Source organism: Haliotis asinina, chromosome 5 (assembly GCF_037392515.1).
Source record: "Haliotis asinina isolate JCU_RB_2024 chromosome 5, JCU_Hal_asi_v2, whole genome shotgun sequence".
Classification (NCBI taxonomy): Eukaryota; Metazoa; Mollusca; class Gastropoda; order Lepetellida; family Haliotidae; genus Haliotis; species Haliotis asinina.
The window spans coordinates 9,482,565-9,591,038 of record NC_090284.1 but is presented as its reverse complement, the minus strand read 5'-3'; the positions used below and the strand labels follow the sequence as shown (position 1 = coordinate 9,591,038).

The 108,474-nt window shown below is 40.7% G+C and overlaps 3 protein-coding genes across 5 annotated transcripts; all 3 read right to left on the bottom strand.

Annotated features, from left to right (window-relative positions):
• Positions 1-2,480: 2,480 nt before the first annotated feature.
• Positions 2,481-91,814, bottom strand: LOC137283480 (Ig-like and fibronectin type-III domain-containing protein 2). Of its 3 annotated transcripts, none has more exons than XM_067815002.1 (37): positions 91,379-91,814; positions 76,340-76,416; positions 71,248-71,351; positions 70,157-70,253; positions 69,299-69,427; positions 68,940-68,987; positions 68,118-68,249; positions 67,064-67,216; positions 66,657-66,808; positions 51,559-51,700; positions 50,920-50,955; positions 43,630-43,764; positions 43,069-43,221; positions 42,459-42,613; positions 41,517-41,649; positions 40,988-41,035; positions 39,737-39,874; positions 39,083-39,241; positions 38,410-38,555; positions 37,478-37,613; positions 36,770-36,838; positions 35,446-35,562; positions 30,477-30,629; positions 23,814-23,986; positions 22,825-22,954; positions 16,485-16,733; positions 15,758-16,057; positions 14,243-14,296; positions 13,097-13,234; positions 12,196-12,363; positions 10,536-10,687; positions 9,933-10,059; positions 7,461-7,606; positions 6,112-6,241; positions 4,079-4,199; positions 3,649-3,727; positions 2,481-2,824 (listed from the first exon to the last, which is right to left on the bottom strand). In XM_067815002.1, the coding sequence occupies exons 2-37, from the start codon at positions 76,410-76,412 to the stop codon at positions 2,597-2,599; spliced, it is 4,803 nt and encodes a 1,600-aa protein (XP_067671103.1). In that variant the 5' UTR covers positions 76,413-76,416; positions 91,379-91,814; the 3' UTR covers positions 2,481-2,596. The 3 variants fall into 3 exon arrangements, with proteins under 3 accessions (XP_067671103.1, XP_067671101.1, XP_067671102.1); XM_067815000.1 differs by having other exon boundaries at positions 91,719-91,756; XM_067815001.1 differs by lacking the exon at positions 91,379-91,814 and adding an exon at positions 77,000-77,075.
• Positions 25,570-30,327, bottom strand: LOC137283204 (uncharacterized). Its single transcript, XM_067814645.1, has 3 exons — positions 30,221-30,327; positions 28,913-29,001; positions 25,570-26,714 (listed from the first exon to the last, which is right to left on the bottom strand). Exons 1-3 carry the CDS (start codon positions 30,325-30,327, stop codon positions 25,570-25,572), a joined length of 1,341 nt encoding a protein of 446 aa, XP_067670746.1.
• Positions 91,815-99,414: 7,600 nt separating the features above from the next.
• LOC137283362 (uncharacterized) lies at positions 99,415-103,935 on the bottom strand. Its single transcript, XM_067814824.1, has 5 exons — positions 103,746-103,935; positions 103,316-103,368; positions 102,049-102,141; positions 100,811-100,990; positions 99,415-99,739 (listed from the first exon to the last, which is right to left on the bottom strand). The coding sequence occupies exons 1-5, from the start codon at positions 103,933-103,935 to the stop codon at positions 99,488-99,490; spliced, it is 768 nt and encodes a 255-aa protein (XP_067670925.1). The 3' UTR covers positions 99,415-99,487.
• Between the last annotated feature and the right edge of the window lie 4,539 nt (positions 103,936-108,474).

The window sequence follows — 108,474 nt, the reverse complement described above, 5'->3', positions numbered from 1 at the left end:
AGCATTCTTTTCGATTCTATTTCATTTGGCACATTATTTGTTATATGAAATATCTGTAGAGATAACTTGAATTTAATGTATACATATGGAAATTAATTAAGCAACACCAAATTCAAAGACACATAAAAACTTAACAAAGTTTAACGAAGTAATTTTGATGATTGATTATTCAATTTTGATGTATTGACATACAGCATGAGCTTTTCATGGGTTGATATGACGCGCGTGAAGCTTGCACAGCGCACGTGCATTGCTTTAACCTCAACTTTCGAAAAATGCACTTTTTCCCTGGGGTGTTTACAAGCGCAGGTTGTCGATTGCATTCGGTTTTTCATTCATTTCAATGTCATGGCACGTAGGAAATTATCAGAGGCCACTCGTTGGCAAATAATCGGCATGAGGAATGCTGGTATGTCTCTAAGACAAATCGGGACTCAAATCGGACGACATCATTCCATAATTTCAAAACTTTTGAAAAAATACCGGGCCACTAATGAAGTTAAAGACCTGCCTAGACCAGGAAGACCCAGGAAGACCACAGTCCGGGAGGACAGAGCTTTACTGAGACTTGTACGGCGCAGGTCCTTCGACTCGAGCTCTCGGTTGAGACAGGAGTGGCTTCCAGGGAGACCCATCTCGAACAGGACTGTTCGGAATCGTCTGAAAGCTGCAGGATACCGGGCAAGGAGGCCAATCAAGCGACCCAGACTGTCTCCAGCCCATAAGGCAGCCCGACTGGCCTGGTGTAATGACCGTTTGCACTGGAACATTGCCTCTTGGAGGAAGGTCCATTTCTCAGATGAGAGCCGGTTCTTGCTGCACATGGTGGACGGTCGTACTCGGGTCTGGAGGCAGAGGAACACAGCAATGGCTCCACGGAACATCCAGGAGACTGTGGCCTTTGGGGGAGGTTCCGTTATGGTATGGGGGTGCATTTCCATGAACTGCAAGTTGGATATCATTACCATCCGTGGCAACCTTAACGGTGTTCGTTACCAACAGGAGGTTCTTGACAGGGCTGTGGTACCTCATTTTGAGAACCATCCTCTGGCAACGAGACCCATATTTATGGACGACAATGCTAGACCTCACAGGGCGCATGCTGTAAATGATTTTTTGCGGCAAAATGCAATTGACAGAATTCCATGGCCTGCCATGAGCCCTGACCTCAACCCCATTGAACATTTGTGGGACTTTATTGGCCGTCGTGTGAGGCAGAGAGACCCACCAGTCCATAATCTCAACGAATTGACGGCTGCCCTGCATGAGGAGTGGAACAGGATCCCCCAGAATCAGATCCGGAGACTCATCCAAGGAATGAGGAGGCGTCTGGAATCGGTGGTGCGTGCGCAGGGAGGACACACTAGATATTGATGAAAGTCGGTGTGCAGACTCTCAGATGACTGTTCTTTCTTTCCATGTGACATTTGTGTTAATACACCTGACAACAACGTCTGTGGATGAATAGTAAATTGTGTCCATTTTTTCATGAATTTAAGACAGTTTTAAGAATTTGGATTTCGTTGCAATAAAGCAAAGTCTTGATACTTTTTCCCTTTAAGTTGTTTGTCAGAGATCGTCTGTTGAATAAAAAAGTGTCAAACTATATCAACCCGGCATATTTTGATTGTCAGAACACTTCAAAGTTGCTCCAATAGAAAAAATTGGGGTGTTGCTTGATTAATTTCCAGGTGTATAGTAAGTAACCTATTTTGATCAAAGAGTTCAAAGTACGAGTAGGTATGGTTTTACCCAGCTTTGTGAGGTCACCCATTGATTAATCACTAGGCTACCCCCCTCCTCTCAATGTATGAAGATCAGACCATAATCATACACAAATCTAACATGCTTTGAAACACTGATGATGAAATATGAAATTTTAGTTTAAACAGTAGTTCCTTAACAATGTTGCCAAATAATATAACTGGTGGTGAGAAAAAGATGAAATAATGTTTGGAAGTCTTAAACTAAGAACTCACTATAATGGTAAATGGGCACGCAGGAAACAATTAAAACAGTATACACTGGTAATATTTTCACTTATTCCCAAACAATACATGAGCTGTGTGCCCAGTATGTTCCCTGTTAAATGTTTATATTTTAATTCATGCAGAGGGGCACAGACCTTTTTAAAAACTATCTCTACCACACAATAAACATCAAGTCAAGCAAGACATTGTCATTTGGTCTAGTTATAAACAAGGTGAAAATATAAAACTGATACTACAAAAATGTGGTTGTAGATGAGTATATGATTGTAAACAAACACATGTTTTCAATATAATACAAAATATACAGCAATAATGCTATCTGACTAATGACTACATTTAAATATATTAGCACTTTCTTCAATTTCGTATTCTACAATGAGAAGAATATTTCATTGAGGCAAATTTGAACATCCTACATACAAATTCTCAAGTTCATGAAGTTATAGATAGAAATAATTTTGTGCTAAAAATATCAATAGAATTTTACCATTTTTCTGTCATAAAATAACTTTTGCTGCCACCATCATAATCCTGTTGAGTGTTTGGAAGATGTCAGCTCTCACAACATTATCAATCAACATTCATGCAGAGCAAATCCATTGTCTTCATGATGCTGACTCTGTTTTGCTTGGTGTTTGTATCTGTATTTCGTCAGTTGTAACAGGGAGGGTGGCTGGATTGTTGCCATTCACCTCTGGGTGGACATTTTGGTTTAAACTGGAATATGGGTTCTCCAACTGAACGTTTTTTTCTGGCCTGGTGTAGTCTTCATCCAGACGACCGTAGGAAAACTGGTTTGATGGCTGCATCACCTCAGCAGGCAGACCAGATATCTACAAGAAAAATATTTGAGAAAATACAAGTTATGCCAGTCAGGTTTTTCTAGTCCAAAAAGAGACTCTTTATATACTTAAAGTGGTTTCTTTATACTTGAAGTTTCTAAATGAAAGTATCTGGGGTGATAATTTATACTACTGAAGTTTTACTCTTACAGGCCATGGACAGACAGGTGCTCTACCAGGAGACAACATCTCGCCACACAAACATGCATGGGCAGAGTAAGCGTGTGTGTGCACCCATCTACCTTCCGGACTGTGAAGTCAGTTCCACAGCTGCACCTGGTGCATATGGTCACCCATTTGCCTCCCTGGGTATACCTTTTATCTCAATAGTTTTCTAAATTGTTATTTAGAAGGGAGGTTCTTATGTATTTTTTATTGGTTTTCTTTTCTTTTTTTTATGTTTCAATCGTAACAAAAATTGACATTATACTTCAATACCTATTGTGTTATGTTTTGGGATGAGTTAACAGCATTTTGTGGGTAACTTCTGGGTATATTTCAATATCTGCTGGATCACTAATAAGTAGCTGCTTTGTCTTTTTGGTTGGTTTGGTTTGTTGTTTAACGCAACGCTCAGCAATATTCCAGCTATATGGTGAAGGTCTCTAAATAATTGAGTTTGGACCAGACAATCCAGTGATCAACAGCATGAACATCGATCTACACAGTTGGGATGTGATGTCATGTATCAACCAAGTCAGCAAGTGTGACCACCCAATCTCGTTAATTGCTTCCCACCACAAATGTGGGTTGATGAACACAAATTGAAACCCAGATTTTCATCCGGGGGACTAAACAGAGACTGGTATTCTCACCTGTATATGGCTGCGTCCATACGAAGGATTCTCAAACGTCACAGCCTCTCCTGCTTGATTGTTCTTGTTACGGCGCAACCTGAAATATGAATTAAAGAACATTTTGTCTGCTTCCAGTCCAAGATAAAGACATAACAGACACTTCAAGAATGAGCAGCCTACAAAACCAACGAAGATAAACAAAAATGTTCTACAAATCACATTCTATAGATTCTTTTAGTTGGTCAGAACAATAATTTTTATCTGCCTATACTTATAGGAACCTATACTATATTTCCAGTGGTTAAAACTATCTCATATTTCTTGGGGTCTGTCTGTAGTGGTCAGTGGTTCCAATATTCCTTGTTGCAAATATGTCTAGGTCAGTGACATTTGTCCCATTACAAAATATAATGGTGGTAAGGAACTTAAAAAGTAATTAATTACTTACTTCAAATAAATGATGAGTAGAACAACAATGATAATAGCGATGATGAGAATGGTGAGGCCAACACCCAATCCTATTTGTGTCCCAGAAGTACCAGAACTATGAGGTAGTGGAGTGGCCTTGCCTGCAAACAAAAAAAGGCCAGAATTATGCCATGACCTCCCTGTTTCTTGTCAGTGCTAGCAAAAGTACATACTGCATGTACAAATCAAACCTTCCTCCACTTCCTGCGATGGTCTAGTGAGTGAGTGAGTGAGTGAGTGACTATACAGCAGTCACCAGTTTTGAAAGTAATAGTTTTCACTGACTTAGACTCTCCCTAGAATGTTTAAACAAGGCTACCATTTCCTCAGTAGCCAAATATGACCTTTGTTAAACACCCCTACTGTTTTCAGAGAAATCTTTTAAGCATGATGGTAGACTGCTCTCTCTGTCTTGATATCCAAACCGACAACTATGCGACTGTACACAAACTCACAAAAGTGAGATTACCTGCCAGGATGCTGATATTCCAAACTATCTTCTGAATTGGTTTCGTAAGTGTAGTAAGTAAATGAATAATTGGCTGGTATTTCTAAAACAAAATATGATGTCCTCCCAAAGACGTGACAAATGATATTCCACTGTCCAAATGACCACCAACTAGTGGCATTTAATAAACAAATAAACAAAACAGACAACAAAAGTTTTACTTCTCCAACCAAGATCAATAAAAAGGGGAGCTAAAAGAATCATTTGGGAACCAAATTTCATAATTTTAGCATGCAACCTCAGACATTTGAACATGAAAGGAACAAGAAGTTGCATGCAGAAAATTTTGTACACTAGTGAGTGAGTGAGTTGGGTTTTACAGCCCTAGAAATAGGCCTCGTACATTCCACCATTGTTGTCAATCACACATGGCCTTCAGAGTGAGAAGGGAACACTTCAACCCCAGCTATGTTTAAGGTGCCAACACATGCATGGCATTCAGGTAATAAAACTGATAAATGTTGGGATCATCAACACATCCTGTCAGCTAAAGAAAGGCAACTCTGTTCATGGAGCTCTAGTCAATAGGATGTGAACAGTCCTAGTACAATCAAAGCATTTGGTACCAGAATATGGAATTTAAAACCTTTTTGAATAAAACAATTTCTGAATTTGCAATCAATTTGATAGATAACACACAAAACTAGGATGTGGCTTCTTAGAACAATCACCAATCTGATGACAAATTCTCAAAACTGACACCAAAGTAAAAATGTAAAAAAAATCAAAGTAAACGAAAAGAAACCAACTAAACACACAACTGGGTTTGACAAGAAAATTACCTATGTTATAGAATGGACCTGGACCTGAAAATAATATGTATTATGGGTGAATGTGATAACAATGCCAGGAAAACAGTTACCAATGTCAACAATGGCCGAACCCTTGAAAATTACTTTGCATTTTGCCAAAGGTCAAAGTTCAAGTCAAGGTCAATGTTTTTAAACATTCCTAAAACACTGATCTTACACACTCATAGCCTATAGCAAACATTTCCCTCCATTTAAAAAAGCCCAAAATGGCTGAATAATGGTCATGAACAGGTTTTTCTACAGGACAGCAAAGTGAAAAAAGTGAAAGAAGGGTCATAGTCAGAACAAATACCACTGATGACACACATATTAAACTACATTACATTTTTAACAAATACATTTGAGTGATGGCTAAAGGAATTGACAGCTTTCAGGTAGGATCAAGTTCAAAGGTCAATAATGAAGATACATATACATCGCAATCAAAAAAGCTATGCGTTGATTCAACTTCAATGTAAACAAAAAGTCCAGCTTTCACTCACACCTGTGGGTAAATGTAAGATCACGATCTCATTAGTAAATAGAAGATCTGATGCACATCTGAACACATAAATATGTTTGAAATGTTGCTTGCATTCAGCAATTGACGTCTTCTTGTTCTGTGCATACTGAATGTCAGACAAATGGCTTCAGATCTATCAGGTCAGTCTTGATATAAAATCTCATAGACAATTCAAGAGTCTTCTATCTCACCTCCAATGTTAAATTGGACAACATTTGATGGATCACTATAACCATCTTGATTCCGTGCTTGCACATATGCCTCGTAGTCTGTGTTGGGTTCTAGCTGATCGAGACGGAAACTCAGGTGGTTTGTATGGATCTGTTGGAAAGAAACTGAGTGAGTGAGCCAATCATCCAGGAACATCATTCTGCAGACACCAAAACAGGACTTCTCACACTGTGAGTAAGCAAGTGAAAAGAGTTTAGTTTTATGCCACACTCAGCAATATTCCAGCTAAATGGTGGAATTTTGTAAATACTTGAGTCTGGACCAGACAATCCAGTGATCGACAGCATGAGCATCAACCTGCACGACTGGCATACGATGACATGTTCCAACCAAGCCAGAAAGTCTGACCAACTGATCTCATTAGTAACCTGTTACGACCAGTATGGGTTACTGACGATCAGTTTTAACCCACATCTTTACAGGTTGTCAGACTATACCGTTATAAGTAAGTGCAAAGTGTAAATAGAAGAGTAGCAAGGTGACACTGAGTTAATTTTGAGGCATGCCAATTTGTAGGTCACTATAATTACTGACGAAGTGATCGGTGAATCTTTGAATGACACTGACATCCTCCAAGCAGTTTGTTCTGACAGCGAGGCTGATGATGATGATGACAAAGTTGAGCAGGTGTTTCACAAGGATGCCTGTGTTTGCCTTGATCAGCTGATTAGCTATTACAAGGGTGCAGGCAACAGAACCTCGAACTCTTACTTAAAGTAAAGTCCTCTTGCTTTTCGACACAACCAGTGCAAAAGGCTATGACTGATTTTTTCAAGCGAGCATGAACAGGTATGAGACATTGTAATTTGTATGCACTGATATTTTTTTATGTGTAATCAATAAAGATTATGTCTGATGCCTATTTTTTTGTATGTTTCTTTGCACATATGGCCCCTGATTCAGATATCTGAAAATTTGCTTATCCGGACGATTTCAACAGAAACACAACCATTCGGATAAATGGGCACGAGAGTATTTTCTGCACGACACCGACACATCTGCATGACTAGGGACACAGGAAGTCAGCATGCTGTCATTGATAAGAGTATTGAGTTGGGCAAGCACTGTTCTGTGTTATGTTGAAGGAGTCATTTACCTAGCTTAGAGGGAATCTCCAAAATTTGAAAAGCCAAAAAAAACCCCCAAAAAACCCACAAAGTTAAATTTTTTCAAATAACAGATTTCACATAGAATTTGGATGATGTGAGCTGGGTAAGAAGGGTGCAGTGTCAGCAAGAGACAGTCCTGAGACCAATCTCACCCACGGCTTTAAAAAATTATCAGGCCCTTATACACACGTTTCTATTACCTGAGTGTAACGTGTGTCTTGAGCTTTCTTGTAGAAAATAACAAATCCCGATGGTCTTGGGCCTTCAGTTGCACTCTTCCACATCAGACGTATCCCTGAAGAGACGCCAACAGCTTCAAGGTCATATGGTCGATTGGGCGAGAGTCCTGTAAAGAAATCATCATCATCATCATCATCATCATCATCATCATCATCATCATCATCATCATCATCATCATCATCAACCGAACTTACGAGGGTTGGCTGAAAAGTTCTAAGCCTCACTGTGAAAAAAAGTTACAAAGTCCACGTTTGTAATTTATTTTTCTACATAGTCCCCTTCCAAGTTCACACACTTTTGCCAGCGATGCTGCAAGGCCTGAATCCTGGTCAGGAAGAAATCTTCTTCAGCTACCCTAAAAAAATCAGTCACAGAGGAAATGACGTCATCATTACTTGCAAAATGGCAACCAGCGAGTTCTTTTTTCATTTTGGGGAACAGGTGGAAGTCAGAAGGAGCCAAATCAGGTGAATAAGGAGGATGGTCAATGAGTTCAAAGCCACAATCGCGGATTGTTGACATGGCCACCACTGACTTGTGAACAGGCGCATTGTCTTGGTGGAAGAGGACACCTTTAGCGATCATCCCTCGTCGTTTGGCTTTGATTGCTTCTCGCAACTGGTTCAGTAGATCAGCATAGTATCTGCTGTTGATAGTTTGACCTTTTTCAAGATAATCAATGAGCAGAATACCCCTGGAATCCCAAAAGACTGATGCCATCACCTTTCCAGCTGAAGGAACAGACTTGGCTTTCATCGGAGCTGGTGAATCAGGATGCTTCCACTGTTTTGACTGTAGTTTTGTTTCTGGTTGAAAGTGATGTATCCAGGTCTCATCCATGGTTACAAATCGTGCCACAAAATCATCAGGATCTGCTTCAAAACGACACAAATTGTCAAGGGATGTCTGGAACCTGACACGTTTCTGTTCTGCTGTCAAGAGCTTTGGCACCCATCTTGCAGACACTTTAGTCATTCCTAATTCGTTGGTGATAATATGCTCAACCCTCTCATGAGAGATGCCCACTACACTAGCAATATGTCGAGTAGTCAATCGTTGATCATCCATCAACATATCAAGCACTCGCGTGATGTTTTCTGGAGTGGTTGCTGTTGAAGGCCTTCCTGAGCGTGGGTCATCATCAAGGCTTTGTCTGCCACGCTTAAATTCTGCAGCCCACTTCTTTACTGTGGAAAATGAAGGAGCATCATCCCCTAGAGTGGAGACCATGTCAGCATGTATCTGTGTTGGGGACATCCCTTTCTTCTGCAAGTACTTGATGACTGCCATGTATTCAGTTTTGTCCATTTCTGATGATTTCAGAGGGTAGGTTTACCAAAAGAGCTGTAGTTGAGATAAAACTATTAGTACGTTCGTAGTTGTTGTGTCTATGATTCACTAAATGATTGTCCTCATTGGTGGCAAACACCTGTCTCTACCTGGTGGTGAAAAAACACTCAGGCTGAGAACTTTTCAGCCAACCCTTGTATCTAGGTGCTGTTTATCTGTTCACCAACCACTGAATCCATATACTATATAATTATAACTCTGATCTTCCTTTTGAACTATTTCTCAGAAAAATGTCCCCTATCTCATATCATCATTGACAAAGCAGAATCAGCTGATATTGGAAGGTTGGTCGGCTGTTTAAGGCCATAAAAAAAGCTCTCTGTAAGTAATCATGTCTCGACCAGAAAATCCAGTGGTGAACAGCATGCACTTTGATCTACATAATTGAGATACGATGACAAGTTTCAACCAAGTCAGTCAGAGCCTGACCACCTGATCCTATTAAGTCACCTTTTAAGACAAAAATGGAGCATGGAAGATCACTTTTTACCCAGATTTTCATGGGTTGATTTTTGAAGGTGACAAATTCTGGACATACAGGGAACTATGTCGATACATCAAACATTTCACTTCTTATGACAGAATACAAAAGACACATTCGAACCAGTAACTAACAATCCCTCATAGCAGAGGCACTAATTTTGTCAGATGGATACCAGATGAAAGAGGCTTCCATTTGTTTTGCATAAGGCAACATCAGCAGTTTTCTGGTCTCCATGAAGAACTCACTCTTTAATGTCACTGTAAAAATATGTTCTTGAATGCTTTCTGTATAATAGACCAAACCATTAAAAACTTAAAACATTGGTAAACTGAATTATTTTGTTTCATCACTGAAATGTTTAATAACATGCATTTTGACCCATAAAACGAGTAATTGAGTGTGTCAGTGAGTGAAAAGTGTTTTATTTCCTTTTGCAATATTTCACTTAAATCACAGTGATTTACACTAATAGGGGAAACACATGTTGTTCCAATATGGGAAATAAATATACTAGCAAGACAAGCAGCCACTTTAACCACTTGACTACATAACTACTTAAACCAAAAGGAGAATGGGCCTAGTGTACATGACAACATACCTCCCACATGTAAGGTCTTGATCTGAGATGGTTGGCTAGTGCCAAAGTTGTTGGAGGCTACTACCCACACTGCATAGTTGACGTTGGGCTTGATGTTTACCACAGTGTAAGAGTAGAAGTTCTTGGACTGTAAGAAAACACACATGGTTAAAGACATCCAGAAGTTTCTATGGCACCTGGCATCATCACTGATTTTCTGTGACCAAATCATACAGCTATATTACTGTTTAGCCCTTTACACCAAATGGAATTTGCTTCTGAGGCAGTTAGGCACTTATATTAAACAGATTTCTCCATCCGTACTATCTGTAATGTCTTTCTAAACCTGACAGAACCTTGGTTGTGTTTTCTAGTATGCTACTATGTATCTAGTAGACTGGACTTGTGTTTGCCACTTCACCCTCTCATGAGTCTTGTACAGGCTATCTAGTTGACTGAATCCTGTTTTCCTGAGTGTTTTCCTGTGTCACTTTCTCCTGAATCTTGAACAATCTATCCAGCAGACTGGACATTGAATGTACACTGGAATCTCAGAACTCATACACTTCTTGCAAATGTTGCTGGGTGAGTGCGAGTTTGGACAGGCGTTTAATGATTTCTCACCACAACATGGGGCTCCATTTTCACACTCCCTTCCTGCACATATACCAGGTACTGCTTCACTTTGGGGCCATTCTTGCTAGGTCTGTGCCAGGTGACAAGGATCTGATTGTCCTTGATCTTAGCAAACATCTCTGGTGCATCTGGGATGTCATCTGGAAACAATGGAAACTCTAGAACTACCTACTACATATTTAGTCAGTAATCAAAGGTAATTAGTCAGTCCCATTTCTAAAACAATGATTTCATGTTGAGCGTATGTATACCATTTTTCTGGTATCAATGGTATTACCACACTAGAATACTTTCATGAAGAGTAAATAAGGCAAATAGTGAGTGAATGAGTGAGATCAGTATTGCTTTTGCTTGCTTTCTGCAATATTAAAGGAATATCTAGACAGTGAATATGATCATAATAAAGTTATCTATGTTTAAACACACAACCAAAATTTTGACATACCAAACAGAGGTGTATTCAGAAAGGCAAGTGCCCGCCAAGGGTAGCGAACGCTCGATCCTGAACGTCTGAGCCCATTTCTCAAAGCTGCCTTGCCACGTGAACCAAAATGGCAACCATGGAGGCAATAGCGCAGGCACCTCTGGTTCTGAACCCGATCACTACCCAGAACCATCTCACCTGTCCAACTTGTCTGCCCCAGTCACTACACCTAAGTACTTAGGTATTTTGACGTTGCAGCAGTCAGGGAGACTAATAATAATATGGATGAACAATTTCTTTACTAACGTGAGAAATGTAGAATCTTTGAGGGGCATTTGGAAGTGAGAGTGATTGGTGTTAACAGTGTTAGAACCTACACTGAATTGTTGCTCTCTCTGTCATCAAGAAGTTGTTCATGCACATATTGCTATCCTAAAGCTCCCCTCTTTGTCTAACGTAGCTGCTCTAGTCACTAAAGAGAGCTGTATAAACAAAGTAACTATCCAGAGCCCTAAAACTGGACTGTCCCAGACACAACAGAGTTGTCTAACCTAGTTGTCCTAGTCAGTACAGAGTTGTCTAACCTAGTTGCCCTAGTCAGTACAGAGTTGTCTAACCTAGTTGCCCTAGTCAGTACAGAGTTGTCTAACCTAGTTGCCCTAGTCAGTACAGAGTTGTCTAACCTAGTTGCCCTAGTCAGTACAGAGTTGTCTAACCTAGTTGCCCTAGTCAGTACAGAGTTGTCTAACCTAGTTGCCCTAGTCAGTACAGAGTTGTCTAACCTAGTTGCCCTAGTCAGTACAGAGTTGTCTAACCTAGCTGCTTTATAGTTGCTATCGAGAAGAGTATAACCTAGCTATCCCAGTATCTATACAGAGCCCAGAAACCAGGCTGTCTCAGACACTACAGAGTTGTCTAATCTAGTTGTCCTGGTCGCTATACAGGTATCTAGCCTAGCTGCCCTGGTCACTACAGAGTTGTCTAACCTAGTTGTCCTAGTCACTACAGAGTTGTCTAACCTATCTGCCCCAGTCACTACACAGTTGCCTAACCTATCTGCCAGGCTCACTTCAGAGAATTGTTACCTTTCTGTCCCATATGCAGACACACATCAATCACAGAAAGCCATCTTACATTAAACTTGATGGACTGGGGGGCTTATTCGTTTCTAAATAAAAGCCAACGAACATGTTTTAGAATTCAATATCTATATTATCTACTTACTTTTGTTTTCTTCCATACAGCCAATGATTCTGTTTGCATGGTCAACACACTGCAGCATATTAGGATCAGTCAAAACATTCCCAGTCCCTGGTGTATTTCCAGAACAAAAAGGTAGACAGTATGGTGCCACGTCGTCATTCTTACAGCACTGAGTATGATCACTTCCATCTAAAAAATACAAGACAATATAAAGGAAGTGCCTTGAATTTTACAAGATAGTGCCTGAGATAGTGAGTGAGAAGCTGAACACAGCAATGATTTGTATTTGACTTGGATGAGAGTGGATCAGCTGAATGTGCGAGTCCACAGCAATGTTGGTGGTAGATATGTAATACTTAAAGGAAACAAACAAGCATGGGTAGGCTTTAAACATACATATTTCCAAAACAGAATTGGACTAGTATGTAAGCAGCAAACATACGAGCACTCTCGTATCTCTATCTGGGCAATACTATATTTCACTGCAAAGAACCAGATATGCTGTCATTACCTGAATATCTAGTTGAGAATTTATTAATTACAGACAACAATCAAATAGCTATAATATGTGCAGCATTAAACAACAAACAGCAAAAAACAAATATTATTTCTCCTTGTCACTGGAACCCATCAATACCCACTAGATTTGGAAGTATTTACAACCATAGCATTAAGTGAGTGAATTTAATCTTATGCCACCTTTAGCAGCATTCCAGTGATATCAGAATGGGAGGTGAGGGGGACATGAGAATGGGACTTCATTCATTGTACCGATGTGGGGAATCTTTAGTGTGACCAGAGAATGCTTTAACCACTAAGCCACCCAAATGCCCAACAAATATACAGCATCTGGGTCTTATCAGTCCCCATATCCACAACAGGAGCCCCTACCAGCCATAAGAAGAGACATTTGTTGACTTACCAGCTGCACACTGGGTAAAGGTCGGGAGAAAGTTCACACACTTAATCAGATCTGGTCTGTGGATGATGGCTGCTATGTCGATGTCGAAGGAACAGGCCACCATGCAGTCTGGGTCAATGTTATTTTGTATACAGCAAGCTGCCAAGAATAAATAACATTGTAACCATAGTAACCACAAATAAGAAGTTTGCCAAGGTAGTAACAGGTAGTTCCTTACAATCAACAACCCCGTAACAGTGGAAACCATTAAGATTATTCTTACAATGTTAATTTCTACTTCAAATATTGGCATGAGTGAGTGAGTGAGTGAGTGAGTGAGTGAGTGAGAGTGAGTGAGCTTACTTTTACTCTGCTTTTTGCAATATCCCAGCAGTTCAAAACTGGGGGACACCCAAAACGGTAGATGTAACTTTGCAAAAAGGACCACAACTTTGCCAGCTGACATGGGTAGGTAGTTGTGTAAAGGAAATATCTCGAGTTTGATTTGTTTGATTGTTAATCATGTTACATCTACGTCCCGTAGCACCAGGGTTTGTACAGCCAAAAAATGACATCAAGGTTACTGACAGAGCCATAACACTAAGTAAAGGGAAAGAGTTCCAACAAGGTTCACACATCAAGTTTTTTTTCTGGGCAAATACGATTCTCACTGTATCATGCCCCTTTAAAAATATACATGCATTTCAAGCCAATAGATTCCCATGTGAAATGAGAATACGTCACAACAATCAAAGCAGTGGTGTAGGAGATGGGGGTCTTTGGTAGGTTGAAGATTCATCATTTTTGTCATTAGTCAACATCTCTGCTCAGAACTTGCACTTCCTGCTTACCAATGTTTTCTTGTTTATTTCATGGTATCCATAAGCGACATGTACAAAAACATGCTGAACTGAGGGCACCCGTCAGTGCACTAATTACTATTCTTTGGGAGATACCAACACTAACACTACCTTAATGAATTTACATGCATGATTTCATAAGAAACTGGCCTGTGTTGTGCCTGATCACCTTTGACAACCTTGACCTAACCCACACTAACAAAAGTCTGCATATATTTTATTTACAAAAGAGAACACACTGTATACAAAGACATAATTGATTTTTTTTTATTCATTTTAGTTTGGATATTTGAGGTTCTGTACCGACCTGTGACATTGGTCACTCTGGCTGCTGGATGAATCTGGGTTAGAGCATATGGATCTGAAAACAAAGGGGTCTGGTTATAAAGTAGTAATCTTTGTTTTGTCAGAGCTAACTCTAAATCATTACCTCTGTGGCACAGAAGGCATTGGGGAATAGTCAAATCCTCATCTGTCCTATAATGCACAGGACACATAGTCAAGTCCTCATCTGTCCTCTGTAGCATATAATGCAGAGGGGATATAGTCAAGTCCTCATCTGACCTCTGTGGCATATACTGCAGAGGGAACATAGTCAAGTCCTCATCTGACCTTTGTGGCATATGATGCAAAGGACACATATTCAAGTCCTCATCTGTCCTCTGTAAGCATATAATGCGGAAGGGACATAGTCAAGTCCTCATCTGACCTCTGTAGCATATTATGCATACAGGACATATCAAGTCCTCATCTGTCCTCTGTAGCATATAATGCATAGGACACATAGTCAAGTCCTCATCTGACCTCTGTAGCATATTATGCATACAGGACATATCAAGTCCTCATCTGTCCTCTGTGTCATATAATGCATAGGACACATAGTCAAGTCCTCATCTGACCTCTGTAGCATATTATGCATACAGGACATATCAAGTCCTCATCTGTCCTCTGTAGCATATAATGCATAGGGGACATAGTCAAGTCCTCATCTGACCTCTGTAGCATATTATGCATACAGGACATATCAAGTCCTCATCTGTCCTCTGTGTCATATAATGCATAGGACACATAGTCAAGTCCTCATCTGACCTCTGTAGCATATTATGCATACAGGACATATCAAGTCCTCATCTGTCCTCTGTAGCATATAATGCATAGGGGACATAGTCAAGTCCTCATCTGTCCTCTGTAAGCATATAATGCGGAAGGGACATAGTTAAGTCCTCATCTGTCCTCTGTAGCATATAATGCATAGGGGACATAGTCAAGTCCTCATCTGACCTCTGTAGCATATTATGCATACAGGACATATCAAGTCCTCATCTGTCCTCTGTGTCATATAATGCATAGGACACATAGTCAAGTCCTCATCTGACCTCTGTGGCATATAATTTGCATAAGGGACATAGTCAAGTCCTCATCAGTCCATAATCATTTCTGGAGCAAACAACAACAACAAAAAAAAAATTGTTAATATTTTTTCATAATATTTTGTCATCTTCTGATGACTCTATGACTTTGGTTGACAAATGCCATCAACATTTCAATTATAGATGGCTTCCATCACATCTTTGTAAACTTTTCCCAGACTTACAAAAAAATGTTTAGCATCAAACAAAGACAAATATGTTCAAATGACATTTTCTGTAGTGGATTGAAGATAATATGCCTTAATTACGTCCCCTATAAGAACTTTCTGATATACAGTCATAACTTATTAGTTTTGTTTTAGTAATGGTCTATGATGAAGATGGTCAACCAATGGTCTTACAGTGATTGTGTAGCAGTACATATTTTGTTGAACATGTTGATGCTTACTTACCGATGAGTTTCACAGCACCAGTGGCAGTCCCATACTTATTGCTTGCTGAGCAGATGTAGTCAGCATAGTCACCGCCGACAACATTGTTGATCCGTAACTGTGCCACTGTTATTCCGGTGTGACCTCGGACCTCATTATAGGCCTTGACCTTGGGTAAGGAAGGTGTGAACGTTTTGTTGTCTTTCTTCCATTTTATACTGCCGACATCAGGGAAGCCAGAGAACCAACAAGCTATGACTCCTGTTAGACCCTCTTTTGGATTTTTTGTATCATCTCGATTTTCAACAACCTTGGGCTTAACTGGAAAGAAGCAACACAGACATTAAAAAGTATCTTTCAGCTTATATTACTTTTATTTGTACGCTGCTTTAGCAATATTCAAGCAACATCATGATTAGGCTACCCCACCAGCTCTTGAGTGAGTGAGTGAGTTTAGTTTTATGCTGCACTCAGCAATATTCCAGCTATACGGCGGCAGCCTGTAAATAATAGAGTTGGGACCAGACAATCCAGTCATCAACAACATGAGCATCAATCTTGGGAACTGATGACATGTGTCAACCAAGTCAGTGAACCTGACCACCCGATCCCGTTAGTCGCCTCTTACGACAAGCTGAGTCGCCTTTTATGGCAAGCATGGGTTGCTGAAGGCCTATTCTACCCCAAAACCTTCACGGGTCCCCACCAGCTCTTGCATAAATGAATGCTGTAACTGTTTTCAACTTACATCTGATGGGCAAGTGAACTGTGGCTGATTTTGAATCACCCCCATTAGATGCAGTACATATATACGAGCCACTGTCTGCTTCCTTGACTGACATTATAGCCAGCCTCCTTCCAGTTCCGACCACCTTCTTGTCTTTAGTCCAGGTGATGATGGGTGTAGGGTTGGCGATGACATCACAGAACATTTTCACAGGACTACCAAGGTCTATAACTCCTTCAGGACTGAAGCTGATGCTTAGGTCTTGTATTCCTGAAATGTTAAGGCAATAAGGAAAAACTTTCAGTTACGTGCATCATGAAAGGCTTGATCATAAATGAAATGAAAAACATTCATTATACTTTTCTTCAACCAACAGCCCCAGCTTTGATAGTTTTGAAATATAACAAAACAAATCATGGCTGTTAACCTTTCAGAGAACTGCACATCAGCTGCTTTGATACAATAGATACTCCCACAATTTACTGTTAAAATTGTTAAAATCTAAATATTTTAAATATTAAAATACATAACTTACCGTGGGACTTATGCATATTACCTCAAGCTTCACTTTGATGAGATTAGACAGTCGTTGATTTGCCATTCCCATGAATGGCTACCTCATGTATCGACAAATGTATAGGCATGGAAGTGGCAAGCGCGGACCTTTCAAAATTCCTTAATCTATCATAGCACAATATGAAGGAGAACCATGAGACCTAATGGTAAGTATAAATAATTACCTAATGATTGGCAGGCCAGGTGAGTTGTTGAGCAACCAATAGAGGACCAAAGGACTCCATGTCTTCCACTGCCAAGTCTCATAGGTAGTGGCTGGTGAAAACCGTAGACAATCTCTAAAAACAGCCCTCCATGATACTGTACAGTACAGTTCCTACGGAGAGCCATCGTGGAAGCCAGCGCCCTAATCTCATGAGGTTTGTGACCCGAAGGATGAGGTAAACCTTGAGTGTCGTAGGCAGCCAGATTCGTAGATCACAACCATAAGGCATGGTATTTCTGTTTACCTCACCCTTGCATGCAGAAGAGAAAGGGATACACAATCTCTTCCTACTCCGTCTCTTAGGAGCTGATTTGGCGATGAAAAGTTTTTAAGCAGGAACTGGGCAGAGCAATTCTTCCTCAACATCATCTGGTGCCATGATTGCTGAGAGAGGAGGAATGGAGAACATCCTATTGTGATGACCTGGTAATTGATTCTTCACTCAAAAGTCCCACAGTAAGCCTAAATGAGCACATCCATGGTGACACTGTTTAAATCTCATCTGAGTGAAATTCAAGGCGTGGATTTCGCTAACCCTGGCAGTTGTAGCCAAAGCTAACAGAAAAAACATTTTCCTGGAACTTCAAATGAAGCCGTCTCATAGGGACATAGGTTCATAGTAACAGTCTCAAAGATATTAGAAGACGATGTTGAGATCCCACGTTGGAGGGCGAAATCTGATCTTCTGATCCTCCAGCTTGAAAGCCTTCAGCATGGCCGTAAGTTCTGAAACTTTAGAGACTTGCCTATCACATTTGACAGCTAGAACCAAGTTCAGCGCCAACAAATAAGTACCGATGGTACTTCCCTTAAGATGTCTAGATGAACGGAGGAAAATAAGGAACTCAGCCGTAAACTGTCGTGATGCCGATAATGGATCTTGAGACTTCTGGGTGCAGAACTTCTCAAACAACGTCCACTTATCGTCATACAAAGATCTAGTAGAGATACTGTGAGCTTGAGCAATGACTTTAGCAACTCGAGTAGAATATCCCTTAGCTCTAAAAGCCCTGTGCAAATGATCCATCTGTGCAGATGAAACCTCATCGGGTCTGGATGTAACTGACGACTGTGAGGATGGCGCAGTAGACTGGGTGGAAACCACGATCTAGTTGGCCACCAGGGTGTGACCAAAAGCAGACGATTCTTCTCTGTCTCTCTGATTTTGCTGTTGATGACCAGGAGTAGGACTGGAGGTGGAAAAGCTGAAGCATCCAGTCCTTCTCATGACAGGGACATGGCTTCGACTGCCCAAGCTGCTGGATCCAGAATTGGAGACACATACACCAGAAGCTGAAGACTGAAGCTTGTAGCAAACAGATCTATCAAAGGACGCCCGTGATTCAGACACAGAAGTTGGAACACCTCTGGGTGGGGCATCCATTCTGTTGGAGACGGTCTTCCAGGTCTGGACAGAGCATCGGCCAACATGTTCCTAAGTCCATAATGTGCTATGACGTTGTTGCTATCCAGAAGATCTGTGAGAAGAAACATCTGGTTTGACAGTTTCTTCGACAAGGTTGGTTCCCTGATTCCGGATAACCCATACCACTGTGGAACTGTCCGACGCTATCAGGAGCTTCGAGTTCTTCAAAACAGGTATCCACTGGCATACTGCCAGAATGAACGGTTGCATCTCGAGGTTGTTGATGTGCAGTTGACCAGAGCCCTGAGGTGGTCTGCCTGTTGAGATGGGCACCCCATCCTTGGAGTGATGCATCTATGAACAGCTTGTGATCGTGGGTGTATTCTGTCAAAGAGACATAGGCGCAAATGTTCGACGGGACAGTCCACCAACGGAGGAACGGATGTAGATGCTGTGGTAACAGAAACCTCACTCGCAAGTCGTCCCTTTGAGCCGAAGTCAGGAGGCCCAGCAGAGACTGCCACTCTCAGAGGGTCAGGGGTTGAGAGAGACCTCAGTTTGCGACCTTGAGAATCTTCTCCCAACGGACTGGAGGGACCGTGACCAAGCTGGAATGTGTTATGAATTGACCTCCGATAAACGTCAGTTCTTGCGAAGGCACTAGATGCGACTTTTCGAAGTTGATTATCCACCCCACTTACTGAAGAAGGTGAGTGGTGAAGTCGAACTGTCTGAGAAGAAACTGGGGCTCGAAGTTGTTCAGGAGGCAGTCGTCTATGTAGGGGTCGAAATCTATCCCTCTCAGCTGCAGGGCTGTAGAAATTCCAAACAGGAGGACCTTTCACTGGTAATGCACCCCATTGAAGATGAACTGAAGGAATGCTGGTGGCAGCAGAACATAGAAACATGGACGTACGCTTCCTGCAGGTTGAGGCTGGCTAACCATGTCCCGTGCTGCAGCTTGGCACACAGTAGATCTAAGGTAACAATATGGAAGTGAGGCGGGTCCGAGAGGTATAGACGATTGAAATCTGCCAAGTTGTGATTTATCCTTCTTGGGATCTAACACTGTCTCTATCGCTTGCTTTTCTAAAAGCCCCTGAATATTGGCTTGAAGTAGGTCTTGCTGCTCCTGAGAGTAAACTTGTGCCTGAGGTGCAGATGTAAGTGGTTGAGGAACAATAATCGGAAGTTTGAAACCGGTCCTCAAGATGTTCGTGATGTAGGGGTCTTCCAGGGATGTCCAGTTGGGCCAGAAGATCCCTCGTTTCCTACCTATGGGTGTCGGGTGAACAGGCACGACTGAGGGTGGGACGACCCAGTCGTAAACATTCCCATCTTCAGCGGGAAGAATAAGGATGCTTTCCCTTCCCCCTGCTGGGAGTAGAGGGGGCATCCCACAGATGATCCTGAGGCCTTGCTTGGTATCCAGGTGTCCACGACCTCAGCCTCTGGCAAACACGGATCTAACAGACTCTCTGCAGGGAACGTAGCAGTGTTTCCCTCTTCCACGAGATGACTGCCTGCCATGAAAGGCAGAACTCAGAGCCTTAAAAGTAGATAAAGAGACCTCCGTGCTTGTGAGCTCTGCATGTTGACGGTAAACCTCTGGAATTTTGTCATCAAAACCTTGATAGTTGCCTTTTGAACTCCTCTTGCCATGCATACAGGTCCAAGTAGCCGGTACATCGCACCATGGTGGTCATCGCTAGATGAGTAAGTAAGTTGTGTAGTACCTTGCCTTGCCATTGAAACAACGTTGCGAAGTGATCGATCTGAGAGGAATTATCCTCTGTGAGGTCAAATACTGCTGCCAAAGTAGCTGAAGCCAACACTGAAATCAGCTTGAGCATCCGCCATAATTTCATATCAATGGCTGGTAACTTGGCCTCTTGCACCTTGTAAGACGATGACACGGAGCCAGATAAGCACTTCAGGGATTCTTGCCGCTCCTGAATCTGCAAAGTCCAGACTATGTACTTTGTAGTCCAATTTGCGAGATTTAGGTGCTCTAATCAAAAGTGACAGCTTGGTGAAGTCATCTAACGACGTAATGGCATCAGCTACCATAGGGTGCAGCTGCAGAAGTAACTCCAGTGAAAGTCGAATAGCCTTCGGGTCCGATGACTCTGACGGTGGTGATGGGCAATCCAGCAGTCTGTCAGCTATCCACTCATATATGGCAGAGGAAGGAAAATAAGTACCACCATCATCAATATCTTCCGATGGCTCTTCGTTATAATCTGGGGAGAAAAAACATTCTTCAGAGAGATCCCATGACACAGACAGTGCTTCAAGATGGTGAGAAGACGATGACGGCACCGTACGTTGAGGCAAAGGCGCTGACTGTAAAGGCTTCCCAGTTGGGGATCTAGAATGCCGAGGATGGGAAAAGCGTCGGGGAGACCGAGGCCAGGACCTATTGTAATGCTGATCCCTATCTGCTGGAGACCTGGACCTAGATCTTGACCAGTGACGATGGGAACGACGAGGCGATTGAGACCTTCGACAACAGGGACAGCTAGAACGCGACTTCCTGGCACACCTGGAATGTTCCACTTCAATGCACCCCGCTCGTTCTTTCATAAGTTGTCTCTGCAAATCCATCTCCCGTGATGCGGTATCCAGGAGACACAAGAGAAGACCTAGTAGCCGAATCCATCGAGGCAGCACCGGCATCGGGGCAGAAAAAATCAGCTGCAGTGGCGTTGGCGTCGATTCGGGAGGACATGCCCCCACAGCAGGCTGTAATAAAGACCAGAGCAACTTCTGCACCTCCGGTTGTTGAGGTGAGATAAGTCCATGAAGGAGTCAGGATGCTGCCGCTCCAGAGAATGCTGATCACAAGTAGAGTCTTGTGTAGATTCATGCGTCGGCGCTGGCGGCTGCCGCTCCGGAGTCTCCTGGACAGACGATTGGGACCCCAAAGATGACGACATCTTTCTGCACCTCTGAGAGAAACGCTTTCTTCTCGCAGTAAGGTAAGCCTTGAACTCTGCCGTTGACAGGGGCTTGCAATGTAGACAGCGAGCAGCAAACGGAGACGCAGTCTGGACACCAGGGGTGGGGGTCCTTTGCTGACTTTAGGACTTTACATGCTGTTGAGTCGTAAACAACTACTGCAACAAACAAACAAGCGAGAAAAACTATAAATCTCGCTTAGCAAAACCCCCATAACCAAGGGCATGCTACGAGAGAAAAAACAGGAAATACGTATATCCACCATAAGGCTAAAACATGGTGAAAAAACAAGTATAAGATATTGTCAGAACTAAAAACAGCTATGTACACCATGCAGAGACCACACAAACACAGCTGAGATGTGAGAAAAACACCCACATCGAAAAACAAGTGACAAGTGCACACGAGGTTGCCACGTAAGTGAAGTTAATTCTTTTCTTCACGCACGTAACATCAAACAAATAAAAATACCTACCATGTAGTAATAACCCAAACACAAGGTGGTATGTAGAAACTCTAACTATAGCAAACCAAACGAACGTCTGACAGCAAGGACGCTTGAAGTAAAACTGAATTCTGAAAGGTCTGCGTACATTCGTCAATACATGAGGTAGCCATTCATGTGAATGGCGAATCAATGACTGATCTCATTTAAGCGAAGCTTGAAGTAATGTGCATACGTCCTATGGTAAGTTAACAATTAGGATGACTGAGTAAGTAATATTCCTGTAATCAAACATGGGCTTAACACAGTGAACTCATGAGTGGAACTGACCATGGGTGTTCAGCATGACAAACACTTTAACAACAAACACAGGAAATAGAAAACCTCCACTGAGAGCTCCACAGGTATTTATTGACTGACCTTGTGTGATTATTTACTGATTTCACAATTTAATTTGGTATGTTGGATGTTTTGTTGATTACCACAGCATTCAGCAATATTCAAGCTATAAGCGGCATTCTGTCAATAATTGACAATTCAGTGATCAACAGCATGACCATCAATCTATGCAACTGGGATACGAAGACATGTGTCGACCCAACCAGCAAGTCTGACCACCCGATCATATTAGTCACTGAAGACCAATTCCCTCCTTTACGTTTACGGGTCAATTCTGTTCTGATTTCTTAACCTTCACGTTTCATCATATGAATCAACAGGTAAGATAGAGAAAGGTAGTACACACAGCTACGTACACAATGTATATGCCATGTGCTCAATGTATTAGTGTAAGAAATGCAACAATTACCAAAGTCATTGACATAGAGGGTCAGAGCAGGTGACATCCGACTGCCGCCATACTGGTTCCGTGCTGATACAGACACTCTGTAGTATCTTTCACTCTTTACGCCCTCCAGGTTGTAAGGGCTCTGGACATTCTGGGTGGGAATAGAGAACAGCATTTTGGACAGATGTGTCACTAAGAGTCCTGCATTGCTTTTATTTAGCACCATTTCAAATTCATACTTTACAACAAACTTCTATAAAGATTTCGCCGACCTTGAAAAGATTTGATTAGAAAAGGGTTGAATCTTTTCAGTTACATGAATCATCTGTGGATAATCCATTAGCTGAAGGAAAAGTTATCAGATAGTATATCTAAACTGTTCTTATTAGCTGCAATAAGACATGTCAATTTCATACATGCACCACCAATGAACTGACAGCTTCACATGATGATAAAACTAAATCTTCCCACAATGTTACAAGGACAACATTTACATCGTTCAAATAGTGAATACATATATATATTGAGGTGAGGTGAGGTGAGGTGAGGTGAGGTGAGGTGAGGTGAGGTGAGGTGAGGTGAGGTGTGAAGAAAGGATTATTGCACACAAACAGTTCATTCACGCATTTATGAATTTGGAGGCTGGCAAGTGAGTGGGTGAGTGAGGTGAATTTGAAGGTGGACAAGCTAGTGAGGCGAAGTGAGTGAGGTGAAGGTGGAGAGGGACAGGTGACTGAGTCAGATGAATTAGGGGTGGACGAGCAAGTAAAGTAAATTTGGGCATAGACAAGTGGGTGAGGTGAACATGGGGGTAGACAAGTGAATGAGGTGAATTTGGGGGTAGACAAGTGAGTGAAGTGAATTTGGAGGTGGACAAGTGAGTGAGTGGCAGGGCAGGTTAAATCAATGCACCTGATGACAGGTGGGAGAATATGTTTGTAAAATATGTGGTTGATAGAACTGTGTTGGAGGTAGAGGAATGAGATGTGGTGTCATATGAACACACCAACCTCTTTGCTTTCGGATCCTGGGTCATCCAGGATGTAGGGTCTCGTTTCCCAGTAGTGAACGCTGTAGGTGCAGTTTTTGCCACAGTTCTGTGCTGAAGGTTTCCATGTTATCTTTATCACTCCACTAGAAACAAGTTCAGCTGTCACGTTCTGGGGTTCTGATGGTACCACATCTGTTAATTTATGTTCCAATAATTAATACGATATAAAACTGTATTTGTTAGAGCAAAGTTTAATGTTAAATGGCAACTGCTCCATCACATCCATTAGGGAAGGATGTTTCTAGAAGTCTGAGTGTGAAGCCCATTTCTGGTGTTCCCTGCCGTAATATTGCTGGAATATTGTCAAAAGCTGCATAAAGCTAAACCCACTCACTCACTAACTCCAGAAGTCTGATACTGTCTTTGCCAACCATCTTCTGAGAGATGATCGTTTTCCTTACAAATGATGATGCTGGCATTCATCGATGGGATGCTTTTGTTGTAACACAACAACTGGAAAGACTGATTAGTCCAAGGCTAGTCATGTGGGAAGCTACTACATGCGTAGTCGAGGAATACATTTTGAGGGTTCAAACGCCACTTTCCAAGGGGCAAATGACCTTATGAAAGGAACTTGTCCTGGTTAATTTTCCACTTGCCCCGATTTGTATGACATAATCATGATAGTGTATTATGAAAGAACATATGAATATGTTATTTGATGTTAATGTTTACTGGAATATTTATTGAGAAGTGATAAATAGCAAAGAAAGCTAACTCTACTTTATTATCATGGCAAAATTTAATTGTTTCATTTCGAGCAGATATGAAATGAAATCCAAGTTTATCTGCACTTTGAAACCGCAAGCTCAAGTTATCTAGCAGCCCTTGGACCAGTAAAAATGTAATTTTCTGAATACAATTGATACTTTATACTTATCCTGACTCATGCTTAATTGCTTATCTCCTCTTCCTGGTGAAGGTAGTGGAACACCTGAAATCCCTTGAGGTTCCCTTCTAAAAGAAGTGGACGTAAAATTCACACTCACCCATGTATTACCTCCCCTCCCATGCACATGGTCAGCTGACCGCCATGATACTTCACTCTGTCCTATAATCGCCTGACACGAGAATACGAGAATTTAGCGTGTCTGTGAGGGGCGGCTGAGAGGGCTTTCGCCATGAGTCAGGATAAGTATAAAATATCAATTTTATTCAGAAACTTACATATTTTTCCTTATCCTGACTCATGCTTAATTGGTTACAGAATCTGACGGAAACAGTGGTGGGTCAGACCATGCTGGTTTCTGCTGTTCAAAAATTATGTCCAATTATTTCCCCACTAACACGAACTTGTAACGGCAATAATTCAGTCCTATTCTTCTCATATTCATTTTTTATTTTGGGGGGAATCGCATCCAGTTCAACTTGTCTTCCATAGAAGGCTTCGTTGACTGACACATGATGACACCAAAAGTAGCTAGCGTCCTGCTAGTTTCTGATGCAACTAAATGTCAAGATATAGCAATCGACATTAGATGCAACCTTTCTTCATGTTCAGATATCTTCATAATGAATACAAGGTCCTAATCACTCATGCTAATCTGTTCAAGACGTGCGCATAGACTTTCCACCAAAAATACTCTGCAGAGCATCTGGCTTCCACAAGTCACGTCATAAACCGTGTGAGTTACGTCAGTGTCGTCGGGGAACTGTTAGTTGCTGAGCAATGACAAGTGGCCCAAACTGATGAATGCCAGTGACGTCCTCTGTGGCTATGTCTCGCAGGTAAAAAAGCAGCCTTCCATAATAGTTGATAGTGAGTAATTTCCATGTAGCGTTATTGTAGAGGCTAGGGCTCTGACTTCATGCGGGTTAGAAGCTCGCAGCGGGTCTAATCCTGCTGCTTTATAAGCTCTAAGTATAACAGTTATAATCCATAATGAGACAGTGTTGTGGGATACTTCCGTGGGTGTCTCACTAGATTTATGGATAAATAGGTGCTTGAACCGTTGTCTTCTAGACTTGGTACATGCAATGCATATTTTCAATGCTCTGACTGGACATAATGATAAATCTTGTGTATCGTGAGGTCCTAAGATTGAAGACATGGACGGTATATGGAACTGTCTATCCGGTTGACCTGGTAGTTGATTCTTTGCTATGAAATCCCATCTTAGACCCAAATGACCTGTTACTTGGTGACTTCTATCAAACTTTGTTCGATTGAAGTCTAGAGCATGAATTTCTGACATTCTTGCAGCTGTAGCCAAGGCAAGTAAAAATAGTGTCTTTTGAGTCAACATTTCAACTGAAGTCTGATCAAGTGGTTCATTTGCATCACTTGTACGATGTTGGAGTACAACATTTAGGTCCAGTGCTGGAGCTCTAAATCTGTGTTGTTGATCTTCCAAATTGAACGAATGTAGTAAGGCAAGACGCTCTGGTACTTCAGTCAGTTTGGTCCCTGTTCCCATGGTGATGACTGAGCTGAGAGCTGCTAAGTATGTAGATAAAGTAGAACCTTTCAGACCCTTAGACTGACGTAAATAGCATAAATAATCTGCTATTTGAGGATTAGTCGCCTTGTTCACCAAAAATCCCTTTTTCCTGGCATATGCCTCAAAACATTTCCACTTGTCGGGAGTGGATTTCCGTAAGGCTAAGGTGATTGCTTTCGCTGCTCTCACCGAATATGCTCTGCATTTCAAACAAGTCTTAATATGGTCCATACATGAAGACGAAATACCGATGGTTGTCCATGCATTTGCTTTGTATGGGGGTGGATGAGAAGATTCTTCCAATCTGGTAATTGTAGTGTTGGTTGTCCTAGCTCGTCTGTAAGTGTTGGAAACCAATCTCTCGTTGGCCAGTAGGGCGCGACCAAACTCAGTTGTAACTTTTTCGTTTGTCTGATTTTCTCACTGACTTTTGATAACAGTACTGGAGGGGGAAATGCGTACGCATTTAGTCCTTCCTGTGGAATGCTGAGATGTGTCTGTTGCCCAAACTAAGGGATCTGGTACTTGTGACACAAAGGTTGTCTGTTTGTTGAATCTTGTTGCAAATAGGTCTATTTGCGGTGATCCGAAAGCATTGACTGATTAGTTGAAACGTTCCCGATGCAGCATCCATTCTGTTGGAGATGGACGAAAATGACGAGATAGGGCGTCTGCCATGATGTTGCAGGCTCCTGATATGTGACATGCTTTTACTTGAAGATTCTGACTGTCGACTTTAGTTGAACAGTTGAAATGTTAGATGTAGTAGAGATAGTGATCTCGTTGACCTTTGTTTGTTTATGTAAAAAGCTACTGTTGAGTTGTCCATGTGGATCATTAATAACTTGTCTCTCAATGCTGTCGACCAGTGGTGGATTGCATGAATGACCGCTTTCATTTCCAACTGGTTGATGTGAAGAGCCTGTTCCTCTTCGTTCCAGATCCTCATGTCCTAGATGAGCTCCCCATCCTTGTAGAGATGCGCCTACATAGAGGTGGTTGTTGACTACCGGCTCTAACATATAGGTTCCTGCACAGACATTCGATCGGCGAGTCCTCCACAGCAGAAAGGGCTTCAGACTGTCTGGGAGTGGAATCTGTCCTCTGTTGTTGAGATGAAGATTCAAGAATCGTTGTAAGGGACGCAACTGCAGTCTTCCTCTTCTGGTCATATCTTGCTGACGTGATAAGACCTAGTAGACACTGCCATTGTCGAAGTGTTAATGGAGAGAGTAGAGCTTGCATTATCATTTCTTGAATCTTGACCCACTGGTCCTCCGGAACTACAATCTGATTCAATGTAGCGATGAAACGAATCCCGAGGAATTTGATATCTTGTTGAGGTTCCAGTTCCGACTTTAGGTGATTTACTAACCAATACCAGTTGTGTTAATAGCCTAATTGTGAAGTCTAATTGAAGTCTGAGTTGACTTTTCCATTGATGCGCTTGTATGCCGTCGTCCAGATAAAAATCACTGCATAGCTCCCTGAGGTGTAGATAATTGACGATGAGTTTGGTTATCCGTGTAAATAGCCATGGGGCCGAAGATATTCCAAATGGTACGACTGTAATGCTGGCTGTTGAAAAGGAAGTGCAGATATTTCCTGGATTCTCTATGTATCGGGATATACAGGTACACATCTTGTATATCTATGCTGGCTAGATAGTCTGCTGGTCAGATGAGGAGTCTTGGTTGAGGAAGATGTAACATCTTGAAATGTTCTGGCTTCCATAGAAACCTTTTGTTGAATTCCTTCATGTTGTAAATGAATCGGAATTTCTCTCTGGAATTCTTCTTCGGTACTTAAAAGATTGGGGAGTAAAAGCTGGACGTTAGATTCTGTGGCTGTATTACTTCTACTGCTCCCTGTTTTGTGAGCGGTGGTGTATCTTCCAGCGGAATCTTGTAGCCGTCTCGTAGAATATTCATGACATAGTTGTCGTTGAGGATTCCCCAATTTTGCCAGTATAGTTGAAGACGTCCACCCACTTGAGACGTTTGTACGGGAATGGCTGGGGGTGGAAGACTCCAGTCGTTTCAAACCTGATCTTCAGCGTTTATTCCCTCCACTGCCCCTCAACAATCTTCCTGACGTCTGAGAGCATTTATTTCCTGCATAGGGGCGACGAAAGGAAGAAGACGATTTCTCCCCTCGATCATTGAATTTCTTGTCCCTCGCTCTTTGAACCCTGGAGAACTTGGACATGCTAGTGTAACACTGATTTGTCTGTTTAAGGACAGAAGTCAAAGTGTTGATGGATTTTATCATCATAACTTCCCTTGAATCTTGAGTAACCGATCTTGCTACCTCTTCAATCCTTCCGTCAAACACAGTAGGTGCACACCATGGGGCTTGATACAAAGACTTTGTGAAGTTCTCACTCCATGATGCTGTGGACAGGAGCCCCTGTCTCCAAAGTAGATTAATACCCGCAGTAGTAGAGGCTAGATGTTCGGACATAAACTGTTGATACTTCCTCTGTGTAATAAGCGAAGACAGGATCATCCTCCCTTCCTCATTGGCAGGATTGCTAAATTCAGAGTCTCGTTGATGGCTCTAGATCGAGCTAATCTGAAGAAAGTTCACATGTTGCTGTTGAAACTTGGTTTCTGACCTAAATCCATGATCCATGATGTGACTTCTGAGTCTGAAAATAGGGCTATCTCCGGTGACAAATCACGATGGTGCCAAACTTCATTCTTCCTAGAGTAAGACGAATTCATAGATCACTGATGATCCTGAATGTGTGAGTCTAAGTTCGAAGGGGAGGATGACTGTATACAGCATCTTCTGTGAATAGGGGAGACAGAAGGAGACCTTCTCTGTTGACAAGTCCATCCACGAGTGCACTCACGCGAGCATGTTATGTCACTCACCTGAGTATAACTACTCATGCAAGTGCCCTCACTTGGTGTGGGTGTATTCTTCCCTGTACTGCGACCTGATCACCGGGACCTGGATCTTCTGGAGTGCGTGCATGCATGCACCTCTTCTTCATCATCAGATGTGAGTGCAAGTCTAGATGAATGCTCTCGCTGATTTGCAGTCGACATCGCTGACGAGTGCAGTCGACTTTCCTCTTCCAACCGTTGCTCGATAAGATTCATCATCTGCATTGTGAAATGTTGCATGAAGACGCCTGTGTTGCGTGCATTGACGACTGTGTTTAAGAGTTGTCTATAATGCCCGAGGTTGCAGTTGACATCTGCGATGTAGATGTTGTAGATGAAAAGGGTTCTGAGGTGTTGATGATGCCGTCGGTGTCGATCTAGTTGCCGACACCCGTTGATTACATGCTGAATTCTCGTATTCTCGTGTCGGGCGATTATAGAAGAGAGTAAAGTATCATGGCCGATCAGCTGACCATGTGCATGGGAGGGGAGGTAATACATGGGTGAGTGTGAATTTTACGTCCACTTCTTTTATAAGGTAACTTCAAGGGATTTCAGGTGTTCCACTACCTTCACCAGGAAGAGGAGGTAAGCAATTAAGCATGAGTCAGGATAAGGAAAAATTACCATTATTTGACTGCCCAGAAAGAAAACAGAATTGTCTTGGACATCATGTGACGGGTTTATCAAACCCCTGCATTGGGGAATATAAGACTAAGCGTTTCTATCATATCTCATGTCAAAGGAGAGAGAAACAAATAATATGAGTAAGATAAGGAAAATGAATAAACAACTGACAGGTTTAAATTTTTATGAAACTTGTTAAAGTTGAATGCAATCCAGGGAGATAAATTTACATCTAACTTAAGGAGTTCCTATTCAAGATCGCTTTGAATGGGTGAGTTTGGTTTGACTGTGTAGAATATTGCAGGTACATCATCAACCTAATGCAGCAGGAGAGGTGATCTCAGACTGTAACTAACTTGGTGAAACTCAATATACTGATGCTAAAGTTCCTACAACCAACTTACAGTTTTCTGTCATGCCTGTGGACTCCAAGGTCACGTGGAACATCTTTAATCATCAGTATGGTGAGTATAATAGTCCACTTAATGAGTATGACCACAAACTCATCCATGGAATTAGTGACAGAGCACTATAGGACCTTAGAACCTTATAAACCATAGACCACTGGGCCACCTACAACTCCTGATGACATGTAATGAAGAATTTCAACTCTACATTTTGCACCATCCAAACTTTCCAAACCATCCAAATATTTCTTACTTGCTCCATCCAAGGTACAGGCTGTAATGTGATTGGTCCAAGCTATACATGCAGCCGTCCGAAAGTTCTTCCCCGTTACGTGACCTTGACAGAGGGACAGACACCCAGCTGGTACCCCCATCTGTTGACAACATGGCCGATGATCCCTGCCATCTGGAGCACACATACTGGTCATGAAAATGGGATTAAATCCCAGCTGCATGCATTGATGTTCATGATACTGATCACCAGACTGACTAGACTGATCACTCCAGATTCAACCATTTACAGACCACCATTTCTAGCTGGAATACTTCTGAGTGTAGTATTAAACATCGCACATGAATGTTAATGAAAACATTACTCTCCAGCAAGTGAGCCATTAAAGAGGCTCATGCCTAGTATGACTAATCAGTGTTTCATAGTCTGAACACCGACCAAAACAAACAAATGAGCATGACTTTAGGGCATTGGGGAGGAAAGTCGGCTACTCCGAGTTTGGATGGGTCCCACATGGAACATGACTACCAACCTGTGACAGGATACAAGTGTCTGAATTTTACAGAAAAAGTATCACCAGCACATGCAGTCTCTACATATCTGAGCTACAAGCAATCTCTACATACCTGTGGCGCATGCAATCTCTACATACCTGTGGCGCATGCAGTCTCTACATACCTGACTCACATGCAATCCCTTCATACCTGTTGCACTTGCAGTCTCTACATACCTAAGACAAATGCAATCTCTACATACATATTCTACATACCTGAGGCACATGCAACCTCTACATATCTGAGGCACATGCAGTCTCTACATACCTGACTCACATGCAATCCCTTCATTACTGTTGCACTTGCTGTCTCTACATACATGAGACACATCACGCAGCAATCCCTTCATACCTGAGGCACATGCAATCTTTACATACCTGAGACACATGCAGTCTCTTCATACCTGAGCCACATGCAATCTCTACATACCTGAGGCACATGCAGTCTCTACATACATGTTTATACAAACCTGTAGAGGTTATGAATTCTTTGAAGAAAGTCCTCCTTGGGGTACATATAAGCATTTTTATGTCCATTAAAAATTCCCCACGACAGTTGTAACTATTTTTGATATTAAAATATTTACAAAAGAAAAAACTTGTTTTTGTCTTGTGAGACCACCCTTACAGGGTCTCCTAGGGCCCCCTACAGCCAAGAGCAGGACGTCTACCTCGCACCTCACTTTTCATGCTGAACATATCAGACAGAATGGGGGGAGGAGGGTGGCCGTACCCCAAGGAGGACTTTCTTCAAAGAATTCATAACCTCTACAGGTTTGTATAATTCTTTTTCTGAAGAAGTCCTCTTTGGGGTACATATAAGCATTAAACAGACTCCCAAAGATAACCAATAGGGAGTGGTATTCTGTCTGACAGCACAGTCCATTCGATCGAAGTGCAAATCTACAACCACACGGAAATGGAAAAGTCACCGACCTCTTCACCTGACCGCTGATGTCAATCAAGACGGGAGTGTGACAAAGCTGAGGACCCGCTTGTCAAAGCTTACATGCCCATTGGCTAGAATTTGGGAAATCCCAAATGACACAAACCCCGCCCACCCAAATCAAAGTTTGGACACCTGGACGTACGGGACACTTGCCAAACTGAACCCTATCCATACCGCACTAGCAAGCTAAGCGGGAAAATGGTAAGGAAAGTAAGGCACCCAACAAAAAAAACATCACTAAATACCACCGCCGATAAAATGGGAATGGATAGTCACCCACCACTGAGTGCAAACAGATATAGTCACCTGACAAAGTTTAATCAGCTTGAGCGGAGCTATTCTGTCTACTGCAGAGAACTGACTGACTGCACCGAGCACGCTCTCGTAAGTGTCTGTTCAGTTGGTAAAGACGGATGATCATGCTCGGACGATTCCAAATAGCCGCTGAGTAGATCCCCTCAATGGGCAGAGCAGCGGCCCACGATTTTGACATGGCCACTGCTCTCACTGAGTGAGCTTTCAACCCCTCTTGGGAAGATAAGCCTTTATGTAAATAGACCTTGTAGTCTGTCGATACAATCCATCGAGATATAGTCTGCGTGTTAGCCGGATAGCCAGCTTTGCCACCACCATAACAGCAAAATAGCTGTTTCTCATTACGGAGTAAGGCTATTCTCTTAATATAACTTTAAGAGGTTTCATAATGTCTAATACATAAGCTTTACGGTATGTATTATCAGACGATGCAGGCAGCATAAACACAGGTAGATCGATAGGCGCAGTAATACGAAGTGATCTTTGGGCGGTATGAATCCGGTAAGCGTATGCTAACCCAATCCTTATGGAACATAGTTCCATTTATCCTCTATCCTCATACTGTACATTCGTGGAATCCCTCCACGAAAGCCAGAATTGTGTCTGCAACTGATGCAGGAATTCCGCTCTTTTGGAGACGATTCCGGACAGTGGCCAGGCCACCCACTGAATCGGTCGCTGCAGTAATAGTACAGGCGGCTGCACTAGTGACCTGAGTATTACCGGAAACCAGCGTTGAGACGGCCACAGAGGTGCAAGAAGCACTAGTAGCCGCGCTGGTTAGGTGGCAAGCTGAGAGAGAACTTTGGAAATCAGGGGAACTGGCGGAAACGCCCACAACACCCTGTCCGTCCAGTCTAGCTGGAAGGCATCGGCGGCAATCGCCCCCGGATCCGGAATCCGAGAAAAAAAAAACGGAATCTGGTTCGTCACTCCAGAGGCAAACAGATCCACCTGGAACGACCTGAATATCTCCCAATCGAGCAACCACTTGTGGGGAGCTAGAACATGTAGTGAGAGCGCATCTGCACGCACATTGTCGACCCCTGGGAGATAGACAGGCATAACCCGTATGCTGAACTGATCGAGCCATAGTAGAAACTGCCACGCCTCCTGAAGGAGCGACGGAGACACAGTGCCTTGCTTCAGAATGTCCATCTCTAGATGAACAACTCGGCTTTGAAATTGATCCACAAAGTGTTCGAACACCAACCTCACAGCTCTCAACTCTAGCACATTGATGTGCAAGGTCGCCTCGTGGTCGGACCATAGTCCAAACACTGTGAGGGAGGCATCCGTCTGAACTGTGAGTTCAGTCCACTTCGGTACATCCTTAGACTGAGTCACAGGATGAAGGGTTGTTCAAGCAAGGGCTGAGAGTCCTTGAATTGACTAACAGCCTCCGCTGCCTCCTTAACTACCGGCAAAGCCCCTGGGAACAGGGTCGAGCCCAGCCGGAAAGGCAGAGACAGCAGTGCCTGCTGTGTAGCCGGTGAATACCTGGCGACAGACGGCCATAACCTACGAAGGCCCATCGCAGCACACATCATCTGACTCGCGCAAGAACGCATTGAGTTGCGCGCCAAATGTGAATGCACCTCCGTAAGTTGCCGCTCTAACGTGGATGAGGAAATATCCTCGTCCCCGTCCTCCTGTGACACCAGCTGCCTCTGCAGGACAGAGAGGTAGAAGAAGAAACTTCGCGGGATCGGGGGCGTCCGAAGGGACGATCACCTGCGGCATTTCTTTATAACAACTGCGCTAATGAGCGAAGGTAATCTGAGCAGCTGGATCTCGGCTACCCTGCACGGAGTAAACGCTTCCGAGGAAGATGAAACTCCGTGGAATCGGGTGCGTCCGATGGGATGACCACCGGCGAAGAAAGAGTGCATCGGTGCAAAAGCCAGTGCTCAGTGCAAAACCCTTAGGGCCAGCGGGGAAAACGACACCAGAGCCGTAGCTTGGATCTGACATTCCCACAGGGAGAGCACCCATGCCTGAGCCTAGACCCAAGGCTTAGGTGAACCCTACTCTCTCTCAAACGATCCCAGACTGCCAAGATCAGAGGAATGGATGCCGAGCTCCTGCTTATGGAGATCGGACATTGCGTCTGTGATCAGGAACCAGACCGATGACATTTGCTGCTGCAAATGCTGGTGTGGGGTGGGGGGTATTGAGAAAAAGAGGGTAGAGGGAAAGAAGAGGGTATATCCCCCTACTTAGCCCGCTTGTCCCATGGAGTAAGTAACGCAGAGGCGAAACTGTAACAATCAGAACCAAACTAATGGTAACTGATGTACAGAAAACATATGCGATTGAACACACAATATGCAAAATATAAATGCACGAGCGATAATAAATTGCCAAAATACATTTAACCCAGCTAAAGAACAAAGTATAAGCCTATAAATGCAAGTCACAAGTGTGCACACATAATTGCGTAATGCTATGAAAAAGACTAAAAGTCTTAAAACCAACCTACCCATTTTGACTGAAACAAGAAAAAATGGGTTAAGACATCTTAGCATGTAAAACACACTAACAAGAAATCTGCAGGAAGAAACACTTCCCGCACTAAAAAGAAGCCATAAAGGTCGCCATCTTGCCTGCCTTCATGGCACGAAGATAGGACCCGACTGAAAAAGTTACAACAATTTATGAATGAAAATTTCAGCCAAGAAATTCCCACTAACGCCTGTGCGAAAGAAAAGGAACCATACATACAGTAGCTGACTCTTTCTCACTCATAATTCCGTAGGTAGATAGCACAAAAAACTATCTAAATGGACCATGCACATCTTTCTATTCGAACGACAGCATGAAAAGAGAGGTGCGAGGTAGACAGCCAGAGTTACCTGTTCTTGGCTGTAGGGGGCCCTTAGAGGCCCTGTAAGGGTGGTCTCACAAGACAAAAACGAGTTTTTTGTTTTGTAAATATTTTAATATCAAAAACAGTTACAACTGTCTTAGGGAATTTTAATGGACATAAAAATGCTTATATGTACCCCAAGGAGGACTTGTTCTGAAAAAGAATCTACATACCTGTGGCACATTCAACCTCTACCTGAGACACATGCAATCTTTACATTCCTATGGCATGTGCAATCTCTACACACCTGTGGCATGTGCAATCTCTACATACAGTACATGTGGCACATGCAATCTCTACATACCTGAGGCACATGCAAGTATGATAGCGACATCGTCTAAACACATGTCATATGTGCCAGGGGCCGTGCCCGTACAGAGACCTAGGCATGATGATGATACGTTGTTCCCCAAACAACATTCTGCAAAGGCAAAAGAGGATCATTACTTTAAGTAACACATACACGTACCTACATCATTCCTAGGTGTTAACACACATACATGTACCTACATCATTCCTAGGTGTTTGAACACACATACACGTGCCTACATCATTCCTAGGTGTTAACACACATACATGTACCTACATCATTCCTAGGTGTTAACACACATACACGTACCTACATCATTCCTAGGTGTTAACACACATACATGTACCTACATCATTCCTAGGTGTTAACACCTAGGCCACTTTATGTTTCCTTAACTGAAACACACATAGTGAGACCATGGATATCCGGACCCCAAATGTCTGGAAACCTCGCCTTCCAGTCAATTCTCATCAGAAATAATCTCTTACATTATCAAAGTGATTGTTGAGGACGAATATTCAGTTTCTGGTTCTGGGTGGTAAATTTTACAAGCAAACAGAATAAATCAACACAAAATTAACTCACTTATCCACATGAAGGTTTGATCTCCCGCTGAAGGTGTGAAGTGAAGCGCAACGTGAATGTTCATGTGTTTTGACATGAGACAAAGCCTGCTAACCCAGATTAATTACCATCAGTGGGCCTATCTGACACTGAGTGAATTGCAATTGGCGAATCAAAATGACCATGCTGTTTTGGAAGTGATTTTAACCCTGAACTGTTACGTATATGCTCACTAAAGTTTCAAGGACAAAGCCTGGAAGACAGATATCCAGATATCTGGATATTCAGTTATCCAGACGATTTATGCAGAAACGAATGTGTCTGTATATCCCGGGTCTCACTGTACATGCCACAACATTATTCCCAGATTGAACACTGACAACACATAAATTTGACCATGAACATGACACTAAATCTGACTCAGTTTATTAGCATGGGTGGAATCTGGAATCTGTGTTGATGATACCTTGAATCTTATTTTCTTTTCACACTTGTTATTTTCCAAATAAAACTGAATCAAGCTTGTTAAGTATTGAATGGAAACAAGCTGATGATGTTGCAATTCATTTTTGATCACATGATTGCTTGCTCCTACTTGTCTTATGACAACATTAATAAACAGAAAGTTGAGTCAAAGTCAATTCCAGTCGGCCTTGTCAGTAACTCTTACCAGACTGGAGTAAAAATTGTTCCTGTGTCAAGCTGGATATTAACACAGGAGGTTGCAAAACAAGTTTCATGAACTGTATGTTACCCTTTTTATTTCTCCAGATGACTCTTCCATCAACAGCCGTTCCATTGATGACCAGGGGAGGGAGGACTGCTACAAAACAGATAGGCTGTATAAGTTTACATCAATGATCAGACACATACACAGTAACACCATCATATCAAGTCTGCTTACTGACATACAAACCGTCAGCCTCAACACAAAGGTAACATTGACTCACTAAGCTCCCTGAGTCTTAAACTGCTTTTTAGTGTGTTTGATACTAAAAACTCCCTTAAGCAATATTCTCGTTGTATCATTGACATTCTGAGTGACGACTGTATAATTAAGACACTGACACACAATCAAAATTCTGAGGAATGTCATTTCAGATATTACAGATTAGTTCATATTAGCTTGGTGTACTTGTAAATTTAAACTGAAAGGATCAGTTAAAAATTGTTGTCAGATTATCTGCAATGTAACAACGGAACAGTGACTATATTTCACACAACTAATAAACTTGCAAAAAATGATCACCAGCCGTGACCTGAATTCATTCACTGATCAAATTGTTTCAATTATGACTCAGATCAATGACATTTTAGGTTTTTAAGAAATCTGAGTGTCCAATACTGAGGACTTAGGGTGCTGGTTAAAATGCGCCCCTGAAGGAATGATTGTACCAAGAATGTTCCAATAATGAACAGTGTCACCACTGGAACTTACAATGATCAACTAATAATATTTTACCTCCTGTGTCTGTGTAAACACTGACCCTGTTGCTGGGGGGGCTGGTGCCATTGCTGTTGACGGAGATGATTTCTATTGTGTACATAGTGCCAGGGTCAAGGTTTTGCAGGATATATGACGTCGATGTAACATTTTCCTGAAAGTGAATGCTTTTATCTTATGCGGAAAGAATGACACACACTTGACAGACATGTATATTCTCAAAGTTGAACCTGAACCCTGCATACCTAATTTGGATTAGGAGCATATGAGCTTTGGTCTACGACTCAAATTGTTTTTTGTACAACAATGCAGTCTTTAACACTCCAGCCATATCACGGCCATCTGCAGATAAGGGGAGAATAACAGATAAAACATAAAGAATAACATGGCAGTTACAAGTACAAAACAGCCAAATTTCAAGAATGCTGATGTACTTAAAACATGCTCTTTTGTGAATCTGTCAAAAAATTTATGTCACACACTTTGAATATTTGAGCAATAACAACTGTGAATTCTGCAACCTGTAATCATATATATATGGATTTCCAAATACTGACTGACATGGACAGTAATTGAGATGTGGTGAGTCATGACGACATAAGATAAGAGTAAATGTGTATTGCTTTCAAGCCACTTTCAGCAATACTCCAGCAATATCATGGCAGGGACACCAGAAATGGGCTTCACACATTAACCTCATGTGGAAAATGGATCCCTGGTCTTTAGTGTCATGCGAGAAGGTTTAACCCCTCGGATACCTAACCTCATCAATTCAATAAGATATTCAAATAAGAGGTGGTTATTAGGATGGTATGGCGTTGATTAACAAAACAGGATCTGGTACTTTGACATGACCAGAAGGACCTACTGACACAAGAACGTTAACATGGAAAGTGCTCTCTGAATGGAGGACACCCAAATCACTAACTTGAAGACAATGACTCACTTACCCTGGTCCACGTGAGGAGGTCAGGTGTGTAGGCGACAGTGTAGTAGTCAACGTTTGGCCCAGTCGGAGCCCTCTCCCATGCCACAATCACTGTGTGCTGGGTTTTGTTGACAACTTCCACATTCACGGGATGCTTGGGCAGGTTTACTGTAACATCAGATGACACAAAGTCAGATGGACTGATGGACTTATGCCATATGGCGGCGGTTTGTAAATAAGAGTCTGGACCAGACAATCCAACAGTATCAACAGTATGAGCATCAATCTGTGCAATTGGGAACCAATGACATCAAGTCAAAAAGCCTGATCACTCAATCCCAATTGTTGCCCCTAACAACAAGCATAGTCGCCTTTTGTGGCAAGCATGGGTTGCTGAAGACCTAACCTACCCCAGATCTTCACAGGACCTCAGGGTTAGTAAATCAATTCCTTGTCTTGATGTTGTTCTGATGTGAACAATGTTAATTGGGTTGATCAGTGCAACAATATTGAGTTATATCATTTAGTTTCTGGTTTATTTCAGTGTTTTTCACTGCATTTTATGAAAACCCCAGTTTTGCCTGGAATAGTCCTTCAGGACATAAAGCTTAACTTGTATCAGGGCTGGTGCCAAACAGGATGGTTACCAGGAAACTGTCATTCCAGTATTCCCTTCAGATTAAACAATGACTCACACACTCCCTCAGAGTAACACTGGATGATGTCATCCATGTCAGCCAGACATATGGCATGGGTGATGTTTGGAGATGGTGAATAGTCGGTGAAGTTACAGAACATCTGACACCCCTCCGTCACATAACGCTGTCTACAACAGCTCCGGTGGTCTCGTCCATCTGGATCAAACCAACACAGTCTTTATGAACAATCTTTATACAAAATGCAAGCCTTTGTGAAGAGAAAGCTGAAAAATACTGTAGTTTATTCAACTTTGAAATGAGAAAGAACATACACTTTCATGTCACTTTTGCTTGAGTCAGGAATGAAAATTTATAGGTTCACAAACTAATGTGTAATTAGATGGGCAGCAGAAACGGCATGTGAGTGAATTTTATTCTAGAGGTTTCACAGCTGGGTCACAAAGAATTGACAGCAGAAGTGCTGAGAATAGAAGTCTTTAACATACTGAGCTCACTCTTTAACTGCAAGATTACACAATTGTTTAAGAAACATAGACAGGATACAACAATACTTACACAAACATATATAACACGAAAACCCCACTGAGACAGTGTATTCACTATGAGGTGACAGGAAAATAGATTCAAATCAAGAGTTCAGTATTGTAACTTGTCTTGCTGTTTCTCACAAGATTGTAGCATTTAACCTACCTGAGGCACAGGTGAGAATTGTCCTCAGAGATCCAATGCAAGTCAGACCAGTCTGTCCATAAAAATCAAGGACTGAGCTGGCATCGTAGGTGCAAGCTGGCAGGCAGGCCGACTCGATATTGCTGTCAATGCAGCACTCTGACATGGTAAAAATTCAGATTATTTAAAAATATTAATTGGGAGTGTATTTCTGAAACGTTTTCATGTCCTGCATTAATCATTTACAGTGAAACAGATTTTATCTGTTAGGAGTGACAATATGTTTAGACCAAAACATGTAATTTTCTGATTAAAATTGATATTTTATACTTATCCTGACTCATGCTAATTGCTTATCTCCTCTTCCCTGGCGAAGGTAGTGGAATACCTGAAATCCTTTGAAGTTCCCCTCTAAAAAGAAGCGGACGTAAAATACACTCACCCATTTGTAGCCTCCCCTTTCCTGCGCATTGGTCTGTCCTTATCGCCCGATGAGGGCGGCTGGAGTTACCTGGAGTCTCCACTACTCCGATACGTTTTTCAATTATTTCGTTCCTTGAACTATATTCATGTGGTATGCGGTATTTGGTTTATGTATATGAATTACAATTTGTTTATTCGTGATTATTGTGTGTTGATATAGCTTATGTCATAAGACTATGACTTAGTCTCAGTTGATGATATCATGTTTACAGAGTAAATTACGGCTGTCAGTGGTTGACCCACTTTCAGTTTCGCCGGCGTGTAAGCCCTTAGGTTCTTCCACTATCTGCTTTGAATTTTACAGAAACGTATCTGTTTCAGAATTTATTGTACAAATTTGTTCTTTTCACAGGCATGCGAGGGACAGGCAACGTCGACTTTCATTAGTCATGTCTAATCGGATGATTTAGCTTCGGTAACCGTTTTTGATTTACTGCTGAGTTTCATTCCAGTTAACAGTCAGGCGTGTCCCCATGGTTATACCTTGGGTCTAGCCAGTCGTCCCCTAGACCACAGACGATGACGAGATCACCATCGTCATCGAAGAAGAAGTCGTCTGCAATGAATGTCTGCAATGAAGTCGTCACAAAATCAACATTCTTCTACGAAAAAGTTCTGTGGGGATTTCAGGTATTCCACTACCTTCGCCAGGGAAGAGGAGATAAGCGAATAGCATGAGTCAGGATAAGGAAAAATATACAGTTTAACTTGTTATGTATTCTCCAAATGACTGGATTAAATTTTGTGGAAGTTATATTTGCTGCTTAAAGCACCAGAAGAGGTTGTTACCAGAAAAATTGTGTATTTTTGTGATGCTTGGATCAGGTGTTGGGGTAACTGAAAGAAAACACATAAAATGTATAAGTGTATGAACTATTTAAAGACATATATCCAAGGGTAAACAATATTATTTTTTGTTTCATGGATCTGCTGGATGTATTTTTTAAGATGAAGAAGAAAAAACAAATCCGTTCAAAAAATAAAATCCTAATGTGTTCACTGGCCAGAACTTACAAGAAGTTATTAACTGCCAAAAGTAAAATACAGTTAGCATTCAGAAGGAATATTACTTTGACCCTTGATTTTGTTTAAATTTTTTTCTCCTCCTGCCTTTATGCTTTCTGATGACAAAAATCCATAAATCAAGAAATAGAATTGGTCTGGCCTAAGAAATACCACATCTCTTTCACATGACTGTATATTAGTTTTGATCAGAGGCTACAAACATTTCCAGTAATTTATTAGCATAAATAAAAAAGATTCCCAAATTTGGCAATCAAAACATGTCTACAAACTGATGCAAGACTACTGATCTCACCTGACTGAGTGATGAAAACTACAGTCTCTGATGGGAGGCTGCTGTAAGTTTCGCCAACAGCAATGACACGTACTGCATATTCCGTGTTTGCTTTCAGGTCAGTTAATTGCACTATTGTTTGTGAGACCTCTATCTGAAAGTTGATGTGTAGGATTTTATGCTTTTCCTTAGCAATATTGCAGAAACATTATCTCATGGAACACAAGAAATGCATTTCTCAAATTTCACGTATGTGGTTATAGTACCCCGATACTTGTCATGATGACACAAGGCAGCTTCACTTTAAACATAAAAAAAATGAAGTCTGTATACACTCATCTGATGTATAGTCATATTTTTATCCATTTCTGTAGCACACAATTTGTGTTTTCCCATGTCTGAAGCATAACAATGTTTCAAAAAAGACAAAACTGGAGCAATCAAGCAGGCCTTTTTCAAAATAGAAGTCACAGACTCTGTGCAGCTACCTGTTTAACACAAAAGGAAATGCAAATACATTTAAAAGAAAAAAACAACTGTCCTATGGGTGGGAAATTTATTAAAGGGGTCGGTGTGATGGTTGCAACTGTATCACATACTGTTGACAACTTATATTGCCTACTTTAAAAATTATTTGGACATGAAGTGTTGCCTCGGTTTTGCTTGATTCTTTTCTTTTTCATCTGCACTGGAAGTTTTACATCTTGCCTTCAACATCAGTAACGTTTTGTTCAATTTTATTGACGAAAGGTGACTTTTAGAATACTTTCAAAAGTCAAATAAAGTGAGTGACTTTAGGCTGCGTGTAATACAGGGCTTCACATACTGCACCCATGTAGGGAATCAAACCATGTCATGAGTGACACAGAGATCAGAGAGGATGCTTTAACCACTAAAAATTTAGAAGTACGAAGAACTTAAGATCTTTATAAATAGATCTACATGACTTTGATAATTTCTTACCGTATGACCGAAGTCAGCTTCGACCCCAATTTCTTTTGTCTGGACCAAGTAGCTCTTAACCACAGCTGACCCAGTAGAGGCGGACCATTCCAGTTCAGCGCTTGAGGTTGTCACAGACTTCAAAGCCACAGTGTGAGGAGCACCAGGTAAGTTACCTGCAGCAAGGCAAACAGAATGTTTGATACCTTCCCTTGAAGTCATTTTTCCATGCTTGCTAGAATCTACAGTCTCACCTTGCCAGGACTAGTGTTCATAATATTAGCCTGTGGTTTGTCTGGATCAGACTTACATATTCATCATCAGACCTGACACAGATGTGATATTTCTGACAGTGAATGACTCATTTCATGGATAAAATCTGTGCTTTCCTGGAGGACAAAAAGAATATTCTGTCACAAAGGGAGTAAAACATAATACAACATAAAAATGGGCTATAGGTCACCAACAACTGAAGTTAAATCACCATAATATGGACCATGGGGACTTGCAGTGCTTTTGTTATCTGCAAACACCCAAGCTGGATTTACACCATGCAAAGCCTCTGTGTGTGTGTGTGTGTGTGTGTGTGTGTGCGCGTGCGTGCGTGTGTGTGAAGAAGCGAGGTACTTACTGAATCCCTGCAATACACAAGCATTTATGATGTGCATGGAGAGGACACATCGGGTGTGGTTCCAGCTGAGGGATGGAGTGGACCCACTACAGAGTCCAACACACAGTTCTGGGACGTTATTGTTCATACAGCATGTGGTGTGGTTACGTCCTCCTGAAACAGAAACAGTCTAATGATGAAATACTCATTTGCTGTCTTGCAAAGTTTGACCTGTGAAGGTCCCACGTTAGAATAGGCCTTCAGCAACCCATGCTTGCCATAAAAGGCGACTATGCTTGTCATAAGAGGCAACTAACGGCATTGGGTGGTCTGACTTGGTTGACACATGTTACCAGTTCCCAATTGCGCAGATGGATGCTCATGTTGTTGATCACTGGATTGTCTGGTCCAGAGTCGATTATTTACAGACCGCCACCATATAGCTGGAATACTACTGAAAGCGGCGTAAACTTGAATTAGGCATGACAGAAATCCATTATCATGTAAAGCTTCCATCAACTGGATAAACATACAACCCAATTCAAGCCACGATATCAATATGTGTTATGTGATCAGACATACCTGCCAGACAATGGAAGATGTCATCAAGCTGGGAGTAACACCTGGAGACCGAGTCTGGGTTCAGCCGTGTCCACGTGGAGGACCGACATAGTTTGACCTGACAGTATGGTGAGACGCCACGTCTCTGGCAACAGTCTGGAACAAACACTTCCCTATCAATAACAATTTCATGCATGTCAGCTGATCTAAAACCATCTGGTACAAACTTTACACTATTTGTTTTTGGATGGTGGGTGTAAGAATGTAATCTATACTAGCAAATTCACTGTGTCAATGATACTGACAGAATTGGTGTGTTTCTGTGAGTATGAACTGGGTTTTAGGTCTATTACAATTTGACATGTCAGGTCACCCATAGCGATGCTAAACTTGTAAAGATTATAGAATATTCCAACTGCTAAATCCCCTGTAACAAAGCTACCATTCTCAGAAATGTCAACCCTAATTTAGCTCTATTAGCTCCAGCCATATTTATCACTCTCTCCGAAAATTTGTCGCCCAAACTCAAGGATTTGCACGGAAAGTGACATGAAAGGGAGGCTGGGAGGGTTGACTTCATGATTCAGGATAACTATAAAATATTAGTTATATTCTGAAAATTACATAGGTATTTTTCCTTATCCTGACTCATGCATATTTGCCTACAGTATCTGATGGACATGGTGGTGGGGCAGACCACTTCTTGGATACTTTCTTCCTGCAAAATGTTCTGAATCCCCCACCCCCCCGGGAACTATAACATATTGATACAGTTAAGAATTTGCAATATCAAAAGCTGTAAGAAATCCCCTATGAACCAGCAAAACAGAACAAAGACAAGTCTAAAACATTCAAATATTGTATTATTAAGCAAAGAGAGCAAGTTATACAAAGTCACAAGTCAATTTCACAATACCGATTTCAAATACAATACAAATGAGACAAAATCTAGGCAATGGGTTACAAAATACATAGTAAACTCACCAAAGTCTTGATATGATAGTGACAAACAGTTATGCAGAATGTAACACAGCCAGCAGTCAGGCAGCGGCTATTTAGATCAGGCACTGACGATTATTGATGATGTATACTCCAGTAAATGTGTCCATGTCCAACACAGCAACTAGCCTTTATATACTACCCATCAAAAGTTTAGACTCACTTAATACAATGTAGATATCTTGGAGGGAAAAGGCATATGTGTTATAAAATAATCAATAAACATTTCATCGTTCCTTTATTTCTTTAGTCAGTGTACAATATTGGCGGTTAAGTTGACACAAATTTAAACATGGAGCACTAAAGAGTACTACCCTCGAAACATGAATGACAAAAAGTCAGTATTGTTGTGACCACCCCTGGCTGCAACACATGCATTGCATCGACGTGGCATACCACGCACCAACAGTCCAATCTGTCTGTGGGGAATGTTTCTCCACTCTTGCAACATTGCATTTCGAAGCTGGTCAAGGTTGGCAGGGGGAGGAACTCTGGTGTACACGCGACGTCCCATACATGCTCAATCGGGCTCATATTGGGGGATAGTGCTGGCCATTCCATGTGATTGACACCATTCTGCTGCAATCAGGCTCTCATGATGCGAGCTCTGTGCGGTCTGGCATTGTCGTCTTGAAAAACAACACATCCTGGCATGGCTCTCAGGAATAAGAATTTCATCTCGGTACCTCTGGCTGGTCAGATTACCATCCACCACCCCTAAATCAGTTCTGCCATTCATTGTGATCCCGCCCCACACCATAACTGACCCTCCTCCAAAGCGATCATGTTCAACAACGTTAGCGTCAGCGAAACGTTCACCTTGGCATCTGTAAACGGGGATTCGACCATCATTGAAGTGCAGGTTAAGTCTTGATTCATCTGTGAACAGAACACGTGACCATCTGCGTACATCCAAGGGCAAATCCCCGTTTGCCCAATTCAATCGAGCCTGACGGTGGCGTGGTGTAAGAGGGGGTCCAACGGCTGGACGTCGCGCCCACAGTCCATAGTGATGTAATCGGCGCCGTATTGTTGATACAGATACACGGAGTCCAGAAGCCTGTCTAAATGCATTATTGACTGCAGTGGCGGTGACTAGTCTGCTCCTGAGAGCGATCAAACGAATGTACCTGTCACCTGTTGTGACATGTACCTGTTGTGATGTCACTTTTGGCATACAGTAACATGGTCGATCCTTGACAGACTTTGTATGCTGGAAGCGTATCCATAGGTTGGAATTTGCCGTTTGGGATACACGAAGACGTCCAGCAACATATCGTTGTGATCTCCCATCTTGCAGGAGTGCTAAGGCTTGATGTCGTTGATCAATGGTTAAACTTCTTCCACGACCCATGGTCACTTAGAGGATAAATTTTGCCACTGACTCAAAGGAATCAACTGCAAACCTTATGAAGGTGAATTGTATGAGGATGATGCTGCAAATTGCTGAAGTGCATATGAAAACTGCATTTGTCAGTAGCTGCGTTTCGATGTGATGTTTAGTGAAAATTTTACCATTTTTCAAAAACTTTCATTCTGTATGGAACTCAAGAATTTGCTTTACGTTATGTCAAGATCTGTGTAAACGATACATCTAAACAGTTCATTATAATTTGATGGGTAGTATATATACCGGTACATTCAGTCATTTCCTGAAAGTTCGAGCACATAAGACCATCGCCACTAACGTTGACTGCTCTAGAATAGTCTCCAGGAAGTCAACAAATAGAAAGCCAAGGGTAGATAACTCCAACATATTCAATTGCCACTTAAATAATTCTCTGTAGGAAATGCGACCCATAATAAATAACGCTAAAACCTTAAATATTCACTGTGACCCAATTACAACTACTGCAATAATAATTAATAACAACTTAAATCATGGAAAATACACTTTCATAACAGTATCAACAAGTCATGTCATATGGGTGAGCTATTTTTAGTGCCTTTGAGAAACTGTTAACTGTTCTGCTACAACACGAGGGCTGAATTGGTGAATGCTTGAGATGTCCTCCATGGCAATGTCTCTGAGATAGTGGTTTGCAAACACCGTATCTGATTTCCGAAAACAGCGCTCAGTGATTGTTGTAACTGAGCAATTTTCATGTAAGGCGAATGTAGATGCCAGAGCTCTTCACTCATGGTGGCTAAAGTATTGCTGCTTTATAAGCTCGTAAAATAACAGTTTTCATCCAAACTGACAGTGTTGTTTGTGAGATTTCTGTAGATGTCTCTGTAGACAACGGAATAAAAAGACGCTTAAATTTCTGTCTAATTGTTTATGTCCTTCTTAAATAAACTTTGAGAGCTCCAACTGGACACAAGGACAGATCCTGCATATCATGTGGTCTGAGCACTGTAGATAAAACTGGGATGTGAAACTGTCCATCAGGTTGTCCTGGCTACTAATTTTTAGCTATGAAATCACAATGTAGTCCTTGGTGTACCATATCATGACTTGTGGAGTCGAACCGAGTTTCTGTGAAATCAAAAGCATGAATTTCTGACATCCTGGCTGCCGTGGCTAGGGAAAGTAAAAACAGTGTCTTTGTTGGGGCTTTGAATTTCTGTTGTTCCAATTTGAATGAACGAAGCAACACAAGTAATTCCAGAACTTTGGTCAATATGATGCCTGATTTCATAGATATAACTGTATTGAGCACAGCTAGATAAGTTGAAAGTGCCGATCCTTTTAATCGCCTTGTTTGATGAAGTAATCCGCTACTTGATGGATGAGATGCTTTAGACGCAGTAAATCCTTCGCATTTTGCATTAAGCTTCAAACTGTTTCCTTTCGTCATCATACAACTCGTGTGTGTAGATCTGCATAGTGCAAAAGTAATTGCCTTTGTCGCCCTTTATTGTTGGATTTCTGAGTTCTTGAATGAGTACAGAAAACCACACTCTTGCTGGCCAACAAGGCCCAACCTATGTCAGTTGTAGCGTTGTTGTCGGTTTGATTTATGCCAGTACCTGTATTAATATCCAAGGTGGGAATGCATATGTATTCAGGCTTTAACAAGAGATACTGAGGGTGTCTGTTGCCCATGCTTGAACATCAGGGACCGGAGAAATGAACGTTATTTTCTGATTGTTGAACTTAGTTTGAAACAGATTTATGAGTGGAGATCCTGTTGGCCAAGTGATGACCTGAAATGCTTCTCATTTCAGCGTCCATTATGTTGGAGATGGTTGACTCAGATGAGAGAGAGAGTGCCTGTCAAAATCTTCTTTCCTCCTGGAATATGACATGCTTTTATGTAAATGTTCAACTCGGTGACTATGTTGAATAGTTGAAAAATCAGTTGAAGCAAATTTGATGATCTCGCTGCTCTTTGGTTGTTCCTGTAATATGTCACTGTGAGTTGTGGACAATGAGCACTGCATTCCTTCATGCTTCTGACCAATGCTGTACCACATAGATTACAGCCTGATGTCCCTGCTGCCACTTTGTTGTTGAGCAGCCCCATCCTTGGAGGGATATGTTATGTCTACATAAAGATGAGTGCGGCAGTCTGGATCTGATAAATAACTTCCTGGGCAGAAATTCCATTCCTGAGTCCACCACAAGATATGTTTCCAGATTCTCTGGTAACTGTATCAGGTTTGCATTAGTCACAAACCACTGAAGCGGCCGTAATTGTAACCTTTCCCTGCGTTTCATGTCCTGGGCTGAGGTTAGCAATCCTCAAAGAAGGTATTGCCATTTTCAGTTTGTCAATGGAGAGAGTAGCGCTTGTGATATTCTGACTTGAATCATGATCCACTGACCGTTCAGAACCATAATACGGTTGAGAGGTGTGATGAACCTTATCTTCAGAAACTGCTGATCCTGTTTCCTAATTTTGCAGATTGATTAACAATCCTAGCTGTGTTAGCAGTTTGATGGTGAAGTCGAGTTGTAGTCTGAGTTGACTGAATTCCTCTTGCACCTGAATCCCATCATCCAGATAGAAGGCATTGCGTAGCTCTCAGTGACATCGATAAGTAACTACAGGCCTTGTTATCTGCATAAACAACCAAAGGGGCTGATGATGTTTCAAATGGTAGTACATTCCATTGAAAATGATGACCCCTGAAGGGATTTTAGGTATTGTCTTGAATGTGGACGTATAGGAACTTGCAAATACGCGTTCTGCAGGTCTTGAATCTCTTCATGTTCTAAATGAGTCTGAACTTTTCCCTGGAGTTCTTCTTTGGTATCAGAAAAATTGGAGAAAAAGAACCTGGTGAACGATGATCTGACTTTATTTCTTCAACTGCGTTCTTGTATAGTAGAGACATAATTGCTCTTTTGAAGAAGGAAACATTAAGAGATTTCATGTATTCCTCTAAACTTCTAATAGAAGAGGGAGACAAGCAATTAAGCATAAGTCAGGATAAAGAAAAAAAGTACTTTTTGGTCAAATTTATTATCAAATTTTCCAAAGAATTTTCATGTTTAAAAGAAAATATATAGACATTCTAAGAACTAATTTGTTATCAACATTGTTGTTATTAACCTACATCAGTTGTAAATATCCACATACAGCTTGATATTGAATAAGATGTGTCTGAACTATATTGCGTATGGTACAGATGCCATCTAATAGTTTAATGTAATGTATTTGTTTAGAAATTTGTACTTTTTTACAGCTATCATAATCTTGTATTTCATATTGTTTTTTCATAACAAATACAAAAAAATTGTATGGGTTGGCATCTCGGCATTTTTATTCATTTGTTCAGGTATGGTCATCGAGAGGTCAGTCAGATGCAATAAACAACTATTGTTTGTACATCCTACTGAGTTGAGGGTTTGTGAGTATGAAAGTATGGTTCTATTTCACTTATAGTATTATTCCAACTATAGAATGGAAAGGAGACACTGGACATGGGCTTCACATATAGTACTCATCACATGAATGTTTTAACCACAAGGCCACCACACTAACCCAAAGTTTTCAGGACAGATAATTTTGTGTCTCTGTTCAATAAAAACCCACGTATGTCACCCTCATACCTAGGCAGGAGAAAACAATAAACCTTGGCATGTAGTCTTTGGAATTATGGCTGGATGCCTTGAATGCAATAAACCTTGGCATGTAGTCTTTGGAATTATGGCTGGATGCCTTGAATGCAATAAACCTTGGCATGTGCTCTCGGTGTAATGACTGGATGCCTTGAATACAGTGAACCTTAGCATGTGGTCTCTGTGTAATAACTGGATGCTTTAAAACTGATGAACCTTGGTATATAATCTTTGAATTATGGCTCAGTGCCTTGAATATGATAAACCTTTCCATGTACTCTTTGTACGATGACTTGATGCCTTGAATACAGTAATGTACAATGACCGGATGCCTTGAATACAGTAAACCTTGGCAAGTACTCTTGTATAATGACCGGATGCCTTGAATACAGTAAACCTTGGCAAGTACTCTTGTATAATGACTGGATGCCTTGAATACAGTAAACCTTTGCAAGTACTCTTGTATAATGACTGGATGCCTTGAATACAGTAAACCTTGGCAAGAGTAAACCTTGGCTAGTACTTTTGTATAATGACCGGATGCCTTGAATACAGTAAACCTTGGCAAGTACTCTTGTATAATGACCGGATGCCTTGAATACAGTAAACCTTGGCAAGTACTCTTGTATAATGACTGGATGCCTTGAATACAGTAAACCTTGGCAAGAGTAAACCTTGGCTAGTACTTTTGTATAATGACCGGATGCCTTGAATACAGTAAACCTTGGCAAGTACTCTTGTATAATGACCGGATGCCTTGAATACAGTAAACCTTGGCAAGTACTCTTGTATAATGACTGGATGCCTTGAATACAGTAAACCTTGGCAAGTACTCTTGTATAATGACTGGATGCCTTGAATACAGTAAACCTTGGCAAGAGTAAACCTTGGCTAGTACTTTTGTATAATGACCGGATGCCTTGAATACAGTAAACCTTGGCAAGTACTCTTGTATAATGACCGGATGCCTTGAATACAGTAAACCTTGGCAAGTACTCTTGTATAATGACTGGATGCCTTGAATACAGTAAACCTTGGCAAGTACTCTTGTATAATGACTGGATGCCTTGAATACAGTAAACCTTGGCAAGTACTCTTGTATAATGACTGGATGCCTTGAATACAGTAAACCTTGGCAAGTACTCTTGTATAATGACTGGATGCCTTGAATACAGTAAACCTTGACATGTCCTTGTGTATAATGACAGGATGCCTTGAAAATGATAAATACAAAGCATGTGAGCTTTGTATAACGGCTGAATGCCTTGAATACAATAAATAAACCACTTGACTCTACTTACCCTCAATATCAGCGGTTTGATTGACGTTGGCTGTACCTGTCAACAGGGAATGTAACAAATGACATCAGTTGCTTTGATGAGCCGAGCATGTTTGGTGCCATATGATTAGTATCTCACTGGTAAGGTCACAATACAAATACATCTCTATAAGACTTTTGTAAGGTGATTGTCATTATGACAACAAAGCCAAATGACATGATCCCTCCACTACTGAAGCTGGTTAGCTCATCTTTCATTCTCCGGGCAAAGATTATTACTGTTTACGAACTGAAAACGTTGGAAGAATGGGTCTTTCAGCAGCTGAGATGGATAATGGCGCTATGCAAATATTAAAATGATATAGGATGAACAGATTCTCATACTTGTGTCTCTTGATATAAAAAATAACAACACCTGAAACTAAAACCTTGACATCTTTCAGAAGGTTTGAAGTTTTAAACTTATGTTTGATGCAGAAATGGATGATTTTTCTAAGCATCAATGGGTTTCACACATTATGACAATTTCTGAAAGTGGAAATAGGAGTAAAGAATTAACAACAAAGATAAGATATTTGACAGTACTGTTCAAAGTTTTCACAGCAGAGACAGGAAGAATAATGAACACCTTCCATCCTGAGTGTATCGACACAAAACTCACTTGTGATAGTCCTGGTTAGTAGTCTCTCTGATGGCTGACTGGACCCATACTGCCCAATGGCCGTCACATAGATAATATACTTCTGACCCTCTTCCAGGCCCATCAAGGTGTACTGGTTGGCAGTACCAACAATCAACCCTGACTGAAAGAACAACAGATAGGGACAGCCATAGTTATACGAAGAAGAAAAAGAAAAAGAACATCAACAGCTAACAAACTGGATAAATCTGAAACCTAAAGAAGCACTGTTAATATTAGTTGACGTGTGAGTGAATAAGTGAGTCTGGACTTACACTGCTTTTAACACTATTCCAGCAATATCATGGCTTCACACAACACTGTACCCATGTGGGGAATCGAACCAGGGTCTTCAGTGTGATGAGCGAACACTTTAACCACCAGGCAACCCAATGCCACAGTTTGAAGTGTAATGTGTTTTAACGATAACACTAGGTTACACCATGTTTTGCACCACAGTGCTCTGAACAACCCTTTTCAGAATCCATCATATGGAGATCAGCTTGCATGAGATGAAAGTGGATGCTTCACTCATAAATAGTGATCAGTCTTTCAATCCTGACATTCAGCTTGTTGGTAAATAAAGACTTTTGAGTGACCAACTGTCAGAAGCTGCGAGACACAGTCAACAGATAGTTATCTCTACTGTCTTCATGACAACACCTTATCAAATGCAGGAGGGTTTCAATACCCTGTAATAATAATAAATAACACAAACAACATTGTTGACTGCTGACATCTCCTCAACAGTATATTGTCAGTTATTGTTACAAGGACCTTTTTGATTTGGAAATCTTGTGAATGAATTATTGGTTTTGAACCATCTGGACAGACAACCAGATGCTTATCAGTTCCTTCCAATACAGTACAGCTCAGTTCATTATTCTGGAACAAGTAAGACATGCCAAGCCTTGGGGAAAATGACAGATAAAGAACTACAGGTTATAATGTATCAGTCTGGTAGCTGGCAGGACCACTGTTCTTATAGACTGTTGATTGTTACCATATCTTGAAACATTTGCCACTCCATGTCACAAAGTAGTATAGGGAATGGGGGTTCTGGACCACTTTAAAAAAAAGTCTCTACAACGCCTTATTTACTAACTAAGGCGTTGGTTGGGCCCTTAGCTCTTGCTACTATTACCCCTACTACAAAAAAGTTGGCGGTAATTACTGTGCCTATGTCACGTTTATATCGATGAAACAGTTTAACGTGAACCGCCTATGATCTCTTTGGTGTTCATAATAAAGGCTTGTTGGGCTTTTTGTATCCCCTGTTCTATGTACTTTTTTTTCTCGTCCTCACTGATAGCAGACTTACGAGATTTGGACCGAATATCTTGTTTCATTCCGTTATATTTTGTGAGTTCAGAGAGGATTGAACGAAACTCCTCTTCTGAGATCTTACTATCAGAGAGTGCCGTGGAAATACGCCCACTTACTGTGTTGAGCTTTGCTTCGGCCAGAATCCTGATCTCGTCGTGTTTCAATGCCTTACGATGAAGTCTGCGTGATACTAACTTAAGCGCCAACCCTGCCAACCCTGCCACCCCAGCTGTTATTTCAATACCTAGCACTATAGGTGCGGCCACGATGGTAGCCAACAACCCAACACCTGCCGCCCCTAGTCCCATGCTGGTTACCATAAGGGTAGTGTCAGCCCCATCCACGATATTGAAAGCTCTATGGTACTTTTTACATAGTGCTTTCCGCGTGTCACGGTCATGTTCTAGTTGGCGTTTCACATCACATAACTGCCTCAAGCGGAACCCATCTACAGTTTCCAGCGTCTTCGCTACTTCCTCTACGACTGGGTACAGGCCCATCCTATAATATATATTTTGAAAGATATTTTAATTGGGTTTCAGTTAATACTCTATAAATTAATTTGAAGTCTATAAGTTCTAGACTAGTAGTCAGGGTAATAGGTGAGAATCTAATAGACTTTCCTGTTGTAATAAAAACCCCACTGAGGTTTATTAAGCGGTTTATAGAACCCCCGTGGGTATCCCGTTGCATAACAATACGACAATATTGGCCTTGGTGTTCGTCAAACCAGTGTATTGACACCCCGGGTAAAATTTGGTGTACTCTTGAGGTGTTTTCATTGTCTAAATCATTAAAGAAGACTTCTATGATGAGTGTGAAAGGGGAGAGTATATCAAGACTTATTATGTTAAAAGAATAATTGCTAAATGTTAATTTATTTTTTACTCCAGTCTTTAACCTATTTTTTTTGGTATCAGTAGTTATCATGGGTACCCTCTCCGGAATGAAATCCCCGACCCAGATACCGTTGTTCCTAATTTTAGAGATCCACGCATTTTCGTCTATTGTGATATAAGGTGAGGCGAGTGTTAAGTTGATCAGCCATTTGGGCTCTTTAAAATCTGATAACGACACCCGTCTGTACACGTTGTCTTTGAAGTGCAGGATATATAAGGTGTCTTCCTCACCAGGCTGATCGAATCCCTCCGTATCTCCTAGGTCGTTAAGCGTAGTGTTGGGACGATGACTGGTCATTGTTATACTATTACGATATAATTTCCAACTGGTTTTCTGATAATAGTTTAGGGGTGAACTTCATACCCATGAAGTGTATGTTGTCAGGCAGGAAGATATTGGTTAGTGATATCTTGTTTTCCACGATCACGTTGACCCCCTGCAGACTGGTGTTGGAGCCGACACCCACCCGCACGTAAACGTTGCAAACTTGATACTGGTGTTGTTTCCCCCACCCGAGTTTGATCCCCTTCACGATCTCGACATCATTCCCCGATGGTTCCCCTAGGTAGACTTTGATGACCAGTGTTGAGTTTGCCGGTAGACTCTCTAGTATACTGACCACGCCTTCGAATTCAGACACCAACTGCAATTTCACGTTTTGTATGGCCGGTTTACTCGATAGCATGTGGGCTGCCATAGTGTCGAGTGGGCTGACGACTACGCTACGTCTCTGAGTTGGGACGTAAGCCACGAGCAGGGTTCCATTGTTCACGACTTTGTTTAGGTGGTTGTCTTTGTTATCCGTGAACACGTAGGGGGAGCCGAGCCTAATATTGAGAAACCAGTCGTTATCGGGTAACAACACCCACTTGTCATCTTCGGTGAAGACGAGCATATATGGCTTGTTTCGGGCGACGGTAGTGCTCTCAACATCGTCTAAGTCGAACAGTTTACCCCCGAACGATGGGTATATTATCCAGTTATTACCGGTGTTGACAAGGGCGTACTTAGTGTTGACTGTTGCTCTTGTGGTATCTACTATATCACTTAGGGCTCCACCGGAGGTGACTTCAACGCGTTTGTAAATGTTGTTTTTCAGTTGAAAGGCGTACGATTTACCATCTACTCCGGGAGCGTCGAAACCGCGCGTGTCTCCGAGGTCGGAGATCCCGATATTGACGCATTTTTTCACTCCGGGCCCTTGTGCGCTGGTCATTTTACATGAAGCGTTAAGCTGAGGTATCCTATATTTACAGGATTATGATTTATATCTAACACCGATATTATCAGCTCAGGTATGTTACCCTGGATTAATCTCTTATACTGCCGTGGTGAAAACGACTCGGTTCTACTGTCGTTGTATTTCTCAGTTTTCACCGGCACTGCTCTCAGTATAGTGGAAGGGTGACCTCCTTGAATGTTGTACGTTGTGCTCACCTGACCGAGATGAATGTACAGCTCTCGGTACGGTACTAGATCGGGTAACTTCGTGCCTGTGACGGTTGTTGTTGGTTTTATCTCGTCAGGAGACATACCGAGTATCCTCGCTAATGGTCGGCCGAGCCTCAAGGGGTTTCTTCCGTTGTTGATTAACACCACTGTACCGTTTGAGTCGTCCATCTTGAGTTCGGCTCCCAGGGGTTTGAAGACCTCGTCGTTTAGAGAGCACACGCTGTAGTAGCCGTCAGTTATCTGGCTGTGAGTTCCACTGACGAACAGCTTATTGTTGCTGGCGTTGATGTTAGTCCATTGCGGTAGGTAGGTGATATCGCAGAGTGCGACTTCGAGTTGGCCTGACGTGTTATCGATCGCGTGCGTCAGCTGAACGGCCTCACCGCTCTTTATTCCTGGAAGTGTTATGTACATATTATAATATATAAATTATATATTATAATATGGACTTAGCACACTTGAAAATCGTGGTGGTAGGTAGTATGGGGTTTTAAACAACCTTTATTAATATCTTTGAAAACTATATCGTGACCGTTAATAACGCGCAGGCGGTGGTAAACTGGAATCAAAACCCAATGCAGTTTTGGCAGAACCAACTCAACTTTGCTGTGTGGTGTGCGACGACAGGGTCGGGTGTGACACTAGACTACGGTATAGACAAACTGAGTAAGGCAGTCATTTTGTTTCATATTTATTATCAAACGAGACGAATATTGAAGGAAATAAGTGCTCCTCTTCCCCAAGATAAAGCGTGGAGTATGACGAATAACCCCTATGATAAACGCGCTTATGAACGTGTTTGTGGGGAGTTTGAGATTCCAACGAATAAAGACTTTCGCCTTCCTGGTGTTAACCATGGTCTCGGTATAGTTTACGTGTACTTCTACAGGTCCGGAACATATATAGCTGGTTCTGCAGATGGTACATACAACCCAAACCGTCATACATTTACAGGCCCCACAACGAATGAAAAGATCCATGTCAGCTACATAAAGCAAACCAATCCTGATGCAGCCACAGCCTGGACTAAAATGATCTCAAAAACATCGAAAGGATTCACTCGTGCTGGTACAATACGCTTGAACGACTCGATTCGAACGTACGTGTGGGCGCTGTTGGGTGCGCAGTCGATGACGCGTTCCAACATCCTCGGTAAGGGAACTGCTTACGACGCTCAGAAACAGTTCGTTGCCAACGTTGAGGATGCTATCAATTCTCCAGTTGATCTCCTGCGGGCCATCGACCGCTACCAAAACGTGTTAGAATACGCCAGATCGAAAGTCAATTACGTGTTCGGCGTGGGGCTGTACATGGCTCCGAGTGATATGCAACTGAGAGTAAAAAAAGTGGTGGGTTATAACAACAAAATAGTCATAGCCACGGCGGATCAAAAGTTGGGTATCAACCCCGATATTAACACCCCCTATATCCCACACATCCCACCACGTGAAACGGGTATAGTGGCGCCACCCCCGGAGTCTAAAGTTCAACCAACACCACAGGAGGTGGCCCCTCATATTCAGGCCTCCAATCAGCAGCATATTGATAGTAAAACGGCCCTGGTGGTTGGTGGGGTAGCTTTGGGGCTTATTTGGTTAAAAATTTCTTAGCCGCTACGTACACCAGACCCGCCACGGCGACGATGGCTGCCCACAGGTTTTGACTGAGCCACGTGGCAGTTTCAGCCAGAGCGCCCAACAACCACGAGACGATGCTACCCAGGATGCCGGGAAGGGCTTCGGCGGCTTTACCAGCCAGTTTAGCTAGGCCTTCCCCGAGTTTTTTTATCCAGTCTTTAACACCACCGCCGGGGGGTGTGGGAGTTCCCCCCACAGGGGTACCCCCTGTCAGTGACACCACCAAGGTTGATATGATGAAACCCAATGCAGTCAGAATGCTGGCAATGGTGATCCCTTGCTCCCGGAACAATATCCGAATCCTGTCTGCTAACGTGGTGTCTCGGTAGAGGACTTGATTGATGGTTTCCCGCACACGGTTGGTCTGGGATCGAAGCTTTTCTTTGTAGCCGGACGCTGTCTCCAACCAGACCTGCCTTTCCTCTTCCAAATTACGTATTCGTTCCTCGATGGTGGCTTTCATAGACTCGTCCTCAGTTTCACCGAGTTTTTCCTTTTCATAGTTGATGTGGTCGTCTATCTCGCCCACTTTGGCCGTGCTTTTCCAGAGCTGACCACGAATGGTTTGCATCAACAGGTCCAACCCCCGCAGTTCCCGAAAGGTAAGTTCGAAACCCGGGAAGGGCTTGTTCTCGTAGTCGGCCAACACCTCTTTAATATCATAAGCTTGCATATCTTGACGGACCTTCGGGGGAAGCTTAGGTCGCGCGCCACCGTAATCTATGAAACCTAGTTCATCGCGGATCAAGTCACTCCCATGTCGACTGCCCAGTGTTGATAAAGCAAGCGGTTCTCTCGTGCGTTTATTCACGAGATCGATCTCCGGGTGAGCCTTCAAACGCAGCGTGCCATTGCTATCGAGGGTAAACCTGGAATAGTCCCTTCCCAACGGCTTGAGTTTGGATTTATTTTCAACTGCGTTGTAATAATCGTCGACGGCGCCCTCCATGAGTGCGTCACCTGAGAATGAGGTCTCCTGCTCGGCCCCTGTATCATCCATAGTATAATCCCACATCTCCCCCATAGGTATGTCTTCAGCCATTATTTAGTATTAAAAATATATTTCATTTATATATAACAATGTACGGCAGAAAATTAGATCCTTTCAGAAGATTGAGAGAGCCATTAGGAGCCAGAGCCGTGCGCCAGTCGGTGACCATCACCAACAATCCCAGCAAGATAGACCAGAATCAAACTCTGCTGGTTAGATTTCCAAAACTTGGTGAGAATGACCTCATTGTACCAGGCACTGTTCGAGTGGCGTTCAATATCACGTTGACCTCCGACAACGACAAACGCGAGCTAGTGCGGAACGTGGGTCGAGCTATCATCAAGAAAACGACCGTCAAGATCAGCAGTAACGAGGTGCTGAGCATCGACGACAGCGACGTGTTTCACTGCTACGGGGATCTCTGGAAAAGCGAGGGAGAACGAGTCAATGATGTGTACCAGGGCATCAGCAAATCAACCCGGTCGCGTATAGGGTATGCCTTCACGCCAGACCAGCTAGACAAGATATCGGACGGTGAAAAGGCCATCGCTCGAGCATACGGGAATCGATTCTGCGTGCCGCTCGACTTCGAGTTGCTCACGGGACACGCGCCATTTTACCAGGCCGCGCTGGGTGATAGGCTCGAATACGAGCTCACGTTTAACGACTATAGCAAAGTAGTGCGTACGCCGAACGGTGATGAGGCCAGTTATGCCATAGACAACATCTCTCTGGAGTTCGACATGGTCACTAGCCCGGAGCTGGCCAGGCAGGTTCGAAGCCAGTACTCTGGGAAGATGGCCATCCTGTACGATCGCGTACTGAGGCATAGATCAGTCGTGCGAGATAAGAGCGACACTGTGTGGAATATCAACCTGAACGTGCCGGCGCGATTGATGAAAGGTATCCTGGTCGTCCCCGTGGAGGATTACGAGCCATTCCGGAGGGACAGCGAGAAGTTTTTCGACCCTGAGATTGAAAAGGTGGAAGTGACCATCGAGGGCGTGCCCAACCAGCTGTTCAGTCATGCTATGAGACCACACCAGCAGTGGGATGAGATAAAAAAGCTACCAGTGGGGGATTACATAACAAAGGACCTGGACCTCGGCTCCGTGCAGATCGGTGAATACCTGACCACCAAGTACGCCCTGTGGTTGGACATGCGATCCACGGATGATGATAAACTGCACGGTAGCGGGCGCCGTATAGATAACGGCAGCGAAGGGATAACCATCCAGATTACTAAGAAGGCTCAACCCGCTGGTAAGTTGAAATTATATCTGTACGTTATTATGGACGCGCAACTTAATATAGACAATGGGAGATTCGTGCAAGCCATCTACTGACCTCCACCTCCCCACTGACCCACACTGCGCCATAGTGTGCGGGCAGACTGGCTGTGGGAAGACCGTTTTCGTGTTGGATATGTTGGAGGGTTACTACAAGGATGTGTTCGATAACATCGTTATCATGTGCCCTACTCTGAGCATGAATAAAACGTACGCGCGACCTTGGGTGATGACGGACCCGGACGTACACAAAATCGACCCTGGAACACGCCTGCGGGACTGGTTGAAAGCTCTTCACGAGAAATTTAAAGGGGAACCGACGCTGTTCATACTGGACGACTGCAGCGCTAATCGCGAGATAACAAAAAAGAGAGACATGCTATCGTACCTGGCCTTCTCCGGCCGGCATGCAAATCACAGCGTCTGGGTGCTAACGCAGAAGTTCAACTCGGTGTTGAAAGACCTCAGGGAGCAGACGCGATGGGTGGCCTTATTTCACTGCAAGGACAGGGATTCGTTCGAGGAGTGTTTGAGAGAGAACGATGTGATGAGCAAATTAGAACGGGAACGGGTGAAGAAACAGCTTGCTGAAACTAAACACGCTAAGCTCGTGCTCAAGACCGACCAACCCGTGGCTTATAGAGTGTGCTAAAGCTAAGCAAAGCTAAGCTAAAGCTAAGCAAATGCTAAGTATAGCTATGATATTTGAAGTGTTTGTCGTGTGCAACTTAACCTTCATTTCTCTGTGTTTTGTCTGCATCGGGTATTATATAGTTAAAACTAAATCTTACTTGTTATATTATAAGATGGAGTGTGAGGAATTGCTCGAACAGTTGGTACCTGTGGATGATGACAAGCGAGAGAAACTGGTGGCGTTGGCTGTTGGCGGCAAAGCCAAACATTACTTTGGAGACTACACTCCGGATAAAATTCACAAAATGTCAGCCGAAGAAATCGATAAGCTGTACGCTAGATACGAGTCCCGGCTCGGAGCAGAAATGACAAAGACAATAGGATCGGCTATGACCCAGATATACACCGGTATTGTGTCATAGTTCCTTCCCATTCCACCAGAGCGCCGACTTTACCTGTGGGAGGACCTCGAGAAAGACCCTTTTATCGAACACGCCGTGAGCTCTATCAGCTGCGAGCTGTACCACAAATATGGTATGTTGTTGGCCCCAGTGACGGCGGCGATTATCACGGCAAAGCATTGTCAATTTGAGAGAAAAAATAATAATAATAGTATAGATGGATGCTGCACCCGAGGTGAGGGAAGTGACCCCTTCACAGGAACCAGTGGGGGAAGTGACCCCAGTGGGGGTACCCCCCACACCCCCTACAGTAACCAGGCAGAAGAATCCTAAGAGAGTAGCTGCCGGTAAAAAACGGTGGTGTAACCAACATAAAATTATCAACCCCCGACTGTTGTTGGCTGTAGGCGCTGCCGTGGTTATAACATGGTTATACGTGGGGGTACCCTCCCACAGTGAGCCCCCCAACAGTGAGGTGGTAACCCCCACTGTCGACCCGCATATCATGTTATAATTTTAATATTTCTATATCATATACATAATGTCTGAGGGGAAAACGTTCGTCAACGACGCATACCACGCCACAGTGGTCGCCAGTCTAGCCGTAGGGTATGCTCGGTTGACTAAAATGGTGCTTAAACAACCAACTATCAAGCTAGATTTCAACCTGCAGGATATGGGTATGCTCATAATGAACCTTGGTATGGCGATGGCCACAAAAGACATCCTAGTAAAACAAGGGATAATACCTGAAAATATAATGAAATAAATATAGGATGGCCACGATAGCTATGATGGTCGGTGGGGCGTTAGTGAATGCCCTGGCATTTTCCGGGAGTAATTTCCTCTTCTCGAAACTACGAGATGACCACGCGGCTGAAATACAGGAAGAAAGGAAGCGGCACGATCTCGCTACTGAGAAATTACAAAAGGCACAGGCCGAGTACGCTAAAAAACGCCTCCAGAGGATCGATTTTATTAACGAACAACTCCAGCGTGAAAACCATGCCGTTCAAACATTCAACGATGTCGATGAAGCAATGAAAGAATACTACCTACTAACTGGTAAACGATTGGAACCGCTCAATAAACCCACACTCGCTCAGTACTACACACCATCCAAGGGACAAATGAATCGTGAACTGGGCTTCATAGTGTTGGGTATAGCAGCTACTGCGTTGGTTGCGAAGCAATTAAATTAAATACCCATATAAGTAAACATGAGACCCGCTCCATACCGATGTGAATACATACTTATGGGGAAGACCGAGGCCTGTGGTAGGAAATGCAGGACTAGGTTCTGTTGTTTCCATATGGGAAGTCCTAACTACACGTGTTCTGTGTGTGGTATCGGGGTTAAAGGGCACTACTGTCTATGTAAAGCTCACGGAGCGAACGTAGTCAGACATCAACTCATCTACGAGAATAAAAAGGGCTACATAAAAGAACGTAGGCGACTGCTCAAGATAGACTCCAATTAGACATTGGTTATGTTAGGTGTAAACACTATGACTACTGTACGCGAGCTTAAGCGGGTCGCAAAACAGAGAGGTGTGATCGGGTATTCTCGAATGCGGAAGTCAGCATTGTTGAGATTACTAGGTTTAGAAGCCCCTACGGTAAAACAATTAAAAGCTCAAGCGAAACAGCTTGGATACATGGGTTATTCAAAACTGGGGAGAGCCGGGCTAGTCGAATTGTTATCACATCCCCCCGTAGCACGTCCCACTGTAAAACAACTGAAAGCCGAGGCACACGATTTGGGTTTAGGCGGGTATTCCCGTATGAGGAAACCACAACTTTTAGAATTATTACGACAGAATAGAGCTATTGACCTACAGTTCGTGCGCACTGAGCGCGCTGTAGGCAACTATTTGAGAGGTTGGCACATGCACGTTGATAGAAACATAGACATTACAGATATCAAGCCTCTGATAGCTGATAAGGTCAACCAGGAACTAAATAACCTAGGAAGTATCAAGTTTCAGATCACAGTGAAAATGTCGCTCGATAAGCAGGTTGGGGACCTCACTGAGTATGTTCAGCCTTACTTCCGAGGTAAACAAGAGGTCGTCACACATACAGAGACCATTGACACATCAATCGATACCAGTTTTCAGCAGATACGAGAATACCTAGAACGCTACACACACTTGGGGTCCGGGTGGGCTGTAGATAAAATCGATAATGTCTATCTAGACATAGCTAACTACGTGCCGTTCAGAGGCGGGTCATACCTAGCCTTGCCCCCCTACTATAGGAACAAACATGCCATAGTAAACGTTAAGAATAGAGGAAACGATTGCCTGAGGTTAGCTATCAGGTCAGCCTTATTTCCAGCTGACACTCATTCAGATAGGCTTTCTAGCTATCCTCAGGATGATGGGCTCAACTGGGATGGTATAGATGAACCCACCCCCATATCCCAGATCACTAAAGTAGAAAAACAGAATAATCTGGCTATAAATATCTTTGGGCACGAAGGTAACACAACAATAGTACACAGGGTCAGCGGGGTGAAGGATCGCCAAGTTATCAATATATTCATGATCCAGCGAGGTGAAAAGTATCACTACACATGGATAAAACACTTTAGCAGGCTGTTGTATGACCAATCGGCACACAGAGAAAAGACCCACTTCTGTGAACGATGCCTACATGGCTTCACACGAGCTGATTTATTAGAATCCCACCGGGAGGATTGCCAAGGTGTGGGGCAGACGGCCATACGAGTCGACATGCCTAAGGAAGGTGATAATATCCTAAAATTCGGTAACCACAAGAACCAAATGTCTGTGCCTTATATCATATACGCCGACTTCGAAGCCTTGGTTTCCCCCACACAAGAGCATAAAGCCTGTGGGTTTGGATACATTGTCGTCCGTTGTGACGGGGAAACGAAAGCTCCGGTAGTGTATAGGGGCCCTGACGCGGCTGAAAGGTTTCTAAAGTGTTTGCAGGAGGAAGAAAAAATTATTAGGAATACATTGTATAGAATCGCTCCCATGCGTATGACCCGAGTCGACAGGCTAGCTCACGCTAGTAGCACTAACTGTCACGTGTGTGACTCACCACTTAACGGTGATTCGGTGAGAGATCACTGCCACATAACTGGTAAGTATAGAGGCGCCGCTCACAGCGCGTGCAACCTCAAGCTTAAAATCAACCCTAAGACAATAAACATCCCCGTTGTCTTTCACAACTTGAGAGGGTACGACTCACACTTGATCATGCAGGCCATCGCGAAAATCGATGGTAATATAACGTGCATCCCCAACAACATGGAGAGATACATCTCCTTCAGCTTAAAAGGACTTAGGTTCATTGACTCGTTTCAGTTCCTCCTGTCGTCACTCGACAGTCTGGTCAAGGCCAACAATACCTTCCCTATCACCGATCGATACACAGACGCCGAGACTAGACCCCTGCTTATGCGGAAGGGTGTGTACCCCTATGAGTACATGGATAGTTGGGTCAAGTTCACCGAGACCAGACTACCCCCTATTGACTGCTTTTATAGCAAGCTGAATGAGGCGTCCGTCTCACGAGATGATTACTCGCACGCGACTAACGTATGGAATAAACTGGGTTGTAAGAACCTGGGTGATTATCACGACCTGTACTTGAGGACAGATGTACTGCTGTTAGCCGACGTGTTTGAGACGTTTAGGCGGACGTGTTTCAAGCAGTATAAACTCGACCCTGCATGGTATTACACCAGCCCAGGTCTGTCGTGGGACGCCTTGCTTAAAAAGACCGGAGTTAATTTGGAATTGCTCACAGATTACGACATGCACCTATTCATTGAGAAAGGCTTGCGAGGTGGGATTTCCATGGCATCCAAACGATACGCGAAAGCAAATAATCAATACGTGAAAGGTTACGATCCTAACAAGCCAACCAATCACATTCTCTACCTCGACGCAAACAACCTGTACGGCTGGGCCATGAGCCAGTATCTACCTACAGGGGGATTCGAATGGGTACCCCACGTTGATGTTATGGGGGTTGCACCAGATTCGAACAAAGGGTATATCCTCGAGGTTGACTTAGAGTATACCAAGGAATTACACACATCACACAACAGCTACCCCCTGGCCCCCGAACATATGAGGGTTAACCCAGACTGGATGTCTGAGTACCAACATAACTTGTTAGGTGGGCGTGTGACAGATGTTGAAAAACTCGTTCCTAACTTAATGAATAAGACCAAGTACATCGTTCACTATCGCAACCTACAGCTGTACCTGTCGTTGGGTATGAGGCTGACCAAAATACACAGGGTGCTCATGTTCGACCAGAGCCCATGGATGGAGCCCTACATCAGAATGAACACAGACCTACGAAAAAAAGCCACCAGTGATTTTGAGAAAAATCTCTACAAGCTCATGAACAACTCGGTGTTTGGTAAGACTATGGAGAACCTGAGGAAACGCGTGACCGTGAAGCTGGTTCGGTCGAGTGAGGAAGACAAGCTCAGGAGATTGATAGTCAGTCCGGCATTCAACCGTAGTAAGATATTCACAGACAACCTGGTTGCCCTACACATGAAGAAAAGCCACATAAAATTCAACCGGCCTGTTTACGTGGGGATGAGCATCCTCGATTTATCCAAACACCTGATGTACGACTTTTACTACAACGAGCTCAAGAAACAGTATGGCGACAGGTGTGAAGTGCTGTACACTGACACGGATTCCCTGCTGTTAGAAATTCGAACCGAGGACGTGTACGAGGACATGAAAAAACACCTCGATTTATACGACACCAGCGACTACCCTAAGACCCATGCCATACACAGTACGGTAAATAAAAAGGTCCTAGGTAAGATGAAGGACGAGTGTGCTGGCACGCCCATAGCCGAGTACATAGGTTTGAGACCTAAGATGTACTCCATACTGAAAGCCGACAATAGTGAGATCCGGAAGGCTAAGGGGGTTAAGAAGTATGTGGTGAAACAACACATCAAACACGCCAGATTCAAGGAAGCCCTGTTCAAGACCCGTACCTTTAGGCATAAAATGAACACACTTAGAAGTGATGGACATAAGATATACGGACTGACTATAAACAAGACGTCCCTGTCGCCTATGGACACGAAACGTTGGATAGCTATTGATGGGATAAACACATACGCGTATGGACATGAAAAAATTTGAGGCTATTTACTACAGCCCGCGTGGGTACTGGAAAGGAGCTAGCGCAGTAGATAAGCTAGCTAAAATAGCGCGAGTACCCCCGGAGGAAGCCAAAGCGTGGCTTGAAAAACAAGCCCTGTGGCAGATCTATTTGCCGGCACCACGCTACGTGCCTAGAAGGAGGTTCGGTATTAACATACCTAATAGCGTTCACCAGGCAGACCTACTGTTCCTACCCCACGACAAGAGGTACAAGTATGCCTTAACCGTAGTGGACGTAGCCAGTCGTTACAAGGAAGCCGAACCCTTGACCACGAAAGATTCGGCCCAGGTAGCCAGAGGATTCGAACGCATATACAAACGCAGCCCGCTGACGTGGCCAACAGAGCTGCAAGTTGACCCCGGACGGGAGTTCATGGGTGCCGTGTCACAACTGCTAGCCAAACACGATACAAAGGTCAGGCGTGGCACGGCCAGAGCCCATCGCTGCCAAGCCATAGTTGAGAGATTTAATAGGACTTTGGCTGAGCGCTTGTTCGGCCATCAGTATGCTAGGGAGATGGCCACCCCTGGAAAACGATCGACTGAATGGGTCACGAGGTTACCCAAGGTGGTGTCGGCAATCAACCATGAAGTCACCCGTCTCACCGGTAAGAAACCGGCAGACGCTATCAAACTAAAATCAATAGTTGCAGAGTCGGCCGCTCCATTGCGTGGGAAGGAGAAACAGATACCAGATAGGGCCCTAGTGAGGTATCTATACCAGCCGGGGGAACACGAGGGTGATAGCCGTAAGCGTGCCACCGATCCTATATGGTCAGTCAAAACTTACAACATAGATAAAGTGGATATGAAAGCCGACGAACCTAACTTATACTACTTGAGGGATGGGCCGGGTAGGGGGTTTGTAAGAGAAGAATTATTGATCGTACCGTACGGCACAGTGTTACCTCCTACCAACACACTGTAGTAGGGGTAATAGTAGCAAGAGCTAAGGGCCCAACCAAAGCCTTATTTAGTAAATACGGCTTTGTAGAGACTTTTTTTGAAAGTGGTCCAGAACCCCCATTCCCTATACTACTCTCAATAACACTTCATTCATGACTCTGTTGTTTGTGTGTCACAACAATATTTGTATCTGAGTTTACCTCCACGGAACAAGGTCCAAACTGTGGCTGAAACAGCTCGGCAGACACAATCTGCTGCCATCAGCCCATCAGTGATGAAACACTACCAACCAATTGTCTGTACCCATGACAACCAGCAAAGATGTAATGAAGCAGATGGAAATTAACAATATATCTTCTGCTTACTGAATTATAAGCTTGTGATGATTCCAGTTTGTGGGACACCCTGTAGTTTGTCACAGCTGTAGGGTTTTTGGTGGGAGGATGCCAGTTCACCAGGATGGTGTTGGCAGAAATTGGCAGCGCAGAGACCTCTGTTGGTGGACCAGGCAGCAAAACTAGGGAAAGATTATGACAAAGTCAGTATGTGGTAAGTTCATCACAAACTACACATCCTAGCCCTCACAATACAATTCTGTGATGTGCTGATCTAAAATATGTTTACAAAGAGCACTATTTAACTGGACATGCTGGAATAACCATTTTAAAATATTCAAATGGCTGCCACAGAGGCCATTTTGAATCTGGTATGGAGAGTCAACACACAAGTATGCTGCCCTCCTGATATGAAACATACATCCTATAAATCTCACCTCGTCCTTCTTCAAAGCAAGAAATAATCTCTCTGGCCATGTTGAGGCACACCAGGTGGCTGGCAGTGAGCGAAGGGGGGTTGTTCATGCAGAAGTCAGTGCAGATGTCAGGGACTAGGCGTCGGTGACAGCAGCCAGCATGATTCCGCGAATCTGAATAAATAATACAAAGATAACTCAGGATGCATGTTATGGAGGACAACATAGTACAAATAATGTATACTTGTGTGAGTCTGGTTCAGAGACAATACTGTTTTGTTTTAAACATATTTCATTCACTGATAATAGGATCAGGAACAAGTTCTCAAACTTAGAATACCTCTCCTTGGTATGTACCTAGATGACTGAGATTCCCGCAGCAAAAGATGACAGATAGTGGGCAAGAGAGTAGTAAAAGTAAAATAAGACAAAACCTATACAGAATAACATAAATATGTGATACAAATGTGACAGACAATACTGATATCGGTATATGGTCTCTGGTTTGGTTAGAACAGTGTTATCTACTGTTATGTGCATGTTTCATATTTCAGAAACACTTCAGCTGAATGAAAGCAGCATGTAAGTAATCAAGTCAGGTCACCAAAATCCTGTGTTTGAAATTAGTTAACACATTCAGGGCATAATGGCTTGCAAGCAATCAAGGCGAGTCTGACCACCTTATTTGTCACCATAAGCATCGTAATGTTGCAGACCAATTGTAACACCAAATTTGTGAGTGGCCATTTAACCATGTATACCAGCTTGTTGGCAATACCCTTTGGTCAACTTTGATCCTAAACATACACCTTACTGAAAATTTACCTTGATCAATATATACTTTTAAAAGATGTAAGAGAGCACCTGATCCTGTTATATTAACCATAGTTAATGCATCATCTCATAATAATGTTTGGGCATTCTTCTACTGGATAAAATATATAGCATGAAAGTATTTTGTAACTTCTTTAGAATATTATAGAATTGTTTTCCAATTCTGGGCTTTACTCACAAATTCATCACAAATCAATACACATCATAACAGCAGATTAGCAAATACATCATCTTTACTTACCCGAGAAGCAGTGCAGCAGCTTGTTGAGGTCAAGGGCACATGCCTGCAGAGGGTTCAGAGCCGCCTGGCTGACATTACCAGGTACGCAGGCAGGTAGGCAGGAGTCAGACACATTCTGTTGGACACAACAGTCTGTAACAAAATAGATACCATAATCCACTAAAAGGATATTCATTCTCTCCAAATAAGAATCATAACTGTCATCTGTTGCTAGTGGTTTTCATGCCAGTGGTAGAAGCATATATGAGAGAGTGAGTGAGTGAGTGAGTGAGTGGACAGATACCTAATCCACTAACAGGATATTTACTCTCCCATTAACAGTCATGACTGTCACTCATCCACTGTTTGTGCAAAAGGTACATGTATATGTGAGTGACTTAAGAATGTATACTATGCAAACAAACCTACAGAAACATATCTGAGTGAATAAAAATTCAAACTCTCACTATGAGGTTTCCTAACATATCCAAGGGACACAACTTTGAAGTGAATTGCTGCATTTTTGACAATTGTGCCATTTGGTCTTGCACATGTGTTAGATGGTCTGAATATTAAGTGGCTTTCTTCTCACTAGACCCGACCTTGGTTTGACTTGTTGTCTAACACAATACTTTCCAGCAAACACACACGTTGTAATGGAGGTGCAAAGAGTGTACTCCAGTTTACTCCAGACTCAGTGAATGAATGTGTGCCACTTCCACCTCACCTCTATTTTCATAATGGGCTAAACTGTTGTTTTATTCCTAATAATTATATTTGTTGAACTTTCACAGTCACAAAAGCAAACAAAAACAGCAGAAACTGCATATATATTAATGTTACCTGTGAAGTTTGCTGGCTCCACAGCGATGGTTGGGACAACTGGTGCACCTGTAGAAATATAAACACAAACAATACATTATGTCATGACATACTGTTGACCAAAAACTGGGTAGGAAATAATTAAGTTAAGTAACATTGAACTTCCCTCAGCTTCCATTTCCACACAATTACTTTTGATGAAGCAATATTTGAAAACTGATACATTCCTCTTCCAAAATTCAAATACATATCTATAAACTTCACAACAAAATACCTGAATGAATTACAGGGTGAGAGTGAGCTATATCTGACAAAAACAGAAACTGAAATCATTCTTGGTGAAAAGACAAAGGAAAGCTGAACATAATGCATGCCATTACCCTGTACTTGAAGAGTCTGGACCACTTGAACTGTGGCGGATGTACCGCTCACATAACATCGATATCGACCGGCGTCTGTTACATTCAAATTTGTTATTTGAAGATTCAACTGCCGAGTTGCTGAATTGTCTGCAAACATAAATAATTAGGACTTATTTCTGAATACATTTGTAATCCAAACAATTCTTAACTCTGATTGTAGCAAGTGTGATTAGAATGTTAGAAAGGGCTTAAGATGTTCATAGGGTTAAAAACGTTCTGAGAATAGCTAGCCAGTTTTTGTTTTGCACTGATATCTTTCATAGATATGTTTTTCTCACTGGAAAAAGAAATTTGAATGAATCTCAACTACAAACATTCAGCAGCCAGGAAAAGCGGTTCACTTAGGGAAATATAAGCAACAACAAGAAATCTGACCAAATCACTGATCAGGGCTGTACGGTAGCCAAGTGGTTAAAGCATTTGCTTGTCATGCCAAGACCCAGGTTTAATTCCCCACATGGGTACAGTGTGTGAAGTCCATTTCTGTGGCCCCCTGCTGTGATATTGCTGGAATATTGCAATATCGGCGTAAAACCAAACACTCTCCTCGCTGATCACTTTCAAATAATGGTGATACCAGGTGATTATGAAAGGCGAGCCAATCTGTCCTACTGGTGGCACCAAACACAAGCACATGCAAATGCAAGTTAGATTTTCATCTGAACAAAAACAAAAATGCTTGGTACAACTTCTCATGTTTCGAATTTTCCTCCACCTGTCAACAAAACAGACACTGTCATGGAAACAAAAAGCACTTATCCATCAGCACAATCTTACTTTCAAGCACACTATTGCCTAAATTTGTGCTCTCATTACCTATTGGGGATAAAAAGCCATATTTCCCCTGCGATGTCACCAGAACAGTCCTTCCTTGAGATATTTGGGTATTGTGGTCCACAAATAACCAGTTGATCTGAAAATGGAATTTTGTGAGATGTCATGAAACAAAAAACATGCCACTATCATACCTACTGAGCTATAGTGAACACAATACTGGAGAAAATATTTGAGCATAATGCACCGCCATCTCCACATGCTCACAGTAATGGTCTCAGGAGCCTTTGTTTGGGTCTCAGTTGCAATCTGCCTTTCACTGTCTTCAGACCAGCTACCACTGGTTGACTGGTATCTGATTGTTGTGAGCAATCGAATTGACAGTAGATTTTATACAATGCCCTGACAATGCTATGACGTCAAGAAGTTGATGATGTCACAATGATATGACATTGCTGCACTGCAAATCTACTGGCAGTACTGTGTTCAGAGATGTACATTTTTGTACAGATTCATGAATATTTCTATAGCATGAAACATGCTTACAACATTAGGAGAGTAATATGACATGGTTTAAACAACCTAACTTCAAACTTAGTTTGACTGCATTAAAACAGAGTTAAAGTACTAGCACATCAATACTGCTACATAGTTACAAAATAACAAGGAGAGCTCTATGGATATATAACTTCTGTACTGAAATATCAGCAATGTTTCTGTGTAGCTACTAACATTGTTATGAAGCAAGAGATATCACAACTTTCTACTATGATATCAAAGAAGTTGCATATCCATAGGCCTCTCCTCAGTATTCATCAAACAAACTTCTAAATGCCACTGAGACAAACTACAATATTAGTACAGAAATGTTACAATATCATAAAGTTACAACATCTAGACAACAGTATTAAATCTTTGTAGCAATATTACAACATCACAATATAGTTTCAATATTAGCACACCAATACCATGGTAATGTAACAATACAGCAATAGCGGTCTGTAAAGTAAGCTATTGATGGTGGCCAGTACCTGACAGCACACTGATGTCTGAAAAGTGATACACAATCAGCTGGCAGCTGGCTTCACTGCAAGAGACCATACCAAGGCAACTAAATATATGAATATACATACTGTGGCATTTCCTATGTCTTGGACTTGGCACTTCAGAACGGCAATATCTCCAACAGTTCCTGTCACTGTCTCTGGGGGTGTGATTATGGTTGGAGTACCAGATACTGAGAACAGATGTACATATGATAAAACATCAACACATCAATGCTGCCATAATTCAAACATTTCATGCCACTGAACACTGACTGTCAATTAAATTTGATTTCACTGAATACTCTGTATACTATTGTGGCAAATCAGTTTATGAACCCAAGGGTGCGTGCTGTATTGGGCAGAATCACACTTAAGAAGCTGTACATGTAAATGTACATACACAATATTCATGCTCTGTGTGTGAATACTCATCCACCATATCTCCAGGGTATAAGTTCAGATAAGTCTCCACTATACCCTGGACACATCTACAGCTAAGCCTGATGAACTTTTACCTCCCTTGGCTGACTTTTTAGCTAATCAGGTGTCAATGTTGGGAAGTTGCACAACTTTCCCTTTTTAAACTATCTAACCAATTAAACTTGGCAACACAAATCATGCAGAGGTCCTCTCAAAGAGGTTGGAGTTCTTGCATGTATTTTTTGTAATGTTTCGGACCTGTCAATTTGTCCGATTTCCCCCAAATCTATGTTGCACTGCGCACAAAACTTCGCAGCTGTGACTGCTATCTTTGTTGACACTGGCAAGCTCGGTTGTAACGGAGCCTTAGCTGACTGGCTACTGTGAGAAAGTGGAGCCAGCAAAGGGAGGTAATAAAATATCGGGCAGTAGATGCATCCAGGGTATAGTGGCACAGTACAACATGGAGATATCAAGGACAGTGAAAACAGTATCAGGCAGTATCACTAAACAGTATCAGGCAGTATCACTAAACAGTATCAGGCAGTATCACTAAACAGTATCAGGCAGTATCACTAAACAGTATCAAGCAGTATCACTAAACAGTATCAGGCAATATCACTAAACAGTATCAAGCAGTATCACTAAACAGTATCAGGCAGTATCACTAAACCCCATGACAATATCAATGATCAATTATCAGCTGTTGCTGCTTTAACTACAAGGGTGCTGAGCCATGGTTAAAGCAATATTTCGTCATGTCACACAATTTCATAAAGGCTTTGTCACTTTCGCCTTATTCATAAATATACACAGTTTCAGGATTGTCATGGTACATCTGTAATTCCCAAATAAATGTACACTTTTACAAAATAATGACATCAGATTTTCACAAAAGGTATGGTACTGAATCATGTTTGTTGTATAGACAGAAGTAAGAGAACACAATTTTTAACCTTCAGACATTCCATGCAAATTGCAATAAGGCCCTTATCAATATTGCAGTGTCGGTTACACTGCACAGTAATCTGTGGCTCCCTAGAGAAAATGTTCCACAGCCACCATATACTTTATGTCATTGGAAACGGAATACAAATAAATCTGCTGTTGTGTTTGGTTTTACTGTGTTTACTCAGTGTCCTATTACAAAGTGTGTTGCATAACACAGACATTGTAAATACTTAGATTATGTCATGCCTTTATGATAAGATTGTCTTTTATCAGTTGGTATGATGTTCTATTGCTTATGTGATTAATCAAGAAAACCAGGATGTACAGTAAACGTCTAAAAACCAATAACAGAAGGATGTTAATTAACCCTTCATATTACCATTCGCACAGCTAGTTCATCTGTACATAATTATCTTCAAAACAGCAGTGGACTTGCTGATTTGTTATTCCAAATAACATCAAAATGGGTGATCACTGGGGACCACATTTAATGGGAGCCACTAATTAGGTAAGGGTGTTATTGCGATTTATGACTGTATAACAACATTGTGCATTATTACACAAATACATGTATCATATATTTCTGTAGATAATAGGTCTCTCTAATAAGCCAACCCTGTAACTTGACCCTCCAAATCATTGTCAAAATGGTGTGGTCTGTTGATAAGCTGATCCCCCAATCTTTCCTCATCTTTTCATCATGATCAGTCATCAGAAATGGCTCCATTTTGAATCACACGTTTATCCTCCAATATTCATATTTCTGGTGACAAGAAACTCAAATTATGAAAGAATACTGAAATGTGAATTATAACATAAGAGTAAATATTCAGTTGTTAAAAATTTGTGATCCCTGAATGATCCTGAATATATAACAGTTTTTACAATCATTTTATGAATGAATGAAACCTAAAGCTGTTGGTGATAAAAGCATTGATAGATGAGTGCCCACAAGTCATTCAGTGTATATATTCTCGCTATCCAAGACCTTTATCTGACTCCCTCATGTCAGGTGTCAAAACATTCAGAGGCTGTGCGGACGAAGACAATCATGGCCAACATTCAGAATCAAGGAAAACAGGACAAGACTTCTGAACTTCACTACAGGCATTAACGTCATACTTCTTTTACAGACAGGGTCTCAATGATTTACTACAGACTGTTTCTACAGTAACAGTAACCAAACTAAGGCCTCACTATAGGTAGGAGTGATAATAATCACCTTCACCTTCAATGGCCATGTGCTTTCTGATAATAACAGACACCTATACAGATCACTGATGATAATAATGACCGATGATGGGCAAGCAGGCCATGAAAAAACACTGACATGAGCTGCATTGGTCCATGCTACACATAACCATATGAACCACCTCAACCATCTGAATTACACCTGTAATTTGTAGAAAACAACAGAAGCTATAAATAATCATGGCAGCTTTATGTTTCCTGAACATCAAACATTCTGCTGAGGAAATCCGCCTTAGATGTCCATCATTCATCATTCTAGGACCATCCCAGACACCCAAGTCCTGACACAGCGTCATCAAACACAACACAACATCAGGGGTCAACTCCAGGTCAGGCTCTCTGTTCTAGGAGTTAGTCATGTAAGATTCTGTTTAAATGTGTCATTCTATCCAAGCTGTCATCATGACATTTCCCTTATAAAACATATTAATGTCAAGGACAAAAACCTAGGTATGCAAGATACTGGTACCATGCTGCAACCAATGGCAGTGAACTCTTCTGACATGCATTTGTCGATGTGCAACTGTGTTCACCATGTACACTGTTTCTACAAAATCGATTAGCGAAGCCAGTGGTGCAGAGATTATCAAAGTTTTTCTTTGTTTTTAAAGACTGGTGTTGAAATTTTCTCTGTGAAAGCACAGAAATACCAGGACGTGAAACTGTAAATTAACGTTAAAAACCAAAACTAAATTATGGAAAAGGTTCCAGTTGAAAAGGGAGATGACAGATAATTTAATGAGGGCCACTAGGCCCTGGGCCTCCAGGCCAGTGATTGTTTCGAAAGCTGGTTGTAGGTTCTAGTCCGTATGGTGTGGTCTGTTGTCTGTTCAAATATTCAATAGTGTGAACCTACACCATGATCTGTACAACACTTTAAGATGAGAGATTGTTTATGTACAATATCATCAACAAAGGCCATTCAATAGTGTGAACCTACACCATGATCTGTACAACACTTTAAGATGAGAGATTGTTTATGTACAATATCATCAACAAAGGCCATTGCTGAATACAGATGTTTGTGTCTAAAACACATAATTATTACTATGGCATTGCTATATGGGTATTTATATAATCATGGTAACAGATTTGTATGATTACAATTGATGTTATTGTTGTCACAGTTTGACACAAAGGATCAGCTTTGGTGAATGCCATGATTACATCCTTTAATAGTTTCCACAAGGGAAGAATACTATTTCATCAGAAAGGATACATGTTAAATACCATGACCAGATCTGTATGACGTCATTATAAACATCTTAATACAGATTCAGGATTCTGGTGACTTTCGGGGTATGTAAGCAAGATTCTAAACTATTTTCAAAGTCTGAACGTTTACCAAATTAAAATTATAACTTTTTATCTTTAAAGCATGAACATGATTGCCACTGTGATAGATGACAGGCAAAGTGGAAAAAGAGAAGCCTACTCACAGTGGTCTAGTTATGAGTGTATATAAAGGATTATATACTAGATAATGAGTGTATATAAAGAATTACACACTGTCTAGTATTTGCTCTTCTGGGGCCGGTGCAAATCTGTGATCACCACTTGCTTTCTCCTCATATTTAGTTAGGGGAAGGGAGGGAGGCCAGGCTATTTGGTTTCATCCTAACAGTCATCTATCCTTGCATGGTATACCGGACAAAACATGTATATGAAAAGGAAACTAAACCTTACATCTTACACTACTGGGTATTTTACCTACACAAATGTATGGCATATTTGGCCAAGTATGTGAGACAGACATTGATTGTGCTATGGCACAATGACACAATGTGCTTTATTAACAGCCCAGTTGAGTTGGTTGATTTATGTGAGACATGCAATCACCTGACAAGAACTGAAGTACTGTTCCTCAGACAGAAAGAAATTCTATTGTCTGTGCATGGCAATTATTGGCTTGAGGAATGAAGCTGTATACAAAACAAATAGGCTTACATCAGTGTAGGAAGTTGGTCGGACCGCAAGAGGTCAAAATTTCAGAGAACATGTTCCAGGTATTCTTTGGATTGTCTCGTAAAAATTAATTTTGGGATGGTAATATTTTAAACTTACCAGCCCTGATGTGTGGCTGTTTATTTCATACACTGCTTGCTTGCTGAAGGTTCTTTCTTTGCTGGTAATATCACTGTTTACTACAAGTAGTACAACTATGGCTCCACCATAATAGAGAGTGAGTGACTGAGGTTAGTTTTTCATGTCTTTTACTAGTTTTAGCAATATTCCAGCAATGTCATGGCAGGGGACACCTGAGAAATGGGCTTCACACATTGTACCCATCTAAAGAATTGAAGCTGGCTCATCAGCGAGATGAGCAAACAATATAACCACATGGCTACCTCATTGCCCTTTCTCTCCATCATAACCACTGGCAGGGTGGACATCAGCATTTCAAACAATCTGAGAATTTGTCTGTGGTGATAATTGTGACATTAAGGCTTTGTGACCAAAGTGAAGGAAGAACAAAAGTGGATTGCTAGAGGATGACACACATATGGTGCCTCCATCTCTCTTCTGTGTCCACACCTGTACTCGTGTGAAAACTTACCTGAGGTAAGGATGGCTGCAACAAGGCAAGTAGATAAAATAAATTCAACCATCCTGAGGCTCGCTCTTATCATCAGTCTGAAAAAATATACAACAATATTACATCATGTAATAAATAATGTACAAAATACAACATGAACATGACATAGGACACAATATGGTTAATATACAGTAGGCCAAACATAGTAAATATAACAATATTTTATTGAAAAAATACTGCAATGTGTACCCTTTTATACAAGTTGCAATGTACATACTGCCTATATTGTGTTTACCACTTACACCTGATTACAGAGTTTATTATATTCAAAGTCAATCATTTTATTGCCCTTAAAATTTAAATTCAAATTTTGTCATGTGTTGTTCATCATGGTATTGTTCTTTTGTAGAATACTTGTCATCAATGGTAACATTTCATCTGAACACTCATCCACACGGCTCCAAATAAATAACTAAACCACTGTAACTTTGTAAGTCTTATATTCATAGCTCTATGTACATATTTGAGACTTAGTCCCTGGGTTCTTATAAAATCAAGTAGTCATATTCTTGCATGCATGCTTTAAATCTAGAAACTAAGAAATGAGGTTAAAACAAAACTAAAAAATATTAAGGCTCAGGTATGCAACCCTCGCCAAAAAACATCAAGAATAAATATTACCAGTTGCGTAACACAAATATGCATAGGATAGCAGAATGTTCCTGTGTTCACGTGCTGCCTAACATTTCAAGTCCTCCTGTCAACATGCAGAAAATTAGACAGCAGAGATTCACAACTTGCTCACAGATAGTTTGAGTTGGGGCAAATATTTGATTCTGCTGCTATTAATTGCTACTAATGGAAAATGATTTCAGAAATGAAGAATGTAGTAAATTGGAAATTGAGACAAATTTGTTATTTGCTTACCAGTGTGATAACTGCTACTGAATGATTTACCTGTTTTTGTTTTTTTTAAACTACAGCTTACCAAGGTGGTATACCTCTCATATACACCTTTCTCATTCAGCTGTATTCACTCCAGGTACATTACAATGCAAGATTCCTCATAAAAATGCAGTAAAGAAGAGTATCCATGCATTGCGTTGTATCATTAATTATACACTGCTTGTATGCCTGTAGCTCTTAACATTCATGACCTAACCAGGAATATTACCTACAATCTTCAAAGCCACACTCACAGTGTACAATACAGCTTTAAAATAACCCTCTATAGAATAACCCACCATACAATACACTTGTATAGCCGTGTGTATATAGGTCACCTCCTGTCATGCAGTACTTGTGCACCAACAGTGGAAAATCTGAAGATGAGTAATTGCAAAGAATTGGAGAAATACTTGATTCTGATTGGGCTATGAAAGGAATCAAACTCAAACATCTCCAATGACAGAAACTGTCAAATTGATGACAACACCATGGAGGATAATATTAACAGAAAAGTACCTCTTTTGCATTCATCGTTGATGGGCATTGTTGCATGATTATTACATACATTAAAGGTTATACAACAGTAACAATAATTATTTAGCACCAAACTTCACAAAACTCATAACACTAATAATGAATTATTACCCCAGATAACCCAACCTGCCTGTTTGGCACTAAAGGGTTATGGTCACACGACTTATTTCACCTGGTTTCCATTTTCTGACAGGTTAACAGAGGCAATTTTGAACAAACTCAGTTACATTTGGGGAGACCACATGTATCACATATGCTTCGTTTTGAGGCAAATGTGCAGTGCTTGCAATTTTGAAAGCATGGGTCTATTTTCTGCAGAGAACATGCCAATGTCTTTGAGACAGTACATTTAAAGTTTTTAAGACATGGTTAGAAATTTTGTGCTTTTCTATTGTCAACTGTGATGTCATTTTTTTGTCTTGTTTGTTTCCAAGCTCAATGTTGGATGCTTGCAGGGAGCCTTGATCTAATTGGACAGTCATTCCTTTTACTCCTGATTGTTCTTCCACTTCCTACTCTATCTGCTTATGTGACTACAACAAACCATTACCTTCAGCCTAGGTCCCTTTAAGAAGTACCAGTAACATACATAAGAAAACATATCATATGTCTTTGTCAGAATGCATCTGATATCCATGTACATATTTATAGAAATCATGATCACAATTTAAAATGGAGATTACATAATACTTAGAGTATGCATTTGACAAAAATTGTGTTACAAGGCCTTGAAATAATGTTTCTACACATACTAAGGAGACATTTAATATACACTTAATGAATTAATGATTCTAAAAATGGACATGAAACTGCAACTCTAAATCTATAATTTTGGGAGCCAGGTGAAACTATTCATAACATATCGTAAGAATTGTTTAGGCATATCATTGTTTAACATCACATTCTTTTTGGTGATCTGAGTTTGGATATTGATTAGTTATACACATACAGAACGAGTATGTTAAGCAGTGTTGTTTTACTCTTCAACCCAGATACCTCCCATCCTTGTCCAAAGCGAGGTATCAGTTCTCTGGCACCATCAAATATATTAAAGATTAGGGTTGTGTATTGGCAAAAACAATGCATTGCAATATATTGCAATTAGGATGCCAGTACTGTATATATGGGGAGCTTAAGCATTTGACAGTAAGTGCTACTATTTGTACATGTTGATCCTACTTTCTGAATTCTAAGTGCCTCAATATACAGTGCTCTCTGTCCAACTCAGACTCTGTCTTTCTAGGACTGCTGTATATACCGGATTGAACTTAACAACCCAAGGTAATCCTTCTTTACAGAAAGTGCCTGAGTAACCGGGACTGCTGTCTACTTGGGACTTGTTAGTTGGTCCCAAGCCAGTCCGAATTAGACAGCGTGCAATGTATATCATATGGTTCTGATGTCAGCAATTTCAAAATTTGGTTGCAAAGTCAGGAATTTTTTTTCTTTTTCATAAGATTGTTAATATAGGAATATGCAAATTGTTATTGAATAACAAAAGAAAATATTTGTTGTGGCAGATTTATAATTAAACCATAAAAATAACCACAGAAACTTTATGTCCTTTACCCAGTATACAAGTTTCCAGAAAACATATTGCAACATCTATCATTTGAAAAGTATATTGTGATATACCAATAATACTGTGCAGTTAATGAACAAATCATCTAATATATTCTTGGCAATAACTGTAATCACCATCTTGTGAAGATCAGAATAACACTACCAATCATATTCATAAAAAAATAAACTGTAAAATATATGTTCCAAACAAGTCAGGGATTTTTCTGGCTACCTATGATTAGTATCTTATAAGGTAGTTCCTCATCTGGGAAGGATGCACACTAATATCAATGACAGGTATCAATCTAAAGTCAGCGTTACACAGAGTGCTATATATCCTATGAGGGCACACTATAATGTATGAGATTCATATCGAATGACTTTCTGTTTGTGGAGATTCAGTCAAGTGTGAACAGTCATCAACATAAATTGACTGGAACATGTTTTCACACAGTTTTGAACAGTATGTTGGTAAAGGTAAACAAGTTAACAGTCCAGTCTTGTACTGCTACTTTACTCAGATTGACACAGTTTGAAAAAAGTTACCAACTCATTCACAATGTAATAACCCCTGGACTGACCAGTCCTGGTTTTATATTCCTTAATGCAAATCTTAGGTGAGGTAACAACAATAACCATTTGTCTTTGACATCACAGAGGTTCACACCACACACTTTCAGGCTCTGCTGACAGAAACTCTTGACCATAGATACTGTTCATCTTGACAGTATAATGAGGGTGGAAAGTGAGCGATGTTCTCGATTGGAATCAAAGCAAGTCGAACACATTTGGACTGTTTGACAAGATGAGATATTAAATCCATTATGCCCATTTTTCTGATATAAAAATCATGTTATTCATTTTAACGTATCCTTTCAGACAAAACTGTTTTCCTGGGAATACATTTCTTTTGATGACATCTGAATTATTTTTAATTTTCTATCACCTCTTCAGCTCCACACCATCAGTATGTCAACATTTGCACATTGAGATATCAATTCAGTCATAAAATTGAAATGCTGTAATTCCTGGTAATATAAAAGCTGACTCAGACTTTCAAAAGGTTCAAGTTGACAACATTATTGAAAAATTCAATGGTTATATGTGAACAGAGACCAGTATACTGTGAGTCTTTGTATGGGAAGAATAATGTCGTACAGACTCATTCCAAATCCTGTGACAAAAGCATATCTAGATTGTGTGGTCATAACATAATGATAATGCTTCACCAGAAGTGACATGCAGTGTTTGCCCTGGGCCTAAAAATTTCATCGTGACTCCCTGATGAAGGGGGAGTCATGGACATGTTTAGGGGAGTCACTTCAGTATAGAACTCAATTCAAGACTGTGATAGTTTAATAACAACCAAAAATAACACAAGGCAGGACCTGGGGCCCCTTTCACAAAGCTCTCGTAAGCCTAAGGTCTCGTAACTTTTCTTGTAGCATTCCTACTTCTTATGTTACAGTATAGGAGGTACGGATGCTACGAGAAAAGTTACGAGGTCTTAGGCTTACGAGAGCTTCGTGAAACGGGGCCCAGGTATTTAATTAGCACTGAGCAGTTAACTGGCAATCACTTAACTAAGCAGTTTTAAACAACAGCAAATTAGAAGTTTAGATTAGCTGAACTAAGGGCCCAACAACAATGACACAAGCGTCTTAGCCCTGATATCATTTGGTCTTGACAGATATTTTGTTCACATCTGAAACATTTCTTTACATGTCTGTCATCACGAATCAGAAATGTTGAGAAATCAACCACTTTCAACTTCTTTACAACAACTGAATTCATTTAAAATATTGTGCATTATTAAGCTATATGAGGTTATGTAGCCACTGAGTCAAGATTTCAGCTGCTGTTAAAATATACATACTGAGATATTATATGGTACATAAAATATTATATTATCTTATATAGTACATGTAATGTCAGACAACCTGATTGAACTGTGATACTGTGTCACTTTTCTTTGACTCTGTTATTTATATCAGCAACTAGATCTATGTCAGCTGACACAATAAAAACCTGGGTCCAAGATGAAGAAAAAAACCTCGCTAAGGTTAGGCAGGTGCTCTTCTGTGTCAAGCTGCAACTACTTCTTTCATATCTATTTGCAACATATTAGAATTTCTCAAAAGGATCAGTTTCTAATCAGAGAGCATGTACTGATATATGGTCTGATGAAGTCAAGACTTTTTCAGCAATAAAGGGTCTTAACTTTTCTATACAAGCTTCAAAAACATGTTGTTTGTTTAAAATAAATATCACTCAATGACTCAACTGATGTTTTCAGATCCACAAACTATTTCATGAATTATTGAACAACCTGCTGCCTGTGGACAAGTGAAATCGACTTGGTCTAGACTTTCAAAACTCTCTTATTGCTAAGATAGTCGTGAGAGCCATGCATAAACATTAACATACAAGCTTTGAAAATCTAGGCCCTGCGATTTTTAATGTAATCAGTCCTTGTCCTCAATATATCAGTTGTTGGGAGCCAAATAGGATCCCGTCACAAGGTAAATATCGTATGTGTTCAATCAACGTGACCACATCCATGGTTTAGAGCACAATACGTCTGGCCGTAGAGTGAAAGGCCATGTCATATCATGTATGTACTTCATGCACTCATTGTACCACTAGGCTAACGCACTGGCTCATATTCTTCCTGGAAGCACCTGTTGGATTATTATATAGTTGAAGAGTTTGATGTATATATAGTATATATATATGATATATAGTGTGAGATGCATATTATGACTGTTGTAGCTGATACATATTGTGTCATGACTTTGAAGCACCATTTCAATCAAACAACAAAGAAATATCAAAATAAGCACGTAGCCATCATCATACTATGCTTACAGAAGATCAAACCTCAACTTACAGGGGTGGAATTAGCCTTGTAATTGCTTGTGTGCATGTAAAATCACCAACCTTGATAATTTTCCACTAAACTGGCAAATGTTCTAGTTGATTTATTAAAAAAGAAAAATATGATTAACATTGGAATGTCAAATAGACACTGGTACAGTGTGATATACAAATTTACTTGCTGGACAGAATAAAAAAACCCAGAACTCAGCCCTCATTTGTTGATAACCATGACTTGTATACTTGTATTTAAAGCACTTAAATTACATCACATAAGGACAAATCCTATGGTCAACCATACTAAACATACATAATTCTTACACATTCTTTGAAAAGCCTACACAGACTTGTTAGATGAGCTGTCAATCATGGCCTTGTGTCACGATGACATTTACATACAAGTATAATAGGCAAATGTACATGTTCATATTGTTAACTATGGTGTACTTGAAGATGTCATTCATAACTGGTTTTACTACTTGCATTTTTAGATACTTGTTGCTATTTTTATTTTCAGGACATTTTAGAGATCTTTATAAACATGTTCTAATCCATATGAATTCAAAGAGATTTAATCTTGGAGCATAGTCATCGAGTGTTACCATTTCTAATACTTTTATCCACAACGACCGACTTCACAATTGTTGTTAGAATGGGGACTCTACCAATATAACTTCATGTACATCAAAAAAGTTTGAGGGATTATGCAGTAAGAGAACCAGTCACCACTCTTCATGAATGATGATCCTCACAGACACACAGAATGTGCATGATGCAGGTATCAGGAATCCACTCATGTCCTGACCGCAATATGAGACCACTAGATTCCCCAATATTCAACAGAAAATTACAAATCAGCTGACATGGTGTGTTGATGTTTAAGGGCTAGTGTTTATGGACAATGGTTATGTTATTCATTACCATCAACAGCAAGGTTCTGAAATCAGATATACAGTTAGAACAGAGACCATATACCATATCTGTTTATGGTGTCTTATGAGTGATAATATAACAGGGCTATGTTTTAACAAAATATTCTAGAATCATTAATATTTATGATGATTATTCATATTACTTTTTTGTTGATTCCTAAAGAAGGAAGCTGTCAGTCAGAAGTAGCCGACTGTGGCCGAGTGGAGGCCAGCCTGGGGACACTGAGTCAGGACCCTGCCATCATCTCTATTATAGTGACACTTGGCCATTGTGACAAACATCCTCATCAATAACCTTGACTAGGTACTACCATCCATTAAGATTATCATCTACACATTCTCTGAATAGCAAGGGCAGATGATTCAATATGTTAGAAAGTAAGGGTTCCAGGTGTCAGAGAGATTTTCTACAAGACAGCATTTCAGCTGTGGGATCTCAACGTTTCAACAACTACCCAGTATCACAGTTTTGGGAGGTTTCTTTTTAAGAAATAGAAAACAGAACCCATTATCTTGTGAGCATATTAATCCTAAAATGTGTGTAACTGTTCTTCCAGAAGTGTAAAAAATAAACAGCTTATGTTTTAAGAATTCTAAAAAGTATCTATTTATCAATATAAAAGTACATTTTGGAACCTCAGGGCCAGTTTCCATTACACAGAAGCTAAACACAAAGTCATATGATCAGTATGCTTTTCATCACTAGCCACAAGTGACTGTAACCCTTTCTTAATATTTAAGGCTAAATAAACAAAGTGAAATGTTTATCAGGCATCAATGCACTTTTATTTGTGTGTGTATCAAATTTTTATTAATAAAAAATAATTTTGACTTGGCAGTGTCCCGATCATCCATATGTCCACTATAAGAATAAATGTCTGCAAGAACAAGTGTGATGTAATCTACAACTCATTAACACATGTTTATAAACTTTCCAAGCTGTATTTCTGAGAGAAAAAATGAAAAATGTGTTCCTTCCTCCTTACTTTTTTTCTTACAAAAATTAAACAAGTACTACTGTGCCTGAGAAACATTCAAATTTTTTCATGCAGCCTAATTTGATATGTACCTGACAAATATCAGGCATTTCATATGAAGATGTAGATATATCTACATCAATAATTCTTAAAAATAAGTTAGATGTATTACCAAAGGATTGTGATAGAGTGACAGAATTAGAAGGCATGTGGCTTTCACTGTTCATAACAACTGCCATGATCTAGCCTGTTTCATCCCTACAAAACGTTGTTATTTAGAAATTAAGAAACCTCTATGATGTCTTCTGTTTTCAGCAACACACAAGCATGTTAGATCGGAAACTGATAACACCCACAAGAAAACATTGGACCACATGTGCAATACAATGAATCTTACATTGCATTAACAATGGCTATTAAAGCCATTTGTGTGCTGCAAAATTTCAGCTGATGCTTTTTTAACTTTGAGCATTTTCAGTTTGAGGGATATCTTTTTAAATTTTTTATATTAGAGTATTTATGCACATCATGAAGAATTCATTATAACATGCTAAGCCCACTTGGTACAGTGTTACTGAGAGTTTACTGCAGGATGTAGTAACATTTGTGACAACATCTGTCACATGGTCCATGAGAAGATGATGTGAACATCATCACTTGGAATAATACCTACAAATCATCTTTAGAAAAGCATATAGCTTGAAGACTAGTTCTTTGTTAAATGTTGTATTGTATGTAGTGAATGAGTATGGTTTTATGACACTTTTAACAATATTCCAGCAATATCACAGCAGGAACACCAGGTATGTACCCAGGTACGTACAAAGAACTGAACCCTGGCATCACAAGCAAAAGCTTTAACTACTAGGCGAGAGTATAAAAGTTAAACCCAATGAGTGAGAGTTCAGTCTTCATGGTCTTAAAGTTTTGTCAGCAATGCTTCAGCAGCAACAATCTGTCAATTAACAATAAAGTGTTTGCTCAACACACCGAAGACCCAGGATCGATTCCCTACAATAGTACAATGCGTGAAGCCCATTTCTGGTATCCCCTGTCATGATATTGCTGGAATATTGCTAAAATCGGCATAAAAATCAAACTCACTCATTAAAAACCATGAACAGCATAACAACCAGCAAAGGTATAGAAGGTAGACATGATACAAAAAACAAGCAAAAAAGACCATCTATATGATTATAGTCCATATTATTATATTTCTGGTGTCCCCTTCTCAATCATGACATTGTTAAAATACTGCAATAAAGTAGCGTAAACTAAACTCACTCACTCACAGACAAAGGTGACTGCATTTGCAGCCTCCATAGAGTCCCTGCTTGATTGATACAATCCCATCAGCTTCTAATAAAACTGGAATAACTCAACACAGTGGGGTTTGGACCTATAGAGGATATATCACTTAAGTTCTAATGTTTGGAAGCTGATAAGCATGATTATTGTTTGTGCTCTGATATCAAGTAAAATGTGAAATCAGGATATTGTAACAGGGTAAAGTCCTGTTTCAAGAATCCTGTTTCTTCATGTAATTATGCAAACTATTTAGAGAATATTTCCAGTATGTTGATAGTTGAACTGTGGGTTAACTTGTAACAAACTATTGGTTTCAAATTTCCATAACAAAGCATAAACTGCTTTGTCAAAATCTGAATTTGACATGTGTGTTACTGAAAACATTTAACCAGTCACTCCCTATTTCCATCAATCATACTGCATGTAATATTTGGCACAAAATCTCTGAAAGTTCAAGACAAAAACTCTTTTAAAAATGAAATAAATCAGGTATGTCAGGTATCTATGGCTGAGTCACATAAGCAACAATCACCATAACATCCATACACAAGACAGCAACATTTGAATTTACCAAAATCCATTTTTCAAAACTAGATTTGTGAAAACAATTAACATGAGAAGCAGTGCTTTCTCTTTAGCCAATAAGAAGCAAACAAACTGTTCAATAACCAAACTCATTTATTGTTATTTTCAATATAAATAAGGTTTTAATATTACTACCTTCATGATGATTAAACCTTTAAAACATTTACCTATAAAAAATGAAACAAAATATGACAAATCATGAAAGGAATTCACGTAATGAAAATTTTAATTTGAATTCTTATCATGTTTATAGCACTTCAAATCTTGTCATAAAAAATCCCCACTAAATCTATCTAAATTTCACCTTACATTTAATAAGTTTACCAGAAAATACTAGAGTTTCTGTCACATCAGTGTCACAGCACGTTACAAACAATGATGCAATTATCACATGGATAAAGCTCCCAATAATTAATGTTAACACAGTAATATAGCAACAGACTTTATGTGTTTATACAGTCTATCTTGCCAAGTGTTTTGGTGATGCTTACTGAAGTGGGAGTGCTGAACCTCTGATAATCATGCTGCCTAGGAACCTCAAAGTTCAAACATTTATTGCTTCTGGATATATCATTTCACACTCACTGCATTAAAGTTTTAAAAAGATCCAATTAGAAAAAAAGATTTCAAACTTTCAATGTTATGGTTGTTAAGATTACTTTCTTGACCCATTTTAAGTTCTGGGTTGACATTTGTATTTGTATGATGACACAGTCTGTAATCAGTCATTCTGACACAAGCCACAGTGGAATGTCTTTAAACTGTTCTCTTGCAGAAACAGGAACTTGAACTTCACAGTACTGACTTACATCCAGTCATACGTGTAACATATGGATAAGAATGGTTTCACCTACAAGTTTCCATGGCTGTGAAACCATGCCAATGCTATGTGGAAACAACATTGATTTGGTAGAAAATACCCAATGATATTTAGCTAAATGTATTCATGGGTTCAACAGACTTATTTCAACATATTCCGTACATGCCAACTTAGGTCTCTAGAAAATGGTTGGATACACTGATAAGTCCTGGATTATTACTCCATGGAAGATTAACAACGCTTGTAGTTCTTCAGTCAAAATGCTGTTCTGTACATTCTTATCACTAGCTCATTTAAGTATAAACTCATGCACAAACGGGGTATGTCCAGTAAATGAAACACCGAGAACATGTAGGGTTGGTCCAAGTTAACACTCATCATGTACTGCACATGCATTTGTTTCACTGGTTGGACTATCTCACTTACCCTTGTGTAATACAAACCATTATAGCAATTTGAAACTATGATTGTTAAACAATTTTTATCCTAAGCTGAATCAAATTCTGAGCTACAAATGTCCAATGGTAAAATTATGAGGATTTGCAGTCTGAATTTCACTTTAATCGATTTACCTTTTTGTTCACTAGCTTTCTTTTTAATATTCAGTCAGTAAATTGTCATTCAATCCCGAACAAATTAATATCATGCTCACTATATAAAAATTAACCTTACATGAAATTGTCTATTGTAATTGAAAAATAATGCATGACCAATAAGTTGATTAATTCTTCTACAAATCTCACTTTACTTGTGTTAATCTAAAAGACGAACATAATTATGATTTGGTTAAACTGGAAAAGACATTCACCCACTAAAAAGTAATTATCATGTTCATTAATAATCAGTCATCAAGCAAATGTTACAAAGCAGTTTTGTTGCTAATATCCAAATCATGTAGAATGACCTAAACAAGACATGCTTTCTTTGGATATGGGAATAGCAGATACATCAGAAACATTTCTCCACCAAGGTTGAACCATACAAACACTTTCTTATTAACCTAGCAGTAGTGTATTGTGGGAAACAGAATATATCCACCTTACGTGCCAACTTGATAAATGTCATACATGAGGGGATGCTCAGCAAATGTGAAATTAAGAGGTACGTTGCCACTTAACAATTTACACATCACATCAAGTGACAACGCTGCCAGCGTGGCACATTTGTTTTCGAGCACATTCAGTTTACAAAAGCTCTTATATAATTTTTCACATGGACTTTAAACAACTTCCAGTCTGCACAAGCATTTACCATTCAAATAATTACATACCATTATGTCAGCATCTGACTTTATATGTGGTATTACCTAGACTTGTGTACCTGCGAAGGTCCCAGGGTAGAATAGGCCTTCAGCAACCCATGCTTGCCATAAAAGGTGACTGTGTTGTCATAAGAAGCAACTAATGGGATTGGGTGGTCAGACTCGCTGACTTGGTCGGCATATGTCATTGGTTCCCAGTTGCACAGATCGATGCTCATGTTGTTGATCACTGGATTGTCTGGTCCAGGTTCGATTTTTACAGACCGCCGCCATATAGCTGGAATACTGCTGAGTGCGGCGTAAAACTAAACCCACTCACTCATTCAAAAAGGGTTGTGAGATCAGCTTCCTGGGCAACAACTACACACTTTGATGTAGCGTATTGTGATCAAGATCACTTCATTAAGTCAAGCTGGTCTCTTCAAACTAACAGCACAGGTAGATGAACAATCAAACACGGTCAAACACTGGGGTTTTTTTGCGTCCCAAATGGGAATTTGTGGTGACTGAAGTTGAAGGGCCCAGAATTTACAAATGGCCACATCCCAAACAGATCACACAAAATTCCTTCACGCACTCATTAAATACAAACAAAGCTGATGTTTTTGTGGATATTTATGGATATTTTGAAATATGTCCAAACCAATAGAGCTACTTTTGCAAAACAAGTAAGTTGCAATCAATACTGTAACTATGGTCACCAATGTAATGCATTGTTCTAGATGTGTATAATAGGTGCGCAACATCATGTAGTTTTTAAAGAGAATTCTTGTTCAAGTAAAGCAACATGTAGTCCTATAATATATCACAGCTACTGAGAAGCAACATGTACACTACGGCTCTTGAGACATAAGAAATGTTAGGGTGAAGCAGTATACCGTGGTATTAGTACTAACAGTTGAACAAAATTTCAGTATTTTCAGTTTTCGTGCTGTCATTTTAAAAACATTTTCATAGCTTTTCTAAAATGTCTAGAAGTTGAATCATGTTGTCCAAAACTATGAATTCCTAGATGGCAACCATTTTCTGTGAAGTAATTGCCATGACTGTCATCTACTTAGTCAGCAAGACATCAGTACCAGGGTTCCTTTTTCAGTTATTTGAAATAGAACTATTTGTTCAATTCTACCATATCTTCTGTAACCGTGTACATAAACACATCATTTGCATTAAATGATCAATGACGAGTTGATACATATCATAGATAAAATATTCCCACAGGATTGATCCAAATACGCCTGATAGAATATGTTAGACTTTAGAATAAATACAAAAAATGATCTGATACTTAAAAAAAGAATAAAAATAATGGAAAGTCTGTCTTCAACATGTACTATTGTGTTGTGTTTGGGCGTTTGACTCAAACATGGTGCTGGGTGTGTTTCTGCATCCTTGTTTTTCACCATTTTTGTTAATGTTTCATTTCATTCAAACTCAACGAATATTGAATCAGTTACATAACTGCAAGTTCTAACATGTTGTTTAAAGTGCCCAATACGCACATAAAATGTTGCATTTACCGTAGAGTATAAATGACCTCACAACGTTTCAGTATATATGTGGCTATCAAATTTTAAGGTGTTCCCATACTATTTGTTGGTAGGGATTGGGGATACCTGGATCCAGAGGTACGCTTGACTAGTAATTAAGAAGGATTCAAAATCTAATAAATCAATGGCCAGAAATTACAGAAGTTAGAGGAACAAACATTTTTATTGAAAAGCTAGAAGTTGACACTTGCTATTTTCTCCAATTGCCATAATATAAAAGCAAACATTAAAATCTCTCTAAAATTGCAATAATGTAAAAACAAGCATTAAAATCTCTTCCTCTTTAATGGCTCTGCAATCAGTGGAACATACTTAACATGGATGAGGAAAATATTTAACTCCAGCATAAGGAATTTCTACTGAAATTTGACATTTGAGCATGTATCCAGATAAAGCTGTGTTACAGTTCATATAATCAGACATTTAACTGATGGTTTGGTAAATTAAAGTTAAACCTATAACATCACTGTTACAAACTACTTTGATCAACTGTTTTTGTTGAATTAAGATTACAGCAAAGAATAGTCCGAGCACTAGCACACCCTACTCTAAAAAAGCTGAAGTGTGATGGGTTCAGCGCGGTACGATGACTGTTCGCACTAATTGAGTGATCACATTGAGAAACAGGACATACTATGTTAACCAACAAAGACCTAGCTTTGTACACCAGCTCTGCACACTCCTAGGCCTTTGTTAACGTAACTTTTAAGACACCCTTGAAATACTGCTCAGAAGTATAAGAATTTTAAGTGGTTAGAACGATTAGGTTAGGTTCTACAGATCTTATTATTGAATGTATGTAAAAGATGTTGAAAGTATATCATATGTTCAGTGTATAAGCCTTTGAAATCCTCTGATGAACACAACACATGTATTTTCAATGTAATATTTCAGTGTTAATAGTCTTAATAAACTGATAAATATGATCCTTGACAAACACTGCCCACAGACTTTCCACCAGAATGATTCCTAATGTTTAAAGCCTCAGACACCAAAAGCAGAGTTAACATCCCAAAAGTAATTCCTTAAATTATTACAATTTAGATTAGGCCTTATCAAACTTAAAGACTACATGGAAGATGTATGTCTATAGACAGATATAAATGAATTTGCCCACTATGTAAATTACCTATTGAAAATGGAATGCATTTTTTTTAATTTTCTGTCCATCTTACATATATTCACACAAACAATATCTTATTAAATGTTACCTCTCCAGACACCAACCATAGCAGTTAAACAAATCCAGTCCACTAATGACAACTGTATCAACTTAAAACTATGACAATACATATAAAATGCAATGGATGAGCATGATACTCTGTTAAAATCATCTCAGTATTCAAGTTGTATGTGATTGTTGAATGCATGTAATTCCAACGTATTTGGGCCAAATGTCTGAAACATCATAAACATCTTTAGACACTCCCCCAAGTAAAGAGAATTATAACTGTTTTACAAAGAATTCAAGAAATCTTCTAGACTGGTTGTTTTTTGTGATAATTTTCTCATCTTAAATCCATCGTATAAATCTTAGTAAACACCGAAGTTCTAGCATGAATCATAAATCCCTTCATAAAAATAACAACACAAGTTTCATAAGAAAAAGTAACGTAAGTCAAAGAAACATATGGAACCAAAGTTGTGAAAAACGTACAAGCAAGTGATAAGGGGGCGGCGGATAAGGACTTTCGGTGGAACTTACCGGGGCAGAAATACTGCAAAGAGAACGTGTCCCGTTTAGGCGAAGTTAACAAGTTTCCATCTCAGATAAACACGCTAATATCCAAGCACTAGATGTGTCGTAAAGATATGAACCACGGCGCGAGCCCCTAAGGAAGCTGCAATAATTGAAGGGTAGGTCCGACCGCTACGACTTCACATGTAAGGTAAACATCCACAGACGATAGAAAAACTCTTTGGCCGTGACACAGGTAACTCCCTCTTCAGGTGTGCTAGGATGTTCAGCACTGCACGATTTCCCAACTGACATATATCATATAACAAGCCCAGGTTGGCAAAGTGTTTGAAAGATGTATACGCACTTTACACAGTTAACAGACCGTGACAGACCATATGTATCTTCGACGCACTGACGTATTCACCTGTGTGGCCTGTCAAAGTTACCTGTGACACAGTTTAAAACGCCCCCTGGTTCCCCTTGTTACTAAAGGGAGATAACAAGTGGAGTACAGATTAGAAGGTCTATGGTTGGACATCAGTGACAGCAAATGCAAAACGTTACATGTCAGGGGCGGATACAGCTTTTTGAGAAAGGGGGTGCATACTACCAGGGATACTCTACAACAGGGATAGGTCACTCGCTTGCTTTCTATACCATTTGAACTAATTAACGTGTGCCTCGTCATGCTCCAACGCACATGGTGACTTGGCTCGTTCCCAGCGCAACTTCAGTTGTGTTTAACAGAACTTCAGCCAGTTTATTGTATTAGTTGGAATTTTACAATGAATGAATGAATGAATTATAGTAAGAATTAAGAGCAAGAATTATGTGAATGAATGAAAGAAATAAAGAAAATGAATAGAAGAAAGAAGTACATATGCGAATGAATGAAAGAATAAATGATACACCCCGGACTTCCCTCCCAAAACCTTAAAGAACTCAAAAGTATCGCGAGAACACGTGTTAACATGAGCTGTCCTTTTTAAAAATCTATTTTGAGACATTTTTGTTGACATTAATAATGAATTCAGATATCTTATTGCATGTGGGAATGGAATTGACATTAACAAAATGTTTACTGATACTGTCACACTGCCCTCAAAAATAATGTGTAAAACTGTCACAAAGCGTTCTAAAACACCTTTCCAGTTTTGTCAAATAATAAGATCAACAAGAAAGAAAGTTATGGAATTATAACCCTCAAGAATCCACGGCGAATCAGATCGGCAATATGTCATATTTTTCACACACCTCAAATACACCCCAACATTTTGTTTTAGATTATGAAACTATCACTATTACTTGCAAACACATTTCACCTGATAGTATATTCCCCTCATATGAATTACAGGTGTATGTGAAAGATGTTTTTGAAGAAATAACTAGAAACACTCAAACAATGGCGTATAGCATTTCAATGGCAGATCGGCGAAATGTCATATTTTTCACACACCTCAATTACACCCTTAGACCTTTTAAGTCATAAAACTGTCACTATTACTTGCAAATACCTTTCAACTAAAGGTATGTTTTCCTTCTAAAAATTAAACGAATGTGTGAAAGAAGTTTTTATTGGCACAATTTATCTATCTTTGCAGTGAATCGATAATAGAAGCTAGTGAGCTATAACATACCGACTTGAAACTTTACTACAAATCTACTGTCCTAATACGGACACTAATACCAATTTACTTAAATTGAAGTGACAAAATAGTTAACCTATCTTCCACATGTAGGATTTCAGTTGTTACAACACTCAGCGAACTTAATCAGCTGTTGAAAATAAACCGGGCTCAATCTTAAATACTACGCTGCCACTATATTGGCTACACTGGTTACATACGTTCAGCGGCTTTTCGAGGAGTTTCTTCTCCCCCTCTATATAGGCTCCCTGATACTACTGACGAAAGGAGGTACACACTTCATTTTCACAGAGTTTCAATATTCATTTAACATCCCACTGGATCTGCTTGCGCATGTTGAACAGCTTATTTAAGCTGAATAGAATCGAACCCGGGCAAACATGGAAATGCCCAAACACAAACCATTAGACTACACTCTGTAATTTTAAATGTTAGCGATTAACAATAAACATTACATGAAGAACTGATTATAGGTTTGTTATTTATACGTCGCATCAAAATATCGGAAAGCCGAACACCAGATTACATAAAATGTGGGATTACCTTTGGAAATCAGCATCACAAACTCAGACTGAGTGAGTTTGGTTTTACGCCGCTTTTGGCAATATTTTAGCAGTATCATGGTACACCATAAATGGGTATCACACATTGTATGTATATAGGAATTCGAACTCGGGGCTTCGGCGCGATGAGCCAACACTTTATATGCTGGGTTACCCCACCACCACACAAAGCCAGAATGACCAACAAAGACGCGAACAGTTACATTTCGCTCTGTAGCTTGCACATGCTTGCCATTCCTCGTATCCTTGTACTGTTTATGTCAAGTGCATGGGGTCATCCTGCTCGCAAAGACGGTCGACCGTTTGCGTTTGGTAGCAGTTAGTTGTGTAGCAAACATATGTTACGCTGTTAGAAATAAATTCTTACATTTTCAAGCTAGTGAGGTAGCCTAGCTAGTTGGATGCGATGTTTTCTTGTCATGTCAAAGTCCCAGGTTGTTTTCACATTTCTGGTGTCCATCGCCGTGATATTGCTGGGATGTTGCTACATGCGTCGTAGAGCAAACCCACTCACTCATATACCATGTGTGTCCACCATTCAAATCATGACTTCACCATATATTTGTGAGTTGCCGTGTTGCTAGTTACTAATAGATCAGGTATATGAGCTATTCAAAAAGTGATGTGACCAATTCAATTTTTAGGCATCAATACATATCTACAAATCCCCATACATTCATACTTACAGATTATTTCATACCAAACCTTGATATGTAGCAAGTGTTATATTCCCCGTCGACTCGCTGTTCATTGTGTTTAGTCGTGTTAAAATAGACACTATTTCTTTAAATAGTCTCAAGCCATGTTATCGTTGTCGACATCCATACACTATATTGAGCGCTGTGTAAAATTAAACTCACACACTGACGTGAAGGCGACTGTCAGGTAATACACGTGATCGTTTGTAAACCTGGAATGCACACAATGTAATTTTACCCTGTGACACTGGCGCCTTTTAGTGGAGCACATGTTAATTCCCTCAAACCCAATGCATAAATAACAGTGCCGTAATTTGGAATTTTTGTCAGAGACTGAATATTAATTTCACGTTATTACCAATATATTCCAAAACTTCCAGCATCTCTAGTTAACTATGTATTGTTTGTAAAACCTGCAAAAGTATTTTCTGGAACAATTACATTGTACGCTATTTACAAAATAACCAACCCTAAGCCCCGCCGTCACCACGTAGGTCCAGGTGCTTGATCTGTACCCTAGGAATGACCCCTGAAGGATCAAAGGAAGGAAATGTTTTTGACGATGTCGACTGTTGTTACCTGTCTTTCAGCATCTTGAGGATGTTGGGAGGAGCTGAGCATGATTGACAGTTGTTTGGACGTTGGTTCACTGTTGTAATTGGACACTCATGTGACGTGACAAGATCTGTCATACGGCTATCGGTACCCCCAGCCAGCTGACAAACACTTAGTTAGACCGCTGTCCTTGGCCTATTGACTCCATTATTTACAATGGAAGGTCTTGTCAGAGTCTATTAGTATCCACACTATTTGGCACCAAATAAATGTTCTTCAGCAGTCCGCCCTTGCATGATGTGACTGACGGCATCGAATGGACCATGATCATTGATTAGGCTGATTGTTGTGGTATCTTGTTTACGTAGACGTACTGATGTGCTCATGATGTCAGCCACTAATTTCAAGTCGAGACTCATTCATTTACTCGGGTAGTTGGAATATTGTAGCATGTGGCGTTAAGAAGTAGATGATGTATGTCATCGATTCCCAATGGCGTAGATCGATGCTCATGCTTTTGATCACTGGATCGTCTGACCAAAAGTATTCTTCACTTGACGTCATTTCCGTAGACGTACATGTTATTTCAGTGTAGCATTAACAGTTTTCATGGAGTAAGTTTAGGATGCATCTTTGTGAAATTTGACAGGCAAATCTGAAATCATCTCTGCTCTGCGCACACAATTTCAGTTCAATCCTCCGACCACTGTTTTACGAATGACATCACATTTATCAACTAACGTATGGTTCCACGTTGCACAATTCCATGGGCTGCCATGTTAAATGAGTTCACGGAACTGTATGTTGATTAAATTGTTGCCTTTCGATATATTAGCAACGGAAAACTTAACAGAAATTATGAGAGTGTGTGTAAGTTGATTCCAACCAAATGTGCAAAATTTGATTTGGATGTTATGAAAAGTATACGTAAGAAATGTTATTTATGCTACACTTAATTAGCACGTAAGTCTATAGCAATGACGTTTTTTTGGATGAGTGTGGCGTAAAACTATAGTCACTCAATCTAATGTATCTGTAACATCGAAGGCTCAGTTGAACTGCCATTGTGTGCACACACTATTCAACGTTAGGCTTTGATGTTCATTTAATGTCCATGTTAGTGTTCAGTAGAAATCTGATCTGAACACTCAACAAAAACAGCTGTATCACTCTGAAGATCGTGCATAATGACACGGTTGTATCCTCGACGCCTTCCTCTAGTTTTGTATTCGCGATGGAAAGTAGGTGAGAAAACACATTATGAACACTTAACATGAAACTACAAGACTGTGATATTCTCTCCCGGGGGCATCCGAACTTGTCTCGAGTGTATACCACACGTGTTACAGGAATCACCCCGTGAATATCGGGTCTTCATCAAACTTCCCTTTTCGAGCGAAGCGACGTTTTAACGCGATTGCGTGGTGTAGCTTGTTTAGTGTTTTCCCAATGTATCCATATATACACATGCACCACAGTTAAACGCCACTATTTTCATAGTGCCTTGATTTCACTTCTGATCAGAAATACAAACTATGAATGTTTATAACTGAATTAGCATTTTATAGATTCTTGAACCTCTTGAATATGACAAGGAAAACGTTCTGCACATGCAACTCCATTTCCCTACCATCTGAATCATGAAAATCAAGTATCACTGTCCTGTTGTGAGATTCTCCTTTCACTTTAGAGGGAGAAAATCAGTCATGGTGAGGAGGAAGTTAACTACCGCTGAGGGATGGCAGGTGAAAGGCATGAAAAATGGCATGTCATGCAGGGCCATTGCAAGGCAAATAGGTCGTCATCACAGCATCATCACCTGTTTAGTTGCCAAACATAATAAAACCAGTGATGTCAAAGACAGGCATAGATCTCGTTATGATAGTTACCATTGATTATTCAAAGAAGCAGATCACAAAAATAGTGGGTGACGCTTAACCTTAGTGCATGTGTATAATATGCGCTGACTGACGCTAGCGATATCGACCACTGGGTTGCCTGGATTATACCTGAACAGTCATAAAGCTTGGATATTGCTGAGCTTGACAGCGAACTTTGTAATCCTGACATCAATATTGTACAGTAGAGTGTTGTTATTTTGACGCCATACTTACCAATATTCCAGCTAACTGGCAAGGGTCGAGTCTGGATCAGACAATCCAGTGACTGGCATCATAAGCATCGATCTATGCAACTGGGATACAGTGGCATGTCTGCCAGTCTGATCCCTCAGTCCCGTCAGTCGCCTCTTACGACAAGCATGGATTGCAGATCATAATCGGATCTTCATGAGTGTATTGTACGGACAAGAGACACATTTTCGTGTCAGGCAGACACGTGTTGTGCATTTTTTATGAATGAGTTTAGTTGTACGCCGCACTCAGCACCATTCCACCTACACGGGGGCGGTCTGTAAATAATCTGATCTGGACCAGACAGTCCAGTGATCAACAGCATCTAGGCAATTGGGAGCCGATGACATGTGTCTACAAGTCAAAAAGTCTGACCACCCGACCCCGTTAGTCGCCTCATGCAAGTTTATTCACCTTTTGTGGCAATGATGGGTAGCTGAAGACCCGTTCTACCCCGGATCTTCACGGGTCGCATTTTGTAATGTGCCGGTATTATAGTAGAATATTTTTCAATATCGTTTGTGTTCTCTTATTATTAATAACGTTTCTTTTTCGTTTAACGTGTAAAATTTGGTAACTACTGATATTTAAGGCAAAGGGGATGACTAGCGCACGTAAATAAAACCTAAACCAATCCACAGAAGTACATGCAGCGGCGTATCTCTTGGCACTACTTGTATAATACAAGCTAAATTGTATAATACAAGTGTCTAAAAGATCGTTCACCATTTTGAAGCATCCGGTTTGACTCGGGTTTACATCTGCATGACACGATCTTCAAAATTTAAAACTGCAACCGTTTCGTTTAATAAGTGCACGACTATGCTTGTCGCAAGAGGCGACTAACGGGATCGGGTGGTAAGGCTCGTTGACGCATGTCATCGGTTCCCAATTGCACAGATCGATGCTCATGTTGTTGATCACCGGATTGTCTGGTCCAGATTCGATTATTTACAGACCGCCGCCATATGGCTGGAATACTGTTGTGTGCGGCGTAAAACTAAAGTCGCTCACTCACTTATAATAAGGACCAGAGTACGGATATGTTCTCCGGCAAATTGCTTTGTCATGTTAATACTGCGGCGATCAAGTCGACTGCTCTTCATTCAGTCAGGGGATCATTCAGAAGATCAGTGTGTAGATAAGGATGGGGGTTGTGTAGGGGTTATGGCACAGACGGAAAGACGCATTGATGTACATTTGTTTTAATTGGTGTGTGAAGGATGTATTATTCTGAGGATTTAGAGCGCTTCCTTTTATAACACGAGGAGATATGGTTATATTTCGCAGGTCAGCTCTTCAATTACAAGAAAACGTTTCCAGTAAAATCTATTTTCAGCAGATTTGCACTTCAGTGTCTTATACACCATGTTGAAAGGCAAAGTACCTTAATTTTAATAAAATATTTTCCTCTCCGTCGTCAGTGAATGACGGATCCAGTTTAGGACTGTGTTGTGTCACTTGGAGATGTTCACTTTCATGGTGTGATTTTTCTTGTGATATTTTATGCGCGCCTCGGAGACGAACGTCAATAGGTCAGGGGGATGCTTGTTACTTTCATGTCCCGCGCAGACTGACTTGGCGAAATGCTTGCCAAATTTAAGAAAAACGAGCACGTGTAATTTGGACTACAACGGTACGCACATAGTTTATGAGTTTTCTTAAATACTTCACTACTGACTTTTCCTCGCCCGACTTTTAGGCCAACCTCTATATTGGTGTTATGTTAGGTTCAGATATTCAATATTTCCTCGGGTTAGAGACCTATTTTGTTAAATAAACCTAGACACCATATTGCATGAAATTAAGTCTGCTAATGTGGAACATGTAGGAGTGAAAGTTCCCGTAAGAATTCAGGTATATTTCCTTCCTGAACTCAGCTAACTATGTATTTGTATTTTCCTTTCTTTGTATTCGTTTCCATTAGAGGACATCGTGGAGAGTAATGGTAAACACATGAATGCATTGTATTATTACATTTTGGCAAAAGACAAACAATCAATTCACATTCTGTAAGAATGTTTTCTCTGAGCTCATTTCAGTTATTGCAAACCTCCAATAAAAAGCATGTTCTACAAGTTTCTAAAATTTACAGTCAAAAGTTCTATACATGTATCAAGTGGAATAAGTGCTTATACAATCTCATTGCCAATTTATAATGTTCAATGGTTTGGTCTCAGCCATTGCACAAACAGGAGTGAGTGAGATAGTTTGGTTTTACTCCACTTTTAGCAATATTCCACCAATGTCACCACTGAGGTACCAGAAATGGACTTCACACATTGTACTTATGTGGGGAATCAAACCTGAATTTTTGCCACAGGCACTACAAGTAAACGCTTTAACCACTATGCTACCCCACCGCCTAAGCACATATAAGAATTGATTACATTAATTTTACTTCTTGAGCAGGAAATTAACTTCATTTCTTTCTACTCTTCAAGACATATATTCATGGCAGCAATGGTCTGTACTGAGAAGGATTGCGGCATTCATCACCACTTGTCCTTTCCGTAACCTCCAAGATTAGGGCTGTGGGTCAAAGGAGTTCATGTAAAGCATGGATGAGGGTATTAGAAATATTGGAAACCGTGGCACGGCTGATATCAAATCTTTGGGCCAAATCAAGATCTTTGCAGTCCATGGTAAGTTTCATGAGAGTTAGCAAAAGCTGATTTTCCATGGATATAGTTGAAGGTTTCCATCCAGCACAGTAGTTCAGGTCGAGGCGTTCCAGCATGGAGCAGATGTTCTTGAAGACATTGTAATGTAGGGTTGTGTAGAATAGCATCTGTAAACACAAATTCATAAACATTCCTCACAATTATTTAGCACCTGGTCCTCAAAAGCACTTTCTCCTTACCTAAACACTCATAAACATTTGTTTAGTGGCGCCCCAATATGAGGTTTATGTACATTGTATACATACCATGTATTCAACAGAGAATCAACTTCAAACTTCTCTGCATCACTTTCAGCTGTCTCCACAATCAGGCTCCAGAATGTCTCACTGAACTCATCAAAGAGTATAATATTCCATCAAGATCACTCCGGTCACAGAATATTATTATTATTTACAGATTAAGATGGAAATGCAGGGTGGTGTGGTAGCCTTGTGGCTAAAGCGTTGGCTCATCACTCTAAAGCTCTGGATTCGAATCCCCACATGGATACAACTACAATGTGTGAAGGCCATTTCTGGTGTTCCCCGCCGTGATGTTGCTGAGATACTGCTAAAAGGGCGTGCAACCATACTCACTCACTCACTCACTAAAACAGAAATGCAGCAGAGAGGGTTTGGGTGATCCTGGCGGTGGCACAGTCAGGCTGGTAAGGCTCATCATCAGTTCAGGGCCCTCACTCCCTCTACATGCAGCCCGGACAACAAATGGTACATCTCCCACTGCCTAGTCAAACCCACCTAGAACTTTCCTGAGGATATGAAGGCTCCCAAACACTGCAGCCTTCCGCATTACCCAGATTGTCAAAAGGGCTGTGCTCCCCGTGGAGAAACAGGGCACTCTCCTGATCTAGATCAGGAGGTACCAAACCAAGAACATTGGGGAGCCTGATGACAGTGTACTTGGGATACAAGCAAGACATTTCAAAGGTGAGGCTGTTATACCTAAGATTCACAGGGGAGTGGTTTCAGGTGTGCTGACAATATTAAGTAGCCACTACAATTATCATGACAAAGCAGGTCAAATGTCACAAGTGTGCAGGTGAGCTACAAGTTCCCATTATCATCAGTTTTTTAACAGCCTTGGCTGCATACAACGTCAAATATAGTACAGATAAATGCAAAAGTAAGACAAAATTTTGATATATATACATCATTTAAATCCGTTATTTGTCAACCAACCTTTTCTTCACTGTCACATATATCATTGATTGAAAAGGTTGAACGCCTCAGGCTTAAGGAGTGGATTTCTTGCTGCAGAGACTTGATGGAGGCCTTCAAGTCTTGGACTTCAGCAGTTAACGAAGTCAGCTTGTCCACACACTGGCCTGCACACCGTAAGGCGTAACCATGTTCCATCACCTAGGGTACAAGTATTGGCATTGGAACAATGAATTCAGCACAAAGATCTAGATCTAAAGAAGTACAAAATAATGAATTTAGTGACTATATGATCTTTCAACACTGATTGATTTACGCTGACATGAAAAATATTCCGGGCTCCAGATAACTTTTGGGGATGTGGGTGTACTTACACCTCATATTGCAAGTGGAGGTGTACTGGGAATTTGGAAAGAGTAATGACATATTTGTGTGTCAGCAAGATGGTGATGTAGTTTCTTATTTATAACATTAAATAACCTTTCAGCTGTTAAACTTAATATATGTTAGACATACAAAGGTATGTATGTGAGTACATGAAACGCTTGAAATCTTATATTATGTCGTATGCAGTAAAAGTTACCTTTAGCCCCAGTGTTATTCGTTACACTCCTACACTGGGTCTAACAAAACCTAGTAGGAGGTCGCATCAGGTAACCTTTGGGCGACCTATGACCGTCCAATCAAATGCGAGATGGCTAAACAGATTTAACCCATCAGACAACAGCTACTGGTTAGGTCGTGGTAGGACTTATAAAATACACCGGTCACAGACAATGATCTCTCAACAAATGAAAATCCGCATATAACACTGATAACAGACCTGCAGTATGTACGCTTTTTGTGTTCTGTTGACATGGATACCATTAGCTAATATTTATGCAAGCTGACATCCTTGAATATTGCCCAAATCTCTATTTCAGCGATTGTTTATTCACTGTTGTGGCGTGCTTCATGTGCATCACCCAGAAGCGACTGTAGGGAAAATAGCATTCGGAGTTGTTCGGGTACAAACCTTTGCGCAGGTAAAAGTTCAAAAGGTATGTGCGAATATCCACTTTCGTGATTTGGTAAGCTGTGCTCTGATTGGGCAATCTCAAAGGCTACCCGACGCGACCTCCTACTTGTTTTTGTTAGACCCAGTGTAGGTGTGTAATGAATAACACCGAGGCTAAGTTTACTTAGACTGTGCCGTACGTCATTGAGTTTCAGGCGTACAATACCCCTGTACGCCCCTTATCTGTAGCCCTGATACTTACAACATCTGTCTGTTCAGGCTCAGCTGGGACATCAGGAGTCTCAGCCAGTGGGATTGCCGGTACATCAATGCACCCCAAAGGCAACTCCTTTTTCTGAAGGAAAAATATATAATCATACATAAACCCTCTGTATAAATAGTCAGATAAAGTCATCCCAGGAAAAAAGGATTTAGTTTGTTTGCAGCCCACACACATGAAAACAAGTGTCACACCTGCCTAATTAGATAATGTGGCAGAGACAGGACTCTGCACGAGTCAAAAATGAATTTATTTTGTTTATGGTATATAGCCTGATAGGTGTTAAGTTCAAATTGTATGTGGTCAATGATTGAAGATGTATATTACATATTGTCAGGCAAGCAGGTGTCAATAAACCAGAAACTGAGCTTTCTCTGTGACAGAGGCTGCTTACCACAATCAACAAGTTTTTTTATGTAAAGAGTAGATTATTTACTTGTTTGTGTACACAACCAAGATTAGACTACTGCTCACGACCTTATACTCCGGGCATGCATACTGTTTCAAGCCCTGCAAACCTATTCACTGCGCATGCATCATGGGTGCAGCGCAGCACAGCTGCTGAAACCACATTTCCCCCCAGCGCTGGGGGAAATTTAGTGAATCGTTTGAACTCTGATTTTGCTAGCTTCTTTTTCATCCCGTTTTTTAAACTTTATAGGTTGAATTGGCATTTTTGATGATTTGTTTCGGTAAGTGATAACCAAAAGGTATCAGAATCTGCAAAGTTGTGATTTATGTTGCATGTGACCTTTAAATATTATACCTTTGTGGTTTGGGATCCTGGAACTGAAACAGCTTTCCTTCGTTGTGGGGGAAAAATATTGGATCACCATCCTTTGTACCACCTTCAAAATGACATGAACAAATCCTGTCATTTTCGGATGTTGGGCTTCTGTCGAGCCTTCTGCAATTACAGAACAATTGGAAACAACACTTAAAAGATGATAAGATGGAAGTACTACAGTACTAAACTGTGGTTTGATTTACACGTTATGGAGGTTGTTTAGTGAAGTCATTCAACACATGCTGTTGGAAGAATCTTACATTTTAATCCTATAGCTATGATAAAAATGATTAGATCTGAATTATTGACAAGGAATTATCTATTAACTAACACACTACATAGTATCAGAATTTGCAAAGTTGTGTTTTAAGTTGCATGTGACCTTTAAAGAAATGGGATACAGTTCACTCAGTCAAGACATGCTCAACCCTGAGTCACAGATGGGGTTGGTGATAGTCTGACTCTGATAGCTGGCAGTATGTCATTCCACATGATGACTATCTTGAAAGGAAGATCTGTAGAAAGATTTCCCCATTATTTGTGGAATGTTGTAATTTGATGATCCTCTTGTACAAGAGTCAACTGTATCAAGATAGTTATGAAGATCAGTATCAATGATGTTGTTTTTGATCTTGTAAAAGAAGGTGGCTCTGGCCCTATCAGTGTTCAAGAATGTGTTTAAAAGTAACAGTGCACAGGCTCCTGTAAGTTTCAGATGTCTGTCTGACCCACTGAAAATTCACAGGACTCGTAAAATAAATATTCAACACACATTTCAGATTTAACATTTCTTATAATTGGAACTGAAATTATTTACAAGTGTAAAATTTATTAACCGCAAACAAATATGATGTGTCACATATGACAACTTCAAAGTCATTGTGAAACGTACTGTGGGACACTAGGTCCAGCAGATTGTAGACTTCCACCTGGACATGGGTGAATCTGATGGATTTGTCAGCCCTCCTCAGTTGTAGGGTTTCCCATCCAGGATGATGTAGCAATGTCGCGACACATCCTTGATCATGATCGGTGTAGTTATTGCACACAAATCTGGCTGCTTGGCTCTGTACCCTCTCCATAGTATTTACATGCAGCTGTTGGTAAGGGTCCTTATCTGTGGAAGCATGCACCATGAGAGGACAAGCTATGGTGGCACAGGCGCCTGCCCTGGTTCAGGACAAGTTCTGAAATTGCGCCTAAGAAAAGAAAAGTCCTTGGCATCCTTTCACAAAGCACTTTAGGTAACCTTAGCGCAATGTTTTGAAGGATTAAATGCCATTTGCCATGAACTTTCCCACATTTGAAGGTTATCTAAGTCCTTTTGCAGTTTGAGACTGTCTGAAGAGTTACCTACATGCTTGGGTGCCAGTCAAATCGCCCCATCAGATTTGGTAAAAATGCCCAAGATTTGGTCAAATCGCCCCAAGGCGATAGTCAAAATGCCCCAGTTTACTTAATGTGCCATAAATGCACAGTTTTTGTCAACGTCCAGGTAATACTCTTCAAATATTATTATGTAGTAAAATTTCAGCTAAATTTACTATTTGTAAACTGATAAGAGCGAAAGTAATATATGTAGACAACACTGTAATAACAGTTGTTTGGTAAAGAATTACAAGAATAAATGAAGGGTTTGCATAATATGTTTATTGTAAATGCTGTAAATGCTGTAAATGCATAGTATTTCTGTTTTTTTGTCAACAACTGGCATTGTGTAACCATGACAAGTATGGTATAATACATATAAAGCTGGGATATTATAACCCTCATGGCATGCAGAAGTTCTTCATACAGGAAATCTGTTTTAACTTTCTAACTTCTGGCTACATGGTGGGCTGGTCCATGAATGCAGCTGCTGAACTGAAATTTGGTCTTCCATGAACTCTGTTCAGAAAGCAGAGATCTCCTTCTCGGCTGTGGTTGTTCGGTCCCAGAATCTTGCTCTCACTTTGCTTCCTTCAGCAGGAGGACCTTGATTGGGAGCAGGGATGCCTACCAATGCAATGCTTCAATAAGTCGGTATAGCCCCAGCTGTTGCTCCTCTGCTTTTGTATTTAGGCGCCGCTGCCAATCTGAAAACAAAAGGGGAAATTTTAAAAGAAATGTTGTCATGCGCAACACGATTACATGTAATTCACATTAAGTTCGTTATTTAATGACTATTTGTAAATTAAACATAACTTAAATAGCTGAAAAAACACTATCTAAAAGATATTTACCTTCAATGAGATTGTTTGTTCTTCCTGTCTGTCGGATGCAGAATAGATGTGAAGGGGGACAGGTTATTTCGTAGACCCATTGGGTTCTCGTGTAAGCAGAGACCATATAATCTGTTATGTGGTCTCTGATGTAACCCACAAGCTGACCAAGCTTGTTGCTAGAGGTGACAGTCACTGTCAGCGATGAAGGGCAAGGCCATCGGTATCCTATTAAATCGAAAAACTGGGTTCTTTTTCTAGAAACTAAAAATCCAAATCCTGCGGATCCTTGATCTATCCCTTGTTAGCTGATCCATGTTCTCTCTAGTTACATTTGTTGTAGCATCTGGCTGCACTATGGTTGTAACCACATCCTCCACAACAGTTGCAGCTGACTTGAATAACTCCTTTGTGGCATCCTCTTTAGCTGATCAACTGAAATTTGTCATAATGCAATAGGTGTTTATATACCATCAAATATACCATGTATACTGATCAAATAATATTTCCTCTTTCTAAAGTTTTATGAAGGCAAACTGGACTGTGGCAGCCTCCTGATCATAACTGATATTAACCAGAAGCTCTTGATGATAATAACTATTGGATTAATTAATTAAAGAAACAATTAAGCTGCTAAAGTTAAGAGGCTTACCTGGACCCTTACATGTGATGCATGTAACTTGCCAGGGCTTAGCAGTGTGGTTGTGAGGCGTATCACTGGGTGTGAAGTTAGTTCCCTTGTGAGTGACCAAATCTGCTGGGGCGTTTTGTCGCTGGGGTGATTTCACTGGCACCCACATGCTTGAATATAATCCAGTTGTAGGCAAAAGCCATACTTCATCACACATACTATCGACATGTCAATAGTTTTTGAGAAAGCGTTCCTTCCATCCCCTACATTCTTTCTTCCACAGATTAACAAAGGTAACAGTAAGTGGTTCAACCCTTTATCATCTGTTTATCATAGAAGAAATATACATAGATGATCTATGTTATAACACTTGTACAAATCGACTGGAACTGTTACCATGTTTATACTGTATACTTATTTGGAGATTTTTCGTTTTCTTAGTGAGTCCTCTAGCAATTGTTGTGGGTTATAGCTAAAACAGCAGCACAGCAGAACGGAACCTAAACTGTTTGGTGAAAACGGCACCATACTGGCAAAAACGGCTACTTATTGATGGGCTAAAATGGCACCATATATAAAACACTGTTATGCTGACTTTATTGTTTTAATAATTTTTTTATACGTTTTATTTAATTTTACATCAAGTTATCAAGCATTCTTTTGGGATGTTTGGTGGTCCTGAAAAGGACCGTTGAGAGTGAGTGTTGGTAACTCAAAGAAGGATGGGTCCATGGATTGCTGCACATCTTGCAGAAGTTGGGATAAGGACAGATCACCATCCTTGAACAGGCTCCACACTTTGAACACCTCATCCTGCCTTGCTGATGAGGTCTTACGGACATAAGCCTTCAGGTGTCCTTCTTGGATGTGTAATGGTACATTTCTGTGTTATAAAAACAGTTTCATTTTGATACTGAGTTTGAGTGAATCCAGTTGAGTACATGTACTTAAAACATTGAAGGGTGCGATGTTTTCACTTTCCAGTCACTATCGGCAGAGTAGACACATTTATTATCTAAACATACTGCAAGCAGCTTGGGTATGGGAAGCACTTTCCAATGCTTGCAGTATAACAATAATAACCTTTAGCGTGTGGTGAGTGTTCTGTTACTTTGTCTCTGACATGGCTTAGCTGAATGTTGATCATACTTACCTAATATATTTTTTATTTTTATTTCACAAAACACTAAAGTCTACTTACCTAATATAAAAGTTCTTATTTCACAAAACACTAAAGTCTACTGATCTAATATATATGTTTTTAGTTCACAAAACGTTAAAGTCTGCTTATCTAATATGGTTTAAACATATTTCTATTTCAAAATGTGATGAAATCTGGATATGGGAACAAGCTAAGAAGCTTATATTAACCCCCTGGATGCCAAGTTTTTTTTTCAGGCGCACATTTTCGTAAGGCTTGAAAAGTGAACGTTGTGCGAGATTTGCGCTCGCGTGGTCCTGGATCTGCGTACGGCTATGAAATTGCACAGACATGTAGAATATTTAATTTCCTATCCGTTGGTATAAATATAATTGCGGCTACCTCAGGGGTTTGAGAAAAAGACACTGCTAAAAGTTGTCCAAAATTTTGTGTGCGTTCAAAAACAGTAAATTTCTCAGTTTTTTATCGTGCACCAATAAAAGCACTCTTGCTACGATTTTTTTAATTTGGCATCTTTACGAAAAGTGTGAGCGAGGAAAATACAGCTTGATATCTTAACGACATAAGTGTATATGAAATGGATGTATGTGCTAATGCATAACGTCATACTCATAATCAAAAATGACCCGCAATAAATGTCAAAAATCGATTTTCTTTTATGACGTCAAACGTCGACAGAGAGGTCATGCACGTATAAAGATAAGGGGGCATAACTCAGCTATGGTTTACATTAGGTCAATGAAACTCCGATCACATGGAGAGAATTTGCTGTGGATACCGACACTATATTTTCGTTATGTTTTGTTTACAGTGAACCAAACTATTCCAATGCAAATTTCCCCAATGTGAGAGGATACCTTTTGGTAGTTTCACAATTTGTAAGAAAAGATGCAAGTGTACTACATCAAAAAGCAGGTAATAGCGATTTGGATGTCCCTATCCGATACATATTTTAGTTCTTAGATTCCCATATTCTCCTGTTTGTGAATATGCATTTTTATTAATTTTCCATCATTATTAACGGAGTAACAGCCACATTTTCAAACGTAATGAAATAACTGAAAATAATGCGACATTTTAGTTGACGTCACGGCATGTTTTGTGCATTTTGTGACGTCGGAAAAAGACTACTCTGGTTGCTGATTAGTATACATCTAACCTAATTTCCACTCAATGTGTAAATGATCTCGGCTTCTGTGTCAGAATTCAACACTTTTAGCCAAAATATAAAATGAATGGTTTTATCAACAATTACACGGTTTTACTACATATCTTATTGTGAGCAACACGCGCACCTGCCTAGCATCAATTTAGCATAAATGAAAATTTCACACCACCTGAATATTCATTGAGTATTCATTTAGGAAATAGACTTTTCTTCTCATGATTATGAAATCAATTCCCTTCATAAGTATGCAATGAAAGGTACAAAGAGATCGCTTTTTCAGTAAAGAAGTATTAGAAAATGGACGTAAGGCTTGTCCAAATTAAGACATGACCTGATTTATATATTTTTAACAATTTTCGTATAAATATTGTTTGAGTTAGACATTCTGCCATCAGATATATTTTAATCGCATTTGAATTGACTTTATTATCGAAAAACAATGACAATGAATCATGAAAC

Coding starts and splice junctions, on each gene's coding strand:
- LOC137283204 (XM_067814645.1), bottom strand. CDS start 30,327: ATGGATGAGTTTGTGGTCATACTCATTAAGTGGACTATTATACTCACC. Junction 29,002..30,220: donor CACAGGCATGACAGAAAACT/GTAAGTTGGTTG, acceptor GTCTTACTCTAG/GAAGAATGAAGTTTGGCACC. Junction 26,715..28,912: donor ATCATGGATCATGGATTTAG/GTCAGAAACCAA, acceptor AAAGTCAGTGAG/AAAATCAGACAAACGAAAAA.
- LOC137283480 (XM_067815002.1), bottom strand. CDS start 76,412: ATGATAAGAGCGAGCCTCAGGATGGTTGAATTTATTTTATCTACTTGC. Junction 16,058..16,484: donor AGTTCACTTGCCCATCAGAT/GTAAGTTGAAAA, acceptor GCTTCTTTCCAG/TTAAGCCCAAGGTTGTTGAA. Junction 7,607..9,932: donor CAAGACCTTACATGTGGGAG/GTATGTTGTCAT, acceptor ATTTCTTTACAG/GACTCTCGCCCAATCGACCA.
- LOC137283362 (XM_067814824.1), bottom strand. CDS start 103,935: ATGGAGAGGGTACAGAGCCAAGCAGCCAGATTTGTGTGCAATAACTAC. Junction 102,142..103,315: donor ACATACTGCCAGCTATCAGA/GTCAGACTATCA, acceptor TTTTTCCTTCAG/AAAAAGGAGTTGCCTTTGGG. Junction 100,991..102,048: donor AGCCTGAACAGACAGATGTT/GTAAGTATCAGG, acceptor CTTGTACCCTAG/GTGATGGAACATGGTTACGC.